Source organism: Stigmatopora nigra, chromosome 1 (assembly GCF_051989575.1).
Source record: "Stigmatopora nigra isolate UIUO_SnigA chromosome 1, RoL_Snig_1.1, whole genome shotgun sequence".
Taxonomy (NCBI): Eukaryota; Metazoa; Chordata; class Actinopteri; order Syngnathiformes; family Syngnathidae; genus Stigmatopora; species Stigmatopora nigra.
The window spans coordinates 19838208-19980981 of record NC_135508.1 but is presented as its reverse complement, the minus strand read 5'-3'; the positions used below and the strand labels follow the sequence as shown (position 1 = coordinate 19980981).

Sequence of the window (142774 nt, the reverse complement as noted above, 5' to 3'; positions counted from 1 at the left end):
GCCAACCCGCTGGCTTGCACCATTGCCGTGTTCTTCCAGAACAGGTAATGTTTCAGCTGTAAAGTTTCTTTCTTAGATGATATTTCCCATTTTTTTGCTTCTAGTTCACTAATTCGGCGGCCCGGGGGGCGAGTGGTTAGTATCCGCCTCACAGCTCTGGAGCCCTTGGTTCAAATCCAGGTCATGTCCATCTGTGTGGAGTTTGCATGTTCTCCCCTGTGGGTTTCTTCCGGGTACCCCAGTTTCCTTGCATCCAAAAACATGCATGGTAGGCTGATTGGACACTCTAAATTGCCCCTATGAGTGTGAGCGTGTATGTTTGTCCTTTGTCTCCTTGTGCCCTGCAATTGACTGGCCACTGATTCAAGGTGTCCCCGCCTCTGGCCCGGAGTCAGCTAGGATAGGCTCCAGCACCCCCCTGTGACCCTAATAAGGTTAAAGCGGTTTAGAAAATTAGATAAGTTCACTAACTAATAGAAGGCGCCGAACATCAGGGTGGTGTTTTCGGGATTTTACAAATACTATGTCTTCCAATGATATGTGATGGGCAGCCTAGTCGGTGGGTGAGTGGTCCAGGTCCGGAGCCTTAATGTTTGGAGTTTTCATGTTCTCCCTGGGCTTGCATGGGTTTCCTCCGGGTACTCTGGTTTCTTCCCAGAACTAAAAAAAAAACCATGAAGAGTAGGCAGATTGAACCCTCTAAATTACCCCTAGGTATGATTGTGAGCATGAATGGTTGTCTGTCTCCTTGTGCCCTGCGATTGGCTGACCACTAATTCAGCGGTTCAGAAAGTGAATGAATGAATGAATAATATGTGACAGTATGTTTAGCTAACAGACGGTGAATGTGTGCTACAAATGTAGATATTTTTTAGACCTAGATTTTTTGTTGATTTTTTAATTTGTACAATATTTGTGTAATTAATGCTTTGCTTGGGCTTCCAGGTCTCTTACAGTTTTGGGGGTGCTAACGCTGTTGGGGACAGGCTTCGGCAGCTATAACATGGCAATGGCTGCTATGAGTCCCTGTCCTATACTTCAAGGCTCCATGGCAGGAGAAGTCATAATTGTGAGTGACACACAAACATGTTGCGTAAAGTGAGCATGAGATAAGACTTAGACATGGATTATGGCAAGGAATGACAAAGTTCAGTGTCTTTACAAAACAGTGTTGAGCAATTTGGTTCACAGTGTTCTGATATGACTGCCCTTTACATTGGTTGATTTTTTTCTATAAGAGAAGTGATGACAAAATGTAAAGTTACTATGTTAATGTGATAAGATCAACTTCTGCATTCCTAAAAACAAAACAAAGCAACTCCTTTAAGTGGAGGTCATTGGCAATCATATAAAAGAAAGTGTAATCTGACTCGTATTAAAACCCCAACATTTTTACAATATTCTAGAAGAACCAGAAACCAAACTTCTCTCTTTAGATTGTGACTAAATAGCATGATATGTTATCATATTTTAATATGATAAGATACAGTATCATGCAGCATGGTTAGCACGTTTGTCTCACAGTTCTTAGATCGAGCTTTCAATCCCTGGTATGTAACGACCACCAAAACCCAGATTTCTCTAGTAGGATTTTTAAATATATGAACGAAGGTCTCGCTCAAATCGTCTGTAAAGTTCAGGTTTCAAACCACTGGGCTTTTTGTGCTACTATGAATGAGTCAATAATGGAAAAATAACTTGATTTTTCTAGTGAATAGAGAAAGTACTGCTTTATTTATTTGGATTCACTATCCAAGTCTAATGTTGCCCTTTTTCCTTCTTGCCCAGGTTCTGTCGTGGCTCTTGTTCACTGGCACCCTGTCCTACGTCAAGGTTATGGTGGGTGTCATCCTGCGTGACCGCAGCCACAGCGCATTGGTTTGGTGCGGCGCCGCAGCACAGGCGGGCTCGCTTCTGGGCTCGGTGATCATGTTTCCTCTAGTCAATGTCCTGACACTTTTCCAGGCCGGGGACTTCTGTAACACCAAATGTCCGCTCTGACAACTCTCGTGCTGCTCAAAAGACTTTTGGGATGACAGCGGGTATATTTATGCCATTCCAAAATGAATCAAGAATGGCCCATACAACTGATTAAAGCACATTGATCAATTTGGCCTGCAGTCAAACCATTCAGATGTGTACTTTGGTCCATCTTGCCATAAAACTACAAGTCCCATAAAGCTTTGTTTGTGTGTCATAACACGCAAGTGTCAGTTTACTTTTCTGTTGCAGTTATTAGCAATCATACAACCGCTTTCTTCAGTCGAGTTCATGCCGGACCTTCTCAAAATTAGCCTTCCCAAAAGTTGTAGAAACAAAAGCTTTCAAGACTTGATTTAGATTTGAAATACTGTGACTTTTACTTTTTGTCCACAGATTAACGAGTCATAGTTGAAGCGATGTTTTTCCCCCTAAACATGGACATTCAAGTTACACTATTTAAAGTACATGGATTGTTTTTTTTGTGTGAAAAAAGATGAGTTTAGTACCATTATACGGAGCAAGTCAACGTTTTTTTTTTGAAATAATATCTCACATAATGAGATCTGAGCAGGATTTGCTGTATTACTTGTCCTTTGACCCCAATATTTATCTGCTTCAAAGTCCAATAGTTAAGGTAAAATTATTTTGTCATAATGTAATAAATCTGTCATGTCTCCCTTTTGCTTGTCCCCTGTTGTTGTATAGAAGGTTTGAATTTTATCCAGTTTATATTTGGCATTTCGGCTACTCCTTAGCTCTTGTTCAAGCCTTTTAAAAGGTTGAGTCACATTGTTTATAGGAGGTGATAGACAAACCTTAATGCTGTTAAAAAATGCAAATCAGTGATAAATTTGAATCAATGTATTCATTCATTCATTTGACATCCTGTGTATGGCTCCAGTTTTTTATTTTTTACTTAGGTTTACAATGTCGTGTGTGTCTGTCTTGCTACTCCAACCAAAACATTTCTGGAATACGGGATGAAATAAAGTTCTAACCTAACCTAATATTCATTCATTTTCTGAACTATTCTAAACTAACCTAACATCCATTCATTTTCTGAACTGCTTTATCCTCACTGGGGTCACAGAAATACCCCCCACCGCTCTTGTGAGGATTAAACGGTTCAGAAAATGAATGAATGAAAAAAAAAAACAGCAGCAATGTTTAGTTTGAACAGTAGATGGCGAAATTTCACCTTTAAAAAGATGACACTGAAGCTCTATCAACAACCTTTTTTTTACCCCATTCTTTTGAGCCCTACAAAAAAAAAACGTGTTTCTAGTTCGAGCGTGACGGGATTTGATGAGCAGAGATTTGGATTCCAAAGACCTTAAGCTGCTGTTCAAGCTTTTTCCACAAATGCCAACATTTCACGCATACAGGTTATGCATTTGTAAGTAGCCGAGAAAAGTCAAGTCAGAGCACTGTTGGGTATTCAAGATAGGAAGAAGCCCACACAAGCTGGGATATGAATACCTCATTACACAGGGAGGCCGGGGCCCAGAAGAAAACCGGGGTACCCCCACACCACCCCCCACCCCGATACCCCTCCATTATGAATTTCAAAACTTGGAAACAATGTTAATGGTGAACAACCCAAAAGCAGGTAGCAGCGATCCGATGCTCTTTTATTAATCTTTGGTTCTTTCTTTATAATAATGGTATTTCCATGTAATGTAGGTCAAAGGGGAACGATGACTTGAGATACGAGTGTTTTGGGTTACAAAGACGGTCACAGAATAGAATCATTTCAAGGCTGAATTTGTAGTCTTGCTTTATCTGATGGGGGTTGACTGTTTCTCAATTGATTGTCAACCTCATCCCTAATCTCAAAATCACACTTGTTGGGCAGTGCAGACCAAATCTGTGAGAAAAGATGCTGAAGACGATGAAAGGACACCAATCATTGACGCTGAGCAGAGAAGGTTTTCCCATCACCAGCTGCTCCGCCTTCTCCTGCCCTTCGTAAAGGGCCGGGGGTGTTTGGGGGGGACTCTAATTACTACTGCTCACCAGGGGCCGTTGTGGCTGTTGCTTCTGCCGCTGGTCACTTGGGAGCTTCCCTGACCCCCGACACTGAGTAAAAACAGAAAGCTAAGGAAGGCAAATTGGGCTAAAATTGGCTCCGCTCAGCCCCTGAGGAAAAGCACAGATGGGACCTTCTCACTCGGATATGTTGAGTCTTCATGCCGGTTTTTTTTCCAAAGGTGCTCATAAATCATGTTACCATGTCCAGAGAATCCTCCACAAGCCATACTTGTTTCTCCTTTATTCTCAAGTTCATAACCTTATGATAGCACAACAACTTTGGCTTGAAAGTGAAAAGAATCCCTAAACTTCTATATCAAATCTCAATGAAAAAAAAACAGATCTTATTTTGCGGAAACACCAACTTTTGCTTCAAGATCTCGACATAGGCTCAAAATGATTGTTACAAACACCAATAACACCCTAAAACCCAATTCATAAAGCCAAACTAAGTTCAAAATCATATTAAAAGAGACCAAATTTGGCCAAAATATTTGCTTGGCGCATTTAAAAAATATTTACAGGAGAAGGAAAAAGGCTCCTTGTCATTAAACGCGGTGATTGCAATAAGTTTCAATTGAGAATTTCATTTTTCAAAACAAATGCAACAAACAGGCGTGTATTTGGGCATTATGAACTAGATGTCTGATAAACTACAGGTGCCAAACCTATGGCTTGGGGATCCATATCCGGCCCGCCACATCTTTCTGTATGGCCGGCAAACGCAAAGCATATATATCATCTCCATGTTTCTTTCTGAAATACATAAACTGCAGACTGTTGTAACTTAAAAAATAGAAACTATTGCCAGCATTCTTTTGTTATCATTTCAAGCCTCCTTAAAATGAATAGTCATAGAGCAAAACTATTTCCCTGACCAAAATAACAAACTAATCCTAACAGTTCGGGTGCACACGGCAACTGTATACATGATGTGTTTCTTGAGAATACTCGTCAACGGAAGTGAATTCATCCGAAATGACACTTGAACCGTTATTCCACAAGGCTTATGATAAATTCCCCTTTTTTGTTCAATGACCTTGAAATGGGCTTTTGTTGTTTTTAGCAGTCAAAAGGTTTTCCTCTTCTTGGGCTCCATTCCTTGATTAACTCAGGGCCTTTGGATGTGGAAAGAACAACAACGCAGCAAAGAAAGTGTATCATTTTGCCGCGGGTGTCAGATGGTCCCATCGCTTGTCCAGCTGGTCAGGAGGGGCCGCGGCCACCTGGATGCCGATCCTACGATCTCCTCTGCCATGCGAGTGTTCCGCGTACTACGCCGCTGAGAGGTCCATCTGGTCGGGATGGTACCTCACGAAAAGTGGAGACCCCCGCCGTGAATGTACACACACACACACACACACACACACACACACACACACACACACACACACACACACATACAACCGCCGTACGCACACTCACACTAATGTCCCCCTTCCCGAGTCTGCCAGCGCGCCTATTTGTTAAATGAGTAGTACGGGAAGAAAGATTTGCCTCTAACTGGATAACACAAGTCCATTAATGCAGACCAAGATTCGCGTGATAGTCGACGCCATTGGAGCTCGCGTGGCTGAATCGACAGATGCTCCACCTGTGAGTGACTTTGGAAAGCCCTCAAAGCTGTTAGGCCTTGCCAGTAACATGATTTGGTGGACTAGCAAATTGGCTGTCTGACAGTTTCTACACTAAATTTTCAAATATTTGATAAAAAGTACCGCCTAAATGAATAACTAGCATTCTAAGTACCAGCATCATGGAAGACAAATGAGAAAAAAAACTTTGATTTGTGGAATTACATCAACTGGTGAGATGGACAACAAGTCGGCGAAGGTGTTTTCTTGTACTTGAAAGTTGTAAAAGCTGAAAAATGTAGCCTCCATTTAATAAAAAAAAGGAGAGAGAACGCACAAGACTTTCCAAAAGTGGAGTGCAAAAAAGATTTGCCTTTGCTTTCTTTCATGATGCATCACAAAGTCCTGCCTTGCGTGCTGAGGTTTCTCGGTCGATGTGGGACCCGAGTAGAAAATCAATTGCGACGATTCACAAGACCAAACTGACTTGCCATGTATCTTCTTGATGGCGAAAGACAGGGCAACCATTTTCTGGTCCTTCACTTCTTTTTTTTTCTCCTCCCATGTCCATTGAGTTTTTAAACAAGGGGATATCATCAATACATACTTCCATGGACAGCCTTTTATTGTTATTTTTACTTCCTATTTGTACTTATTTAAATTGTATTTGATTGTTTTCAGTTTTTTTTATTGGTACTTGTCTGTGGAGCCCTCTGGGAGCTTTTTGATGATTTAAGGCTATAAATAAATCTGACTTGACATAATACTTGTCAACTAGAATCTAAATGTTGACAACATTCTCTTAAACTATAGTAGCTTATTTAAAGGGACCGACGACACCTAGTATAAATGACATGAAAGATGATCAGATTACAGCCTCTGATAATGGAGAAAACAATGTTTAACTGACAAAAAAGACACATTTTTACCAGAGCAGCTATTTTATGATACTGATAGACTTGAGCACAGGTGCAAGAGATGAATGAAATGAATTAACTGCTTTCATTGGGTAATGAGATTTAAAGCTTCACCATAAAATGCACAAATAAATAATCAATAGAAATAATTAAGTTGTCAACATAATAAATATATTGATGATGTCAGATGGAAAATCAGGCCAACTTTTGTCATGTTTTACTGGTTAAACTATATATAAAGTAAGGGTGACTATTTTGTGGGAGAACTGGCTATTTTCTTTAAAGTTTTCTTCACTATTATGCACCAAGATAATAAATTGTGTTTCTATTAAAAACATTTGTTCCACTAGGATGCACACGATAAGTGTTGTCTGCCTCTTCACTGCCATTGGCTTTGAGAGGCGTCCAATCCAGTTGAATTGAGAAGGCTGACAGAGAATGGTTTGGTATGCAAAGTATGCATGGTATCAAATAAGAAGTATACATACTAGTGGCGGAATTTAATCAGAATTGTGAAATGTAAACATCTTGTGGGTCGTACACTCCCCACTTCATAAACACCGTCCATTTATTTCAAATGAAATGTGACAGGCTGCTGTCATTTTACCAGCGAGCCGACATTGACGCGCGCGAGCCTTCTCCTGGTTTTCCATCAGCAGGTATTGATGTTGCTTTAATGAAGTGCCTACCACTTCACCCGAGGAAGAGACAAGTCTGTCAGCATATGTAAATGCTCCCCGCCTGCCATTGTTGTGGGGGGTTTAGCATGGGTCAGCCCGGATCTCCCCTCGGGGAACTCTTTGTTCTAGGGCCCGATTGAGCCACATGAGGGGGCCAATTACAGAGCTTCACAGCAGGACGGGGTGCAAAAATGTTACCCCTCCGCAACCAGCTAATTATGACTGAGCCGACCGGCCGCAAGGTTCATGGTGAGCGCATACGGTGTTACATCAAAATGTTTGCGTTGGCACTTTGTCGGGTTCTTATGGGGAAAGCCGCCATTGCGTTTTGGGGAAAAGGTCAAGCTAATTTTGCTGGCGCAAATTGACACGGAATTCCTTCGATCCCAACGGACCTCTTTTGTGTTGTCAATGCGGAGGCAATTTAAAGGCTGCAGTCGGCCTGATGTGATGTCAAAGAGTGATTTATGAAAATGCATCCTGAGATAGACCCCAGTACACAGTTACATTATCTGTCACTAACAAAAAAGTGGTTCCGGTGGAAGTTTTGTCAATCATTGCCATAATTGCGGCTGGTTTGATGAAGTGGCTGCATCACGAGAGGTCTTTTCAAGGGTACACTTAAGGACAGCACCTCTTGACGCAACCAGACGTCCTTCACCGCTATCATTAGTGGACGCCGCTACCCATTCATCTCCTTTTTTTTCCCCGCCCCCCCCAACGGGCCGTTCGGGCCCAGCTGCTGGGGGCTACTGCTCCCCCTTGTGTGTGGGACCAGTCAACTGGAAAATGGCTGCTACCGAGAGAGCCCATTTTAGAGAGGCATCATCCTTTGAAGGGGCATGATGGCCTTTGACGGCCACTATGTTAACACGGAGAGCGCCCCCTATGAGCATCAGGGCAAGAAGTCCCCCCCCGGGTCAATATATGAGGTACGATAGGGGTTCAGATTCGGTTTTGACACTTCAACAAGTGGGATGTTGATATTTGTGGTTGTGGGTCAACAATGAAAAAGGAGACAAAGAGTAAAATGATGCAAGCTTGAATTGTCACATGACCGCACACACAATTTTGGTCATCATAAAAAAAAATGGAAATGTCATTCATCCATTTAAACTCAGCAAAAAAATGCAGCCTTTTTTTCGGACAGACATAACTAGCAATTTCTAATCTTGCTCTAAATAAACACTAATGCCTAAGTAGAGAATCTCTCGGTAATTTTTGCGTCAGATTAGTGGTAAATGTAAGCCACATCGATTGTAACGTAAAGCCGCCGCCGTAAGTCGTTTGGCACGTGTTGCTGGAGGACAAAGTGTCAACGGGCAACAGTGATTTTAACAGCCACAAATGGTAGAGCGGCGTCATTAGAGAGATTTCTGAAGAGGGGATCATTACCTGCCACAGATGCCGCTGTTGTTTTGTGTCTCTAATTGTCTCGAGGCCATAGTGACCCTGATACTTGAAAAGAGCAGCCAGGGCCTTTGTGGAGACGCACACCTGATTGCGGCGATCACACGGGCGCTCGACCCTCGCGTAATCTTTCGGGCGCTGCCTCGAGGCTGGCCATCTGTTGCTTTCCGTGTATGAATATGGGTCCACGTCTGCTGGTCAAAGCAGAGCAGCAACCATGGAGAGTCAAAGCTCAATTTTTGGATGCCCCAGTTGTTCAACCATTCATTTTTTATACTCTTCCCCCCCATGTTTAGGCTTTTACTACTAAAAATGCACATTGAACAAATCCCCTATTCAATTTGGGTGCGTCAGTGTAACAAATCCTATCAAAGGTCAGTCCTTCAAATAAATAATAGAATCAAAACCCTCCCCATATTTGACCTGCCTCCGTGTTGTCTTATTTAGCAATTGCACTCAATATGTTAGTATACAAAAGAGCTAAATTGTGACTGCAAACTAACCAGCTGAAGGAAAGTGTCCTGAAAAACAATCAATTATTAAAGCGCTTTCAGTCTTTACTTCACATATCGCTTCAAGAGTTGCCGAACTGACCGAGAGGGTTGTTATTACCTTTAGTTGTTAATTAAAACTCGCACAGTGGCAGCAGTCTAGAGCAATATGCTAAAGCAGGGGTTGGGAACCTTTTTGACAGAGAGAGACATAAACAATTCCCATTTTGAGAGCCATTCTCATAATTGAAACGTAAAAATATATGAAAATGTGTAATTTTTTTGTCATTTCACCACTTTTAAAGTACAAAAAGTCTCCGAATTCTTTTGACAACATTGTTAGGCTGTTGTCAGTCAATCAGTATCAATGAGATTCTGCATGCGTAAGAGTAATGAAAGACTAAATTATGATTAAAAAGGTGCTAAAGGTAGGTCAACGCCAGTGGTGCTACTATTGGTCCATTCCGGACTCAGTTCTCTCACCAGTCATTTGCATATTTTACCTTTAAGGTTAGTGGAGAGCCATATGCACCCATGGAAAGAGCCATATATGGCTCCCGAGCTAAAGGTTCCCGACCACTGTGCTAAAGGATGTTAAAAGAAAAAGCATGTCAAGAGATTTAAATAAACAAATGATTCAGTTTGGTCTTTGTTAATATTTCTGGATTGTATGAATGTCACCCATTTACTTAGATTTTGGAAGGGATTCGTTACAAAAACAGATTTGGAACCAGTGAACACCTGCTCTCACCCTACATAGTGAAACAATAGATTTCAGATTGCAAAGAGGTGGCAAATCTATGCAGATTGCATAATGATTACAAACAAATAAAATCTTGCTGGAAGGTGGTACGAAGATCTATACATTCCGTTCCCGTTCCCCATCTATTCCCAGATGTAAAGATATGCAGAAATGGGAGGCAAAAAGGACAAAATCTGCAGCCTTGCAAGCATATTTTGATAAGATAACGCTGAGTCGGCACATGGCTGCCTTCTTTTTCGTGGAGAGCACTTGATGGCGTCGTGGAAAGCAAATGGTCACGCACAACATCATTTATTTTTGTCAAAGCCAATTTGAAAAACATGCTGCAGAAACATGACTAAACCGTGATGAAAATGCTACTCGGCCTCCCCCCGAAGAGTCTTTGGCATCGCTCAGGGTGAAAAACGTGTCCTAGACAGTCATACTTCACTTTTATGCATCCGAGGCAAATTTGTTCTACAGTGGCTGAATTACAAGATCGTACATTACGCAATAACACACATTGTAAACACATTAAATTGGACAAAGTGGTCAAAGACGTTAAAAAAAAAATGAAGACTGCGAGTCAACCGGTGCGTAGATGAAGCATTTATCATCTCCGCAAATAAAAATGTTTTAATACAAGTCAACAGTTTTTACACCAGCTGTTACATCCTCTTAAAACATAGCGACTGAAGGTGATGGCCCGAGACACATCTGGTCTTAACGTTCCTCAGATTTATTTTGGATGCAATTTTTGTCCTTGTAAATATTGACATTACTTATAACCTGAGCCACTTTGGTTCCACAGGTCAAATTTAATGTACATCACATCCAAGCCGTTAATAATTGATAAAGAGAGAAAGCTTCCTTGGCTTTTTAAGACGTTAAACTTGCCATTTGTTTGTGGCCCTCCATTTATAAAGATTTTCAGCTGATACATTAAGTAATAGCAGTCTGGAGTTTTGCATTTATATGATGACTATCATGATCTCATAGTGACTATTGATCCCTCTCATCACTAACTGGCACTCTCAGTGTGCAATAACAGCAGATGAAAGAGTCATCTGCCCTTTCTCCTTGTTGGCTCCCACTTTATCACGATTTACTTCATTACAGGGATCCGCTGCTGCTGAGAATGTCATATGCTGAGTTAACCTCTGCTTGGCGCGCTGGCGGTCGGCCAGCCATGAAAGGACACGGACGCGTTCCCTCTGATGACGACTACTGGCAAAGACTCCAACCTCTAAAACAACTTGATCCGCCGCCGCTGAACTTATCGTACACTCGTAGCGCACTCAATAAATCAGCCAGGGTCTGATTCCGACTCGTTCAATAGCCCCGAGTGTGCGGCAGCCTAATGCAGGAAACCCCAAATCTATTCACTCCGCCGCCAACGACTCATTGGATGCAGGTTTAATTACGCCGCTGGCGGCCTATGTCCGTTTAGTAAATGTGCGCTGTCTAATATTCGCACAGCATTTCCACTGGTGTCTTTCCGCTGGACGGTCGAGCGCGAGGACGGCCAACAATCCCATTGAGAAATTAACAAGGTCCTCTGTGCTTTTCGCTGCTTTAATGAATAATTCAGCTGTCAGGGTGAAAAAGGAGTGCGAGGAGACCTTGTCATCAGCAACTGACTCAGCACTCTTTGGCCAAAGGGTGACACACGAAACAAAAGCTAAACAAAGCACCCTGTGACCTGTCTAGCTTCTTCATTGCTGGATTTAGCAGGAGCAAGAACAACAAAAACAAAACAGTTAAGTCCATATTGGTGAGCGCCAAAACATTTGACACTCAGCTGAATTAGGTGATTATTTAACGTCTTCAGTGACTCAGATGAAAAGATTTATGGAGCAAAACAGCAAATTTTCCTAGAAATAATCGTAGTTTCACTCATTGTCATTGAATTTCTGAGATATTGAATATTTTGAGTAAGAAAAGAACAGCTATTCTAATGTGATATTGCCTAAAGGGAATCAAAGGTCATGTAAATCACTAATTTCATGATGATAATATAGTAAGTCTTTGGATAATACAGCAATATTTTGAGAAATACGGTTCATTTCGACATTATATATTTGATTTATCATGAAGACACTTCAGAAAATCGGTAATAATTTCACCAAAAAGAAAAAAAAAATTAAGCAAATGTGATATTTTTCACTATTTGGTTTCACAAACATTTGAGACTTTAGATTGAAAAGCATTATTTTAAGAAAACTGCATATGTAAAACTGATGTTGATGGATGTTTTGTGGTTTGATACATTTGAGAAGATTGTTGCTTAAGCAATATTAATCCAAATTAATGTATTATTACTGTTCAGGGAGGAGTAAAACCTAAAATCTAATTATTGCACTTAACCTGCGACTAAGGGGATCCATTTCCAAATTGTCTAACAACTAATTTGCAATTAAAAAATATTATAAGATTATAAGATCATGTGGAGTAGAATTCAAAAGGCTTTACCTTGAATTGGCATGCAGGACACACAATCTCCCCATGTGGTGGGTATTTGTCTCCTGTGGTCCACGGACGGGCCTCTAAGCAAACGTGTTTTTCCACTGGAGGCATACCTTGATCCCAAATCTAAGACATGATGGATGGAAGGGATGCAGAAAGGGATCTTTACAAATACAGCAGTGAGAAACTGAGGACTGTTTTCCTGTTATTGATCAGGCATGTAAGTGTGAGGTCAAGAATGATTCATTTCAGAGAGGTTATGACACCGGATCGATTCATCTCCGGTTTTGAAAAAAGTCAAAGCGCCTGAGAGAGAATGTTACAAACATTTTTAAAAAGTCACTATTAATCACAAAGGATCGTAATCAACATTTTTATAGTTTAAAAGTAGTATTTGTTTATGTCGAGATTGCTGCGCACACAAAATTACTTGAAGAAAATATGAAAAAAACTGCCACAATTCTCCTGCAATACTATATTGTTTAAAATTGTTTTTATTTTTAAGTCCGCCATATTCCACATAGTTTTTGGGTCCGGACAGGAAGTGAACAAACTCCCTGGTGACCTATGAGACCAGCTGGCGAATATAGATTCCCCTGGGGTGTTGGGGGTGGAATTAGGGCTCCAATTGAATATCGGGACTCACAATCATCCACACAGCAGAAGCCAGATTTTAAATAAATGCCGGAGTTGATGTATGCTTGTGAGAATGACACGTTATTACATTTTCACCTGCTCCTTCCAATACATTTTGGCCCTCCAATCTGAATCAGAAAATAAAACAGCTAGCTAAAGTATTAAATCATGCACTGCCATTGACAGGGATAGGAATCGAACCATTGAGAGTTTAAATAGGGATTGGATGGCTATTACTGTAGATAGCACTGAAACATCACCCTTCACTGCCAGCTTGAATGCACTAAAATCTTCACAATTTATATAAAGAAAAGATAATAAAGATCTTTTAATTCACAGTGAATTACTGGCAGCTGTCAGAGCTCAATTTTTAACCTTAAAAATTTGAAAACAGGGTTTACGATCAAAATAACATCAATTTGCCGTTGTTTTACAGCAAACGAGTGTAAAAAGTATTTATGCGCAGTTAGACTGTTTGTGGTGATGACATTCTCAGGCTGTATCTTCTCACACCAGTTTCACCACTGGGGCAGTCAAGCTAATAGGACAATCTAGGCATTGCTATTTTGTTTACTTTATACTGCTATTTTAACTTCTCAGAGAGTAATGTACTCCTAACCGTCAACACAGCATTTTTTTCCATGATACAATTCTGGCTTCCATAGTTTGACAGTAATTTAATGCTTTATTTTATTTGTATTTATGTATTAAAATTTACCTGGTGCTACTATTCCCCTAACAAACTCTACTTTCAGACAAAATGAGCTATTTGGATGAAAAAGAGATCATCTTCCCCTATGAATAAAAACACGTTTTATTGGGAGTTCAAACAGGTGTCTGGCAGGCTTGTGAGGAGCAAAACAAATGATGGGCAAGTGAGCCGTAAACAGCGCAACAGATGACGGGAGATTGACCATATGTCCATTGGTTGTGTGAGCACCAGGAACTCGGGCTTCTTTTCAGATCTTGGGATACACCGTGCTTTCCAGTACATTCACAGGTTTAGTTTGTTGAAAGGCTTGTTCAAAGGAGGAAAAAAGTGCCATTTTGAATGTCCCATAAGTAAGGACGGCAAAGATGTTCATGCTAAAGCACCACCTGGGCCAAAATACAGCAATTGCACAGTTGTTATTCATACTCTGCAGCAAACATGGCCTGTAGCAATTCAGACACAGTCGCAGTCACAAAAATCAGACTTGGCACTTTGTTGTATAGATTTCATAGCAAAGAGAACAAAATCCATTCCAGTTTTACTGCAGTGGGCCATAAAAAGCCTTAAGCATGACAAAAAAAGGAACATTTTTTGATCTTAAGTGAATTTGCTATATTTTCAGGGGTGATTGATGACTAAAATTCTGTACATATTTGAACCCCCCCTAAAAAACACATCAAGTCTATGACTATTGCAAAAGAGACAATGTGTGTTATAGGGGGGAACATGACCATGCTGACAAAGTGCCACAAATAGCACCTGCTTCACTTTGAATAAGAAAATCTGCCTTTTTTTCCTGCAGCAGACCCAAATGTATGCAGTGACTCATCAGTTACATGCAGCTGTGCTGAGTAATCATCATCCTGAATAAATAAAGAGACTTCAGCATCAACAAGTAGAGAGTGCAATGTCGACAATCGGCATTATGCAATAAGGATGTTGATTTTTTTTAAACAGTTAAAGCAAGATTGCACCAGTGATGGAATTTAACTGGGCGGGTTGGTAGTGAATGATCATGGACAGCGTCAGATGTCCAATCTATTTCCAACGGGAAGCCTGACAGCAATCGTTCGCTACCAGTTGACGTTTCTCGCCGTCAACGGTATGAGTAACTTTCTCAATTCGAGTAAATTTGAGGCAAAATGTTCTCAACTTGACTACACTGCATTGTTGGATGTTGGACTGTGATGTAAAATAGGCTTTGCTCTTGATAATAGGTTGGAAATAAGCTGTTAAGAATATACTAGTACATAGCGCATATTTGGTACAATCTAGACAAAATCTGCAGGATACCTAGAAATTGCCCAAACGACTGTAAAATAGCTGCTTTAAATCGGAATGCCAGATTTCTGTATTAGTGAGTATTGAAGGCGTCATGAGGAATGGGGGGCAATCTGTGCATTTTATTGGTGGAAATAATACATCTGCCTCCATGTTGGATAGTCACTTCCTGGAAGTGCTCTCTTCCATTCATATTTGCCGCCACTGTTCCACATGAGAAAAATGAAATTCAGTGCTCGTTCAATTTAATAAACAAGATTCTTTCCACTGGGATGCACATGACAAAGTTCTTGTCTCTCCCTTTAAAAAGGCTTCCATCATCCGATCATTCCTCAACAAGATAAACACAGTGGTCACGGAATTTGGAGACGAGCGGCGTCCTTTGGCCCGCGTGCGTTTGGAGTAGCGCATTTATCACGCTTTCAAGTGGCGTCGGAGTCTGAGCAAAGTAGCGATTATTCAGAGTGAAGAGGCGCTGGCAGGCAGGCGGGCGGGCGGGCGGATGCCTCCCGCAAAATGACAATGTAAACAGCCTGGACGGCATCCTTCCTTAAAGCCAACCAGACCGGCCGGTCACTATCTCCCAAGTCTTACAGGTTGCACGGTCCCGTCTTCCTCTCGTTGTGCCGGACTCGTCAGCTCCTCCCCGGTCGGCCCTGATGAGCCATTGTGAGAGTGAAGCAGATGGATGGGGAACAAAGAGGTGAGAGGGGGCCCCCGCTTTGCCTGTCCCCCCTTGTATCACAGCCAGCAGGCTCAGGGTAATCTTCTCAAGCTTTCACAGCAAAGCAATGAATAACCTCAGCCTCCTCTACGGGACCACTCCCTCACTTCTTATCTCACCCTCTGCAGGCTCGCCAGGGCCGGCTGCTCCCCGGATAGCATCTCTCACCCTCGCTTTCCGCCGGCCGCCTAGGCCCCGCGCGACCTATCAGCATTTTTTTGTTGTTTTGTTTCTGGGGGCGTGTTACAAGGCCCGGAGATTAATTGGGGCTGTGGCTGGATGACATCTGGTCCTGGCGTCATAAAAGTCTGGGTCCTCCAGGTCCGCCTGCTTTATAATGAAGTGTATATAAGTTCATTTTCTCATCAACAGTGCATTAACTGAAGCTTCCACAGTCACTATTTCAACACTTAGCTGGCCAGAGATAATGCGAACAGAACTGTGGTCAATGACACTCACAGGAAAATAACATTACGGAATGAGCTAAGTTTTAGAATTAAGACTGACATACAGGAAAATAAAATTATGGAGAGAGCAGTTTTTGTCGGGAAGGTGTTAGATTTAAGATTGTTTGATTTGAAAATGAAAAAGCAAGCTTGCTCAATACGGGATCTTCACTTTAAATCAGAGCGGTTCAAGTTTCGAAAGGTTTTTTAAAGTAAAAGTCGGAACTTTAAAATGTTTTGGCTTTGCGCAGCTGACCTGTCAAAGAAAAGCCAAAAGGTACATTTATTTTGAGTTTTGTCAAGATTTAGGTTAAAAAAAACCCAATTATTGATCAAAGAATAACTTGAAATTAAAAAAACAAAATTTCATTTGTTTATAGTTTACAGCTTTTTCTAAACAAAAATTATATCGCCACTGTGCAATCAATGACTAATCTGTCAAAAAAAATTCAAAAAATAAAACAAATTCTATCCCATCATTCAAAACAGAACATCATTTCAAATATACAGTGTCGAAACAGACACAGGGTACTCAGTGGTAAAGTGGTTCTTCCGCCCGACATTGGTGTGGGCGGACTGGGTTTGATTCCCACTCAGTGGCGGTGTGATTATGAGCGTGAGGGTGTACTTTGCCTTCTGCCCAAAGTCAGCTGGGACGGCTCCAGCAACCCCCATGACCCTGACGAGGATGTGCGGTATGGAAGAGGAATCAATTAATAAAACAGATATAAACTGATTAGACTGACTTACAGGATTGATCCATAACACCAATTAAAATCCATGCATTGTTGGGAAGTTCCCACTATTAAAGCCATCCACGCAAACAAAATGCACTTGATGGATTAATAAAATATATATAAAAAAAGACATTTCTCCAGTCAGCGTTTATAAGAGGGGTAGAGAACCTATGGCTCGTGAGCCATATGTTGCTCTTTTCATAGCTATATATGGCTCTCCGCTAGCCTGTAAGCTAAAATCTACCTCTACCGCCCTTATAATCATATTTTTATTTTACATTAGACTCCCGTGTGCATGCATATTGTCATTGATTACCAACAGTGTAACAATGTTGTTAAAAGAATTTAAAGGAAATTTCCTTTATATTGAAATTTAAATTGTGAGTAAGGCTCTCAAGGAATAACATTGAAAAATATGAATTGTTTCTGGCTCTCTGTGTGAAAAGGGTTCCCAACCTCTGCTCTAGAGCACAGCATGAATTTATGTGCCACCTCGACTGTTTAAAAAAAGCTTCCCTCCCGTGGGCTGTGCAGACAGCAGACTACAGCTTCAGAATTCTAGTACCCAAAGTACAAAAGCACACCTCTGTTCACAGTGGCTTTGTTAGGCTCTGTGAACGAGGATCATACAAAGATCTGATCCTATTTGTTTTAAACCTGAGCAAAGACACTATGGGGCCTCTTGTAAAAGCGTGATGGTTTCATGCACGCACACACACCAAAATCCACCTGTTCTCCTTTACAAGAGCAGCAAAAGCACTCCAAAGCTTCCTTGCATGGACCTGTTAAAATATTGAGCATGTACTTAAGTGCTATTTGGCTAAGTGTCATTTAGGCTGAAGGGCTCTCCATCCACAAAAGATGTCTTCAAGTGACTGGATCAGCGCTCTTCGCTACCCACACAGGCAGGTGGTAAATTATTGAATCTCCATCAAATATTTATACTTTTGTCCCACAAACCACTAAATACAACTCAGAAGTAAGACTGCTGCTGTAGAACGGCCAACATGGGGCGCATGTGAATCCAAATGCTTTTTTTAAGGTTCTTCCTGAATAACAAGAGTAAAACAAGGCTGCTTAAAAAAGGGGACTGGACTGTATTAACTCATTTTCTGCCATTGACGGCAATAGGCGGCAAATCCAATTGAACTGTGTACATATGAATTGGATATCTCATGCTGTTAACGGCAGGAAATGACTTAATCTGAAGGGAATAATGTCAACAATGAAAGCTATTCGCAGAGATGAACTGGCTTTTTTTCAAAATTTTAAATCAGTTTACTGTCTAAAGCAAATTTCAAGATGGCAAAGTCAAGAAAATAAAAAGAAATAGCCTTCGCAGTCACTTTTTTTTTTGCATTTCCATATTTAGTTCCCAAACAGAAGCAGATTTATTGAAATATGGAAGCCTTCGTTTTGTTGTTGAAATATAGTCCACTTTTTTTTCCCTCTGTTCAATTTATAATCTATTTTTACACAGAGCAATTGCAAAAATCCTTGCGTGTAAACTCTCTATTTCAACCATGATGACACTCACTGATTAAATTACAGCTGAGTTTACTTTTGGGAAGCACTTGCCTAAATCTACAAAGATTAGCCCATGATTAATGGTGGACACTTAATCCTTTGTTCAAATTGGCCTGTTCAAAAAAGGAGGGAGGACAAGATGATCGCTCTTGTCTGCTTCCACCTGCCAAATACCGTCTTATTCATCTTATTACAAAGCTGCCATGTTGAGAAGCAGCCCTCACAAATATAGAATCTCGCCGGCTCGGTGGAGCTTTTTACAACTGACTCAAATGTGTAGTTAAATTCTTGTTGTTCAGATACGCGGACATGAATTTTGGCAGTTAAGATATACTCATCTACCCTATTCTCTGATGTCTATCTGAGTATTCTTGGAAGAGGATGACATATATTTTGGTGTTCTCAAGTACAAAGTTAACGGCAGCATAAAAACATTAGAAAATCCTAATTTTAAAGAGGCAAAAAATGCTTCTTTTTTATGAACATTTGAATTTGAGAATTTTACTGTTTATACATAATATTGTGGAAGCAAAAACGGATTCTGAACATTCTTCCAAGTCAAATGAAGGACAATTTTAAAAAAAATAGATTGAGAGAGAGACACACTTTTCTTTTTGGCAGCCTTCCAAATAGAGGCAGATGTCAAGTCCTAAAAATGATGATGTCACTTTGGCACGTTAATCCAAAGAAACGGAGGAGAAATAGTGCATATACATACTATATATGTATATATAAATATATATATGTATGTATATGTATATATATATATATATATATATATATATATATATATATATATATATATATATATATATATATATATATATATATATATATATATATATATATATATATATATATATATATATATATATATATATATATATATATATATATATATATATATATATATATATATATATATATATATATATATATATATATATATATATATATATATATATATATATATATATATATATATATATATATATATATATCTCCACATACATACATACATATATATACAATCAAAGTCCCTATCAAAGTTAAAAAAAAACTACTACTACAGTACACTACAGACTACTCTTGAAAGGTTACATTGATATAGCACAATATTCTGTTTATCTGGAAAAATCCGTCAAAATGTGCCAAAATGCCAAGCAATATTTGAAAATTAAATGTGCATCCGCACTTATGTCTTAAAATATTTGTTTTTTTGCCCCAATTGGCACTATCGTTTGTTTGATGTTAAACCTCTCTGAAGTCATAGCTCCTTGTTTTCATACCGGTGCGTCCACTTACTTCCTCGATCTAAATAAACACAATACTTCCGTTGTATCGTGCTCCTTTGAGAATATGTGGCTAAATATTTCCGCATAGGCTTTTAACAAACGAGCTATTTTTACCTGGACTACCTGTCAGAAGGAGAGTGTTTTCATGTGGCACATAAAGAGCTGCAATCAGAGGTTTATGGAGATGTGCAGGACCAAAAAAACCCCCACAGATGTAGCCTTATTTAGAAAAAAAAGCTTTGCTGGTATATCAGACATCATCGCGTGACACCTCAGTCACACCTAGCACTTGTTTATACATAATTCCTTTGTACTTTCAGCCACTCATTGTGCTGTTGATGATATTCTCTTCAATGTGCGCTGAGAATCTGACCTGTTGTGCGAAGATGTGCATATTTACTCTATTCATAGCCTGCACACACAACACATGCTACAGGCACACATTCATTACTAAGTAGCCTGTGGCGACTGTCATGTGCAGACAATGGCGGAAGACAAAAAACAGTGCGCACCCAGTACGTGGGGAATGTTCCATCCACACTTTGCAGCCCCTCCACATCTTGTTTTTAAAATCATATTCACATAATCCTGCCAAAGTCGTACTCCCGATCTGAGATAAGCCTCCTTATGTTGCTCATATATTTCTCCAAATGAGCATGTCTGAGAAATGTAACACCTTGCGCAGTGGCTTGCATTTTAATTTCCTATAGCATCTGTGACCAGTCCATCGTGTCCCTAACCCCCCTGGGGGTACCCGCAACCTCTATGCAGCAGACCCCAAAGCCCAGGGGGGAGTGGAGGTGGTGTGTGGGGGGGCCCTTTTGATTGATGATGGTGTGAATTAAACAGAAAGAGATGGAGAGAATCCTTTTATCAGGCCAGAAACACGAGTGGATTAAAATGTAGTTGTACAAGCCCTCTGTATAATGCAGCAGCCTGACAGCATATCACCAAGCACCAGAAGCCAAAATGAGAGGTGCGAGTTATTATTGCAAGATACTCACACACACACACATAGATGCACTCAGTTCAGCCCACAAACTGGGCTAGAACAACAGATTCATGCTAAAATTAGACGACTGGTCAAGTTGTTCACATTCAAGTTTGACACCAATGGAAGAAACCCAACTCCGACCACTCGTCACCTTCCACACAAAGGAAACCTGCGGGGTAAAAAGGCATGAGTTGTTCTTAAGTAGCAAGCTAAACCCAATATATTAGAACTTAGTGTTTTATTTTAGATGGGAATGCATCACTTCTTTATCGAATATTTGGTCGACTCTGAGAAGTAATTATTTTGAAAAAAAAGGTAATTTAAGGGGCCCACCAAGTCTGCCTAAATGTCCAGTTAAAGTATTTAAAAAATAACAAAACAAATCAATGGATTAGCAGCCAAGTCCAACCATAGAAACCACAGGTGGAAAACTGGCCATATCCCAACATATCATTTTGTATTACCAGTAAATGCAAATTATATACATTGACTTCAACCTTTCATACTAAAATGCAAAATTGGACATTGTCGTGCTATTTGAAAATATTAATACATTTTCTAGTGTTTTTAATATCCATTTTAAAAATGTTATATAATACATTATCAAACAAAACTGAGACAATGGTGTCACAATTGTATAGATGTACATATAGTATGCATTTGATTCTATTAACACTTCATTGTACTTCTCTGTGGTAGTATACTTGATTTTTTGGGCTTAATTATGCAGCTTTACTAACTGTAAAGGTAATGTATTCATAAGTATGAACCTGACACAAACTAATGACATCATACAGTTAGTAAATTAGCAATCCATTCATTTCTTTTGAGTATATATCTCTGCATCCCCAAAAAATATTTGTTAATACAGTAGTCATCTCTCAGAAAACAAAATCCACCTATCATCATTTGTGCTCAAAACAAACTTTTTAACACTTTGGTGCAAGTATTTCCCCTGAAAAGTGCAAAAGGAAGCACATAAGGTACATAAAAAAACATACTGTACACTTTTTAACAACTAGGGCTTCTGAGGGACCCTTTTTTAAGTTGCCTTTTTTTTCTTCGACAAAAGCTGTCACTGCCTCTTTACACTGATAGCAGAATCAGTAAAAGGCTTTTTGTGCAGCAGCACAAACAACTTGGCTGTTATTAGGGAGTCCATTATTACCCTTGATGCAGTCTCATACTGTCCTTAATGATCCTGACAAGTAATTTGTGCCGAAGGTTTTGTGCCTTGTTTCGTAATACAGCTTGATGTTGCACTTTTAACAAGCCCAACTGATTCCATGCATATAAAACACACTGTGAGAAAAAGGAAGGCATTCACTCCACTCACTGTAGAGGAAGCATTTTTAAAATCCAATTTTCTCATTCAAGACAACGCCACAATTACACTGAATGGACTGTGAAAATAACAGTGCAACAGTTGTGACTGCCCCGTAGATCTGCCAATCCGGGGTTGCCACTCAAAGAACATAGACATACTGTAGCTACCCTAGCGCACACATAGAAAAATGTCTTTTGGAATAAGATTATATTTATACAATCATTAAAAAAAAGTTCAGATGTCCGGATAAAATGGTATTGTGATCCAGTTTAGGACCGCGGTCCGCCTGTTGGCAACCCCTGACCTAGAGGATTCCTCCCATCTCCCAAATAAACTTTTTTTTTTTTAGAAAAAACTATTAACTTCCTTGCCTTACTAAATCCTGTTCCAGTTAGCAGTTATGGTTGGAGTTAATCTCATCTCATCTCATCTAATTTTTTGAACCGCTTTATCCTCTTTAGGGTTGCAGAGGGTGCTGGAGCCTATCACAGCTGATTCCAGGTCAGAGGCAGAGGACACCTGTATCGGTGGCCAGCCAATCACAGGGCACAAGGATACGGACAGGCACGCACACTTACACCATACCTAGGGGCAATTTGGAGTGTCCAATCAGCATACAAGACATGCTTTTGCATGGCACACTGGTTCGAGTTAATCTCATTCGTTAAATGATTATCATATACAATTTCACACCAGCATTAAGCCAAAATTCCAAAATCAGTGGTTTCATTTGTCTTGTTCTGGCACACACACAACACATTATTGAACTATATTTGGGTTTGGTTCCCTTTTGGCACACGTTTTCTCGCTGTGAAGCCCATCTCTGGGCTGCTGCATAATTTATCGTGCTGCCTTTGCAGGCATCTCGGCGCACTCACGAAACAGGTGTGAGAGTTCAGTCGTCGGCCCGGCAAATGTGGCGACCTGCCTCCGTAGCAGTGCAGGTGACAACAGCAATTAGAGGGAAATATGCAATTACTGCAATCCCGACTCTCACATTGCCAGATAGAGCAATTTGTCAACGAGAGCCCTGTGGCATCTCCTACGCCTTAAGGTAACGTTGTCGCTGCCTCTTTCTACTCTTCTGGAGCCGCAGCCCATGGTGCTGCTTGGCCTTTCCGGGCCCATGGGAGGCCTGTAAAGACAGCCTCAAGGAAGATATATGGCTCGCAAAAGTATACACAGTTCAATTATAAAGACAAGCCCTTACTCTTCAAGGTATTTGTTTCAATGGTCTCTGCTCTATAGTCTAACATCGAACTTAAAAACTACAGAAAGCGGTGTCTAATTAAATATTATTAGTGTTTAGGATTCGCATTCTTTTAACTAAAATTTGGTATGTACCGTATTTTCACGACCATAAGGCGCACTGCATTATAAGCCGCATCCTCAATGAATGACATTTTTTCCATATATAAGGCGCATTGTATTATAAGGCGCACTGTCTATTTTGGAGAAAATTTAATAGTTTTAAGTGCGCCTTATAGTCGTGAAAATACGGTAATTGCTATTGACTTCCAGGTATGAAGCACTCACTACACAGTCACCTCTAGAGCCAACCATTGTTGATGTTTTGGATTTTTTTGTATAAAATCTTGCAGTGGGGGAGGAGCTATATGACAGAAGATGTTTTTAACTAAGATGGCTGATCTGCATATTTAACAGTATTGTTTCAGTTCAGTCGTTTGTGTTTTTTTTTTAATATCCGACAGTGGTGGATTTTCGTTTTTGGTTTTCTGTTTGTTTTTTCATATATAAGACGCACTGTCTATTTTGGAGAAAATAAAAGAGTTTTAAGTGCGCCTTATAGTCGTGAAAATACGGTACTTGATAAGGGTGTTATCCTTCTATTTAAAGACTAAAGTTTCTATTTTTGGGACCGGCGCATTTTCAGCACCACACGCCACATAACTGTGCGAGGACACATATTGTTAAAAAGCTGGGACATTTGTAAGAGTGAGATTTTGCTGCAAAGGCCACGAATGCAGCAAAACCATTTGCTGCCTTTTAAGGTGGCTCCCCTCATCACCTTTAAATACAGCACATTTGGGGCAAAGGGACAACCCCTAAATTGGTGAAAGGAGAAATTAGTTTTCACAGGTTACAGCGTACAAATTAGAATCGTAAGGAACTTCAATCAAGTCCTTCTGGATGAGCTCAAATAGGCAAGCACACCATAATCATTTCTATCTGTATGGGGATAAAAATGAATGAACAACTGCAGATCAATGACGCTGTGTTCTAAATTAATACGCTTGTACAATTTTGGAATAAAAATCTAATTTGTGTCCAGCAGTGTGAGCTCCAATGATGAAATCATTTACAGTGTTGCATGTAATTTATTTGAATGCTACTCTTGTTTTCTTTTCTTTTCTGGAAAAGCGGACATACGAAAAAGTCAGATAAGCGAACTTCCTTCGAACTTCAGAGGTGACTGGATGGCTCACAAAAAAAAAATCAAAAAATACACTGCAAAGTTCAGCTGAGTCTACTTCACTCGCTTTGTATTTTAGAAGTTGATGCGTTTGACTATCTGTTTACTTGACCCAAACTCTTTCATGCATTATGGTTATGACTGTGGACAGCTATTCAAAAACAGTTTTCGTCTACAAGAATCCACTTTCATATAATACCTAGTTTCTAGTATCCTTGAGTGTGTATCAGTCAGTCTATGTATTGATTTTTAAGTGATACCAACAGCGGTCTATTTCTACAACTGTTAAGTTAGATGGTTAAATCTCTTTAACCCAAAATCATCTCACAATGTTCCACCCACCAACCTTTTTTTTAATGAGCTTTGTCGCATGATTTTTTTTTCCTTTTTCAATTCACATTTCAGTATGAATATACTGTGTAAATTCCTTCATTCATCCCAGCTAACTCTAGGAAGGAGACATGGTACACCCTGAACTACTTGCCAGCCAATCACAGTGCAAACCATACTTGGCACAAATTTAAAGCGTTCAATCACCGTCCCGTCCCGTGTATGTTTTCATGATGTGGGAGGAAACCAAAGTAACGGGAGAAAACCCACACGGGCCTGTGGAGAACAGGAAAACTCAATTTAGTGGTCCCATCTCAAAATATTTCAGCAAATATAGGCAGAACCATGTAGTGGGCGGTTTCTTATTAGGCAAATAGCAGGGTGACGTCAGAATAAGAGGGGCGACTCAAGCCGAGGGGGAGGTTATCACAATTCATGCATGAAATGATTAATAAAGTATGTCTTGGAGTCATTGGATCATTTCATCTCCCTGCCATTTCATTCATGCCCCCCCCCCCCTTCCCCCAATCATATGCAGTTACTTCAGAATTGCTAACAAAGAGCTGTTTGTTGTCTGACGATGCACAATGAGACACTGGGCTGACGTGAGGAGAGTGACCTGCTCCATGTTTTTGACCCCCCCTTCCCGCCTCCTACCCACTGTAAATGGACATGATAGATAGAAGTGGAGCAAAGAGCACGTCACTCTGCGCACTGACCTGATTTTCACTGAAGTCATCATAAAAACAGAGCCAGCATCCCGGGGACATGTAATGACATGGGACCTTTGGTGTAATTCACTATCTCAGTGTGCGGCAATATAGCAAAAGCCATTACATTTGCCTTGTAATTTACTGGCACCCTGACCAGGGATTCAGGTGACTGCAAACTCCTTTAATGGAGTTCCACTGATAAGAGCAGGTCTGTTTATTAGCCACATGCGACCAAGCGTGGCAGGAACAGCTGAGCGCGGGCGGGCGGGCGGGTGGGCAGGTGTCGAGCCCCACCGCGGTTCCAGGCACCCCTGGCGGGCTCCCGCCGCTCATTTCACGCACGTTATGGCCACTATGTGTAGCTGAGATCTCGAAAAGAAGGTCGCTGGGTGCCTGGCAATATAAATGCTGAGTGATTAGCTTTCCTCTGACTCACACAGAGCGCTCACACCTCCAAGCAATTTGGATTGTTTGTGGAAATCAATGAGTCATCTGTGGTTTTGCTTTTGGTCGCGACCAAAGAGCAAATATGCTAACCCCAATTTCAATCAAATTGTGGAACAAACAGAAACAGAATACTTAAAAGGACTATACTAAAATTGATTAAAAATATTGGGTATTTAATATTCAAAAATATTCAGTAACTGTTTTATTGTTTTGGCACGGCGGGGGCAGTGGTTAGCGCGTGGGACTCACAGCTCTGTGGTCCTGGGTTTGAATACAGGTCAGTCCACCTGTGTGGAATTTGCATGCTCTCCTGCATGGGTTTTTTCCGGGTACTCCGGTTTCCTACCACGTTCCAAAAACATGCATGGTAGGCTGATTGGACACTCTGAATTGCCCCTTAGTATGAGTGTGTACCTGAATGGTTGTTTTTCTCCATGTGCCCTGCGATTGGATGTCCACCGATTCAGGATGTACCCCACCTCTGGCCCACAGTCATCTGGGATGGGCTCCAGCACCCCCAGCAACCCTAGTGAAGACAAAGTGGTTCATAAAATGAAGGAATAAATGAATGTATTATTGTTGGTGCAGGCAAGTCGTCACCCATTTTCAATTAGATGCTTGTAACTTAAAAGGTATTTTAGTAGTATTTTAAACACTTACATTGCCTCTTCTTTTGACAACATTCATAAGGGTTTCGCAACACAAATTTTTGAAGCGAGGTCGGTGGAATGTCGATCAGTTCGAACATTACACCTCTTGCATCGAAAAGGGCCTGCAAATTATTGTATTTATTTTCTATTTTATTACCACAACTATGTTAGAGCACTGGGGCCAGTAGGAAAATTGATTTAATTTGAAATGTGGCTGCAATTGACAATCAACAAATCAGGCTATTCTTTTCTTCTGTTAATGAATTGCTGAAACATGTTTGTTTTTGCCCCTCTGTTCAACAACATTTTGTTTTGCAAATTGACAGTGTTGATCATTATATAAAAAAAGATAGAAGTCTTATTTTGTGAAGTCCATTTGATAATGAATACTGTCCAAAGGCTAAAATAATGGACAACTTTGAGTTAAACTGTACTGCTAGATAACAAATATAGTTGTCAAATCAATGACTAGTTGTTGTAAATCCTATCATTAAAACAACATCTCATGAGATTTGCAATCTTACAAGTCGTTCTACACAGTTTAAATGGAGCGAGAAGAGTTCAACACGCAACGAAAATAGAAAAATCCGACTGGAAAAGAGAAGTTATCTCTTGCGGCACGCGTGCTTGCAGACATTTACGGAGCCTTGAGGAGAAAATGAACTTCAAATTAAAATGTCTGTTTGATGCATTATTCTAATAGGGACGGATGGAGAAAGAGAAGACCATGGCGCTCTCATCCTTCAGCCCGAGGGGACAGAGTTGGGGAGTTGTCATTTCCAGCTTAACCCATCAAAATGGGCCTGCTGCGTAGTGGAATCACAGAAATGATCTGTTGTTTTGACAGGTGTCGCTGCTACTTAATTCATCGGGTAATTAGACAAGAATTCACGTAAGTACATTTTCTCGTTTAGGTGGATTTTTACACAAAGTACACCAAAATAAGTTGAGACGTCGTCTCTCTGGGATGAGGAAGAAACCTTGTGAGCTTTGTCATTTTTTTTAAGTCGAGCTTTTACAGCAAACCTGCTGACGGTGATGTCTCCGGTTCATTTGCTCTAGTTTGAATTTTCCATTTTCCACTTGGTTGAGCTTGTTTACATGCAGAGAGAAATTCAAAGTGAAGCCACGTGAGAAGGAACACTCATTTTATTGGCCGCTTGCTTCTGCTTGGCAAATAAAAAAAAAAAAAAAAACGTGTTAAAAAGGACCACTTTTCATCCGGTGCATTTTTTCTACATTACTTTGAATTTTAGGTCAAAACATTTGTTTGTTTGGATGTTTACACTTTTATACAGCAGCCATTACTTTTTTTGCCACCATTATTGTGATAAAAAAAACACATTTAAATGACCAATTAAAAGAAAGAGGAATACCATTGTAATTTGTTAAAAAAAATAAAAAAGGGTGTTTTTTTAAATGAAAAAAAATCTAGGTAGTTGTATTTTAATTCAATTCTTCATAATGCTTTCAATAAGTTAGCAGGTGCACTTTTCTCCTAATTATTCAACATACCGTATTTTCACGACTATAAGGCGCACTTAAAAGTCTTAAATTTTCTCCAAAATAGACAGTGCGCCTTATAATCCATTGCGCCTTATGTATGGAAAAAAAACAGAAAACCAAAAACAAAAAACCACCACTGTCGGATATTAAAACAACACTAACGGCTGAACTGAAACAATACTGTTAAATATGCAGATGCCATCTTAGTTTACAAAATCTTCCATCATATAGTTCCTCCCCCACTGCAAGATTTTATACCAAAAAAAAAAATCCAAAACATCAACAATGGCTGGCTCTAGAGGTGACTGTGTAGTGAGTGAGTGCTTCATACCTGGAAGTTAATAGCAATTACCGTATTTTCACGACTATAAGGCACACTTAAAAGTCCTAAATTTTCCCCAAAATAGTCAGTGCGCCTTATAATACAGTGCGCCCTATATATGGAAAAATGTCATTCATTGAGGGTGCGCCTAATAATGCGGTGCGTCTTATAGTCATGAAAATACGCTACTACTTAATCTCAGAATTTTGAGTGCCAAACACTGTGTAGTATGACAAGGTGACAAAGCAAATATACAATAAACAGAATGATTTTAAGATCCGGCATCTCAATTAACTTAATAATTTTTACCGTCTGACAATGGTAAAATGCTATTTTCTGCGGCACTAGAAATATAAGGTGTGGCGTTGGGTGTGTTCACACACACACTGGAAATGCGTGAGAGTGGAGAAGCCCACTGTGTAGCTCACAGCGGTAAAAGAGCAGCCCAAAACATTCCTTCAGGTTGGATAAACAATTGGCCTCACAGACATTGAGATGAGACGTTGGCTGCACGTTTCCGTCAAGGCACGGCAGCGTTTACGGGCAGGCGCGACGGGCACGCGGCCTTTCTCTAGCCTAAATAAAGTATGAGCCCACATCCAAGGCTTTCTGTAAGTGTGCCAATGTGGCCACGCTTCCAGCGATAGTCATGCTTCCGCCAGCTGCATCATCTGTGCCTGCACAAAAGCATGCCCTTTGAAAAGCGCCCAGCACAACACAAAAGCAGTCATGCATGGCGCGCATGCATCAGTGTGCAAATGTTCCCACTCACGTTATTTTCACTTTAGACAGCCGGAAATCATTGGCGTAATAGAGCTATCTGCAAGATGCGTAGTATTGATATTGAAGCTAAAGATGGCGCACGTCTGATTGGCCCATTTTTTAAAAGGCACGTGACGAGACGTGAGGAAGTGGCAGCTTGAAGTGGAAGCGAGCGACGGCGCTCATCTGTCCTCAAGCCAGAGACTCACTCACTGTGAGTCATTCCAAGTGCACACATCACTGTAGAGACGCTCAATTATGATTCAAATCTCCATAACGGGGCAATAACGCCATTTGTCATGTGACCATCTGCAGTGCATCTCGGATGATTGTGCCTGAATATAGTTAGCCCTCTTTGCACACTGTGCAAGTGCAAAGAGTGGAACGTGTTGATTTATTAGAGGCTGAGCTCCAAGTGTAATCACCACAGGACTTCTTAGCGCTACCGTCTCTTCCTTTGATTCATTTCCTCTTTGCTGAATTTGGACGAGTCAGGAACAAAGAGAAAGCCCGCAGCCATCCTTGTTTTACTTTCCCTGCTCACGTTTTTTTTTAAAAAGCCGGCCATAATTACGGGCCCTCTTTCTCTCTAGGATGTTCACGGACAAGGGCCTCATAACAGGTGACAGCGTGCCTGCCGGCCTCCCCGCCCCCCACCCTAGAATGGTGACTATTATAAAGCAAAAACGTATGCTCTCAATATATATGCAAATGACGCGTGGTCCCAAGGTGAAGTTGGTGGAACGGCAACATCGCTTGCCTCTGTTTTGCTCATTTGCAAAAATGTTGAGCATAACAAAGACCACAGGAAATTGAAAATTTCTTACTAAGTATGAGAAAAAGCAATCATTTTCCACGGGCCGCCTAATCCCGTGGAAATTGATCTCACCCCTCAGCCTGACATGTACGAGAAGAAAAACACACGTTCACGCGTACAATGCGTTTGCTTTCGGATTCCTCCTTCTTATTCATTAAAGCGCCCCGTCTTGTGGGGTCAGACGCTGTTTAAAAAGGACAAAAATAAATAAATTGTTTCAGTCACTGCTATGCTATGTTTTACCTGATTTTTCTCAACATATATACGCAGCCAAAGGCTTTCTGCCTGGATGCGCGGTTCTTGCAAATCAACCCATTTATTGTGGAATCTTAAACATTCAGATAGCGTCATTTATGCATATGCTCTTCTTTTGCGAGGAAGTACAAATTAGAGATGACAGCCTATTAAGCACCGCTTTGACCTTGCTGAGGGTACGTAATGTGACTTTATTTGAGGGACGAGAGAGGTCGAAGATGGGTTGGTGATTAATTAACCCAATTAATTTAGACAAAGATTATCGGAACAATTATACCTCAATAAATCAGACTGAGCTATAATTATGACTAGAATAGCACTGAGTAGTGGATACACTCTACTAAGAACACTGTATGACTTTGGAATGTATTTAAACAACAACAACAACATGTTTTAGGCCAGGGGTAGGGAACCTATGGCTTGGAAGCCACATGTGGCTCTTTTGATGGGTGTTTATGGCTTAAACTGTGAGCTAAAATCTAGACACTATGTCTAGAGTCGCTTTAATCTTCTACTTTTTAATTAAACCTTTCTGCATGCATGCATTCCATAGATTAGCATAAGGGTAACAATTTTGTCAATACAGTTCTGGGACTTTTTCTACTTTAAAGGCAGCGAAACGACTAAAAATGCACGCGTTTTCATGTATTTTTACTTCTAGTAAATTCTGAGTATGGCTCTGAATGAATAACAATTGAAAATATGAATTGTTTATGGCTCTCTCTGTCAAAAAGGTTCCCGACCTCTGTTTTAGGCTGTAGCATAGAACAGACATGAATGGCTGTTCTGGCTCTTCGCAGAGGATAAAGAATACACAGCAGGGATTTTTACTCTAGCAAGCCTACTTACTATATGCATGAAAGTATTTATATTTAATTATTGCCACAACTTTTCATTTTAGGGAGAGACATGATAACAGCTTTTTAGGTTGAGCTTCTTTTTGTAATGAATAACCTGCAATTTTCCAAGATTAACTTCCAGTTTGACAGTAAATTTCAATTGGCAGGAGCAACAAATAGCTTGAAACTTCTTTGTGAAAACATGGACAGTATTAATAAAATAATAAGGAATGAACAATATAGTGCAGAAATCAGACAGGTCCTGGAGTTCTTAAAAAAGAAAGGTCCAACATGGAGGGCAGATGTTATTTTCCTTGAGATGAGTTTTAGCAGTGTCAGGTATACAAAAGTTGATTCATAAAGCCTAAATAAAAACAACAGCCTCTTTCCTTCTAGCCATTTTTTTATTTCTAATTTTGCCATGGCAGAAAAGAAACGCCACATTTTATTCTGAGCGCTCTCCACTGGGTCATGTGGGGGTAGCGCAGATTTCACATGGTTTATTGCCGCTACTCTACGTGGGATTATTCATTGAACTGCTAGAACGTCCCACTGCACCCCACAGCCGCCCCCAGCCTCGCTTACTACTCGTTATACTGCAAATGATGAAGGAATGTACGCAGCCTGAACAGCGTTGTGAGTAGGAGTTTAAGTGTTATTAAAAAGCATCACTCATGCATAGGATGCTATTTACAGCAACACACCGGCAAATGTCCAGTGAAGTCTAAAAATGATGACGGATGCGCGGGCCGGCAAATCCGAGCATGGACAAGAGTAGAAATGTTTTCCGAGTGTTTCACGGGCTAAATGAAGAACAAACAAATGTCACCAAACACAATGAAGCAGGAAATCATGATCATCTGCAGATGAAAGGCCGAGAAGGAGCTTCATTCACTGGCACGCAGCTGTCTTATTCGCAAGGTGTTGAGAGACCTGTTTTTTTTCTTTTCTTTCTTTCTCTCTCTCCCTCTCTTCCTTCCACCAAGAGGATGAAAAGATTCTTGTGAAGCCAAAAGGGCTCGCTATCATTTTTGGGCAGCTTGAGTGGTAGAGATGTTATTAGCATAAATTATCTCTGCCACCAAAGAGATAGGAAGGAGCGGGCGCCTTTCTGCTTTTCACACTTAATTGCCCTATTTACCGAACAGTTGCCCATGGACAACAAATGCGCACACGCGCTGGGATGCATGCAGGACAACAGGCAAAAACAAGCCAAATAGGGCATGAGTGATACACTGAACTATCTGCCAAACAGCATTAAACAGTATAACCAGGGACGGGAGTTTGGGTCCATTCAAAACGACACGTTGCACATGAAATCCATAGCAAAATGCGACATACGTATTGCTTTCAGACAGCCAAATATTAACGTTGAAAAGATTTGCCGTGAAATGCACGCCAGGTCGCTGCCAGATTTCTCCAAACCAATGCCAAATATCGATGGGGGAGTGTACTTGTTGCATCAAGAATGAACTAATACGTCATTTCGGGGCTTTAGAAAAGCTCGTCCGCCTTTTCAAAGATGGCAGCTGCGGAAAAAAAAAAGTTTTGCTGATGTAACGCACTGACTGTGCAAAGGGGATGTGAATTATAGATGGCCATGCTTAATGCACTCTTAGCTTCTCTTCACCTCACTCAACCGCTTCTGAGTGATTTTATATAAACAGAGCCAAGCATGTTACAATTCTATTGAAGGTTCCAGCTTCTGTCCGGCCACCGTGTTGCTGTCAGGTGCAGAATTAGCTGGGATTGACGTGATTAAAGAGGCAACGTGCTGTAAAAAGATAATAAACATTCGCGTAGAGAGGTAATTCTCGGCGGTGTGTCTTGTGGAACAGCGCGAAAGAACAAATCAAGTAGATTGAGTTCATTAATTCGGCCGGCCAGGTCGCCCCCCGACCCCAGAGGGCCATAAAGGATGTTAATGAGGCTGATTGTATCACAGCTTCACCCACCCATCCGAACACAGAGGCCGAATGAGAGGAGACCATCCATCCGGGCCGAGGGGGGTCAGGTTGCTATGGTAACGTCCCGAGGCAGCAACCGCATGTCAGAGGGAGTCCTGGACCAGAAGCGGATCGGACCCCACCGGTTTGGATGAGGAAACGTTGGGGAAATGATTGGTAGCCACTTTCCTGGCTGGATTCCCTTACTTTTCCTTGGAATGTGTTGATCCAATTAGATTATGGAAGCGTTTGTGTGTTATTAGTTTATGCAAACTGTTTGTTCACTCTTGTGATTTTGATGGAGACAAATAAGCCGTATTTACTCGCATATAAGCCGCCCACTCCTATAAGCTTCACACTTAAAATTGCTTAATTGTTAAATTCGACAATGTATCGCTTATAAGCCGCTCTCTGATTCACAATTCTTTTACCTCCACATTCATGGTTTTAATAGTACAAATGTATTTGAAAGGAATATCTTTAAAAAAAATCATGGCGCCTGGTATTTTAAAGATACTGTATGAATAAATCAAAAGTATATCAAAAGGAAGTTAATATGCCTGTATTTGTAAATGCAAAATATCAAATTATTCAACTTAAAAAGTATATCTTGATGAGAACCTGATGCTTTTTAATGACATAAATTACAATTTCTTACCAGAAGTTTAAGATGTTGTGGCAGCCATATTGCTTTTAATGTAGAAATATCTCGATTCTTTCGATGGTTCATATTGCTGCAATAGTTCTCACTTTCAAATGAGAAATAAACTGCAAAAAAAAAAAAAAAAACGTTTTATGCATGATACGTTTTTTGGTGGAATTTCATTCAAAGATGTCAAAATTAATTTTGTTTAGTGTTTTATCTGTTTATTTTTTCTCTATTTTGAAATAAATGACTGTATCAGCCACATTGTCTTGACTCATGGCGTCATGGCGTTTCGTCTTTGTCACCTTGCAGTTTCGTGCATGTCGTTTTTTTATGCGCATATAAGCCGTACCCTAGATTCACTCGTCATATTTTTGTCCGAAAAATGAGGCTTATATGTGAGTAAATACGGTACGCAGAAAAGAAATACATTCGGTACATAGGGTTTACTCGATGTAGATTTTGAGCAGAACCATCACAATGCATATATAGTTGTACCTAAACTTATGCATGAGTCTACATATGAAAAAAATCAGGTAACAAAAGAGCCTCAATTGGAAATACCCCAAAACACTACCAAGTCAATGGTAGGGTCATCTCGTCCTCACCTGCATAGACAAAATCTCTTAGCACAATATTACCTCCACACAATATCCTTCTTGCCCTCACCTTTTCCGTCCTTGTCTTGGCGTTCAGACCGGACAAGGAGTCAGTACCATGAACATGTAACAAAAAATCCTAATCGGGTGATAAATCCACACCATGGGGAGCCGTCACCTTCTAAGACGGAGGCAGGTGGTGGTGAGGGTGATATAGAGCGGTGGAGAGGACACCCCTACATGGCCAGGGAAATGATGTGGCACCTTTACTAGAGCGCAGCACATCAACATGGAAATAGACGAAGCCATGAAACTGAGCTGGAAGGATCAAACTGTTTCTGAAAAGGACTTACATGTCCTTTTTCAAGCTCTATTTCCACATGAAAATGCATATATTACTTGGGTTTTGAAAAATCACTGCTCCACACTCCACAAACTACTAGAAATGCACAACGGAGCTGCTTTGCAAACCCTAATTAAGTCAAAATAAGGTCATCGAAGTCAATATGTTAGAGTGGCAGGGCGAATGATCACTGAGATTGTGCAAAAAGTCTACAGGTATTGCACATAAATCTACAGGTGAAAAAGAATCATGTCAAAGAGAAATAAATTGTATATAATTAATTATTATTAATTCTAATTTAATACAATATAAATTGTATAATAAATATATATATATATATATATATATATATATATATATATATATATATATATATATATATATATATTGACATGTATAAAGATGTTTTTAATTAAACATACATATCCTTTAATTAATATTAGCATCATTGCTATCTATATATATATATATATATATATATATATATATATATATATATATATATATATATATATATATATATATATATATATATATATATATATATATATATATATATATATATATATATATATATATATATATATATATATATATATATATATATATATATATATATATATATATATATATATATATATATATATATATATATATATATATATATATATATATATATATATATATATATATATATATATATATATATATACAGCAATGATGCTAATATTAATTAAAGGATATGCATGTTTAATTAAAAACATCTTTATACATGTCAAATTTTAGGTTGGCTGTAATTGAATTAAATATAAATAGAATTGAATGATTTTCTTGTCATTATACAAATATAATAAGATTTGTGTTCACCATATAGTGCACAAATAACAACAAGAAATGTTTTAAAATAACTGACCTTTCCATTTCTAAATTATTCCATAATTAATTATGACTGATGAGAATTGACATATATAAAGTAATGACAAAGAACATCAAATATTTGCATTATTTAAAGATGTTTCAAATCACACATGTTGCATGCCGCTGATCAAACAGATGTCCAATTTGTTCACCTCCTTTACCAGACACATTCAATCTGAACAAATGTCTCACTTCTAAAGGTATGATCAATGTGTAGCTCTGGAGGGGGGAAAACACCACAACTAATCCAATCCATCATTCACACAACCAGCTAACAAGTCCACAAGCATAGTACAAAGTCATTCTCCGATCTGTGGCCAATTTTGCCAGCAAGGATCTAATTCCAGATTTCACTCTAATCAAAAAAGATGTAATTAATTAATCAGATAATTCCCAGCCACGCATGGCAGGACACACATCTGCTGAGCTGTGCGGCGGCTCCGTCAACAGCCCTGGAATCCAAGAAGGTCTTTAAAGGGGGAGGGAGAAGAGAGAAAGAGAGAGAGAGGGTGAGGGGGAGAGAGAGAGAGAGAGGAAAAAAAGGTCCTCATTGCCCCAGAGATCACCTCCCTGGGCGTGTGTCGGAGGACCGTGAAGGTGCGAGGCTGTTTGAGGTAATGCGGACGGTGGGCAAACATAAACTGTGCCACTTCATCTGAAAACAATGGGGAACAGGACAGAGAGTGTGTTCTCATCCACGTCCCCATTGTCTGCCCACCTCTTTGGCTCCTCCTGCGAGCGTGGAGCATAAGCGGGGTGAAAGAGGCAGGGGAGGGGGGGCGAGCGAAAGGGGTTGTGGGGGGCAGCAGAGGGGGCAACGGGGGTCTGCCTGTGTTCTTTCTCCTCTGTCTGTGTGCGAATGCACAGACGGTTCACTAGTAATTTGATGTGTGTCCCCGGGGACATTTGATGGATTAAAGCTAAGCAGCTCCATTTCGCAGCACCACCTGATCTTCCAGTGCCTGTGCCCCATATAAAGGCTGGCGTGATTGCTGATCTCAGCTAGTCTGACAGTGTCTCTCTCTCCCTCCTCTGCGCCTGTCTCCTTCTCTCCTCCTCCTCCTCACTGGTCCTTTAAGCCGGCCGCATCACAGGAGCTATCCAGTGCTGAACGGGCTCACTTTTATTTATTTATTTATTTGTCACTTTTTTTTTCTCCAAAGGGGTAACCTAGGGGGAGCCGGCCAGCGGCGCACAGCGTTACCGTCAACGTCCTTTGCTTTCCATTTTTTTTTCTTCTTCCTCTCGGAATCTCATGTTCATCGCGAGGATTACCATCGAGCTAGCCGTGCCCGCACGCTCCCTCCGAAGCTTTTTCTTTTGGCTCATGCCTTTTCCGCCACGCTGTGTAATCATCCACTGAAACATGCCCCGTTCATTTTTGGTGAAGAAGATCAAACTTGATGATTTCTCTTCATCCAACGCGGCCGCCAACAATCACCATCAGCATCTGGACGACTCGTTGACTTTCGCACGCTCCATCACAGACTCGGTGACCAGCCTCGGCGTTCGTCTGAGCGAGAATGGTGAGTTGACGTTTCCCTCGGTCCGAGCTCGCATCCTCCTTTGTTTTTACGCGCGGTGTAAGACCCCTCAGCCAATAACATGTTGCTCGTGTGGAAATTAACGCTTGCTGAGCATTTGCTTTTAATATCCTGAATAATCCTGCCCGACACCCCGCCCCCACCCCACTCCCAGACTTTTGTTGTTTTTTTTTTTCCTTTTTTTTGACTCTGGGTGAAGGACAGACACAATTCAGGTCACAGCCACGGATCAGCTTATGTAAATAGGGAACAAAACGTGTGTCTAATCACTTGTGTGTTAGTATGACCGCAACGGCCCGGTGGAGGTGGAACGCCGAAGGAAAACTGAACGCCAGATTATTCCATTCAGCCATCGTGCGGGCTAATAAATTGACAAACGTGAGAGACGAGTACGTTTGTCCTTAGCTGTTATTGTCCTTGAGTTCTCATCGCGGTCCAATCCTCCCGTGCCCCCCTCTTCCCCTCCAAATGGAGCACGCACAGTCTCCCCACCCCCATCGCTCCGCTCCATCTTTCTCTTCCTTCCGGGCATTTGAAAACTAGCAGGGGTTAGAGTTTCAGCCATGTAGGCCCGTAGCCGCCGCCGGAGACATCCACACGCTGTAAAGTGTGGCCGGGAGGGAAGGGGAGGGCGATGAGAAGGAGGAAAAAAGCAGAGCAAAATGCTTTGGGCAACAGACACGTCCATCACGTGAGCGGGTTTACACGGTAAATACCAAGAAAGGCTGAGTTCGGACAGCCAGAGATGCACTTGGCGGCGCCCGAAGCGACCTTCGCTCTCAGCGGTCGGCTTTAAGACCACCGCTTCCATTTTGCGGGCCTGTTCGTGAGACCATATGTGCGTCTTTGTTATCATTTGTTAGGATAGCTTTTGAGCGAGGGAGGCATCACAGCCCACAGCTTAAGGCTGTCGTAATGCCCACCTGTTATTCAAGACGGCCACTGACACAAACAGGGAATTTTTGATGGATTGCTAGTAAAAGCTTGTTGAGCAACCCTATTTCTTTTTCTTTTTTTAATTTGACACTTTACTGGATGGATACCGAAACAGGAAAACCATAAAATACATGTCAAAACAGTGTAGAATGTTGTTTAACTGAAAATCATGGTAGAGAGTATTTTTGTCATTCCATCGCTTTTCTAAACGGGATTTGAAACCACAACGGTGGTTGAGTTTGGTGACTACTTAGCACAGTTTGAAGGAAGTGCTGTGCATGGAAAAAAGTTAGAGAAACCTTACTCCCTGAGAACTACAAAAAGTGTTATGGCAGCTAAAACTAGACTGAAATGTTGCCTCAGCAGCTAGCATGCTCAACTGGTGACAACCTCAGTTATGAGCACAGTGATGTTACACCGACCTACACAATTGAAAGTTTTTTCCTATTAAATAACATTTAAAATGTAATTCTTGTAAGTTGATTTTTCGACAATTTGTGTTTTTTTAGCATGTTTTAATGATACAATTCTGTCAACCACAGCTGTCAGTATGTAACCATACTTTTTTTTTTTAACTATGCAATGTTGATCCTACAAAGAGGAACAGATTAATGACCAGCAAGCATCAGCATTTCTGCTGTGCCAGGAGATTTTCTCCTCCCATTGTAGAGACATTTGACTTGAGTGTCTGTCGACAACAAAGAGGGTTGGCTGAGAGGGTCCATTAATTACATGCTTGCTTTGCATCTGAGGAATGAGACTAGCAAGGCTGTAAAGGCTGATAGAGGCGGTGTGGGTCCTAAAGGAGGAGCTCCACGCCTGACCTTCACTCATTGAAAGGGAGTAAACAACTCTGATAACGAAAACTAATACCTCCCATCAAACGAGGGCCGTTACGTCATTTGCATTGTAATGTGGAACGTGGCCTCCACTTGGCGTCTCACACTAAAAACGCAATGACAAATACTTTTTTTTGTCATTATCTCATATCGCTTTGCAGATCTTTACCATTTTGTGGGTCAACCTTGGCTACTTAGCAATAAGAGCATCCGCAGGGCTCGCGTTTTGGGTGTCATGCTCACGGCTATTTGGACAGAAAATCCGTAGTGGTGCAGATATTGTCCACCAAGAGCACTTGATGCTATTATTGAGTGGTGTCTTGAAGACACTTGAGAATGCAGCTCGTCTTAGACAGGTGACCCTCTTCACACAGCAACGTGCTTCTCATATTGTCGCTGCGGAAACAAACTATCATTGTGTTGCATTGATCCTTCTCCCTCACTTCTCGGGCTTCTCACAAAAGACTGCACTACATTGCGCAGGGTGGCCTATTGATCAGTTCAAAACTTTGAATTCCATTAAAAAGCCATCAATAGCCAATTACCACTGCTTGCTGCACACAGCTTGTCAGGAAACAGACCAAAAAAAGTTTATTTTAGCAGAAGGTACAATGAATTTTGGATGCTCCCCAGAGTCCCAGCATGAGAATGCATTGAACTTGTTTTTTTGGATGCATTTTAGTTTGCCAGTAAGCCTTTTGAGCTTGTTGGCATGAGGCTGCTTTGGGGAGGAAATGAGCGAGTTGAACGCTGCCAATGAAAATCTCTCTCTATATTCAGGCACTAGAATATCTCCTGCTGCTTTGCTGAGTCATTCTTAACCCCTTTTAACCCCGAGGAAGACTTGACCGTCCTTTCGTAGAAGGGCAATCCAGTCTGATACAATTGAAAAATATTGTTAGGCAAATATGGGTTCAAATACTTTGAGCAACTGTTTTTCACATTTATACTAAGTGGTGGTAAAAAGCCTCCGGTCCTATCTAGTCTGTTTTCCATGTCTCTCTCTCTCCAAAAATGTGCAAAACTACAGTATTTCCAGGAAGTGGCTGCACTCAATGTGAGCCGACATTTATTCAATGCCGGAAGTATTTTAGATAATGAAATCCAAGCATCCCAGATTGTTCGCCCTATCCCGTGATGTCCTTATTACCCGTTATCTCACCCGCCTGGGCTCAAGTCTGTGTACGCAGGTAACCTGAAGTCAACGTGCGTCTAAACAAGATATGTTGCATTATTAGAGGTCTGAGAAACTTGCCATTTCCATACTCGACCCATTCATGCACAAATTCTGATCACCTGAATCAGAATTCCTTCAGTATTTTCATCACTCTTTAGTCCCGATCAAAAATAATAACCTAGCTGCCCACTTTATTGAGCACTGTCAGCCTAATTGGCTCCAGTTGACGATGATAGACAACGGAAAGCGTAAAAAATCCCACCCGAGCCCGTGCCAAGGATGATAACCGGGTCAAATCACCTCCATGTAAAAAGACCGCACCTTCAACTAAAGGGGGATTTTTAATGAGGGATCATCAGTGGGAGGTTGCCAGCAACCTTAATGCCGCTGAGCTCATCAGGTTTTCCTGCATGACTGCACTATTACGTGTACAACCTGTGGGACGCGGAAGAAATGCAATTATCTCCGCCCGGCTCGTTCACTATTTCATCCAACATGATAATCACATAATCAGCGGCATGTCACGGTGTCCTCATCCATCACGAATGGCCACCAACTGTGTTTGCGTGCGTCTCTCTGCGCAGGCTACATCCAGGATTACATCACGCCATCTGCATACCGGGGAGAGAAGAAGATGGAGCACAAGCTGGTTTCGGACCCGCTGTACACCCACGTGAGCAGCGGCGGAGAGTACTGCGACCCCGACCTGAAGCACCCCGACAGCCCCCAATCCGGCATGACGGCCAGCGGCTTCTACAGCGGCGAGTCGGAGGCCTTGGACGAGGGTTACACCATGGATGCCTTCTTCATCTCCGACGGGCGCTCGAGAAGGAAGGGCGACGGCGAGGGTCGCGAGGGGGGATCGAGGAGCAGCAGCGTCAACGCCGGGCCGCAGGAGAGCGCGGTGGCCGGCACCACCGCTCGCCACACCTGCAACGAGTGCGGCAAGACCTACGCCACCTCGTCCAACCTGAGCCGACACAAGCAGACGCACCGTAGCCTGGACAGCAAGATGGCCCGCAAGTGTCCCACTTGCAACAAGGTCTACGTGTCCATGCCGGCCCTGGCCATGCACATCCTCACCCACGACCTCAAGCACAAGTGCGACGTGTGCAGCAAGGCCTTCAGCCGCCCGTGGCTCCTGCAGGGTCACATGCGCTCGCACACGGGGGAAAAGCCCTTTGCTTGCGCCCACTGTGGCAAAGCCTTCGCCGACCGCTCAAACCTCCGCGCCCACATGCAAACACACTCTGCCTTCAAGCACTACCGGTGCAAGCGCTGCAATAAGACCTTCGCTCTCAAGTCCTACCTGAACAAGCACTACGAGTCGGCTTGCTTCAAGGGCTCCGCCGACGAAGACGACTCGGCATCGGACAACTGACCAAGACGCAGTCTTTTTCAGCCCGCCGCTACCCAACCCCCCTACCGTCCACTCTGCCCTCCATGCCTTTTTTCTTCCCTTTTTTTAGAAAGCAATATTTTCACTGAGATTACGAAGAAGCTCTAACGACAACGGCAAAGACAATTTCAGAAGATGCTGGATTCCAAACCCCCAACCCCACTCCCCCACCACCTTTCTTCACCCCTGCACAGTAGCTAATCGTCCACAGACAAATACAATCAACAACCTTCCCCAAATAGAAACTGTAGATGGTATAGTTGTACACCTAAAGCAACGTGCTCACACCAAACCACACGTAAACACAACACATGAACGAACTCACGCATACACACGCTCAATTATATGAGGCCTGGCATGTGAATTTTTATCAATGACAATACTAATATCAATAGTAATAATATTTAGATTACTGATATTTTATAGCAAATAGTAATGAAAAAAAAGAACAACAAAAAAAACATAAAAAGGACAGTGTTCTTTGGGGTTTTTTTTAGAGACAAAATGACCTCTTGTATTTTTATGCTGCTTTTTATTTGCTAAGAATTGAATTCTTTTGCAACTGCCAACTTTTTATGAAAATGTGAACTATAACAGTATTTGCAAAAAACAAACAAAAAGAAGGGGAGATCATTTTCAAAAAGGTAAAAAGACCACCCCCTTTTTTTCCACACCAATGTTATTTTTCTATTTGATTTTTCTAAAATTATTTTTTGTGCTCGATATCCCTCGATCGGAAAGTATCTTTGTAACTGTGGGTTTATCCCAGACACTTTAAGAAGCCCTCGGCCATCACATGCCACAAGTGTTTGGATTGTGTCAGAGCGGCAGGCCTGTGTAACAGGTCTCCGTCACTTTAGGGTATCCTGTGTCTATAGCAAAGAAAAACACTCGTTCTTCCTCCAAGTCGGTGGCGGGCGGGCGGGCGAGCGTCAGCCGCCGTTTTCGGTGCACCGTCTTTCCCAGAACGAGTGCCCCTCGCGCAACCTTTGAGGGTCTCCTCGTCGGCCAGTGTGACCGCGGGCTGACGTTTCAAACTCTCGCCCACCCTCAGTTACAAAGCGATTCTTTTATACGTCGCTCAAAGCTCCGTCCATTGTTTCGCTGCATCTAATTATCATGTAAATACTTTATTTATCTATTTATTATTTATTTTTGGGGGGTATTTATTGAAGACTGGATTGCGATGTATTAATTTATTATTTATTATTTTCAAATAATGAACACTCATTGAACTTGTAAGATGCTGCTGCTCTTCAAAGATGAAATGTTTATATGCATGACAACTGTAGAGAGTCCAAGGGACTTAGTTTTTTAAAGAGGAACAATGTATAACGGCATCACCGCAATGCAGAGCTACTTTGCTCTTTTCTTTTGTGGCAATAACCTTTGGCGACATGTATCCCAATCGCAGCTGTCTTGTTTTTCCACTCAATTTAGGGCAATAAAAAGAAACAATTACAATTTAAAGGCCAAATATTCTACACCTTGTCTCCGCTAAAAAGTTCAGACGCTCCTCCTCAGGCCCACCAGGTTTTCGGAAAACAAAACAAAACAACTCAGGCAATAACTAAATCCTCGACTCAGATGTGATACTTCATATTGGATCAAATTAGAGTCAGGTAATGTAGGTGTGATTGTGCTACATCAAGGTTTCAAAGGTGCAAAAGCAATAATGATCCTGCTGCTGCAACGAGAGGTTGCTATTTTACACGCTTCATCGCCGGTTATCGTTTCTATCGGTTTACAGAGCAGCTGTGTAAAAAAAAAAGTGTCCCGGTGAGATTAATTTTTTTTTAAAAAAGCAGTGGAAAAGGGAATGATGCATCTCGCAAGTTGTGAACTGGTTTGAAAGACCCGGCACGCTTGAACGCACATCCCAACGCCCAGTCATTTGTCCCCTTACTAGCACCCCCGCAGCCCATCAGCCATCTTCATCCCGACTGCCTCTAAACAGTCCCACGGAGGATGAGACGTGTTGAAGTGGGATTGACAGAGGGCGGCCGAGTGTGGGAGGATAACAGGTGTTTGCAGACAGACTGCAGATAGGGAGCGTAATTGAGTTGGTGAGCAACCTCCAAAGGGAAGGTCAAGCACCAGCAGGCAAATGCACTGTCAGCCATTTACATATTTCAAATGGATGAAACCAATGCAAGGCTAAAAACAGAGGAGGAAAAAAAGGGAAGAAAAGAAGAGTTTCCGCTCTGTTTATCTGTCGACGGCTGTCTCGGCACTGCAGCTGAATCACTGCGTGAGAGCATTCAACCACCTGTCTCCTATCTTCACTCGAAAAAATAAAACGCCATTTGGCACGTGGCTGGATTATTGAACTTTGAACCCACGCACAAATCACTACTTGCACTGCTTTTATATTCTACAGTGCGGGAAAGATAAAAAAAATGTTTTTGCAAAGCTGGTGGACTCCGCTTTACAATGCTAAACCTAACCCTTGTGCAACAGGCTGAATGAATTAGCATGTTTAAAGTGGCAGCAGATCGGATCACAAACATTTGAACATTTTTACTGAGGAGGCGTCTCGCCACGTCCAAATTGAGACCCAGTGCAGCATTGTTCCTCTTTGACCAATTTGTACATAGAATTGTAAATACATCACAGCAATAATATGCATGTAGACATTGAATTGCCCTTTTTCTATCCATGCTGTCTCATTCTTTTTCTATTTATTTATGAAAAAAAACAAAAACAGGTACCAATTACAATCTGGGTGGCCACGTGAATCAGGGAGTGTCTTGCTTTCCAAACTAGTATTTGTAAGACAAGGCAACAACACCAGTGTATTCTCAAAGAATTGATCATGCTTTTTTTCTTTCTTTCTTTCCTTTTTTTATGTGCCCAGCTCGGCTGTGCAAAGAGAAGTGCCAAATAAATATGATTTCCATGACAAAAGCCTTCAACATATGGTTGGCTGCTTGAAACCTTCCATATGGCTCTCAAAGGAAAAAAAAACAGATTAAGATTTTCCACTTTCTTGCTCTCTGTCTGTCTGTCTGTCTCTCTCTCTTTCTCTCTCTTTCTGTCTCTCTCTCTCTCTTTCTCTCTCTCTCTCTCTCTCTCTCTCTCTCTCTCTCTCTCTCTCTCTCTCTTTCTCTTTCTCTTTCTCTCTCTCTCTCTTCCTCTCTCACTCTGAGTACGAAGAAACTTAAGCCATGATTGCTGAGCGGGTGTTTTGGTTTCTCTTGTTCTACTACAATTTATGACAAAGACAATAGCAATGAAAACGTTAATAAAAACAATAGCACAAGCAACCTGAAAGTCTGATCTTATTTCTTTGGAATATGAGGAACAATTTGCCTAAAGGGTAAATGGATGTACACATACACAGGAAGGCCAACTTAATTGAAAAATGTGCAAGTTAACCAGTTAAAAAGATTAGAGGTTTGTCATTTTCCCCATCATGGGTACACATTAGAAATAGAATGTAAAAAAAATATCCGGGAAATCACATAGTATGTTTTTAAACTATTTGTTTGGGGAGCCAGCACACGTTACTTTTTTAAAAAAACTTTTATACATGCTATAATAAAACATTCCATGTTTTAAAGTCCACAGTCCACAGTGAAACATTGAAAACTCTAGAATACATAAAGAAAATGGCCTCGTGTTAGAGTTGAGTTCCATTTGGGGAGTTTGTTTTGGTTTTCAATTTATGTCTTGCATTTTCTTCAGCGAGGCTTGAACTTTATAAATTAGCTACAGATTTCATCTGTTGTTGGGGTTTCCATTGCGCTTTCCACTTTCGCTGCCTTTCGGGTTTGCGCGGTTCTACCCTGTTGCACACGGTGGCCGCTACCCTGCTCAGGCCAGTGGAGTTTTGGGTGAGCCACTCTATTGCGCCAATTTCAAAATAAAATACAAGATCCTGCATTAGGATGTTCGAATCTTAGAAATGTCCTGTTTCGTTGAGTGTAATTTCTTTCGCAAGCACAGACCATGTATTCCCATTGGAGCCTTTCTAACCTGAATATGTCATATGAAGACATGTTCATAAGTAGAGGTACCACAGTTTGGTTCTTTAAGAGACACAGCTCATTTTGATTTCGTCTAATATCAGTCAGTTTTGAGGCAAATAGTTGTGCTTTTTTCATCACTAAAATCAACACGTTCCCACGTCTGTCGTGTGTCGCCCAGAGCCGAACTGGAAAGCTAATCTGCTGACCAGTTGGTAAATTAGAACAAAGTGGACTTAGAAGCAGCTATAATTACTCATAATTTCTAAATGATTCCTTTTGAATTGTGACTGAATGACTGAACTTGTGAAACACATGGCAGAAGAGGAGTCTTTTAAGAAATTCTTAGTCAACATTAAGTCACAAAGTAATTATGACAGTCATGTGCCTTCAGCTGGTGCTCCCTCTGTCATTGTTTGAACAGTTTGAAGAGCTGTATTGTAAGTTTTCTTGAAATGTCCGCACTAGGTGCCATAAAAATGTCAAAAAGCTATTGTTGATTGGTTAGAAATCCGCTTTAAATAAGAGCTCCTGAGTCATCTGCATTATGAAAAAGCCTAGCATCTGTTTAAAGCTTTTCCCTGCTCATTAAATTTTTAATGGAACATTGATTTTATGCGGCAACGACTCTTTCTGAGTGACTCCAAAGACAGTGAAAAATAAGGCAACAAAATAAAAATGAATGATGATGCCAAGTGGTAATTATTATTCTAGGGCTTTCCTTATTTAGGTCTAAGGGAATGTGCAACAATTTGCTTGTGTCCTGAAGTGTCCTCCACGACCTCAATTTCAGTGTACCAAATAAATATCCATATCAAATATCACTGATTAAATACACTATCTTCTGCTGTGTATGTCTAAAGACGGTGTTTAAATGTTGATTGGGGTGGAGAAACAACATGAAGTTGTCCATTTTAACGCCTCCAACTCCATCCTGCCACATGTTGCTCGATATCAGGTTTTATGATGCGAGTAAATAACTGCCTTCATTACATAGCGACAGACTGTAAAATAGGGACTGGTGGAACGCAATTACATCACATTTGTGCCAGCAAAGTGCTCCTGCGCAGCAGCTGCGATGAGCTCATCAGCGCCGTGACACAGGTGAGGAGGCCGCGGCCCAGCAAACACATCAACAAAGACCGCTGCCGCCCACGAACATGGCATATCAAGCCAATTATTGAAACCAACCTGAAAAATGGAGCACGCTATGCTCTCACTTCAAAAGATATTGACCTGAGGACAACATCATCGTTTGAGAGAAAATATGATGACTTTCTGAGGGAATGAAAAGGGGTCGATGCAAGGTTATCTGCAGCGAGGGAGTGCTCACATAACCTTGATGCTGTCGTTTCTTCACTTAAAACACAACCGATACTAATGATACACACCATTGTTCTCAAACTGGAAGAGAATGTTTCCATGTACTAATTATACATACACTGTGGAATTGGTACAAACTGAGAAATGTTTAATGACCTTTAATGGGGACAGCGGCCTGGGTCAAGTCATTGTCAGTGATAACCCAATGTATTCAGAACTTGCTTAGTACTGCAAAAATATGTTGGCAGAATAACATGTCTAACACGCTTTACATAGTTTACAATGAAATAAAATTTTCCCCATTTTCCTAAATAATCTATATAAGCAGTATTAAACCAATGTACACTGATTTTTGTAGCTATAGCTATTTGGGTGATTAATAACAATCTGACCTGAGCAGTTAAAGCAGACAAAAGTGAGATTGAGGGCTCATAAATGTTGAATTAAGTGTACTAATTGCAACTGGTGGATGAATAAAGTTATCCAATCCAATCCAATCCAATTCAATCCAATCCAATCATCTTATTCCTAGAGGAGACAATGAACAACTAGCATGACTTAGGTTTAACACTCTTGAAGTCGTCACTTTCCCCCACCCCCACAATGACGCTTTGTGTAAACGTGACGCCATCTGTTAACAGAACACTTGACGACTGGCAGCTTCAACAACAATACACTAAAACATTTAACATTTGTTCTGCTTGGATAAATGTATGGGAAGCATGAGTGATTTTTGTTCAAAGATTAACTGCATCAATTTATCAGTGGCCAGCCAATTGCAGGGCACGGGAAGACGGACAACCATTCACGCGCAACTCTAACCTAAGAGCAATTTCGGGTGTTCAACCATCCTACCCAGAATGTTTTCAGGATGTCGGAGGTAACCGCAGTACCCGGAGACAACCCACGCAAGCTCGGAGACAACATGCAAACTCCACACAGTCAAGACCGACCTGGAATCAAACCCTCGACCCCAGAACTGTGAGTCCAAGGGGCCAACAAACTGCAACAAACCAAACTGAATTGATCCCATGCTGAGAAGTGGCTGCGTATGGTAGGGTTTGTCCTGGGCCTATGCAGCTGTAAGTGACCATTTATGGAGTGGACGGCTACTCCGTACACATTGTGCATCACAGGAGAGCTGCTCATTAAAAACTCCATTCCTCTGTGTTTCATCAAGTGAGACTGCCAAGCTCTTTAACTCGCTCTTCTTGATGTTTGCGGGGTTTGCGGAAACTCCATCTGTTTCCTCGGCTCTCTGTTGGCACAGGGTCCACCTCATCCGTATGCTTCACTATTTGAAGTGGTGTCAGAATTGCATTTTTATGCATCTATTATATTAAAACTTGTCATCAGTGCTCAGGCAAAAGTCAAGGGGGGGGGGGGGCGTGGGTCGCCTTAAATAGCATCTCTGCACCTTCATCACGTTCAAAGAAAGAAAATGGAGCGGTTTGAACAGCACACATTGTTGTTCAGGTAATATGAACGTTTTGAGGCAGTGGCATTACTTATTAATAATTTTGAAATACACTAGACTAGAGGTTTTCAAAGTGGCCGTTACTGTCTCCGGGGGGCAATATGAACTTTCGAGGGAGCGCTGGCGAGTAAACAGTCATATGGGGGCGTTGGAGCAATTACAGACAAATATGACGTTGCTGTTGGTAGAAAGGCCGGATGAATGGGGCGATTTAATTAAGCGTTCCCAAGTCGCTGCAACTAGACCGACGTGCCTGTATACATCCAGTTTGTTGCCTGTTTTTAAAATCATATATGTTTGCTTCATACATTTTTTGCCTGATCTCAATCTTAGTTTCGAATCATTATTCCATTTTGTGCCTCTAAAAGAGTTTATTGTCATTTTGGTGCTCAGTGGAGGGCAGTTGGTGGCATTTATTGTCCAGCGGTGAAGGGGGTGGTGATAAAAAAAACTTTGAAAACCACTGCACTATACCATCCAACACATACATTTGTTTGAATAACCATCACATTCTAAGAATTCATCATAACATTGAAAGCCCACACACGTACGGGGGGAATGATGTGTGATGAATGTTTCTGCTACCAAACATTGAGAATCACTGATGTACAAATTGTCAGTGGTTGTGTAAGGCATCAAGAACCTTCAACTCTAAAGAGTGAACCTTTGGCCTCTAGGGGTTGCCCAGTGATCCCACAACATCCAATGAATGCTTCAACTCTGAACTGGAACGTCAACCAGGTGGGAGGTTAGGAGTGACTGACAAGTTCTTTGAACCTCTAGTCCAAACGTTCCGCTTGTGTCATCTCTCTGTTGTCAGAGACAAGATGCAGCAAGCACTTATTACAACCAATAAACAACTGTTTCCCTCAAGTGGCACCTCAGTCAAACCTTTGTCACTAGATTCTACAAAGACTGAGTTGGGAATCCCCAACACTCAATTTGGATCATCATCAACCAACTTGCAGGGTTACTTTTGATGGCTAAATCATTGGATAACTTTATTGGATCAGGCGATCCCATTGGCCGTTGTGAATCGGGCGATCCCATTGGCCGATTTGAATCGGGCGATCCCACTTTCCGGCTTGAATCGGGCGATCCCATTGGCCGCTTTGAATGAAGCGATCCCATTGGCCGGCTTGAATTGGGCGATCACATCGGTCGCTTTGAATGGGGCGATCCTATTGGCCGCTTTGAATCGGGCGATCCCATGAGCCGGCTTGAATCGGGCGATCCGATTGGCCGATTTGAATCGGGCGATCGAAGGTTGATCATGTAAATAAGTCAATTGTAATTGAAACAAAAATAAAAAAAAATTGTGCATTACATGGCTAACTTTAATGGAGATATTTTAAAATAGTAAATTGTATTATAACTTGTAGGTAACATTACTAGTCCTGCATCTTCATGTCCCAATAAATAGTAACACGAGATAACATCACTCTGCATCTACTCTGTTGCTGCTGGCCAGGATTACATAGCATCTGTGCACAGATTAGATGTGTCTGTTGTCCGTTTCGCCCACAGGATGCAAACTGAGTGGCTGCATCAACATTTCACACCAGATCACAGCGAGACAAAATACAGTTTGTCGGCATTGCATTTCAGTCGCCTTATTGAGCGTGGAACAATCAAACAAAGCAGTTATTAAAAGTTCCTGTCAGTGTCTCCTCGCCTGCTCTGCTCCATCCGGTCACTCTCCCTCCCTCCCTCCCTCATCCTTTCCCTCCCCCCAACCTCAAATGCGTGCATATAATATTTACAGGCTTGCATTCAAACGGCGTCATTCATGTAAGCGGATTTAATTTCACAATAAACAATCAAACTAATCCACAATCCATTCAATCCCAGTGCTTCAGCTATGGTGGCTCGCTTTTCTTGCTTTATTCTTATTATTCATAAAAAAGGATATATTTATTCATAAATAACTAGATGTTGTTGGACACTTAAAATCACTTTTTCATTATCCTTGTGAATGTACCCTCAGATTAACTTGTGTGAGAGTCAACTTGTTTTTTTTACATCCCCAAAAAAAGTATGGTAGACTGGTTCAACACTCTAAATAGCCTCTAGGTATGAGTGTGAGCACGAATAGTTGATCGTCTCCTCGTGCCCTGCGATTGGCTGGCAACCAATTCAGGGTATCGCCCGCCTACTGCCCAAAATTGGCTGGTATAGACTCCAGCAGAGATTATATACTTTAGGTAATATCATTCCTGGAATATTTCTGATTCATCTCATTACACAACATTCACATATGCATACAGTTTCGAATTTAAATGACGAAATTCACTACAACAAATCTAATAAAGTGTGGGAAAAAATAACACTGCATCCATCTTTCCCTAAGAATTTTTTTTTGCAACAAAGCTACAATAGATTTACCATACAGGAAAGTAATATCATTATAACAGTAGAGGCAGCAGAGATTTTATTCCAGAGGGAGACACTATAAAAGAGGAAATAATTTCATGGGCAGGTTTAGAGTGATGCAACAATCCACATCATTAAAATAAAAAAGCCAGCCTTGCCTTGGACTGCAATATCATCTACTCTTGCTAAAAAGTCCCATGACTTCATACACTGCCATCAATTTTAAAGCTTTGGAATGACAACCGAAAGTCACCTTCAGAGTCATGATCACTTTAAAAGCATGTCAGGGTGTAAAAGAAGAGAGGTGTCTATGTGTGTGTGTGTGTGTGTGTTAGGGGAGGTATGGCTATCTAAATAAATATAGCTCATTTCTGGCAGGTAATTTTCTCCAACTGCTCTCAGTGTGACAATCCCGCGAGGACCAAAAATCTAATATTAACAGCAAATCATTATGTGGGAACAGTTCTTGTGTGACCTACGGCTGCACCTGTATGACTAACTCAATTGTAGTCATTGAGAGATGTTAGCAAGAAGAACTCGTCTCCGCTTTGACAGCAGAGGGTCGCACAGAGTGTAGCAAGACTGGAATGATTTACATGTCTATATGCGTTGACTGACAAGGTCTCATCTTTTGCATGTAATGCTGTTTATTTCGCCAGGGAAGGTGCATGACACTTTCTGACAGATATTGAAGCAATGGCTCAAATTTGATGCTGAATAAAGAAGTGAACGCTAAGGGGTAAAATGTCACCATACATATTGACTAAATGTTCACATGTAGCCAGCTGCAAACACCCTTACAGCAAGGTAAGGTTGTTTTTTTTCCCCAGCTAGACTGGTGTCAATTCAGAGTTCTTTTAAAAGAAAGAAAGCTCAAAGATTAGATAAATGATCACGAGATAGTTGGTATAGCCGCACTGATACTTTATGTATTTTGCTCTGTTTCGCACTGCAAAGATAAATTAGGTACAGATTGCACGGTTAATGATTAGCGACTATATATAGAGGTCCATGTTGAATCTGATTCCCATGTGACCAATTAATTGTCAAAAAAAAGGGGGCCTATCGTTGTAGGTGAAAGCATTTGTAATAATTCAATATAATGACCTGCCTCTTCTGGCCAAGAAATCATTTTTAATTGTCTCATTAATAGATGTTATAGCTATGCGTTGGACACAACAATGCTTCGTTTTCTGCACAGCTTTTGAAGATTTACCTGTACAAAGATGCAAGCCCAGATGTCCTCTGTTTGTAACCACAGCAACCTGCACATCTCTTTGAAATTCCTGCAAAAATAGAACAGTACTGTACTAAGTTAAGCACTTTGAAGCAGAATGCCTGCATCACGCAACAGTCTACACGACCTCATTAAAAGAGACGTTACAGGATGGAGGGCTTGTGGCGTCTTATTTTTCAGATTAATTGCTGGCATGAATTTTAAAGAGGCACCCTGGTCTAAATATCAAAATAAAATGCTTGTTAATAAAAGAGTAATTCAATAAATTCATTTACAACACCTCCTCTTATCACTTACCCCTATCCATATTCAAGATAGTATATTTTCCGCAGCAGACCAGAGGCTATGTTTGTTAAACCCCTATTTGGAGTCACCGGGTCAATGTATGGGCAGGAACCCGAAATGACGACTGGATAAAGATCTGAGGGATCCTGGAAATGCAAGTGGCCCAATCCATATTTCTTATTAGAGAAAGATAATGATTTAAAGCAGGGGTCAGGAACCTTTTTGACGAAGAGAGCCATAAACAATTCATATTTTCAAACATCATTCCTTGAGAGCCATACTCAGAATTTAAAAATAAAAATACATGACAAATGTGAGCATTTATTATTATTTTCACCACTTTGAGAGTAAAAAAAAGTCTGAATTCTTTTGAGAACATGATTTCAATGTTGCTCATCAATGAGTATCAATGAGAGAATGCATTCAGAAGAGTCTAATGAAGAAGAAATATGATTTAAAAAGGCGGAAAGCCATATACACCCATCAAAAGAGCCACATATTGCTCCCGAGCCATAGGTTCCCTACCCCTGATTTAAAGAATGAAAGGTCTAAAGGAGAACAAGTACTCTAAGGAACGTTTGGAGGCACTACTGTGTATTATTTTAAGATAAACGCTAATGTTGAGTATACTGTACTGTAAAAAAAAAAAAAGGACGACAACAAAGCTTTTAGTTTGAGAAGCTGATTTAAATCAAAAATGTTGAAGGTTTGTTAACACTGGTCTATTGAAATTAATTGTCAACTGATCACTTGTAGTTGTTGGCAATTAATGCTGACAACTACCATCACAGGGCGGCGCGGCAAACGAGTGGTTAGTGCGTCGGCTTCATAGATCTGGGATCGGGTCCAAATCCAGGTCGGTCCACCTGTGTGGAAATTATGAGTTTCTTCCAGGTACTCTGGTTTCCTCCCACATTCCAAAAATATGCATGGTAGGCTGATTGGACAATAGCATTTAACTTCAGATGTCCTAGTGTTGGCCATTATAAAAGCCAGTCTCACATGAAAATTAAAGAAAAAATACTTTGTACATGTTGAGCGATGTTTGGTTTTTTTCTACTACCACAAAATCCAGTTTACAACTCACCTGTGTTTGACCGGCTAGGTAGAAACACGATTGTGATTGACAGCAAGAATATCCAACGAGAAACCCCGTCAGTGATCCCACCCGCTTCTAAACGCGGAAGTGAGGTAGGCACAAGTTTGTAATTCGGATGATGTTGCGCTTGTTTCGCGGTACCACAACGATCGTGGCCCAGTTTAGTTTCTGTCGCATAAACCAGACGAAAATGAGCACAGAAGTTGACGATACAACAGAGGAGTTCGGATCGATTCACTCAAAAGGGCTACAGGAAGTGACCGACGTTCCGATTCACGTAATCATCAGACCGTTTCCTCCCGTTTTGGACGAACAGAAAGTCCAGAGCCTCGTCAATACACTAAAGGTATTTTCCTGCAAGATAAATTCTGGATGGGAAAATGTAGGCTACCTTAGTACATACAGTTACCCACTAATATTACGTCATACTTTGTTGTTATTTTGCCTTATCTGTTTAAACAATTCTTAAAATTATATTATTATTTTATCATTATTATAATTTTCATTACTATCATCATCATCATTACTATTATAATTTTCATTACTATCATCATCATCATTATTATTATCATTGATTATGATGAAGATTATTATTGTTGTTACTGTTATTGTAAGAATCATTAAGATGTTTTTTTACATTGAAAATAATAATAATAAGTATAATGAAATCACTCTTCTTTTTATGTTTTCTGTTCTTTTTAAATGCCTGTTAAAACCCAAATTAAATCTGTTGGAACAAATGGAAGTAAAACAAGGTGGTTGATTCCATGGCTCTCCTACATACAAATGAGCACAGCAAAGTTTTATTTCAAGTCTGTGAAAAATAATAATAAATCAGGATTTTGCTTCTTTTTCTATTGCTTTTTTTCTAATGAAATGAAACCTTGTTTTATAATATATTGTGACATTTTGTTGCAAATCTCCCTGCTGACAAATGTTTGCTTTCCTTGCAGGTCCGAGCTGACATTAGTGTTGTTCCTCCCATCGATGTGCTTTGGATTGAAGGCAGAGAGGGGGGAAATTATTTCTACTCTTTTGGGGGCTGTCATCGGTTCGCAGCCTACCAACGGTTGAAAATGCAGACCATCCCTGCCAAAATCATTAAATCCAACATGACAGACCTTAGGACTTATCTTGGTGCTTCCACTCCTGATCTGAGATGATGATGCAGAGCAGATGGTTATCCATCAGGGGGCAATGTTTACTTGCAGTCAATTTTCGTTTTTGTTTTTGTCACATTAAGTTCGGCATTGAAGAGGGTGACGTTATATTCAGTTTAAATTAATGGGCTGGTAGAATGTCAGGGATCATTAGTTGCCTGTGAATTTTTGCTCCTGGTTTTAAAGATAAGATGGTTCTCATGCCTGATATTATCTTTATTGTCTTATCTGCCATTCAATTTGTGAAGTAATGCACCAATTTTTGATTGTGGTTTTCATATAAACTGGGGGATTTGTTTTATTGCTCTACTTGGATGAAAAGCCTAAAATAGTATGTTGATTTTAAAAGCTGCTAGTATTTTCATCAAACTAAGTTAGAAATGCTGGAAAATCTCAACGACCACTCGCCAGAGCCAACCAAGTTTTTGCAAGGACAAATGACACCACATTCCCTTTAAAAGCAACAGGGATTTGAAAACAAGAGTCACAGACATACGATGTAACACTGACAGTCATATATTCTTTATCCTCTCCGAAGAACAAAGATTACTGCACATTATCTCATCTAATGTCTGCACTATACTGCCCCCAAGTGGACAAGGTCACCAGGAACCAAATAAAGTTGCAATGGTTTACCATACACAATCTTTATTATAGAATGCTTTGCTCTTTCTGTTTTTGAAAAAAATGAACTGAAAATTAAACACTGGACAAAGTTTTTTTTTTTATCTATGTGAGCGGTGGAGGGTATTTCTAATACAGTTTGGCAAGACATTATTTTTGGAAGGTGCATGCATTGGGATTTGCTATTTGTACTATTAACTAGTTGCAGATTGATTGTGTCAATCACAGACATTTTAGTTCTTATGGAAATAATTATGAATAGTCATTCCAATCCTATGAGTGTCCATCTTAATGTAAAAGTCCAAGACGTACTCACACTGACCAAATTTTGTGCACAGCTTATTAATTGATTAATAAATGTTTCATAAAATAAAAAATAAAATCAGATATAGGCTTTGTCATCATCATTGACTCGACAAAAAGCCTAATTGTCATCATACCCTGCTGCGTATGACGAAATTGCGTTTTCCCAGGCAAAGGTCAAAATAAGTGATCATTTCATAAAATAGATGATAAAAAGTATGTGACTTGGTTGAAGTTTGTGATTTGATGGGATGTTGAGTACCAGGCAACAAAATTCAGACTGGTACTAACAGCCAATTTCTCCCTTTGTTATGGAGGAGGGAACTGTTACAAAAAATCATTGGCGTTCTTTACAAGCTGGCAACGTATTATGCGCAGACGAGTACCTTCCTATACGTCAGTAGCCTTGATGATGTCCCTTTGTGGCTATTGTGCAAATGAAGGTAGACCAAACCCAGAAGGACTCCAAATTTTTCCCGGTGTGTGTGTGTGAGAAGATTTCCTTCCTGTGGCTCTCACTGTCTGGAAGTAACCAAATCCTCAAAGCCCTTTTGACACGCAACACCACCATTAAAAAAGAAAAAAAGGGAAAGAAAAACCAAAACATTGCACCTGTTCCTTGTATGCAACAGTTTGCATGGGCGGCTATGTCTCTTTTATCTTTAAAACATTCAGCACACCCAAGGAATTTCAGAAAAGGAAATATTTTAAAACATTAACAAAGAAGGCTTTTTTTTTTTAACCAATCTGCTTTGAATGAACTTCGTTAGCATCGTCAGTGTCCATAGAAGTGAAGTTGTACCAAAGTCTAAAGGAATTTAGCCACTCTGCTAAGAAAATGTGCTCACCAGCAGTTGCGACTCTTGTTTTGTTTTCATGCTGGTCTTGCTGGTGTCAGCAGCTACCAGCAGGCAAACAAAAACACTAATAAAAACAGTTTTTCAGCAGTTAACGGCAGACCCATTGGGAGCAATTTAGGGTTTCGCATTTGTTGCAATTTCAAGGATTTGGTACTTCAACTGAATCAGTGGTTCACAGGAGGATCACTGGCGAGGACTATGTTTCTCAGGTGCCCCAACGACTGCTCCGTCCATATATTGTAAGACCCAAAGTCTCTTTCTTTTGGCCCCTGACTGTTTTTGGGCTTCTTTGTCCAGAATTCCTCTTCTACTTATGCCCATTTTGAAGCAGATTTTTTTTTTGAGTGCAAAGAATGTTTTACACTTGAGAAATCAAAATATTTCATGTAAATATTTAATCATTTAACAGCACCACTATGTCAACCCCCTAAGATTTCCCCCACAATTGGTAAAAAATTCTGTCTCACTGGTTAGTTCCACCATGGGAGGTTTTTTCTCAGTGTTGGAGTCTACAATGATTTCTCACTGCTTCCTGTCCGGAACTGAAAGCGACTGTCGGTGTGTGCAGGCGTGTAATTTGTGCCAGATTTGCTTTGCTGATGGGTGCCTCTACCGCTTTGACATACATTGTGCATGAGTGTTTACCTCTAAATGTGTCAGTCACTAATACATTCAAAGGTATTTCATGCTTCAACCTTGTAAAGTGTCTCTATTTATAGTTTCCCCACTGTAGTAAATCAACATGGAATGAATACATGAGGAAGCACTCATGGGAACAGAAATGCTCATCTTTATAGTTTGTCTCTGTGAGTCTTTTTCTCAGACATTTACCATACATTGTGTGAACGCCGAAGACATACAGTCAGCAAATTGTGATGAAATATAACCTGATTTGTGTCATTCAATTTAATTCTGTTACTTTTGGTAGTCTCATAAAAACTCAGTATTCATTATTGTTTTCTAACTTTTTCTCTTCTATTTTTAGTTGATTTTTTTAAAATCTACTTTATGTTGGCTTTTTGAACAGTTCCCTTAAGTAGTGTAAAGACTTAGACGTAAACTTAACTAAAATACCGTGTTTCAGGTTGTGTTTAAATGGCAATAATCTCAAACAAAATTGCAAAACTGACCACTTGTTGTTACTGTTTTTAATTGGCTAAATCTAATTGTGGGGGGGGGGGGGGGCAGCAGCCAAGTGGTTAGCGCATTGGCCTCGCAGATCTGGGGTTGAGAGTTCAATACCATGTTCTTCCTGAACTTGTGTGGGTTTTCTCCGGCTACTCTGGTTCCTTCCTACATCCCAAAAACTTGCAGGATAGGCTGGTTGAACACTCTAAATTGCGCCTCGGCATGAGTGTGAGCTTGAATGGTTGTCTGTCTCCTGTGCCCTGTGATTGGCTAGGTAATGATTCAGGGTGTGTCCCCTACCTGGTGCCTGTGGATAAGCTCCAGCAGCCCCTGCGACCCTTGTGAGGATAAGTGGTCCAGAAAATCAATGAATAAATGAAATCTTAGTGCACACAGAGATGAAATAGTGCATGAAAAATGTAGTACTATGCATGTCCATAACTTCTATTCTGTATGGGAGACAGTGTCACTAGATTAAGCAAATTGCTGCTTAATCGGGCTATTTTCTAAAACTCAGGCGGGAGAAAACTGCATTGGGCGGTTTGATAAAATTTGGGCTACTTTTGAGAAATTCTTCTATTGGACACAAGGGCATAATTTGGATTTTATTTATTGAACTAGACAGATTTTACGATGCGATTGGTCTTGGGACAGACTTTACATTCTGGAAGCCCTGGACACAGCTGCCAATAAAACCCCAAAAAGCCATCTTTGTCTAAACAATAAGGACAGCTGGGAATTTTTTTTCCCGTTAACGTTGTTGTGAAATGTGTGGAGCGACAAACATGCCATCTGATGTTGAAACATGAGTAAGTTAAACAAACACATTTTAATCACCATTACAATGTATACTTATTTATACAATTGTCAATAATATGTATCAGTGAATAGTTAAATGTTACTGTTAACTTTGTTTTTGGGTTGTTGTTGTTGTGTAAGATTGGGTTTCAATAGTAAACAGCTTGGTGGTGACATGATGCAAATGTGTCATCAGCAGTAGGCAACTGGATGAAAGCAAGTGGGCTGGGATAACACCCACATATTGGGTCCTCTGCAATGTGAAACAAATTCAAAATCTGTTGCTAAACAGCAGAGAACTGGTAAAGCGCCTCAATCCGACTCTGAACCTTTTTCAAGTAGAAGAACCAAGGCCAGTAGGAAGGCAGTTAAATTGCAGGAGAACATGTTCCTCTTTGTTCTGCGACTCAGACAGATCATCAATAAAGACTCAGTGGGTGGTGAACCCGAACGGCTGCATCCTCATCACTGAGATAAATTGATCTTCTTTCTGGAAATGAGCTCAATAACAATTCACAGCTTCTAAGGAAAGATAGACTCACAACTTTCCTCCCTTCAACTTGAAGTTAGCACACACAAAAAAACTATAAGAAATTGAAACACAATCCACACTGCGGCCTGAAACCATGTTAGCAACTTTGCCTATGAGACCAGATAATGGAGTGTTCCAACAATATAAACTCTTTTTTCTAGGAACACAGCACTTAATCTGAAACCTTTGGGGCACAAGTAGAATTTATGAGTGCACAATGTGAGTCAAAGTCACAATACACTTTCTACTTCTGTGTTCTATATTGAACCGTCTCTTCCAATGTGAGGTACATAAACTTGTCCACTGTCAAACATGATGGAATTTATATCCACTTTATTGACTTGACAAGCCCTCTAATTTTTGTTTTCCACTCAAAAGCTATACTACTGATCTTAAATCCAAAGTATTACGAGGCTGCCATCTACAGGGATTTGTTAGTCTGTACATTCACCTAAAAGACGAGAATAATATAGAGATCATTTGTTTGTTACAGAGAATGATTAGATTGAAGATAACCAATATGAGCTTCCAGCAGTGATTTTTTTTGGTGTAAATAAATGAATAAACATTTTTTTTAAATCATCTGGAAATATTTTATAAGTAGGACAAAATCAGAGATTATTCAGGTATCCACGCTACCCCTGTTCCACAAATACGGACCCTAGCGTCATTTTCTTTCAAATTAACTTTTTGGAATGTAATCAAATTGTCAATTTTCCACCACACAGTTGCAGTTTGAATCTTCTTAGAGGCCTCCGAAGAAACACGGTGCCACTAAATCATCCCTTTGCCACTTTGTTGTTTTCTTTTTGCACCTGGTGCAAGCAAGTAAATACACACCGGACATTCCAGGATCATCTGTTCACTGTTTGTTTACTCACATTTCACTTTCTCCTTCTGTGAACCCAACTGCTTGTAAATGGTCAGAAAACTTTCTGTTGACATTTTATTGGAACTACAAATTTTAGGACTGACCTTTGAAAAATTTTACAATAAAATTGAAGTTGAGTTTAACTCCACCCTAACTTTAGAAGACCTAAGTCCTTTAACTCATTGGCTGCCAGTAATTCTTGTCGGTCGAAACCAGAGTATCCAGAGAAAACCCACACAAGGGGAAAACGTGCAAACTTCGTACAGTCTGGACCAGGGGTGGCCAACTTTGGTCCTCGAGGGCCCTTATCCATCCTATTTTCCACCTGAATCAAATCATCAACTCATCAGCAGGCTTTCCAGAGGCTTCATACTGATCCTGATTATGTGATTCAGGTGTGTTGGTGGAGGGAGACAAGGGAAACAAACTGAATAGGGGCTCTCGAGGATCGGAGTTGGTCACTCCTGGTCAAAACCCACCTGGGGGGAACCCTCAACCCCAGTGAGTTAGATGCACTACCATCATGAAACTGGTGATTTACATGACCTACTTTGCTTCTCTATAGGTAACATCACACTTGAAGGGTTGTTGTTTTCTGACTCGAAATACTCAATATCTCCATACAGTGAGAACGAACCTGAGATCAAACCTTCGACTTAATTAACGACAAATATATAGTATATATTTAGATAGATATGACACTACATTATCTCATATAAAATAATAAGTGAGTGGTTAGCGCGTCGGCCTCACAGTCCTGGGTTCCAATCCAGGTCGGTCCACCCGTGTGGAGTTTGCATGTGATCCATGGGCCTGCATGGGTTTTCTCCAGATACTCTGGTTTCCTCCCGCATTTCAAAAACATGCAAAGTAGGCTAATTGGACACTAAATAGTCCCTAGGTATGAGTGTGAGAGTGAATAGTTATTTGTCTCCTTGTGCCCTGCGATTGACTGACCACCAATTCAGTGTGTCCCCCGCCTGTGGCCATATGTCAGCTGGGATGGGCTCGAGCACCCCCCACGACCCATGTGAGGGTAAAGCGGTTCAGAAAATCAATAATAATTATACTAATTATTATTATTATAATGATAGAAATAATATGAATCATAATAATAAGTATTATTATAATCATCATAATAATAATATTGTTGATGATGGTGGTGATGATGATGATGATAATAGTGTATACAATGGTGACAGTACAATACCAGTCCAAACCACCACACCCCCCTCTCATAGTGACAGGGAAGTCCAGCCCACACCATTAATTCCATTAGTCGAGCCCTCACTTTGGCCACAGTCGAGTGAACTCATCCCCAGTAAGCTCCCTTCCACGTGTAGTCATGTAGAGCCGTGTGTTGACATGTAGAGTTGCCCCCCATACCTCGAGGATCCGAAACATGACGTTTGCCATGCTGCGCCCAGTGGCCTCGCGCTTCTATTCCGACGTGCACATCGCGTCCGAGGACGACGACAACCGCAGTGAGAGCGACGACAGCTCGGGCCAACTGTACTGCGGCATCGGCGGTGGCGTGAAACGAGCCAGGATCCCCGCGGACGGCGACTCCGGCAGCCCGGGGGTGATGAAGCAGCGCAGCGCGGCCAACGCCAGGGAACGCGGCCGGACCCAGAGCGTCAACAGCGCCTTTACGGCCCTCAGGACCCTCATCCCCACCGAGCCGGAGGACAGGAAGCTGTCCAAGATCGAGACTCTGCGCCTGGCCTCCAGCTACATTTCCCACCTGGCCAACGTGCTTCTCCTTGAGGACGGCTGCGCGGATGGTCAGCCGTGTCTCGACGCGGTCCACGCGCAGGCAACTGGGGACAAGAGCGCCAAGCAGCCCAGGACCATCTGCACTTTCTGCTTGAGCAACCAGAGAAAAGGGGTAAATCAAACAAACAAAAAACTAACAAACAAACAAACACATCACTTTGAAATCCAGTCAAGACTGAAGAGAAATATGTCTTATCAAAGTATTATTTCATTGCTTAATATGTATTTCATGTATCTATCATTTAATTTTCAGTCAACAAATCTGGTATTTACGATATTTTATTGTCTATTTTAGCATAAAAATGTTTTTTTCATAAATCACAGGATTAGAAATAGTTCTCTTCAAGACACACGTGGAAATCTTCAATCTGGTGTGTGTAAAAAGCACGTTCAAGCCATTTGCCTACTCTCAATGACATTACCTCACTTTCTCAAAATGCATAAAATTCAGGGAATTTGACATTTCTTTTATTTCGGTCCAAACCATGTGTCCCCTGGTAATCTGTGGTAAGCAAAGTATGGTCTGCGGGACAATTTGCGGCCGCCACACTGTTCTTTTGCGAGTACTTGATTGACCATGATTGAGAGTTCTATTATTTTAAATCTCAATTTGACTTTATTTGTACTGATGGGTAGATTTTTTCTGCAGTAAAAAAATAAATAACAAAAAGCAAAAAAAGCAAAAAACACAATCAGGGATTTGTAGTATGGGCACTGGGAAAAAAGACGGAAATGTGTGTAAAAATTATTTTGCACCCAAGAACTGTTGGTGGTAGTTCCATCTATTGGAGTATGTTGTCATCAATATTGAACTACTAATAAGGGACTCTAGAATTATATTATTTTAAAGTTTATTTGGCAATTTTCTCCACCTAGAAATGTAGCATTTGGATTGTATTACGTATTATGATTAGTTATTTATCTGATTAAATAATTTGTCAAAGGTCTGTGTTTAAAAAATAGCTTCAAGAAGCTTTACAAATTTATGTGATTATTTCTTCTCCTTTGGAATCATCTTCATTAAATAAATGAAGTCCCTTCTAGTTAAACCGGATTTGATGGCTATACCATCAATTACAGCCGATATATTAATAAGATCATATACACAGTAAGAGGTATTGTGCTCTATGCATTCATTATTATTGACAAGGCATTCAAGTCTGAAATGTAGCTTTAAAAAAGGCGGTGATGTAAAAAAATGATAAACTACAGCAGGACAAGAAAGAAAGGACATGTCATGATATGCTTAATGACTGAACCCCATCTGTTTGTTCTCCAATCAAGGACAGCAACGAGTGTTTGAAGATGCGCAGACTTGGCCAGCTGCGACTGAGACGCTGACTGAAGTGAGCAGCAAAGGACAAGAAACCCCAAAACCCTCAAAGACTTTCTCAGGGAAGAGTCACAGACACGCACACACACACAAATGTACAAACACATGCTGGAGCTGACATCCGAGCCCACATACTTTAGTATTTATACTTGACCGAGAAATGTAAGCATAAGCCCCTCAAAGATGCTGTGCATTTATTGGAGACTTAGCGTTTGTCATTCTTTTATGGGAAAACAAATGAATAAAGTTTATTTTATCACATTGTGTATATTTGTCTTTTATTTCTTTCTTTGTTTTTCTTTTCTTTTTTTAAAATTTATTTTAGAAACAATTTATTTTTTTACTGTAGTAAAACTACCATAGAGATCACATCTGTTCCAAAGCAATTCCTGTACAAGAAAATGTTCCTTACAAAATAGTTTTAGCTTTATCTTAAATTTGTCCAAATAATCTGTCGTCCTTTTTTCCTGTCAATCTCATTTAAAGGAGCCTGATGAACTTTTATTTGACTTTATTAACGTTGATTGAAAGTGAAGAAAATGTCAGCTTTCACTATACATTGTAATCATCGGCATTCCATTTTCAAAATGCTATTTCAACTGAATTAGAATTAATTTATTTTTTCAAATTTTCTGCATCACCAATTCAAAATATATTATTGAAACAGATAATTTAGTCTCAAAGTAAAATAACTTTACTCTATTTTTTGGAAGTGTGGTTGTCACTGTGTGTGATTTGGTGAGTGTTTATTTTCCAACAGATTCACTCACAACTGATTTTGGTTTCCGAGCAAGTTAAAGCACAGTAAAAAGTGTGAGGTTTCCGCTGTCATTAAGACAGTGTGTTTTTTTTTCTCTCCTCAGACTCGCGATTGGTGTTTTTTTTAAGTCTGCTATCGATTAGTCATGGCAAATAGTAGCCCTCACTCTGGTCGGAACCCCCAAACACAGCTGTTGGTATGCCAGAGGGATAAATCACTGCCGTGGGCCCGACGGACAGAGAAAGATGGGGTGAGAGGTCACAAGTGAAAGCCTGTTTTCTCGCACTACAAGCAAGTGATGCCAAATTTGGCTATTCTCTATTTCATTTTTGTAATTGTTTAACTTAAAAGCAACAAATCCTGCAAAACATTGGACAAAATATTTCATGCTATTGTTTAAAATTGCTTAATCCTCTTCTCCAATCTCCAATTTTCTCAATGTAATGTTTGAAGTCATCAAACAAATGTAAATGGAAACATTCATTGTTTTGTACCACTCATCTTCACAAGGATCACAGGACAAATTTAAGTAACACAAAAAAAGAATTCCAAGTAAAGATAAAATGCAATGTTTAAATTGGGATTTTCAAATAATGCAAGCAAATTATTCAGTGTGTGTGTCCTTTTGTTTATTCGTTTATTTTCCGACGTGTGGCAAGTCATATTTTCACATTTTTAATCTTATGGAAAGTTAAATTCTTCTTTACTAGCCACAAGAAAGGCCGTTTAGAACGATATCACTGAAATGAAATCCATCTGATAAAATGAAGTCAGCCAGAAGAAGACACCATCCAAACAAATTTAAATACAGCTGAAAAATGGAATCTATCAGCCTAGAAAAGTTTCAAAGCCATTTTGGATGGAATTTAAATACAATTTATGACATCCTGTACCCACAAATGGAGAAATCAATGAACAATGAAAAGTCAGCCACCAAAATTGACTCCAAGCACAAAACAATGTAAGTAAGAACATCTAAATAACTTTGAGTCACCCTTGCCTCATTTACCGTCAGTGATCATACAGTTGTCCTTTTTTGCAAAACAAACAGACTAAAGCTGCGATCCGAGAAAGCCAAATTCAAAGCAGTTAAAGTGGGTACTCCCTTTAAGTGTGAAACAAGTTAACGTGCAATTCCCTTTCTGACCTCTGTCAACTTTGACCTCATTACCCCAAAACCTAATCACCTCTTTCATTGCATATTACAGGCAACTCTTCCAAGTTTGATTATTCCTTAATTTATTTTGATTTATCCTAAAATATCTTTTCGGATCTGTTAGCGTTGACCTATGTCTTTGGTACCCCAATTTTTAATCACCCCTTTCTGTTTTTAATTTCAAACAACGTAAGAATTGCTGAAAGAAAAAAAAATCAATTAAATATATTCAAATAGATAAATTAAAATACATACATACATTTTCTGAACTGCTTCATCCTCACTAGGGTCGCGGGGGTGCTGCAGCCAATTCCAGCTGACTTCGAGCCAAATGCTGGGGACACCGTAAATCGGCGTCCAGCCAATCGCAGGGCATTTGGAGACAAACAGCCATTCAGTTTAGCATGTCAAATCAGCTTACCATGCATGCGTTTAGAATGTGGGAGGAAACCGGAGTACCCAGAGAAAACCCACGTAGGCCTGGGAGAGAATATGCAAACTCCACACAGGTGGATCCACTTAGATTTGAACCCAGAACCCCAGAGCTGTGACACGCCGGGCTGGCTAAATAAATTAAAATCATAATAAAAATTTGAATAAATTAATTAAAACAATTCTGCAAGAACATTTGGGCCAAAATATTCCCTCAATTCATGTGAAAGAGTCATTGTCAGTTAGAGTTAATGCTTGTTTTTCAATTGTTGCAGTTAAACGGTGGTCTGACCAAAATATAAAACTTGAGGTATAATGCAATGAGGATGGAGGCCCTATTTCAGTAAAACCTCAGTTTTTGTCCACTAAAGTTACCAAATGTTTTAATTTTCAGTGTTTTTTGAGGGGTCTAACAAGCTTTCATGTATCTGCTTGCTTTTGCTTGTCATCCTCTCTGAACCAGGATGTAGTCTGCTAACTAACACAAGCCTAAAAACAGTGCTCCATTTCCCTGACACACCCAAAGATTTTTGGTTGAGGACCGCATTTAACCGATTAACAATGTACTTAATGTGCTATGTTCCTTTATTTTAGAGTTTCCAGTTAAAAAAAAACTCCGAGCAGCTGAGCGTTCAGATCGTTCCATGAAATTCTGCTGACCCTTGGCATATATTCCATTTGGAAAAAGCCAATCTAGACAATCGCAGACTGTAGCTGAAGCGCACGTCACAATTCCATATTTAACTCTATAGCACACCACAAATTTGCCACTAAGAAGGATGGAGGAAAACTTGAGGGTGTCTGTGAGGAAAAGGAATTCCAGTCGCATGCTGGGGGTCCAAACATTAAACTAAACCCTCCCCCCCTCCTCCGTGTCAGGCAAAGTGGAATTTTGCTGCGCTAAGTCCTCCGTGATCCGAGCTCCCTTCGAATGGCTCCCCGAGGCTCCCCCCGACAGGAAGATGTCACCGAGGCACAGGAAGGGAAAACAACGTGCGGCCGACCTCTCTGAGTAACCCTCTGTGCGGCGGGCTTTGGGTCAGCGCCAGTCTTGACATCATCCTGCGCTGGGACCCAGATGTACAGCTCTCCGGTGGGTCCGTTCAGGGCCGGCACCAAATTTCAGACTGCGCCAAAGTAGGAAGGACAATCACAGTTGCTAATCTGACAAGTGAAGATGTGAATCAGACTGGCGAGGTTCGGACTTGACTGACTCGTGTCCCTAGGCACGGACTTTGACCCAGTGCATCCCTCTATAAAATATCTAAAAGACTGGATTACTCTAAAACTAAATCACAACAAAGACAATTAGAAATACACTTGAAACAATGAAACCATAATGAAAAACGCAGTTGACTTGCTAACTGAAAGCTTTTGTAGATTTGATCTTCTAACTCTTTACTTTATTGCCTTTTTTTTAACTTAAATTGATGTCAAATCATTTGAACTCGGAGGGATGTCGGTAAATGATCCCTTTCAAATGATTGGCATCTATCACTGTCAATGGGAGGTAATGAGTTTAGGATGTTCAAACACAAATGCTTTATTCATGTAAAACTATAATCACCTATTTGACATGTTATTCTTACTTTTTGTTGTCTTTTGTGGGAGGCTGGAACAGGTGAATGGATTTTTCATTCTGTTCAATTGAGGAAGATGATTTCAAATTTGGAGGTATAAGCGGCCCCACCAAACAAAATGATGGAATAAGGAATATCACTAATTTCTTACTCTCGTAGTAAGTTAAGGCACTGGGTAGACACATTTAAGATAATCACACTAACGTTAATAAAATTCCAGCCTTTGTAAATGAGACACTAGACCACAAAATTTAAGAACCTTTTGGTCACTTTGATGTTTTAACCCTAATATTTTGCACTTTTATATTAAATGTTTCGTTTTCCATTTCAATAATACCTTCATATAGTTTCAAGTTTTAACATATGTAATGTTTGACGTTAGTCTGTGATCATTTTTTTGTTGTAGATTTGAAGATCAGGTAAAAATGGACGTGTTAAAATAATATGTTTGATGTTATAATGTGATTAAAGAATCATGTTTGATTCGTTTGACACTGTAATGCAATGAGCTTTGGATTATAACGCGTTAAACTTCAAGTTTGTACGCGATAATTTCACGCCAAACACATGAAGCGTTCATTTTTTTTCACTCTGGTACACGGTATTGAATTTTGTCTAGTTTCACCAATATGCTTTCATTTAAAGATAATTGAATGATGTTGCAACACTGACTTCCTAAACAGCTGGAAAGAAGTAAAAGAAAGTAAACATCTCATAGAAGACGTTCGTTCATGGAGTGTGGAGAGGAAAGCTCCAAGACGGCACAAATCACGGCCCTGTCAGTGCAGACTCGAAAATAAAATAGATTATCCAGAAACAGGAAGGCTGTACTTTTCCTCCCTGTCATCCTTACAATTCCCACACGGGTGCTCACCTTGAACATGCTGTCGTCTTGCCAGAAGGCCTCCTGAACAAAAACCTGTACATGGTCACCATCTGACGTTTCTTGGCCTTGAATGGCGTCGTAGCCCGAGGCTTGGCGTGCTTTTCTTCAACCTTTGAGAACCAGCCAGTCAAAGTGACTTTCGGCAGGGGGTCGCTTGGGGTGGGTGGGCTGTCTGCGGAGCCCGTAATGTCTCCTCAAACATTCAGCCACAATTGTTTTCATGCGGCAAAGAATTTGGCAGGGCCTACTGACAGCGGCGGGATGATGGACGGCCTGCAAATCGGATGGGTGGGGGCGTGTTTGTGGCGAGACTCTACTGGTAAGAGGAAATCCCTGAGATGAAATTACAGAACAATACAGATCGTAACTGTTTTGTTCTACTGCACTCTCCGACAAACCAGCCCCCCGGTCTTTTGGTGGCGTGTGTACGCTCACGGGCAACCAAATTGTTCTTAAAAGAACCTCATTTTTAATGGCATGTCTTTTTCCAAAAGGTGTAGTTCATTACGGCCCTGTATTCACAGTGGTATTGCACGGTGGTACTTGTCTGGTCCATCAAAGAGCCATAAATATGTCAAAGGCAGTAAACATTTAAAGCCTTCATGGGAAAGCCCGAGAGCACAGGACCTGTGGGAGAGGCGGCGGAACCATTGGGATGTTTCATGTCAGCGGACAGAGCAAACAGTCAGCGGATTTCCTCAATCAGAGGCAGGAGAACGTGCGCTCAACAAGCTCACTGACAGAAAAATGGAGACCCACACACACACTATAGCAGCTGGGCTTGCTAACAACCTCTGGGATGCACTTCTGCTCACAACAACCCACAAGTGCGACTCCATTCCAATTGGTGCGCGCGCACTCATTCATACCGCATTTCCGCCATCAATTAAACAGTCAGATGATTGCCACTTTGACGTTGTCCTTCTTGGAATTTGTACATTTTATAAGAAGAGTAGGTGTACAGCATTTGTCGTTTTATTTGACTTGAACTGGATGTTTTTTGTTATCCAAAAACCAACCTGCTCAATAGCTACTGTTTGACTGCTGCCTAATTTGAACCAGACATACCAATGATTTTTTTTTAAAGTGTTGAATGTCTTGCACAAGTGGTACTTTAACTCTCTCTAGTGGTACTTGACAGAATCACTTAATTAAAAGAAATGCCGCTTCTAATAGAATGAATTCATGAAGGCATGAAGCCTCTTTAAACCTTTTCTGCAGTGTTCATGTTTTCCCTTTTAGGTACATTGCATTTTTAAGTTGGACACTAAATTATAAGCATTTTCATTTGTTTAAACATTTAAGTGATTTTCATTAACAACTGTTGAGTAATTTGTTTTAGTTGAATCATTTTAATTTTACATATTAACTATATTTAGGAACACAGTTCATGCTGCCTAACATTGCTAACAATAATACATTTGCATATTTGGCATAATGCAAACTTTTTAAAAATATAGCCTCTGCCTCTTTTTTTCCTGGAATCTTTAGCTTGTATGTTGTTTCAATGTTGGTCATTTTGGCAGGATTTTGAGTTTTTATTAGTATTATTTGATGGTATTGTGGTTGGATTAGATAACTTTAAAAAAGGATGTCTATTTTGCCATCTCTTGTGTTTCTTTTGCTTATTGCTTAAACAAAGTATCATTACATTGTTTCTTGACGACGTTTGTAGACATGTCTATGCATAGTATGGCGTATTTTGTGGGTGAAAACTAGATGTTGTCATATATATATATATATATATATATATATATATATATATATATATATATATATATATATATATATATATATATATATATATATATATATATATATATATATATATATATATATATATATATATATATATATATATATATATATATATATATATATATATATATATATATATATATATATATATATATATATATATATATATATATATATATATATATATATATATATATATATATATATATATATATATATATATATATATATATATATATATATATATATATATATATATATATATATATATATATATATATATATATATATATATATATATACACACACACACACACGTATAAAAAGCTTTCGATACTGGTTTCCTTCTCAACTGCTCAACCGTCATGGACTCTGCCTAGATTTACTCCAGAGCCCTTTTCCGACATCTGCCTCATTTCCACAACAGCTTGGAGCGCCGTAGTTGCAAAATAACAAGTGTGTGTGTGTGAGTGTGACACTTTGAACTAGCATTTGAACTTTAGTGCTGCACTTGAGATCTGGCCTCCCTCGTCTTCTTCCAAGAGCAGCACTCGCAGCTGGGCGTGTGCTCGGAAAAGGCCAATAACTCCTCATTTCCACTCGAACTTTGTGTAAAAATGTCAGTACATTTTGCATCCTCGTGCCAGCTGCTGCTGAATGAGGTATTGTTTTATGCAGATGGGGTGCTTCATTCTTCTCTATTCCATTAAGCCTGTCAGCTATTAATAACCATATATTGACCTCTTTTGTCAACAAGAGTGACACCTACAAATAATATGCTTGACGAGGGACAATGGGGAGTTCCCTGGGATTGAAAACAACAGGATGAGGCTGCCTCATATTCGTGTGGGTGGGTGTGCAGCTACAGTACGCATGTTTTGAAATGGCTGAGGGTTCACCCGAGAGTAAAATTTGAAAGACTGATGTATCATTCACATTAACAAATTGGTCATGAATAGAATGAGGTCATGAATCGTCACCCCGTGTAACCCCCAGCATTTAACTTCCTGTTTACGTTTTCGCACTGAGCAAAGCACTCTTTACATTGTCAAGCCACTTAAGGTAAGCAGGGATATGTTTTCTATTCATAAAAAAACAATGAACATCAGCTAAAACAGCGAATCAATTATTGATCAATTTGAATTACTATGTCTGCAAAGTACATTTAAGTACAAGTAAAAATTGTTCCACACATAGTACGTACAGTGTCTTAATATGTATATATATTTATACAATACTTTCCGTATGAAACAAGGGAATTTACTCTTGTATATAGTACTAGTACTGTATATTCTGTACAGTAAAGTAGAAGATGATGCACGTATCCATCAGCACCACCCGGTGGCGCACCTCATCTTCTGATATAATGTCCATTTTTCACAAATAGAGTTAAATGTAAAATCTGTGTTTTTTTAATTGATCCTAAATTATGTAAGCACACATCTGAATAGATACTACTACTACTTCTACTACTACTCCTACTACTACTCCTACTACTACTCCTACTACTACTCCTACTACTACTCCTACTACTACTCCTACTACTACTCCTACTACTACTCCTACTACTGCTCCTACTACTACTTCTACTACTACTCCTACTACTACTCCTACTACTACTCCTACTACTGCTCCTACTACTACTTCTACTACTACTCATACTACTACTTCTACTACTACTCCTACTACTACTTCTACTACTACTTCAACTACTACTACCACTGCTACTACTACTACTACTACTACTACTACTACTACTACTACTACTACTACTACTACCACTGCTACTACTGCTACTACTACTACTGCTACTATCATCACCACCACTGGTAATAGTACTACTACTACTAACCATTACTAATGCTGCTACTAATAATAAAAACATAAAAATAATAATAATAATTATCATAATCATGGTGATAATGATGACAATAGTTGTCAGTCTACTTGTACCCTGCGATTGGCTGGCCACCGATTCAGGGTGTCCCCCGCTTCTGGCCCGCAGTTAGCTGGGATAGGCTCGAGCAAACCCTATGAATAAGACCAATATATTTTACATTTGATGGTCTTGAAATGGATGAGCAGGATGCCTACTTTCCTCCAAAATAATAAACAAACTTATCATCTGATAATATTATCAATATCATGAAATTGAGTGACAACTGTTACTTTCCATAGGCGAAAAAAAGTAGAATTGCAACCAATTAAACATTGAATAATGTTGAAAACAACATTGTAAGCTCAACTTCCTTTTTTTTCATCCTTCCTCTTCAGTCAAATTTACAATATCAGCTAAACATTTAGAATGCCATTGCAAATACCTTATCATTCTTATTGTCTATAACACCATTTAGAATGTGTGACCACCACCACAACAACAGTGACACTTCTTCACACACTTGCAAACCAAGTGTACCTCACTCAGCGAGAAGAGGAGCTGCCACTCATATGGATCATTGTGGGCATCTTAGTAGTCGTCTTGGCTAAAGTATTGGTCACATGTACAAGCGTTCGGGTAAAGGAACTAGTTCTACTTGAGAGTGTGTATTGGAGTTGCATGGTTGATTGTGGCGTGGTGGTCTTTTATATATATCCATTTAAGTACACAAATATCATTGAGTAAAGTTACTTGTGATGATTGTTTAAAGCAAAGTTTTACATATAAAACTTTATAGATTCCGTATTAACATAAATTTTAACATCTGTGTTTTGGTGGAAGAAGTCTCCTGAAGTCAAAGGGTTCTTTCTATTCAAAGTGAAGTAATTAGTGAATTTTGATCACGTAATTTACATTTTTTTCAAGTTGACTGGAGTCCAAATAATTATATACGAGTTCACACCTGTTATTCTCTGCTTGAATTTACAGTAACCCCCGCCCCACCACTCTCTAAAGTCTAAACTATGAGGACCTGGCTTCAACAGGAAATTCATTTGAATAAATCCCATCCCCTTATTATTAAACCAAGTGTTTCTTGTCATGTAAGTATTTCATCCACAGCATGTTACACAAAGCCCGACTCTCTGTCTTGCTTCTTCCTTTTTAGAAACTAAATGGGATTCTGAGCAGTTTCAGCCTTCTTGTAATGCTGATGACCCCCCCCCCCCCCCCCCCATCTCATTGTGCAGGTCATTCAAGCTTTCTGTTTCTGACCTTCTCGACGACTGCATCAAAACATAGTACAGAAAATGGAGTGTGTTGAGTAACTCTATTATGTGGAAGCAAGGAGAAGAGGGAACTAACTAAAAAAGGGAAGAGTATCAGTCAGTTTCTTGTCTTGCCAAGCAGGGCAGGGGACAGCGCCATCACATGTTGAGGGTGCATCACGCCTCTTTGCACTCCTGCTGGACTTGAAAGGTGAAGTGTTGCTTCAAGCTGTGGGGTGTCATCACGCCTTTGTGTTTGTTTGTTTTTATCTCCATGTGTCTGGAGATTTCTGACTTTTTGAGATGTTGCTTACAGAGTTCTTAAAACAGACAAGCTTATCGCTCTGTAATAAATATACTATTTTTGTCTTTTCCACCCCATCCTTAATGCATCACACAACAGCAAATACATAAATACACCGATCACACTCTACTGGCATGTTTTGCACAAACCACATGTTCGAAATTAAAATAATAGCACATTAAAAGAGACAAATTGGACAAATAATAGCTAGAAATGAAGGTTTGATTCAACTTCTGAAGTTTTTCATTGTAGTTTGGGGAGGCATTGTACAATGTACACAGTACTAACTTGGCTGTGCGATTTACAGCTTTCAATATTAGATTCTGGACTTCCTCCCAAATTTCTAAGATGCCATTTTTGTATTTCTGTAATTTATTTAACGCATTTCAGGCAGGTATGCCAGAAAAAAAAACAATCAAATTAATTTAAATAACCCTGACATAAGTTATTCACTCTTGATTCTGTATTATATAATATTTACATGTAGACAGACAAAATTTGCAAATCAATATTTTCTTCATTCCTTGCTATCAAAACAGAGAGATTTATTTTATATAATGACTGCTATTGACAGAGAGCCATGTCCAATCTATCAAAAACGGCACACTCGTTATTGCCTGCCTGTCCTCCCAGTTTAAAATGGTTTGAACACCATTCATTTTCATTGGCACAAACACATGATTCACATCCAAAACAGTTTGTCATTATTTCCTGTCAAGACATAATCGAGAGTTAGATTGAATAGTTTTGAAATTACCACACAGGGGGGAGCTTGTAAAGAGGAAGAATGTGAGGCCGCAGCTGCTCTCTCAGCATGTGTGTGAATCTTTTTGCACGCCAGGGGCTGAAAAGATGGAAGTGGGAGAGGCCTTGTATGGAAAACCAGTGTGTCACGCTTAACTATTTGACACCTCCGTACGAGGAGTTAACCTGTAGCCAAGCATGAGGTTAATCTTCTGCGTGCAGTTGCCGAGACTATAAAAAGTCGCGTGCCCGCTTTCTCGCTGCTATCTGAGGTCAAACTTCAAAGGTGTGGAAATGAAATTGTCTGTGCTGTCCAAGAAGTTGTTGTGCGTTTACAAACCTTTGGTGCTCTTGATAACTCCTCTGGTTTTTTCACCTTTACTGGTGACCTTGCCCGAAAAGGTGAGTGATAGACTAGTCCAATAGATTGAATTGCTTAGAAAGTAATCATATCAACTGTTTTTAAATGTCCTTTACCATTTTTACTATAGAATGTCTCATTAATGTTCAACATGTAAATGATGTGATCCGGTTGCTGTTCTCTTTAAGTTTGAAATCAGCTCTGACTGATTGCGACTTGCTGTTAGAATTCTGTGGCCAATTTTGTTGCACTCCATTGAACAGCAATGATATAGTTGCTCTTGATAACATTTTTCTTTAGTTTAATTCTGCATTGTTATGCATGAAACTGTAAAAAAAATGACTGTCAAAGAAAATCCCAGTCAACCAGAGTGATTATGTGGTCTATCTTTTTATGATTTAATGTGACTTGTGAATGCATTGTTATACTTTCTCTTTCTTGATTGTGTCCTGTTGATTTTCATGTAATGTAATGCACTTGAAATGACACTGTTGAGGTATGTTATACAAATTAATGTTACCTGCTTTGTGTTCAGGAGGGAAGATGTCTTTATGTGGTGGTGCTCATGGCTACCTTTTGGTGCTCCGAGGCGCTCCCCCTCGCCGTCACCGCGATGTTACCCATTTGCCTCTTTCCGACACTGGGGATCATTTCGTCCAAAAAACTTTGTCCTCAATACTTCCTGGAGACCAACTTTCTCTTCTTAAGTGGCCTGGTAATGGCATCATCCATTGAGGAATGGGGCCTCCATCGGAGAATAGCCTTGAAGGTCCTCAGCCTAGCAGGAGTGAAACCAGCCTGGTGAGGAAACACGACAAAAAGTCAGTCCTGGAATGGAGGACGTTTGGCTTGAAAATCTTGGAAAATAAACCTTCCCATTATAGATTTTCAGATACGTATTCATGGATAATAGATCATAAACCACCAACGGCTTGATTACCTCAATGGTTCAATTTTTATTACATGATTTATTGGGCCGGCCCCCAATTCCCTTGTGTGGTCCTTGAAAGGGGGTGAAACTAGACAAAACCTAGATTAAAGAAGGACTTTTCTTTTTACTTTTAAAATATTTGTTTCAAGCGTTCCTTTTGATTGAATTTCCCTTTAAGATTTGGCCCAAGCACTAGTCTGAAACAGCATGTTTGAGCCTGTTGAACATGGTACTTAAACTTAATTGGTGGAACATATATACTGCCCGACACGCTATCGCAGAGAAATAAATCCCTTAGTGTTGTAATAAATCAAAGCGCCACTATGGCTTGACAGGAGTACATGAAAAAAATAATCATTCAGTACTCCTCTTATTTCAAATTAGATTAGATGTTTGTCACTGACAAAGGCGGTAAATGACAAAATATTATAATGCAATGTGTTAAAAAGTTTCAATTGTTTCGTCTTTTGCACATTTCCAGGCTCATATTGGGCATGATGACGACTTCGTCCTTCCTGTCCATGTGGCTCAGCAACACAGCCACGACAGCCATGATGCTCCCCATCGCTAATGCCATTCTAGAGAGTCTCTTCGGGGATCTGGAGAGCCTCAAGCGGAAATGCAAGTCGATCAAGGATCATGATGATGGCATTGCTATTGGTACGTTTATTTCTTTTTTTTACTTGTTAATTGTGAGATGTCCCAGTGAAATATGACGCCTTTGAAATGCAATGTGTGCATTTCATTTTTTCCTTTTAAATTCTGAATGATTAAACTCTCACCTCAGAAAGTTTCACAAACATATTAATACATTTGCTGCTTATGTTGATAGGGTTTTTTTTCTTGATATGTCCTTTTAATGGTTCCAGTTTCTTGTGTGACACAATATTCTTGCACTCCTACATTTTCTGCATTCTAATTCATTAGCGCAATTACTCTATAGAATATGTACCGCTCAGCTGGTAATTGGAGAACATTACATTACCATTATATATATATATATATATATATATATATATATATATATATATATATATATATATATATATATATATATATATATATATATATATATATATATATATATATATATATATATATATATATATATATATATATGCGTTCAATATGTATTATATTTAGGTAATAATTGATGCATCTCAATGGTTACGTTCCAATTGAATTGTGACTTATTTCGTGTTTATCTAAAGTAAACAACATCAACCAGATCTGTTTTCCTTTTTTGTGAACATGCCACTTCTGCTTGATTTCAGGTCAAGCCAATAGGATGGATTCGCTTCCCTCAGTTTCCTCAGAGAAACAAATACTATCCCTTGATGGGTGAGTAAAACAGGGGTTCGCTTTGTTGAGTTTAATGTTAGAAAAAATTTAGATCTAATCATCTTTAAAAGGATGGACGCAGCAGAGCAGAATGACACAAGGACCGCCGAAGAGATCCAATCAGAGTCGCAATATCAGATGAGAGTGTGGAAAGGTTTCCTAATCTGCATTCCTTATGCGGCCAGTATCGGTGGGACCGCCACACTAACTGGAACTGCACCTAACCTCATCCTGATTGGACAACTCAGAAAGTAACATTCCGTCTGGCTTTATATACATAATGGTTCTTTTATTTTGATGATATTCTTTTTTTCTCCAGCTATTTTCCAGAGTGTGATGTTATCAATTTTGGCTCTTGGTTTGCATTTGCATTCCCACTGATGCTTTTGTTCCTTCTTTTGGGTTGGCTATGGATCGCTTTCCTCCACGGAGGCTTGAACACACGGTAAAAATATTTGCTTTATCTAGAATTTTACCAATTACGTGATAGGAAGCAAACACCACAGCTTTATCAGTCACTCATGCACACACACCTATACCTAGGGGCAATTTAGTGTCCAATCAGCCTACCATGCATGTTTTTGGAATGTGGGAGGAAACTGGAGTACCCGGAGGAAACCCATTCAGGCCCGGGGAAAACATGCAAACTCCACACAGGTGGACGTGACCTGGATATGAACCCAGGACCCCTGAACTGTGAGGTCGACACGCTAACAAATTGCCCAATCGGGCCGCCCATATAATGGGTTTGGGCCTCTAGCGGCGTGGTTGTGCAAGGAGAGGCAATCAGATCCACGAAACTAGAATATAGTGTTTAAATAATATCTCTGGCAGCACCCCAAAACTGTACTGGGCGGCTCAAGTATCCAGACGATATTCAGCGCACCTTGGCACTACGTAGACATGTTCCGCCACTGCACACATTACGTACTCTCATACTCTCAATCACAGTCTCCAGTGTACTGCCTTCTTTTACATTTTGAGCATATAACCCTCCAAAGGTCTCTGCACACCTTCAACTTTGAGTATGCAATGTATAACAGATCCTGTCAGTCTTTTACATGATGTCAAACTGATGTCACTGTTTTGCTCCTCAGTCAATCCGCAGTCAGCTTTTAGGTTTCATAATATTTGCGACTCATTTTGTACAGTCTTTTATTAACTTTTTGGCCACACTTGTCTCCCTCAGCCTGTGCTTCAAGAAACATGACCAAAGAGCAAACCAAGAGGCCCAAGCACGTGCTCTCATTGAAGAGGACTACAGAAAACTCGGGCCCTTAAAGTGAGGACCCATGTATGTCTTCAAGCCAAATTAATAAAGAAGCAAATTGTATTGTGAAAGTGACACAATTAACAGCTCATTTCATTTTAGTTTTGCAGAGGCAGCTATCTCTTTCTTCTTTGTGCTGTATGCAGTTCTGTTGTTCACTAGGGATCCCAAATTCTTCACTGGCTGGTCTGTGTTTTTTAAGAAAAGGTAAGGAGGCTATCGTTGAAATTTGTCCTACCGCTGTTTCAGTACTTAAGCCGGGGTGACTTTGACTTTGACCTTGCTTGCAGCTACGTGTCAGATGCAGTCACTGGTGTGATCATCGTTTCCATATTATTTTTCTTCCCCTCGCAGAAGCCTTCCCTTGGCTGGTGGCTGGACCCTAAAGGTCAGTGTGATTTTTACCGATAATCATTCATTCATTTTCTGAATCAGTCAGAGCCAAATCGAATGATGGCAGACTGTAAAATCAGCAAATTCTGCAGAATTGCTCAAAAAATACATATTTGATTCTATTCGCATTAAAGTGGTTATTCAGACTTGGCATAATTTTTTTCAAAACCCACTCATGTATTAGTGTTTTCTTAGCTTTTGAACTAAACAGTCTTTAGTTAGTTAGTCTTTAGAGGTTCCTTCGGTCTGATTGTTGCAAAATATCACAAGTAAGCTAAGGAATGTTAATAATAGAGATTAGAGAGCAACTGCATTGGCTGTCTGGAGGAAACTATACTTTCTCTGTTTCTCCGATCAGGATAAGCTCACAAAGCTACTTTCTATGTGTGTACAGTGTGTGAAGTCCCACTTGAAAACCCTTATGTTTTGTGGCTGTTTGGCACACGTGCACGAGTGAGATTGTTTATTATGCTCAGCTGGATAAATAAACTGCTTGATACAAGTTAAAGAAAGCAAACATTTCAAATGTGGTTGTTGAATTTTCCCTCAGGTTCCAACGTGCCATACGTTCCTCTACTATCATGGAAGAAAGCCCAGGACTCGGTTCCTTGGAATATCATCTTGTTGCTAGGAGGAGGATTTGCCATGGCGCAAGCGTGTGAGGTGAAACTGCACTCCAAAATTACGTTTTCTCATATTTGAGATAGGAGTAAACCTCACTTTGACTTGTCGGATTCTCTGGTAGGAATCCGGATTGGCCACCTGGATCGGGGACCACCTCCAGCCCCTGGCCAGGGTCCCTCCTGCCGCGGCCATGATGTTGATCACAGCCTTTGTGGCCTGTTTCACTGAGTTTGCCAGCAACACGGCCACCATTATCATCTTCTTACCAGTCATAGCTGAACTCGTAAGTTGGCAATAGGCATCTACAATATGATCGACTACAGGCAATATGGTATTACTTTCCCTTGATTGAACTACAGATTAGTTAGTATATGTCTTCCTCTTATTACATACACACACATACAAACTGGACATGAATCCGGGCTGTATCATATGATGAAATGCTGTGTTGGTCAAGGTTTGAGTTTTATTGTGTGAGATGATTATCATTAGTGAGATTATTTGGTAGGCGGCCCAGTGGCATGAATGGTCAGCTTGTCGGTCTCACAGCTCTGGGGACCTGAGATCAAACCCAGTTTAGTTTTTGACATGCAAAGATTACTAGATTTGTAAGCAGTGTTGGTTGTAGTGTAGGATTTTTTTGCCTTGTGAGAGTTTTTTCACATCGAATGTGTGAGTGACTTCATGGTATTATTATAATTGCGTTTTGTTCAGGGTTTCCATAGTGGAGGAGAGAAAACATGGTTCAGTGCGATTAAAAAAAATGACACTTTGTAGGTGGTGTTGCAACAGATATGATTATCTTTGTCCTCTGTTAGATATTAACCCCTATTGTCTCTAATCATTATGTGTCTCCTTTGTACTTTGCAAAGGGGACATCCAATGGCTAAAACCCAGTCAAGGTTTGTTTACAACAGGTCTACATCCCAGTTCATTACCACAACCACAACGTGCTCAACTACTGTTGCTTTACATGTGGTTGACTGACCAAGTTAGTGGATTTTTTCAAATATCTCTGTCATTCGATTGAAAATAACTCTTTGTAGACGACATCGACCTGTGTTAAACTATTCGTTTTGTAACATTTTCTTGAGTGGGTGAGTGGATAGCACCTTGGCCTACCAGTTCTGGGATCCTGGGTTGGTCCTCCTGTGTGGAGTTTGCATGTTGTTGCATGTTTGGTTTCCTCCCACATTCCAAAAAAATGTCAGGCAGGCTGGTTTTTGTGTGTAGAGTTGTCCGTCTTCTTCTGCTCGAAGTCAGCCGGGATAGTCTCCAGCACCCCCGCGAACCTTGTGAGGATAAGCAGTTCACAAAATGAATGAATGAATATTCTTTCTAGTTCATTCTTTATTTTTCATCATATATCTGGTACTTCACTACTCTCTGTTTCTTGATTGATTTTGTTGAAACAGATTTAAACCTTAATAGCATGTGTCAAACTTTTTTTGCTCAAGGCCACATAAGATGACATGGCCATTTTTTTGTCAATTCTGAATCCGTCAAGCCCATATTGAGACTCATACACATAATGGCTTGCACATTTGATACAAATGCCACTGTTTTGTGGGCTCAAGTATATAAAACATAAAACGCTGCCATCTTCTGGCAGTTGTGCGACAGTAGAAGAGCTTCAAGCTTGATAATCACAGTGGCCATGCTTAATCATCCCAGTTGGGCAGCATTCCAACTTGGAGCGATTGAGGTAGACTGTCGTATACATGTATGGATTTATGTATGGATTTTCTTGGCTTTTGGCAGGCGTTTCACGTGTCCGTCAACCCTCTGTACTTCATGATCCCTGCAACTGTCGGGAGTTCATACGCTTTCATGCTTCCTGTGTCAACGCCACCCAACTCCATCGCCTTTGCATCTGGTCATCTCATGGTTAAAGACATGGTATGGCCAGGAATCAACACACAAACACACATTCTTTGACCTGATGTTCGTTCACTGCCTGACATTTCAATGTGTTCCCTCTTAGGTGAAAACTGGCATTGTCATGAATATATTGGGTCTCCTATCAGTCACACTTGCCATAAACACCTGGGGGCAAGCCATGTTCAACCTTGACGCCTACCCTGACTGGGCTCGACCTCTAAATCAGACTGTCGTTCACATGCCAAATGTTACTCTCTGATCACACAACTTGATTTAACTCAAAACTGAGATATGTTTGCTTGGTAGGAAGGAAACCCTCTTAATGTTCAGCTGTTACTTTTTTTTTTTTTTACCGTTAAGCCTTTTGTGCAGCAATCATGATCAATTTAGTTCCTCCTTCAACATGAAAAACACATCAAGGGACGGACAATCTACGGACATTGGAACTTTGCAAGAATTTACTTCAAAACAGCTAAGCGTTTTGTTAAGACATTTTTAACACATTTAAATTGTTAACAACGTACGATGCAAAGATGCTTGTTACATACGCCTTATGCGTGGGTGATTCATTTTGAGAATTTATATTATATGAGGCCAAGTATTAAGGGTTGTTACCTTGCTCTGAGTTTGCACCTGAAAATGAACAAACATGCTCATGAGCACTTAACGATTTGGACTCTGCGAGTTTCTGAGATAGAAATGCTTGTAAACGTCAGGACCCCCCATGTCGGGTGTGTTATAAACAATCGGAAGTCACACGCCTGACAGCAATGGTTAACTTCCACAAGGCTGCCGTGGTTACTTAGTGTTAGCGGGGTCGCTGCAAAAGCGTTCAATGCGGAACTTTCATTCCAAATACAACTACAGGAGAGGAATAAAATGTGATGATTCGTTACATCAGTTGATGTTTATGCTTCAAACTGTGATTGTCTACACTGTGATTGACCATGTGCATTGAATAACTGGAATTATTGAATCATTTTACCTCGAATAACTGTATGACTTGGAAGAGACCAAATGATTCCTTTTTATGGTTTATTTTGTACAGTTTAATAAAATACCCTTGATCTCTCAATTTCTTGTTATCTTCAACAAGACAATGTCCCTGTCACATGTTCTCGTGCCAATTCAAGTTGCAGATCCTGTTTTGGAACAGCAACATAATCGCGGCTGTCCACCACGCTTCCTCTTTTAGTCTTCATAATTTGCCAATATGTTTTTCTCCAGACACAACAATGAAGTTTGAAGCCGATTGTGTTGTTGAGCCTCTCAGGTAAGAACTACCATTATTTCTTTATGTTTACAACTTTATGTAAGGACTGTGAATACAAATTGGATTGCTTATTTTCGAACCCAGATTTATGAGTGCTCTCACATAATTGTTTGAATTTGTTCAAAGTGCCACTCTAATGCACACATAGTATTTCTTTAATACATCAAAATAAGGAACTTGTAAACCGAGGACTACAGTAAATACCAAAGTAGTATTGAGCTTTTTTACAGTATTTCTGAAGTGTATATTGACTTCAATCCAGGTGATGATTTGCATGACGGGACAATTGATGGAAACTTTCGTTCTAAAGTTCACACTTGGAAGGGAGATAGGGTGGAGGAGTGAGTTTTGATACCTGAAAGTTACCATTACATTGTATTTGAGTGCTTTTTTTACCCAAAAAATCCACACAAGCTGGCTTCATCATAAAATTTGAAGCAATTCCTATGTAAAACCTTTTCTTCAAAAAGTGGGTAATCACAAAAGACACTAAAATGCTTGCTGCACCTGCCTAAATAAACAAGAAAACTATTGTACTACTGTTTATAGTATGTACAGGATAAAGTCCATTGGATTATATCGTAGATTTCAAAGTGGTGGAAGAAAATTGGGGCTTATAGTTTAAAAATTAAGGAACGTCACTAAAAACACGTGAGGCAGAAATCTGAGAAATTCGAACGGGTGCACATAGTTTTTCCTCCTACACATAGACATGTGCCTTGTTGACTAATGATTGCAATGTGGGAATGATCCCAGACAGCAGACCGAATACACATTAAGTGAACGTTAATCACTGTGAATGGCATTGTAAGAAAATAGCATGTCATCACATTTTGCTTAAATAAACAATAGTAATTGCATAATTGAATGGCTTAGTCTAAAGAATTTTGTCATTTAATGCTTCAAATAAACTGGCGTAACCTCTTTAGCCATCGGGGGCAGTGTATAGAGCAGGGGTCGGGAACCTTTTTGACGAAGAGAGCCATAAACAATTCATATTTTCAAACATGATTCCTTGAGAGCCATACTCATAATTTAAAAGTAAAAATACATGAAAATGTGAGCATTTATTATTCATTTCACCACTTTGAAAGTAAAAAAAAGGCAGAATTCTTTTGAGAACATTATTTCACTGTTACCAATCAATGAGTATCAATGAGAGGATGCATGCAGAAGAGTCTAATGAATAAAAATTATGATTTAAAAAGGCGCCAGAGATAGTTTCGGCGCCAGAGTGCGGGCAGAACGCTCCCATTGGTGCGTTTGGGACTTAGGTCTCTCACCAGCGGTTCCTATATTTTACCACAGAGCTTCGCGGAGAGCCATATACACCCATCAAAAGAGCCACATATGGCTCCCGAGCCATAGGTTCCCTACCCGTGGCTTAGTCTAAAGAATTTTGCCATTTAATGCTTCAAATAAACTGGCGTAACCTCCTTGGCCATCGGGGGCAGTGTATATAGTATTGTCAATAGTACTATTCCAACTCCTCTTTTGTCAGGGCGGGTGTAATACGTGTGTCGTCTGTACAGGACAGCATACTGCAGGGAGACAGTCAAATCCTCCGCATCCTATCTATGGGGTGTTTACTCGTCATCGAAGCCCACGGGCCGGCACCTGTGGATCCTGCTTTCTCTCTGTCTTGTTCTGTCTGCCATCACTGGTGCTCTCCTCCACCACTGGCTATCCAAAACGCTACAGTATGACGTCTACGCATCTCTTCACACGGCACTGGGGTACGGTTTGGCCGTGTGGCTGACCATGTTCCTGTTTCACCCGCTGCGCTGTGTTCTGACCATGACCCTTCCCACCGTCTGCACCGAGCAGGGCCGCAAACTCCTCATCTCCGCGTCGGTTATGGTTCTGATGCTGAATGTCATCCCCAACATCAGCCTGAATGTGAGCGCAGTTGTTCGAAGCCTCAAGTGCACCGCTGAGGGCTTCTCGAAAACCTTGTTGAACTCTTCAGGGCTTTTGAATACAGCCCGGCAAGAAATTGTGGAGGAAGCCATTAAAGTGAGGAAGGAGGACCTGAATATTGTCACCAATTTAAGGAAGTTGGATCATTACACAAATGTGGATGTTTCTGAGGTGAAAAGCAGGTTCGCTCAGATGATTGGACAAGTAGAAATCAACTTTTCCCATATGAGGAAAATGTTAACACAGTACAAACTTCTGTCCAACAGAATTCTTGCTGCTTTTCTTGTTGTTTGGCTGGTTTTTGAATCTGCCCGCTATTTGAAATCTTATTTGACATCCGTTAAATTTGATAACGTCGCCATTTCCAAACTAAAGGAGACACGCGTCAATCGACAAAATTCAACAATTTTGTTCAAAAAATTGAAGCTCTACTGTGGGGAATGCGCACCTAGTGTCATATCACTACTAGTGGTGACATTATATTTCACCGCAATAGCTTTAATAGCAGCTTTGGACTACTTTGTGTATCATGTAGTTGAAGTCATCCTGCCATGGTTGCTAGATTTTCCACCCATGTCTGCGAGCATCAGTGTCAGTTATAAGGTGAGGAAAAAAAGGGTTGTACTTTTTGTTAAATGTTAAAAAAAAAACAAAGTGGAAGGTGAAAAAATTCTTACATGGCATAAATTGATCATAAAATGTATTGTAATATTTTGACTTGTAATTTCACCATCAACAGGTGCAGTGGTTTTCACCAGTCTTTTGCATCATCCCCCAATCCTGCATCACACGACAGTTGACAGACTTCAATAAAGAATACAAGTGGAACTTCAGCCCCGAATCGTCACTGTGTGATGCCACGACTTCAGCTCCCAATGCGGGTGTGAGCATGTTGCTCGGATGTTTGTGGCTGATGAGCTATCTCCTCGTGTTCCTTGAAGGGTACGCCAAGCGGCTGCGTCGGAAAATCTGTGCGTCCTTTTATAAAAAGCAGGAAGAGAGGCGAGTGGCTTACCGTATGGCTAAAAGCCGTACCAGAAAGGATCCAGAAGAAAGTATTTTGGTTATCTGCAGGTGACATTCATAATGCTCAATTGCTAATACTTGAGAATAACATCAAACAAGACAAATCAACCAGTCACTTGGAGGAAACATAACACTTTAACAAAATATAACTCAGGCAGAGCCACTTTGTTTGGTGCAGGATGAGCCATGGAAATGGCTCAAACATGGTCTAAAGTCCAAAGATTTGTAGTTTGATATTACAAATCAAAACATTCCTCTGCCCTAAGTCTGTATTTACAGTAAGAGTCAGTTCATGTTTCTTTTCAGCAGTCACCTCCACTAGATGTCATGATGGTCCTTTGTTCTGATTCAATACATTACAACATCTCAAGCATAACCTGTGGAATTGATTTTGTACTTGACCAAATATTCTTTGAAGGCCTAAATATTATGTTCTATTTCCATTACTTAAAAAAAAAAAAAACAATACGCTCTTCTTGCAGAGGCTTCTTAAGATTATTTTAAGACTTCCTACCAGAATAGAAATAAATCATTCCCCACCCCCTATCTATTTTAAACCTGACTTTTGTTCACATCTTAACAGTCACAGCACACTAAATCTGTCAGAAAGAGGAAATGACAAATGAACTAGTATATGCGATTACTTTTTCATACGTAAATCTATGCGCCTTACAGTTGTGTAATGTTATAAGGGGTAAACTGAATTAGTAACCATAACCGACGAGTTAATAGTATATTAAAAATATTTGAGATAAGTGCACATACACGTAGTGAAGAATTACTTTCTATATTGGTATGCATTTGTCTGTGAAATTCAGCTTTATGGGCCCATGTATGACACACTTTTGACAATTTTTGAATAAAAAAGGTAAGATGGAAAACCAGTTTGGGCACTTCAGAAATCCAAAACAAATATGTATGGTATATTGAAAATATATGTCATGATGGTTAATAGAAAGTGAGTTGGATACCCAAAAATTGGAGACACTTTGCCATAATTTATCTTCAGTAATTATCTGACAGGGTTTCTGCTCACAGCTTTAAGTGTAGCTTTTCCATGACGCCCAGCTTGGATGAGGGGGGAATTGATTTTCAAGTTGGTGACGGCACAAAGCGGTACATTACAAGTGGATGAATGTGAGTGAGGGAGGGATTTGTTGGGAAAATAGAGGGAGTGACAGAAAAAGAAATGAGCCCACATCGCTTCTGGTTGGATTGGACATGAGCGTGGTCACCACATTACACCGCGGGCTGTTGTCCAAGTGATGGTGAGTAAAACATCTTGACTCCCAGACTTCTATGATAATGCATGCTTTTTATTTTTTTTTATTTTTAAAAAGTCTATCTGTGATGTGGTTAAATGTCATAGCAATTTCTATATAAAAGACTTAGTGTCTTAAAAAGAGGATTATTGATCCTTTCTGGCTCTCAGTAAAGCAAATGAGTTTTGTTTCAAGTCCCAATGTGTCTTCAGGATTCGTATTGGCACCGTTGAGCAAAAGCAGAAGATTTCTATATCGCAAGATGGAGAACTTTACAACCGGTGCCAATAATGTCACACGGGTGGCAAAGCTGAGCAGAATGCCTCAGAACCCTTTAGAAGAGCAAGTGGTAACCATATTCCTGACGCTGCTCATCTGTGGACCGGGGATTGCCGGGAACATCATGGTGGTTCTGGTGGTGTTGCGGACCAAGCACATGGTGACACCAACCAACTGCTACTTGGTGAGCCTGGCAATGGCTGACCTCTTGGTGCTCTTGACCGCGGGCCTGCCCAACATCTCTGATGTGGTGGCATACTGGATTTACGGCTACGCGGGATGTGTGTGTATAACCTATCTGCAATATCTGGGCATCAACGTGTCCTCTTGCTCCATCACCGCGTTCACCATCGAACGATACATCGCCATTTGTCACTCCATCAAAGCTCAGCTCATATGCACCGTGTCGCGAGCCAAGAAAATCATTGCCGCTGTATGGATCTTCACCGCCCTTTATTGTATTATGTGGTTCTTTTTGGTGGACACCGATGAAACCGTTTACACCGACGGCGTGGTGGTCACCTGCGGATACCGGGTGTCCAGAAGTTTCTACATGCCAATCTACTTCCTGGACTTTACGTTGTTCTACGTGATCCCACTTGTCTTGGCCATGGTGCTTTATGGCCTCATCGCAAGGATACTCTTCATGAGCCCTCTGCCCTCGCATCTCCATGACAGGGGCTCGGTTCATCGAGGACGATCCGGTAACACCAAGAAGGTCCATAGGGGGGCTGTCTCTACCAGGAAGCAGGTACGTATAGTACAGGGGTAGGGAACCTATGGCTCGGGAGCCATATGTGGCTCTTTTGATGGGTGTATATGGCTCTCCGCGAACTTGTGTGGTAAAATAAGAGAACCGCTGGTGAAAGACCAAAGTCCCGGACGCACCAATGGGAGCGTCACGCCGACAATGTGGTGCCGGAACCATCTCTAGCGCCTTTTTAAAATCAAAAATGTTCTTCATTAGAGTCTTCTGCATACATTCTCTCATTGTTACTCATTGATTAGCGACAGTGAAATAATGTTCTCAAAAGAATTTAGACTTTTTTTTTTACTTTCAAAGTGGTGAAATGAATAATAAACGCTCACATTTTCATTTCTTTTTTCTTTTAAATCCTGAGAATGGCTCTCAAGGAATCATGTTTGAAAATATGAATTGTGTATGGTTTTCTTTGCCAAAAAGGTTCCCGACCTCTGGTATAGTTGATTAGCGGGACTGCTTTTCATTTTTAAACTTGATAAATTAAAAGTCAAATTTATAGTCATACAGACGCGCAATCACAACTTGTTTCTTCTTCTTTGCCTGTACCGCTCCAGATAACAAAGATGCTAGCTGCAGTGGTCATCCTCTTCGCCATCCTCTGGCTGCCTTACCGAACGCTGGTCGTGCTCAATTCCTTCTACGACCCTCCTTATCACAACACATGGTTCCTGCTCTTCTGCAGGATGTGCATCTACACCAACAGCGCCATCAATCCCATCGTTTATAACCTCATGTCCCAGAAGTTTCGGGCCGCCTTCAAGAAGCTCTGCAGGTGCAGCCGTCGGCAAACTGAGGAGGTTGTGGAATACAACGTTCCCGTGTATTACAGCGTGATCAAAGATTTGTCCCGGGAGAGCAATGAGCCCATCACAGAGCAAGAGGAGATCAACCAATGGACCATTAAGAGGTTCATTTTGGGGGATAAAAATGCATAATTTAAAGTGATTATTTGAGTGCATAAAAGTATTGTTCTGTCGGCCAAACAGTAGTAGGTATGTACTAATACTTCCAGTGAATGATGTCAATTGAATGTATTTTGTTCTTTATGATAAAATATCTGTCTGTCCTGGATCGGTTATAACAAAAACCAGGACCCACAGAGGCCCTTGATGACACCTGCTCTAGACAGAGACAGTTTTTTGGTAGGCTGAAACTACAAAAATGTGAAAACTCTCCACTGACATTGCCGTCAAAACGATTGAGAACCCAAAAATGAATCTAGGTGACAGCTGTCTTCGTAAAGACAGTCAACCTGTAAAACCTTTGGATTGCAGCAAAAATGCATTAAAACACAACTTTTTAAGATTGAATTTTCTCTCTCTGAGTCTTTTAAAATAGCCCAATCGGGTGAGAATCTGCTCAGTATATGTGTGCACAGATTTCACCACACACAAAAAACAAAACACCACTTTTCTTTTGTTGCCTTTAGGCCATTGTTGTGTAAATGTGGCCTAAGACAAACAGCTTGTTTTTTTTTTACATAATATATTCTCTAATATCTGGGGTTTAGGAGAGAAAACTTTTATTTTCAATTTGCTTTCATCCATATTCTATTTAACTTGGCATGTGTGTTTTGGAGCCGTGGGCAATATAATAATATACTTTTTATCGTAGTTGTGTCAACTCAATGTAATGTCTGTTGACTGTATTTGTATATTAGCTTAATGGGACACACTTGCCGTATTACCATGGAGATGCAAATCATTTGAAATGCAGAGAAGTACTTCACTTGATTATAATTCAACAATGATAAGCAACACCTGATGCAATGAGAGAGCACGGTCTGGATTGTCAATGGGATAGTTAGTATGATGTTTTGCAAAAAATGTAACCTCGATCAGGAGGCGGAAGTATCTGTCTTCATCTACTACAAGTGCCCTTCAGGAAGCATAAGTGCTGCAGCACAAAGAGCCTATTGAGAGCCTCATACGCCATCATGTTTGTTTTCTTCATCTAGGATGTTTGTAGGTCATTTTATGATATAAGAGCTGTCTTCAAAAGCATAGTGGGACAATTAAGCAGCGGCATTGGTTTGTTGTGTGTTTTTAGAACATTTGAATTGTTTTTTGATGCTTTTCTGTTATTGCTGTCCTCTACATGCTATTAAGTCACACAAATTGTTTCGTTTGAAAAAAGTGGGCTTCAAATTTGTGCTCTATACTGAGGTTGATGTTGTATTTTTAAAAGTCATAAGGTTTCGCTCAGTTATTGTCTTTGATATGTAAACTTAAGTATTGTATTGTAAGCTTTATTGTCATGGTATATAAATACATATACATACTTTTTGTATTGTAATTTGTACAACGAGATGCTTTCCAGGCACAACCCAACCGGACAATAGCAAGCTTGTGTCAGGCATTGCTGTCAAAGATAATGACCCAGATGTATTTTTTTTTCCAAATGTCAAAAATATTGTATGGAACAAGCTAAATATTTATTATCTTTATAATTTATTGCAATATTAATCCCCAATTCAAATGAAGTGGACATTGTGTTAAACATAAAAAAATGAATTGCAATATATATATATATATATATATATATATATATATATATATATATATATATATATATATATATATATATATATATATATATATATATATATATATATATATATATATATATATATATATATATATATATATATATATATATATATATATATATATATATATATATATATATATATATATATATATATATATATATATATATATATATATATATATATATATATATATATATATATATATATATATCATGTATACATTTGCAAATCATGCGAACACTAGTTTTATCACCAACATAAAACAAACAAACAAAAAAACAGATCAGTATCCTCTTATTTTTTGCTCCATACAGTCTGATGCATTGCATGGAGAGATTGTTCATAAGCAATATAGATTGCTTTTACAATTGACTGATCTGGGTTCCAAACCTTGATTGAGACATTCATATGAAACAACTTGCATTTATATATTTAGCATTTTACATTCTTTGGCCGGATCAATTTGAGCACTGTGTAAATATATGTTTTCCCTTTATAGGGCCTTCAAAGCACTCAGGTGGAAAACACATTCATTTAGCAAGCTAAATGCTTACTATAGATCAATACTTAGTGCTCTGCAGGCCCGAATGACACAAACAATTGTAGACACAGGTATCTTGGCAATCGATTGTCTGGGTGAATTCATGTTTCGAGGTGCAACAGGTACTAACTACATTGAAAGTAAATTGGAAAGAGAGATCGCACACGCCTAGTGGTTCTTTCGGAGAGAAAAGGAAAATGCCGAATAGTTGGATTGGACTGACCGTAGTTTTTCGTGCAGGATAATTGGTGCCGAAATGAAACAATTTTTCAGCAAAATAGAAGAGAAAATAAATGCTTATTGAGGGGATTGGAAGAGGTGTAGCTCTTTAAAGACAATACTTTGGACTTTCTCAATTCATTGCATATTTTCACACACTTCACACAAGATATTTTCAACTATAAAGCATTTGTTCAATCATTTTTTTCTACCACTAAAACTCATTTTGCAGCTCACGTCAATCCAACAGTTTGACTATTTCATATCAGTATTCAGGCAATAAAGTCTGATGGACTCAAGATAGGGGTGCAAATGTGTCATCTGCCAGTAGATGGCAGGATGCAAAATCCATCTGTCCCTCATGGTTTTGCATCCCATCAATTCCATGTGAGGAACATAATTTGACCTCTTTGCGATTGTATTGTTGAAGAAAAATGAACGATATTCAATTTGAATGAAGGGGTCGACAGTCCCAAAAAAAAAAAACTTTAATAAATAAAGGCTCACAGGCAAGTAATTTCTTCACTTCTCAACCGAGAGCAGAGCTTTTTTTTTTTTACAAACAGAAGGTCTCTTGCTAAAGCTTCCTTAATTCCATTTACTGAACGTCAGCTGTGCCTGGACAGCTTACCTGGCTCTCCTCTCACAACAATATGAGTTCCGCGTCAGCATCGTTGTTCGGATACGAAGTGAATCCATTAAATAGTTTAGCTGTTTAACACTGTAGGATATGGCGGGCCGTCTTCATCTATAATCTATATCCTGCAGGTAAGTAAATTATTGAGTGAAAGTCCAGGTTTTTCAGCCTCTTCTTCTTTTAAAACAAACTCATCTATTCTAGAGGAAACTGAATAGCTGTTATTTTCTTTCTGCAGGAGTAGCAGGTGATAAAATGCAAGGCAGTTGAACGCGTCTATCGCTTCTCCTTCCAGCGTGACCAGGGCGCAATCACACGCATGGCATTCGTGGTCGTCGAGGCTACTGACGAGCCCCTCGCTCGGCTGGACGAATGTGTGTTGGAGATAAACTGCAGCCATGAATTGGTCCCCACTGTTGTCTGCTTGGTCTGGCTATTGGTGGGCTTCATCTACTGCTTCTTGGGTACGTATGTAAAGAGCATCATCTCGAGACAACCACGGCTACTATGATTGATCAATGGTGGAAGGGCTGTCCGTGAATTATCATATTTCAGTCCCAGTGAGACCAATTGAAGTCAAAGGAATGAGTTAAGAAAGCGCAAGCCGTCAAAAAGTGCGTGTGTGGTGGATGGCAGATGTATTTTGCCTTTCAAGGGGATAAGTGATAAAAGGAAGTGACACCTGTTTGCTGCCTGGCGTCACAATGCAGCACAAAGTGCAAAGAGGATTTAAGACTTCCTCTTGGCACTCACATGAGTACCATTGCTCATGTTGAAGGAGCAGCATGTGAAACTAAATCTCTTTAACATGGATGGCCATATTTTATTGATCACATAATGGGGAAATTCATTTTTTTCATTTATGAAATGGAAAAAGTGTAAGACATGCAGGGGTAGACAATCAGCTTGCTATTACAAGGTGCATGTACAATTACACTCCCACTGAATAGGAATCAATCCCATGCTTGCCGCAATCGAATCAGGCAAGTGAACCAATACATCATCAGTGACCAATCACATTCAATTTATGAATCCAAATAGAATTTCCAGAGCACAATATAGAACTTGGATCATTCTTTTTATTCTTCTTTTCGATTTGATATATTAGATTGTTTTATGTATATTTTCAGTATTTTTTTTAATTTAAAAAGATTATGTATATTTTATGACTAATTAATTTTACTAATTCTATACATTGTTTTTTGATATATATATATATATTTTTTTATATATATATATATATATATATATATATATATATATATATATATATATATATATATATATATATATATATATATATATATATATATATATATATATATATATATATATATATATATATATATATATATATATATATATATATATATATATATATATATATATATATATATATATATATATATATATATATATATATATATATATATATATATATATATATATATATATATATATATATATATATATATATATATATATATATATATATATATATATATATATATATATATATATATATATATATATATATATATATATATATATATATATATATATATATATATATATATATATATTTTCCCCTGCATGAATGTAATGAAAACATTAAAGGAAAACAAAATCACACTTTGTGCATGAAAGGATTAAATGTACTTTCTTATGACTTACCTCTATTTTTGGCAGGGTACCGCTGTTTTAAGATGATCGTCTTCTTTTCCGGTTTCCTATCTGGATCGGCAACTGTCCTCTGGCTCTATCACACCCAGCCGTTACCAGAAGCCCACGCACGGGCCGAAACCAAAGCCGGGATAATCCTGGGTGTCGGGGTGTTCTGCGGCATGGCGAGCCTGTTGCTGACCACCCTGGGTCTGCTCCTGTGCAGTCTCCAATTGGGCTGTTTGCTCTGCTGCGCAGTCCAGGTGCTGGTTAGCCAGTTCTTCACCATTGTGCCCACGTGGGTGCCCTTCATAGCCATCGCTGCTGCCGGCGTTCCCGCGGTTGTTCTTGCACTGCGGTGGCAAAGACTCTTTGTCATTACATACACATCTGCATTCGGAGCTACTGCTGTGATGCTGTGCGTGGACTACTTTGTGGGTGCCCTCATGCTCCTTGATCAAGTTAATAATATATTTAGTCAAACATCCCCACTCCCATTCTCCCATTCTGTTGGTTCAACTGGGCCACCACTGCCGTCGGCCCATTTCTCGGTGCGACTGGCATATTGGCACAGTGGAAGTCTACTGCTCATATAGAATGTAAGGGATTTCGCCCTCCCGGTCGGAACATGTGATACTGGTTCATTTTTAATGACACTTATATTTGTGTATTTTGCAGCTGCGCACCCGAAAAAGAAGGAACATGCCAAAAACCATAAATACTCAGAGTGCAGAAGAAGGCCTCAATATAACCGTCAACGAAGGCCCCCACTCTTAAAACGCTATGCTGGGGATGTTCTCGCGCCGGTCAGTTTACAAGTAAAATAACATTGATGTGAAGTGTTTCGACTTTGTGTGCAATTACAAAACTTGTTTGGCACCATTTGTGGCAATAACAGTTGATGACAATACTTTTACAGTAGGTGCACCTTACCATTTATTTGCAGAGTCATCTCAAAAGCCTGCAGGAGCGCCAGGAAGGAAAGAGCTCCTTCAGCAGCAGCTATACTGTCACAAACACGCCCAATGACTTTGAAACGGGCTTCACTGTGCCTTTAAATGCGGCCTCATCAATTTGTATGGTGTGAAGGGGCAGGTAATAAGTGGAGAGTCTCCTTCTTTGACTTTATACAATATGCTGTAAGAAAACAAACATTCTGTTGAGTGATAGGTATGGTAGTTCACCATACAAAAATAATACTAATCGTTTTATTTCTCTTTTGCAGCTATTTCATAGGACTCCACTGTAGACTTGCAAAATGTTTTCGTGTAATACACAACAAACAATACAGAATTTGTATTTAATTTCAATTTTTTACACTGTGATTTATGTTAACACCAAACACAAACATAAATGTTAATAACTAGAATTTGTTCCGTATATTTTGTTTTTAAAAATCAAAAGCGTGAGAATTTTTTTTAAGGCAACAATTCTGTTGCGTTTGTGTTGAACAACTAGTGTCCTCTGCTGGTCATGCTACCAAACATGATTCCCTGATATTCTATAAAGACCTTTTAACATCGCATGAAAATACAAACCTGAGATGCACCGTATAAAATGGATTTTTTCCCCCCATTCCGAAACTCATGAAGTGTTCTGAGCAGTTCCCAAAGTATTTAATTGGACCATAGTTTGTACTATCTCTAACTGAAAAAAAATGTAATCATATTTAAAGCACACGTCAACAAAATACATTACGGTTGGTGTTTTTATTTTTTTTAAAAGGTACAAAATGGAATCATGGAGCGGAGGATGGCTTGTGTTTTCTTGAAAATTAAGTTTAAAATAAACACCAGGGTGAAGATGAGTTTGAAATATGACAAAGTGGGCAGATGTGGCGCAAATCGCTACTTATTGTTCACGGTGTAGACGTCAAAAGGGTGAAGTTGACCAAGTTTCTATGTTCTCACGAAAGGCGCTCCAGCTGCTGCAGCTCGTCTCGTAGAGTTTTTGCTCGGGCCAACTTTTCCAACTGCTCTTGCGTCAGCTGCTTAATCTCCCCTGAGTCCACTTTTTGTTGCAATTCCTCCACCTGACGCAGCTTCTTCTTTATATTCTTAATTTTCTTGGCTTTCTCCAATGAGCTGGAATCGTCGGCAACTTCCCCACTCGCCGAAATGCTCACATTCTCAACAGCATCGGCAAGAGTGTCCACATCCGCCGGACTCTCCTCTTGCTCCTGTTGCTGCTGTTTTCGCTTTTCTTTACGTTTCATGTTGCGTTTGGCTGATTTTGAGAGAGCGGCGGCATCGCCGTCTGAGCACCCCTTTTGCTGCTGTTGCTTTGGGGGCTCGGCATCCGATGCACTCAAGCCTGGCGGAAGACCTGGTTTGTTCTTGAAGAACTTCACATATTTGTTTTCATATCTAAAGACCAAAGAGGGAACATGAAAGAGGGATCTCTTGTGCAGTAAGCTGCTGGGGAAACAGTTCTACTTACACAGGGACCTCCTCTTGGGGGACGTAGCCTTCCTTCACCCGCCGCGGTTTCCTCCACGTGCCGTCCGGTCGCTGTGTGGATGCGATATATTTTCCTGGAAGAACAAACAGTAATGAGAACGAAACATTTCAACTCTGACGTCCAATCCATTTGGACTGGGAGGGCTAACATAGATCATAAACTAAGTAAAGGGCAACCAAGTCCAGCCTGTCAGATCCAATTTCACATACTAACTGGTCTAAAAACCATTTGATTACATAATGACCTGTCAACTCAATTGACACAAATGTATCAGAAAATAATTTAAATACCGACATGTTTGTGAATAAATAAAGTCTGCCTCAATTCTAGACGAAAATGTAATGAAAAAAATGCCTATTTAAAAGAGGACGCGGGATAGCACCATGCTAACTAGCTGCTCGTCTCCGAGCAACAGAATACTTTGCATGAAAACAACAGTAGCGTTACGGTGTTCTAGGCACAGCAGCCAGAAATAAAACAATCGGACCCGACGGCACTTGCTTCGTGATTAAATATTCGATCGTGACATTTTTACGGGTGACAGGGCCGCAAAATAAACAGCACCGTTAGCACATTTAGCAGGCGTACCAGATTCATCTGTAACATAGGGGGTCGCCATTTTGGAAAAACACTGTTCCTCCTTGCGACAATCAGTCCAAACGTCCCCGAGAGCCACGATCCTCAACCCAAAACACGCGGAGACAGCAAGACGATTAGCATAATAAGAAACTCAGCGCATTCTCCTGCTGGTGGTTCCTCTCATGATAACTTAAGAAGGCTATGAAGGACGATTTTTGGCAAAGGGCAAGTGTGAGACAACGACATGATCTTGTCATCGGGAGAAGCAAGTTGGCAAAACAAACCAACGCATTCGCCACCGTCGCGGAAATGACGACAAAGATCGAAGGTTGCCAAATCCGAAGTTCTCAGTGGGTAGAACAAGCTAAGGAAATAAACTCATTCACCTCTGTTAAACTCTAGTATAAAAGCACTTTTGAAGACTGTATTTTTCTGACAATTTAGTGACCTTTATAAATAAATTGTATCTTACAATTTAATTTGTTATTTAAATTCTAAGTGACAAATTATAAATAGAGCTAACCTGATGAAAAACAAATTCAATATAAAAAGACCAAGGTATTATTTATTTGAACCCAGGACTCCAGAGCTGTGAGGCTGACGCGCTAACCACTCGTGTCACCGTATACACAGTATACATCAGGGGTGGCCAACCCGCGGCTCGCGAGCCGCATGCGGCTCTTTGCCCGGTTTCATGCGGCTCTTACGTCCATATCAAAGTTTGTATTTGTGTTTTATTTTTTTTTGCGTGTGCGCTTCGCTTGAGTTCAATACGGTATTTTCGTCCAATGCGCATGTGCTTGGGATGAAAATACCTCAAAGTTTCCCAGTAGGAGCAAGGTCATTTGAGTAAACGTTTTTAACAGAGTGGGAGAGCTCCCGTGAACCAGAAGCGACAATGAACGGCGTCGCGCACACAAAAAGTAGTATCCCAAAGATCGAGCGTCGGCTGAAAAAGCCACACCCCCTGCGAGGCAGACCAAGGCGAGAGTGCTCAGCCGGGAGCAGCCAATAGGAGAGCGAGGTGTACACCCACGTGGTGGGCGCGCTAGTTCGCCCACCACGTGGGTGTACACCTCGCTCTCCTATTGGCTGCTCCCGGCTGAGCACTCTCGCCTTGGTCTGCCTCGCATGAACATTGTGTGTGCACTGTCTCACACAGACAAACTCTCAGTTCAACCAAGTCCACAAACAAAAATATAATAATTTTTTTCTATGCATGTTACTTAGTGGGACTTCTGTCATAAAATCAGCGCCTATTTTTGCGCAACATTCGCTCCTTGTGAGCTGTCATTTATTATGAATGGCTTTTCGCTAGTTAAAAGCCATTCATAATAAATGACAGCTCACAAGGAGCGAATGTTGCGCAAAAATAGGCGCATAAAATCAGCGCCTATTTTTGCGCAACATTCGCTCCTTGTGAGCTGTCATTTATTATGAATGGCTTTTCGCTAGTTAAAAGCCATTCATAATAAATGACAGCTCACAAGGAGCGAATGTTGCGCAAAAATAGGCGCTGATTTTATGACAGAAGTCCCACTAAGTAACATGCATAGAAAAAGAAAAACGCTATTGTAAATTATTATATTTTTGTTTGTGGACTTGGTTGAACTGAGAGTTTGTTTGTGTGAGACAGTGCACACACAATGTTCATTGTTGATAATGACTGGCCTGTGCTGTTAGTACTGTAGGAGTCAATTTATGTCATTACTATGCTGGTGTGTGACATTTACAATAAATCTGTGTGATGTGGCTCTTTGCGGTAACACAGTAAAAAATGTGGCTCTTTGTGGTAACACGGTAAAAAATGTGGCTCTTGGTCTCTGACTGGTTGGCCACCCCTGGTATACATCTTTATATTTAACAGGTAAAATGGAAGAATTTCAAGTTGGTCCTTTCATCCTTCAAACAAACCCCCAGGAAAAAAGTTTGGACACCCCTGAATGCTAATCTTTATTTTTATTTATTCATTTATTTTTTCACGCAAAAGCCTCCCGACACAATATGAATTTTGTCACGATGTTGCGTTTTTTTTTCTGGCAAAGAAAACCCAACCTCTAAGTAAATAACCCACGTGATCCCCTTTCTCGCGTTCAGCTTCTACCTCCAATAGTGATAAAGGCGTGCTTGTGTCGTTCCAATCTGGCAACCTGCAACCAGCCTGGAGCAAACTGGAGCCGAGCGAGCATCAAGCAGCTCGGCTCGGCAAAAGCAAGCAAACTGTCTGACTGGCTTGCTTGCTCGATTCCCGTCTCGTTCCTCGCAAGCCGCCTGTCTGCTTCTGAGATCTGCGTTCACTTGAATCCCAAATTTACCCATCTTTTGCATCACAAGGTACGTAAGGTTCCCACTCGCATCTGATTTTATTAATAAAGAAAAAAAGCAACGCATTCATGGTTAAATGGAAGGCGGGATACAAACGTGGGGGTTGAAGACCTAATAACATGCAAGCTTGCTGGAGCAGCATTCCAATGTTGATCGCTGATCAATTCGATGATGTTAACGGTTTGGAAAGGAATGTTCGAGGTGGTGCACGGTCGCGTAGTTATTGCGAAGCTAGCAGGCTAAAGCTGAGCTCCGGTCCCAGTTGAAAATTGAACTCATGATGACAAAAAAACGAGCGGCCGGGCCGAGCTCATTGTGCCGATTTCGTTTTGCAAGCCAGTCGTCGTCATCGCAGCCACCACCGTCGTCTCGTCACGGCACGTCAGACGTCCGATTCCCATTTGCAGCTCCAAAATTCCTCCTAAAGCGTATAAATCATCAAATAGAACCAGATCACGGTCAATGAAGTATCCGCTTAGTTTCAGGTGATGAATTCCATTTAAAGATGTATTTTGAAGCCCTCTTTCTGGATATTCTTTTGATGCCGACAATGGGGGATGGATAGAGACCATTGTTCCATCCGAGTTTCCACCGTCAACATTTCTAAACATCTGCTTTCAGTTTGCGCAAAAAATAGTGATTTCCCTACATGTTTTGACACAACACAGAACACGCAAAACATCGTTTGTCCCAGCCTGAAATTGAATCATAATCTATTTATTATGAAATGATGATAATGATAATGATGCTGATGAGGATGATGATAACAACAGCAACAACAGATTTAAAATAGCAGTTTTTTATAGTCATAGTCATTTAATAATTCGTATTCTGTTCTACCCATTCGCCTGGATGGGTTTTGTTTGGGTATTGCCCAGAGATAGCTGGGATGGACTCCAGAACCCCTGCAAACCTTTTCAGAATGGATGAAATTATATATATTTTTTGTTTTATGACTCCAAAGCTCTATTCATTGGGATCTTTGCTTGATGGGAGAGGAGAGTTTATCAAATATTTAAAAACTAATTAACATTATAGTAACTGCTTGAATAATAATGATTAAAAAAAATACAAAACTTTAAGTTAACATATAGTAAGAAGACATCTCCAAAATTTTCAGGTTGAGATGTCAACACTGGGAGAGCGACTTATGGTCAATTCTTAAAATTATTAATCATTTTTTAACCAAACAGTAGTAGATTTTTAGTTTTTCTACTTGTTTTACCTTTAAGTTATTCACCCCTGTCTGTCTCCTCACATGTCTGAGAAGTACCATTGACTATCACGGGTCATGGTGTGTTGAAATACGTGCAGTGTAAAGTTGAGGACCTCCTCCTCCTCCTCCGCCCTCATCCTGCAGCAGGGAGCCAAAATCCTGCCGGCAATCTTGATGACACAAGCAGGCGCAGAGGCAACCCACTTGATCAACAACTCAAAAGGATGCAGCATGCACAATAGTCACAAAAAGTTCAGGATGGTCACATTTCCCTGAAACTTTTGGCCGGACATGATATATTAGGTGCTTCTTTTTAATCTGAAATAACTTTCTTCCTTATTCCAGTTTCATCTTGTCACATCCAAATTGGAGGAAAAGAAATAGTGGAAACAAGCTTTGTGATTCGTGGCTTTGACGACAAAATACCAGAATTCAGTGCGACATGTTTATTTATCACACAGCAAACTAGTGGTGAAATGTTTTAGAAGCTTTCACCATTGTTGGAACATCAATAATGGTTTGACTAAATGGCCTTTGTTGTTATCTGCTACGTTTGAACTTAAAACCTGTGAATCTAAATGTCGATCATCAGTTCTCTTAATAGTGACACTCCTGACTAACACCATGTCACCATTTTTTCTAATGCTGTTCATCTCTTTTGCTTTTCATTCAATCTTATTTTGTCCAAAAGAGACTGATTTCAAGACTCATTCCCATCCGTCCCTGCGGATAGCACTAGTTGGTCACACAAATCACCTATTGCTGGAAAATGGCAAGTTGCATTCAACAGATGAAGTTAAAGCAGTTCCCTTGTAAAGGTTATATTGCCTGCATGGTGACTGCACCTGGTGAATTTTGAAATGTGGTGGAACCGGGCTTTGAAATACTTAAAGGGTCAAGGACACCTTTTAGCTTTCCATTTCCTGAGAAGTAACAATCAGTTTCACTTCTTCTTTCAAAGCAAACATTTGTGTACTATATAAATATTGAATGTTTGTTGAAAAGTGTTTTGTTGCAGGTCAAGCCAATGATTAATCACCTATTAATGTGTTGGAATGTACTCTCAGATATGTTTAAAGAGGATTAGTTACTTGGAAGAAAACAAAGTTGGGAAAAGTAGTAGTTGCCCTGGTTCGATTGCTGTACAAACCTAAACAATCTGATATATACCTAAATAGAAAAAATAGACCAAATAGATGATGGTAGATATTATACATATACTAATTGAAGTGATAAAATATTAGTTCCGCATACTGTTCCTTAGTGCATAACCACAAAAGGGCCTCTTCCCTTTTTAAATGTTCTTCGATGGACTCTTGTTCCCACCTTGACCAACAAACATTCATTTCTAGGCTCAATTGTAACAAACGTTACGAGATTAGACCAATCTCTAAATGCAGATTTGTGTCACAATAAGAAACATCAGTTTAATTAAAAATGCTCTTGTGTTGTTTGGAATTTGAATGCATTTATTTCAAAAACTGCTCTAAATTCTGTTCTGTATACCAAGAGGAAAAAAATGCACTTTTATATATTTTGTTTTAAATATAGCTCAACTCTAAAAAGGTCTATGGTGGTCTATAGTCTTGCAAAGTATTGATCAGATACTAGTAATTAATCAACTAATAAAAGTCCCTAATTTATTCATACTGCAAAATGAAATGCATTTGAATGCTTAAAATGTAGTGATCTGTTGATGCAGATTAATATGAAATTTCAAGTAATAATGGCCTTTGCATTTAGGGGTACTTTTTTTCAGTTAAATTGGCGATCTAATAATGAGGCAATCATAAATGATGGGTCACAGGACACAGTAAACATAAGAATATGGTCTCCCACCACCAGTCCTATTTATTATAAAACAAAGGCTCAAAATGAATGATTGACTAAATATTTTTTTTCTTTTTCACAACCCTAAGAAGAGCACTCAAGATTTAGGCTGAGCTGATGGTGGAGGCCTCCTCCTTCCAACCTTCGTGACAAAAACCCTTGCGAGGAGCGTGGAAAAAAAATCACGGTGCTGACCTTTTTGAATTCTGCATCGAACAACAAGGAAGAGCACTTTTTAAGTCCGGAACAATTTGCAGACTCACCGTAGAGTGGCTCCGCCCGTGCGTGAACTTGCGACTGACAACATGGCAAAGAAGAACCAAAAGGGTAAGTGTGTGTGCCTGCTTGACGTTCACGCGTGTGTGAGGCTTTGAAAGTGGCGTAACTGACAGCAGCGTGACCTGGCCGTACATTGTTTGTTGTCATGTTAACCTCTTTTCCTATCGCTTATGATCTGTTTAACTTTGGACTTCCCTCTCACGGTCCTTTTTAAACTGCCGGTAAAAAACCCTTTTTTGCATTCTTCTGTTTGACACGCCAGTTTGAAAGGAAAAGAAGTCTCCTGTAGTGACTGTCATCGCCCGATTAAAAATAGAAGTAGAATTAGTAGTGCATAGCGATTTTTTTTTTTTAGAAGCTCAGTGCTTATATAGTTTGGCTCTTTCCAGACACTTCAGGGGTCGTGTTTGACACACGCTCAAGGATGGCTATGTCCCAGGGAGGTCCACCAGAAAGGATGAAGGAGAAGGTAAGATGTGCGTACGTGAGAATACTGTCGACACGTTGGTTTTAAGCACTTATTTCTTTTTGTTAGTACTTTTTAGTGCCTTTTGTTGATTTGAAGTGCACGTCTCACTTGACCTGTGAAGAAAGAGCACTGCTTTTGATAAGCAGTATAATGGAAATCCATCAAGTGTTATCGTTTCTTTAAACATAATAGGTAAAAAAAAGGCTTTTTTTAGTGTTGCTTTTATGTTTACTTGGCTGGTCCCTTGCTTGTTTTTACGTTGGATGTGCACATATCTTAACTTGCTAATAGTGGATGGGTAGTTAACAAATACGTATTCACATTTTAAAGAAAAAAAAGGATTTAAAAACGAGTATAGTATTACAGGATAAACAAATGGCAAAGAAAATGAATGAAACTTCTTATTGTGGTTTTATGAATCTTTTTTGTGTATATATTTTTTTGTATTGCATTTACTTTACTCTTGCTTCTCTAATCAATTCTCAATGTCTTTATCTGTATAAGCAAAGGTTGAGCAATTATATGGGTGCAGCAATTCATTCTACAGTAGTTTGGTTATGGTGTTTGACTGCACTCAATGTAATGAATTGCTTTATTATAGTTAAGTCTTAAACCCGTTACTTTCTGTTTCTTGGCCTACAGATCAGTGCTGTCAGGGCAGTGGTCCCCAACAAAAGCAACAATGAGATTGTGCTTGTGTTGCAACATTTCGAAAACTGCGTCGACAAGGCTGTTCAAGCATTCTTAGAAGGTATTTCAATGTCCATTGTTGACCTAGAAAGTGTTCCTACAAGCATTATAATGGCTCAGGTTTGGCTGGTATTCCCTGTAAAAAGCCAAAGTTTAGAAATGGCTTGCATTGTTGGTTTTATATGTTGTTATATGCCAGAAGCAAAGGCAGCTGTGACGTGTCATCTGTTAAAAAACAGTGCAGCACTCTTTATTTGTTTGTGTAAACTAGGTATGCCTGCACATTCTTAAGCACAAGAAATTTCCCTTCGTGTGTCAGTCTCAAAAGGCATCTGGACAATGTACTGTATGAACAAGCTTGTTCTGTCTGTAAAGTCTTTGTTTCTGTGTCATCTTTACACAGGGAGTGCAGTGGAGATTTTGAAGGAGTGGAATGTCACTGGCAAAAAGAAAGTAAGTTTCTAATGGAGCTAAACATTGATTTAGAATGTCAAACTCATTTTTGATGAGGTCCACGTCATAGTTGCAGTTTCATTCCGAGGGCTGTTATGTTTGCCAACTGGGCTGCCACAATTAATGAATTGACAGCTTTTCTGAGAGTCGGAAAAAAAATCTTAATAAAAAGGGGGGAAAGCATTAAATGATTATTTTTTTAATCTTTTAATATTGTACTAGGTAACAAATGTTCTCAACATTTGGAATGTGTCAGCACTGAAACGGTTAGAAGAAGCAGAATATTTGACAAAACAAATATCTGTTGAATATTTTTTTTTGGCGTCATAGAACCAAAATAAAGTTGCCTTCATTTCTGTGCTGTAAATAAATAATAATATTGGGCTCATTTTCTTAAATCATTGATTAAGTCTACTTAGAGATGTGTTAATTGATTTATCTCATACATTTCTGGGACCATTCAGTGTAGCAAAAGGCAGCACATTTTGACTTGGAGACAATTGTGACACTATTTAGTCTCTGTCAATGTTGGACTAAAGCTGATGCAGATTAATCTGATTTTATGTCATGGACAATCAGAAATCCAATACTTTCTTGTACTGTACAGTTTCAACAAGTTCTTAGCAGGTGTCAGTCACTCTTTGTGCGCTGTTGATACTTGACAAAAGAAATGCTCAACACAGCACACTGACATTGATATCTCCACTTACAGCCCCATAAGAAAAAGAAGCCCAAGCCTAAGCCCGAGGCCCCGGCAGAACCCGGACCGTCCGAGGCCACGTCACCCGTGGAGTCCAAAGATAAGACCAACGGCTTCCATCCCAATGGATCGATTGTGCAAGATGAGTCACTTGATTCGCTGAGCGAACACCTGGACACGGCCTCTCTGGACACATCGGAGCTGGACTCTGAATTAACCACGTCGGAAATTGCTGGTAAACACTGGGAAAGGGAGAGAATAAGGCTTGCATGTTGTTTCTATTGTGTGGGTGGCTATTATGTTTTTGGGCGTACTCACACTTTGGCCATTTGTCCCGGGCTAAAGTCATTGGGATTTTCCTCAACTTTTACAGTCACTAGCAGTGCTCACCTCGCTTGTATTAGTTTTTTGTCCTATTTAAGAATGGTGATCACCATGTGGGGTGGGCAAATTGGTGGACCGCTTTGCCCACGCCTGTTATAGAACATTGGTTTATTGCAACATTGCTGGTTTGTTAGATTTATTTCTGGTCCGTCCATAATCAGATGCCACCCAGGACACTGAATTGATCAATAAACAAAATGTTGATGTCAATTAAATTTTCCAGGTGCGGAAGCAAAGAGTTTGCCCACTCAACGAGCGCCAGGTTCCCACCAAGGTTCCAGAGGTAACAAAGCAAGAGATTCACGTCAGAACGCCTCTCTGGCACACCAAGATGGGCTGAGTCAGCAATGGATGTCCCCGGGCAAAAAGATTGGTAAGACGCGCCACTCACTGGGAAAATTGAACACTAAGGTTACAATAGTTTTGTGTTTAATTATACTAGTTTAGTTCGGTTATTTATATTTAGTTTTTGAAGTGGATTTGCTAGTTTCTATTACTAGTCATTTACTTTTTCCACTACTATGAAATACAATGACACTCAAACACATGCGTCCACAGTCATGGCAGGTTTTGAACCATTTCACCATTCAGTTGAATAGGTCCCAAAAAGTGTGTTTAGTCCTATTGAATTTTGTCGTTTTTACTTGTAAAAATAGTAATTCTACAGGTACAAACGTAATGTGACGTGATTTCATTTGTAGTGTAAATGTATTTTAATTTGTAGTTTAGATCTTTTTAACAATAACCTTGTTAGACATGGTAACGGCCAATCCTGTGCTGTTGACTACGCTACACTTTCATTTTCGTAGCTCATGGATCTTCTTTTCCATTTCATGAGTAGTTAAACGTGTCCCCTCAGCCCCCAACATTGACCGTTCCATGAAGGACCTCCAGCGGTGCAACGCTTCGTTGACGCGCTACCGGATATTGGTGAAGGAGGAGATGGAGTCGTCCGTCAAGAGCTTGAAGCAGGCATTTGCCGAGCTCCAAACCACGTGGGTACATTTTCGGAAGACTCTTTCTTCTTCATTGTCGAATTATAAGATGGTATTGTCGAATTCATTGACTGCCATTAATGAAGATCTATGTCCAATCCTTTTGAACTGCACTAAAGAAATAAAATAAATAAACAAAAAAGTCAGCAGAGCTTGAAATTTAAACTTGTTACTGTACAAAAATGTTTCCAATTAAATATAGATGCAGAAAATAACTTACTGATTAAAAAAAAAATGATTTTTTTTAAAAATATATTGTGGGGGGGGGAATGGTGAATTTCACTGCTCACCCTCTCAGTTCATATGGATTGGACGTCAGTCATCGTCATAGGGACAAAAACATGATCAATCAGTGTCAGTTCGCACTGACTTTGACCAGACTTGAATCCAGAATCTTTTATCCTCAATGTCTGGTCTGCACACAGCTGCATCTTGATTCATGCTTTTGGAATTCCGCTCGTTAATCTGACGGGAGAAAATTCAGTGTTCTGGTCCTCTGGTTCTTTTGCAGCTTAATGGACAGAGAAGTGACACTGCTGGCAGAAATGGACAAAGTGAAAGCTGAAGCCAGTAAGTACCATCGCAGAGATAAACGCTCTGACAAGTGTGTGTGCCTTTTGGGAACTATACATCTGGCTCAAAGTATTTCCACAGAGTTTGTAAATAGTGACTGTTGCGGATGAGCAACTCTAACGTGTTTTGTGAGTGAGGAGCCCTCAAGGGCACAACTAGAGCAACATGACTCCAGTATGCAAAGTAGGAAAATATGTGCATAACTAAGACATTTGCACAAGTAGGCCATTCTGCTTAACTCTTGCCTTTGCATGAAGAGGGTTCCAGGAAAGTTTGAATGGTGTCTGGTGTCTAAGCGGCGTTTTTATCAAGTCAGGCACGAGGAAATGTGTGTGGATGTGAAAATAGTAATAAAAAAAAAGTGGCTTTTCTGCCAAAGTTCCTTTTTTTTTGCTCCCCCCGGGCATAAACGGATTCCCCGGGGCTTGTTTGGAAAAACCCACATGGATCTTTTGGAGGCTCTTGACATTTCTTGATTTAAAAAAAATTAACGCCTCATAATACTGGATTTTGATTTTTGCCAAGCAGCTTGCTTATTAGGTGAAAGAAATGTCAAGCAGCTGGCTGTTGTTCAGTTGTTGTGACACTTGTAGATTTACGGCAAAGATATCCGTTTCATAGCTAAACTCCATCCAAATCCAAAATGCATTCTGGGGTCATCAGTGGTTGTGGGAAAGTTACTCCTTTTTTTGTTTGTTTCTGTTTCATCCCACATTTTACATCCGGTTCACACCATTACAAATTTCTTCTTGAAAAATCACCCGATTATAGGACCTTTATTTTTCTCAATGATTGAGCTTTTGTTCCTTCGCCTTAACTTCACATTAATGATCATTTTCCAAAATCATATACGACATCACACTTTCACATTATTTCCATTCATGTTGCATTTGATTCACACATTTCTGTTTGAATATATATATTCACTAAATATTTCACATTTTTTGACCAAAGTAAAATTATTTTGGTCTCAAAGCTTGATCCAATTTAAGGCAATATTTCCACATATTTGCCAATGTACATAAGGTATATTTCAACAACTTCCTAAAACATTTGACACTTTTCAAAGGTTCACTGTTTCCAAAAGGACCCATTGATACATTTAAATACAAGGGTCACCTTATGTATGCATGTTTATTTTCACAACTCCAAAAAATTCAATAGAGCGATTTACATTTCTATGTATAGTTTCACCCAGAAATGGCAAAGTCATGTTTACTGAAAGTACACCAAACATCCTTGCTTGTCGTCTGCTTAATTGACACCTCTTATACTTTTCAGTGATGAGTTTGAACGCCCGACAAAAGCGCGCCGAGGAGCTTCGCAGGCTTACCGAGCAATCCGCGTCGATGTCCGAAGAGCAACTGACCGAACTCCGGGCCGACATCAAGGTACTTCTGGCTGGTTCGGCGCCACGTGCGGTTTCCGTCAGGACGTAACCACCAACGTCTGTTACTGTTTGTTCTTGGCAGCACTTTGTGAGCGAGCGCAAATATGACGAGGACACGGGCAAAGCGGTCCGATTTACATCCGAGCTGGAGCCGTTGAAGACGAGCATCGAACAATTTGGATCTGGTAAAAGCCATTTCCTCGAACGTCTTCTCATTAATAATAGATCTTACTTCACACAAGGACCAAATTGAGTAGAAAATACATGAATAGCAGCACCAAGTCAGTGTTTTGGAATATATATGTGGTGGTTTCTCCTGCAGTTTACCATCCCCGAACGGGCTATTCGGACCGATCCCGTTGCAGTTCCACGTCCTCCTCTGTGGCCAGCCCGGCAATCGTGGAAAGCCCTCCTCCCAGCCGTCCCCCACCAGTCAAACAGGTAAGCTGCTGAAAATTACATAACTGTCATACCAAGGTGTAGCCTAGTTTCTTTTCTTAAAGCAGAAAAGGAGTAGTTTATCCAACATTTTTATTTTTTTGTAAATGGCCATGTGTGGTAAATCTACGCTTTCATTGTGTGAGGCTGAAAATAGTCTGCTTGCCAATGGTGATGTCTTGATTATTTGATTTATTTCATATTGCACAGCAACTCTTGGTTTGAAGGCAAATACATAGAAAAACAGAGGCCTGTGGCGCATGTTAGAATTTCTGCAGGTTTTATTCTTTTCATAGTGTAAAAAGGGTGTTGCCTTATCTTTATTGCACAACAGAACAAAACTGTATTTTTTTAAATTTACTTTTTAAAGTATTGTAACAGTTACTTTCATATTTGAATAGGGAGGAAAGTAATTTATTTACTTATTCGCAGAAGTTTCAAATTTGAAACAAAAGATTTAAAAGTTATTAGTTATAAGAACATTTTTTTTATCGCAATAACAATTTTTATTTAATATAGTGAGGAAAGACGAATTTCAAGATCCAACTCCAGTGTATTCCCCAAAACAATACAGCCTTCTATATAAGGCTAATACCTGCAATCATAATACATGATTCTGGGTTTTTTTTTTCCACTACAAAATAATTCTCAATGACATACCATATTATGATTTATAATGATCTATAGTTATTTTTTATTTATTCTATTTATTTATTATTAGTATTACTATTATTTTTTACATTGCATGGAAAAAAAGACTTATTACAAGCAAGTAAAACAAACGTGTTAAGTGGCTACTTGTTATCCAACAAAAATGGCTGGATCGAACTCATCAACTTTTTGCTTACGCACTGGTGGGTCCAGGTGTAAAAACAATATGGAGTATTGAAGCATTTAGTCATTGAATGTTTCACTTGTATGAATCAAGATACTCCATAGCCCTCCCCATCGCTCGGGGCCGACGTCACCTCATCAAAACTTGCTGTCTAACTTTTGACATGCTCCTCAGATCTTCCATGGCAACCGCCGCGTGTTCCAGATGGGTGGCCAACGCTACAACAGCAGCACTAACCACGATCGACGCCCCGATAACCGTCCCCGCGGCGGCGAGGGCGGCCCAGCGAACGGATCCCGAGGCGCCTCCCACTCGGGTGCTTCCAATCAAAGCCGCGCTTCTCACAACGGTCTCCCCCAGAGGCTCCCGCGGACACCCTGCCCTTGACAGTGGAATCCGGCCGGCCTCTCAGTCTGAGCCCCTTTACTTTTACCTACCTTGCACTCGCCTGACCCGCCTCCGCCCTCCGTCCCCGAGAGGAGTTTAAGTGGTTTCCCTTTACAGCGATTCGTTCAACCGTCAAACTTGAACAGCTCTCGTGTATCGTGGCTAGTGTAGTTGACGTAGGCTTCTCCTCGCCATCTCCCGTCCAAGTACTCTTCACCTCCCTCGAAACTCTCACACAATACCAACATATAAAAGAAGCCTATGGCGCTAATGCCGAGCAGCTAAAACCCAGAGACAAGTGACTCCTAGGTAAATAAAAATGTTACAAAAAGAATATTCACATTTGAAATCATCTCGTCTTAATTTCCTCACTAGTTTACGCGCATGGCCTGATTAGGTGAGCACTTTTGCTATTTTTTTTTCTTCTGTATCATTGGATACACAGGTTATTTGCACCTTCTGCCATCTCTAGTGGAAGAGCAGTTTTGATATCACTTTCTTAGATTTAAAAACAAAATAATAATCGTCACAGTATAATCCCCCGTTTTTGGCGGTCTGGACTATTTTTCCGGACTTTTGATCCTCAGTTATGTCTATGTGAGGCCTAGTTTTTATTTTTGTGCGTCTTAATTTTTCTTCGCCTCCCTTGATGACTGACTTTTTTTCTTGTGCGACTTGCGGTTGACTTTTTGCTTTTGTAGAAAACATGATTATTTAGGGGGGATATTTGTCATAACGAAAACAGACTGTCGTTTTTGTGACGCGAGAATTTCGTTGACTTTCTCAATTTGTTTTCAGTAGAAAGTGAAGGAAAAACAAGTCAATACCTCATTGTGCAGCTTTGGAAATGGAAAAACTTTTCTTTTTCTCAATTATCCCAAAGAGAATGTTATGTATTTCTTTAACGACATGTTCCAAATGGGTTCCAGTTGAATCTTTTGACTGAAAAAAAAAATGACGATACTACATTGTCCAATGTTAGTTTATCGCCAAAGACTTTTTTTTGTCCCACTTCGACTTGCTGCCACTTTTTTTCCCCTCCAACAAAAATGCCCTTCAGGGGATTGTGATTCCAATCTTTATTTTTTCTTGATTCTCCTTGTTGTAAATACAGTACTTGTATGTGAATATTCATGTTAGGCATCATAGACATCTCATTGCTGAGACGGCTGCAAACTTAAGTGCCTTTTCTTCTTGTCCTGGTTAACCCCCCCCCCCCCCCCCCCCAAATCTCACATCCACTACCAAATGGACCAAAGACCTCGGCCTCAACCACACATGCTCTTTCCTCTTTCATCCAATGGCACACTTCATTTATTACCAATAAACCCTTTGCAATATTGCAGTCAGGTCATTACTGTTATTTGTAGCATTTCACTCTATTGTTCTAAATGCATTTAAGCCAATTTTGTTAATTTTTTTTAAAATTTACATTCATATAAAACAGCTTTCGAACTCACAGTCCAGGTGTCAATTCTAATTCATGAACAATGTTTTGTATCCTTCATTTGAAATCCAATTGTAGTAGTGTTGCTCACATGCATTTTTGCAATGAGCAATACAAAAATATATAATTTTCAATAAATATAATTGTAAGTGGGGGATGCCTGAAAGTGGTTGAATTATATCCCGGTTTAAAATGTTTCCAATTCCTAAAATGTGACTTGGATCAAACAAGGTAGAAAAGTAATACTGAGAGTATTTCAGTGAAACAAATCACCCAGCAGAGGGCACTAAGTTTAACCTTTTTATTTTAATCACGACCTGATTTTGATGTATAGTATTGGTTGTAAAACTTGTGGTTGGTTATATGCTGTATTGAAGTGAGACAACCTATAAGACCAATCATATACATCTACATAAACCTTAATATTACGGTAATGAAAATGTAGCTTTAGTTTCCCCAAAAAACAAAGTTATTTTAAGTCATTTGCATTTTATTTCACTAAACTTGACAGTTCATAATTGTAGAAAAACAAAATTCTATTTTGCTGTGGATGCGTAAGGTCGTAATTTAACCAAACGAAAAAATATTTAAATACTTATACAGCCACTTTCTGGTAAAACTTGAATTAAAAAAAAGTTCAAAAACATCCTTGGGATTCATTGTAGAAAAAGAAAACTATTTTTATCTGGGTATAAAGCCAAAAATAACATACTAACACGACAATTCTTGCGGTATTCCCACACGTGCCAAAAAACCTCTATGATCAAGGAAAACTGAACATGTCAGAAATAACTTCCTGTTCTAAGAATCATTTCGTAAATGAAATGACAAGCGAGCGATTTTGTAATAACTGATGTGGATCTGCAGAGGCCATGGAAATAGGAAGATAGCATGGTTGAGTCACAGGTCACTGAGGGGGAAAAAGCAGCACCTACCATGGGAAGTAGGCTCGTGTCAGCCCGCTCAGGGTGGCGCTTTTTCCCCATTTACCTGGTTTCGTAATTTTTGGGCTACCCTCGACCGTCTTCTGTATCTGCATCTGGTACTTTCCAGTCCATCTGGCGTCCTTTTTCATAAAGTCCCTTCAGGACCTTCCTGACTTCGTCGGAGCCGCCTCCACGATTCATCTCTGAGTATTTCCTGTAGAGCTGCAGCGCCGTGCGAGCGTCCTCAATGCTGTCATGGGTTTCCCCCTGGATGCTGAGGTCTGATAACGGCAGGAAAGCACAAATCGATATCAACCGTTGCTCATCCAAAGCTTCAATGTTATAGCATTGGCCTTGGGTAGTCCCACAGTAGAAATGTTGTCATGCAAAGTGGTAGACAAGTGAAGGCACCTTTATTTTTGTGCTTCAGTTCCAAGCTTATATACAATGTATATCAAGCTTGTACAATTATTTTTATGTCAAAAATCTTAACTTTCATTCAATAACATTAACTTCTATTGAAATAAAATCAGTTTAAAAAAAAAGAAATATATATAAGATGTGTGAGTGTGTATATGTATGTATATATACATTATATACACACACACACACACACACACACACACACACACACACACACACACACACACACACACACACACACACACACACACACACACACACACACACACACACACACACACACACACACACACACACACACACACACACACACACACACACACACACACACACACACACACACACACACACACACACACACACACACACACACACACACACACACACACACACACACACACACACACACACACACACACACACACACACACACACACACACACACACACACACACACACACACACACACACACACACACACACACACACACACACACACACACACACACACACACACACACACACACACACACACACACACACACACACACACACACACACACACACACACACACACACACACACACACACACACACACACACACACACACACACACACACACACACACACACACACACACACACACACACACACACACACACACACACACACACACACACACACACACACACACACACACACACACACACACACACACACACACACACACACACACACACACACACACACACACACACACACACACACACACACACACACACACACACACACACACACACACACACACACACACACACACACACACACACACACACACACACACACACACACACACACACACACACACACACACACACACACACACACACACACACACACACACACACACACACACACACACACACACACACACACACACACACACACACACACACACACACACACACACACACACACACACACACACACACACACACACACACACACACACACACACACACACACACACACACACACACACACACACACACACACACACACACACACATATATACATATATACATATATACATATATACATATATACATATATACACATATACACATATACACATATACACATATACACATATACACATATACACATATATACATATATACATATATACATACATACATATATATATATATATATATATATATATATATATATATATATATATATATATATATATATATATATATATATATATATATATATATATATATATATATATATATATATATATATATATATATATATATATATATATATATATATATATATATATATATACACACACACACACACACACACATATATACACACACACCTACCTTTTACAGAGCAAGATATTGTTTTTGTGATTTAAAAACAAATATATTACTCATAATATACTAGTATTATTATCATTATTTTTTGTTCGTTACTATTGAGTGTTAATGTTTTTTTTTAAGTTACATTATTCATTTAATCATTATCAGTCACAAGTTATCAATACCAGTGCAGGTAAATGTACAGCATAGTACGTGTTGTGGTACTCAGTAAAGGGAGAAAAAAAAGTATATCAACAACACCCATTGACGGCAATAGGCATCCAATCCAGTTTGACCATCAACGACACTCAAAGACAATCCTTAAAAGGTAGAATCTAGACCACTGGGTTTGTAAAAAATAAAAAATAAAAAACTTTACCTCTGGTATGAAGCAATTTCATTATGGCAAATTTACTTATTGCCAGTGATTTAAGGGTGGTGACCACAGTGAGGAAAACCAAATCCAATAATAATAATAGTAGTAAAAATACATTTCTATAGATGTTTCCATCAAAACTGACTTACCAAGAAAGTACCAGGCGAGAAAGCGCAGCGATATCATCCTTTTGCGAGGCAAATGGAACAGGTAGACAGTGTCGATGACTTGATCTTTAGGCACCTTGTAAGAAGCAATGGGTCATCTTCACGCTCTCAGTTAGCCACAGCGATCGAGTGCAGCTCACCATTAAATTGATGACCCGGAAGTCCTTCTGTAAACCATGCCCGACAAAGCGCACTCCAGTGTCGATTAAAAAGCGCAGCTTAAGATAAGTGGATTTCAGGGTGGTCAAATGCTTGGAGGAGATCTTTGCATCTAGGTCTCCTGGTTTGATGCCAGAATACTGAGTCAAGTAGTCCACCACCTGCACGACAAGATCAAGCTTGACAGAGTTCCAGATTGGGCTCCCACCCGGTAGTTGGACACCAGTGATGTGGTATGTCACCTGCTCCTGCGTGGAGATGTAGTCGTCGATGAACGGCACGTCCTCATTGGTCCCTTGGCCCCTCACGCACGTGATCCTGGCCACAGACATCTGACTGGGCTTGATGGTCGACTTTGTGCCGTCACTGCGCAGCTCCGCCTCTTCCTGGAAATGCATGTTCCATTTGTGCCGGTTGCACCCGAAGGCATCACCCGATTTCTTTTTTCTTTTCAAACGCGAACTAGCTTACCTGGTTGAGCGTGACGAACTCGGCGTCCAGTCCCACTAAGTCTCCTCGCTGCGGCATCTCGCTAACCATAAGGGGATGGAAAGTGGCGTGGCTCTTCCTTTGCTTGCGAGCCAGCGAGGCCTCCGTCAGCAGCATGCTGGCGTCGATTGGGTTTTTAACTAAAGGTGCACGGCGAAGTGTAATCAAAGTTTTCGGAGACGTGTTTCAGCATTACGATTCAAGTTCAACTCACTGCGAAGGTCATATTTTGTGTGGTAGTTCCTCTTGGCATAATACAGGATTGCAGGAATTTTCCAGCTCATGTCAAACTGCGCAGCTTCAGTCTGTGGTGAAGAATAGTCTCCTTAGCGTGTTGTAGGAAAACAGGAATGTATACATACACAGCACCCCTATCAGTTCGCGCAAAATGGCGAAGCTTTATGCCGAAATATTCCTCAAATCAATGAATGGCAGAGATGGCAGAGTTAATGGTTTGTTGGGCATAAGGGAAAGGTCAAAGAACAGCAAAATCAAATAAAAGTAGGAGTGTTGAATTCACCTTGTCGATGGGTTCAATGAGGAAATCGTTGAAAAGATACCACTGCTGATGTGTGACTCCCTGCAAAAACAAAACATCCCTGGTGCACTTGGTCCAACTCGAAAGGCAAAAGCAAAGATATGCCCGATTACGACTTGACCGACCTCTTTTCTCTGATGGTACGTTTCGCCAACTTTGATGTGCGCCACCAAGTTACCACCCGTGCGAGCGTCAACGACGTGCGGCACGGTGACCACCAAGTCGTAAAGGGCTGCTCCATCGGTTTCTTCCTCGGCGCTCAACTAGTCGCGACAAGAACGCTGTAAACAGCCCAAAGGAGCGAAAACTGGATTGCTGTGTTCTTCCTTACCTCCTCTCCTTCTGGCCAGCTGTCGATCTGCAGTCCTTGTGTTTTGCTGATGGACATTTTTAACGTGAGGGGGATCCACATGTGTCTTAAGTCCTCTAACCGAGTGAAGGCCGCCGTGCTGGATACTTCCTCACCACTGTAAAAGGTCGAGCAACAGTCAGATTAAAAGATCGAGTGTACTGAATTACGTTGGCTATTATTAAAAAAACAAAAAATAATAAAAAGTGTCTTAGGGTCTTACTCCAAGCACCACTCAGAAGGCATGGCTGGGGGTTCTTTAGGCACTGCAGGCACGGATTCTTCTTTTTTTCTGGCTTTGGTGAAGGCATACTACATAGAGAAGCATGACCAAATTGCCTGATCGGGTGACGTAATAGCAAAGTGATTTGGGAAACTGTGTGATAAAATTACCTCTGCCTGAACCTTCCAGAATTCTGCTTCTTTAGTGCTGTTCACCTCGCAGTTGATCACCAAAACATCAGGGAGACATCGAATATGCCGCGTCTGCACCTGTGGAAGCGGATCAAGACAACAAAAGCGTCACCACCGAAGTGGGATATTATAGTCAATGTGTGGAAAAACTCACTGTGGGCTGATACTTTTCACAGTTTTCACACCACGCCTGCGTGCTCTGTTCCAAACAGATGCTCTTTTTCAGGATGTCGGCAAAGTCGTACTCTTTGATTGTTTTCTCTTGTGGGTCAGAAGAAATATCGAATGTAAACTTCACTCTTGGAATACGCTAAGGGAAGACTGCTGGACTCACCTTGAGAGTTGTGTTCTGGGTAGTGCATGGTGAAGAGCAAAGTGAGGGAGGAGCGTACGGTTTCTTTACCACAACGACACAAGCTGCTGTTCTCTACCTCGCATCCAAAGAGCCTCCCGATGACAGACTCGCTAGATGAGCCCAGGGAGCTGTAAAGAGAACAAACAAAGCTTAGTTTCTAGCAAAACCACAGTTATTGAGTTTCTATATTTGAAAGGTTTTAAACTCAAGGTCAAGCCCGCCACATGATTTTGTGTAGTTCGCAGAAGAAAATCCTTTGCCTCATCAAAAATGCAACATTACAAATTGTTGTTGGTAATAAAAACATTGAGATGTTGTACATATTTGGTATACCAATATCTTTTGCAAAATACCGGGAATAGTTGTTGAAGACAACAATTGTACTGGTTTCAAAAGTTGGTATATAATGACTTAAAAAGAAAAGAAACATTCAAAAAAGAAATAATAATTGGACATACTGCTCTTAAGTGGGGGCATTTCACTCATATATAAAAACTAAACTAATTTGACACACTATCAGCTACTCCTTTAATAAACAAAAGTCAACCATTTCTCCAGGTTCGGTGTATGGCAAATTCTCAACTTTCACAACTTTTGAAGAGACAGCTCTGACGGTCTGACCTGTTGCTGGCTCCCCTGTAAGCTTGTGGCCCTTCCTGCTCTTGAGTCTCCTGATGCAGTTGTGTGAGAATGAAGCGATTCCAGCTTTGGATGAGGCGTCCGAGTCTGGCCTTTCCCGTTTGCTCGTCAGAGTCGGCTAAGATCAGGCCCAGCGCCGATGCCTCTGGAATGGTTCGAAATGCCCGCAGGAAGTTACTTGCCTTGACGAGGAGAGACAGTAGAGCGTGATGTCAGGGTACTTCATGCCAGATACAAATCTCATCCATTTCACACAAAAAAAGACAGAAAAAAAGGGGCACAAAAGGTTTGTAAAATGTGTAAAGGAGGTTGTTTGATTTGAAAAAAAAATCTATTGATTTCATCTCAAATATTAGTAGAGGAGCATTGACCACGTTTTATGATTTTCTCCCATATTGCTGTTTAACTGACCTGACATGGATCTCCTCGAGACAAATCCAACATGTGGAAGAGGAAGCCAAGCTCACAGGCCAAACAAAACTCTTTTTGACACAAATGATTCTGTACAAGACAACGAATTGGCTCCACAAAATATAACACCTAAAATCCAAAACAGAAACAATTAAATATTTTATTATGAGGGCGAAAAAAAAGAAAAAAAAAACCACAGCTGCTTTAAAAATGTGCAAGTATCTCACCTGGATCATGCAGTTACAATAGGCATTGGGAATGTGAGGCTCCAAGCCAGCAAACAAGGTTTTATTGTAATGCTTAAAGTCAAAATCCTCCAATCCCAGTTTGGAGTATTTAATTGTCACCTATGTAGACACACAGACGTCATTCAATAGACCAACTAACACCTTCCCACTATAGTTTAACTAACCTTTCTATACTTTTTAGGCACCATGTAGAGGTGAGGCTCTTCATCACGTCCAATGGGTGACTCTGGAACTTGGTTGTAACTGTCATAATCCTGCTCTACGTCTTTAATTTTGTAAGGAACCTGAACAAAGAGGAAAAATTATGAAAACGATGATTGGAAATTGCAGGAACACTGATGCTATTTATATCAGCAACGTGCCTGGTTCCGGGGTCGAGTGCGAGGGTTTGCTGCATATCCGATGAATCCGACTGTCTTGATTGTACGTAAGATTTCGGGGTCCACGGGGGGAGCTCGTCTGTAATGAAACATTAAAAAGACTATATGATGTCTAAGTTGACTATTTTTGGCTTTTATCTCAGAATCCATCTGTCCCACAAATTATAGAATGCTATTTTCCTCATTTACTATCAGTGACAGTGCTAGACATCCAATGCTTTTTTAAAAAGAGAGGATTCAGTTTCAGTGAAGGATCAGTACCATACCCCCAATTCAAAATGGACTGGATGCCTATCATGTCTAACATGTTCAACAAACTTGGAATCTACACTAGAAACTGCAGGTGAAAATATGAAGAGTTTAAAAAAAAACTAGCTTAAAACAATAAAGACTTTTTGGCAGGTTTCAATGAACAAACAGCATTTCCATTCAATAAAAGAGAAATCTAAAGAGATTTTGCAACAAGTGTTGCAAGATGCCTGCAAACATTCACACAAGAAATCACATAATTAATTTGTTAGGGCACTGCTGTACTTTTTGAATCATTGAGGAAAGGAAAGAAAACTGGCCACATTGTAAAAACCACACTACTTTGAAACAACTCACCTTGGTTGCTCATTCAAATCTCAACTTTCATCTAAACGTTGGCTCAAAATCAAAGATTAAATCAATGGTATTCTACTGTTGATGATTAATTGGGTGGGTGGGTGTGTGACGTAGCTAAAAACAACCCTCACAGCTGTCTGCACGAGAGTGAAGATAAGAGAACTGACTGAACTTCCGCCCCGTAACATTTCTAGTATTTACTATCAAGTGATGCGTGAATTGACAGGGTAACTCTCCATTCGGATGGAGTGAAATGCCCACCAGTGTGAGTGGGAGTGGCGACCCACTCGGACTTCCTCCAGCCTGCCCGTGACTCATTCCAAAGCCTTCCGGCAGTTTCATCTTTTACAGTGGCCTATTCAAACAAATTGCTGTCCCGTAAACAGAAGTTGTTGCATGGTGTGGATTTCATGCAGATTTGGTGTTTTGGTAAATATTCCTTAGAGCATGATGCATACATGTGGACAAAATTGTTGTTATCCATCCACTTGAAACTCAAAAAGAAATGACCACATCTTTAAAAATCAAAGTCAACTAATTACTTATGAATTGTCGTTCAATAATAATATAAATAAAAATACCATATTTTTTCCGACTATAAGGCGTTGATGCGAATTACCAAAAAACTCAGTTTTGTCTCATCTGTCAAAAATAATAATCCAGCAGAAGCTTTGCGACTTAACTATATGCATTTTTTTGCAGATTCAAGTCTTGCATTTTTATGAATTTGATCAATTTGATGTTTCTATGGGGACGGACAAGAAATTGGCAGGTGTATGGGAAGATGATGCAGAGGTTAAGGTGAAGTGGAAAAACATTTATTTGCCATGGAGACCCCTCATTGGACAAGCCAAATGTGTAGGAGGAGTAGTAGACCAATCCTATGTTTATAGATGCATAAATGAAGCATACCAAGAAAATGTCCATTTTCTTGAATCTGCACAAATCACAATAAAATATCAGGCTTTCTGAAGAGGAACGTGCTGCCTAACGCTAAAAAATATTGGCCTTAGTCGCAGGTTGAGTCTCCCAATAGGATGAGAATGAGCAGAAGAGAAGTAACATTCTATGAACCCAGATGTAAACCCCATCAAACATCTGTGGTGTGTTGTCTAATCTTCCATTAACAAAACAGTGCTAGCAATTTTGTGAGTAATCCAAATGACTCACAACAAACTATAGAAGAAGCTCTTACCTCGGACTGGGCGTGGCCAGCGCGGCAGGCCAGTCCGACAGCAGTGGTTCATTTCCAGTAAGCGTCATGGGAATGAGAGAAAGTGGCAACAGATCGTGGTTCCAATCCAGTTGAGGCAGTGAGTCCACCAGGCACGGAAGAGCAAACTCTGTCTCTCGAGAGTAGTCGTTATACGAAACGTCGGGGCTGTCCGACCATAGGTGCACACAACCCCCAGAGTCCCCGAAAGCTAAAGCTTGTTTGCTGGACGATACATCGAAGCTCATCAACACTTGGCCCACCGTGTTGACGTGGAAAATGTCGGCCATGTTGGCCAGCCCGGTGGGCTCACAGAATTGGCACTGACCTGTGAAGTAAAATACGATTTAACAAAAAAAAAGAGGAGGTCAGCATTCTAATATTCAGTGGTAAACAACTGTTCCCATCATGTCCACTGTCTTCATATACAAATGAAAAACAAGTCTTATGATTTCCTGTCTGTATAATACGTAGCAGTGCACCAAAAATGATCAGTGTTGACAAACTTGCAGCCTTACCTGTCTGCGAAATGATGGCCAAGCGTGACGTATACGTCGGTATGAAACGCAAGAAGAGCGGGTCCACGTGTACTTGAAGGGGAGTGACGGCTCGCATCATACGGAGGTCGTACACCATAAGGAAGCGGTCGCAAGCCAAGCCGTTCAATCCTCGGCTGGAGAAGCCGCACGCGGCCAGGAGATTGCCGTGCACGTCAAAGTCCGACAGGCTGCCCGAGAAAGCGTCAAACTCATGCTCCGTTTTAAACGTTCGCAGATCACGAAGCGTCACCTGGTTTTAATAGCAAAAAAAAAACATGACACTAAGATTTTTGGAAAAAAATAGTTTACACATTCTATTGGACATCCTTACTTTGCCAGAAGTGTGTCCGCAGAAGAAGAAGCGACTAGTCTGGCGCATTATTGCAACTCCGGGGACTTCCACTGTGAACTTTGGAGCACATTATCGATATCCTGAGGTCAACATGAAATTATGGCAAAAAATACCGTACTGTATTACCTCACCTTTTGAGTTTCTTGAACTGTATTCAAGTCAACTTCAGCTACATAGTTCTGTAGTCCACCCAGTAGTAAAGTATTGTTGTCAGTCATAAGGAGACTATGCATATTGGCACCTTCTTCCATCCTAGGAAGACATAAATGTAAACAAAAAATTAGGTGCTTGTACAATGTTATCATTATGACGATAACAAGGAGGTTCTCCATACGGATAATCAAACATGACAAGGCCTCCACGGGTGCAGCACTTGAGGTTACACTTTGAAAGGAACAGAACACCAGTTTCCAGAGTCTGAATTTGTCGGATGTCATCCGTGGCATGCACTTGAAATGACGAGTAGCGACCCATTGTAGATCCAAAGAACGATGTTGCGTGACCCTTTATACAAAGAGAGTAATAACATGAGATGTGTGTTTGAAGCAAGGCAATAATTGACAAAAAATTCCAGTGATTGATTTTTCTTTTTTTACCCTGTGGTTGCCCATCCAAAGCATTTCTTCTTGCATGTCAAAATGCGTGGCCGTTACTGGGACGCCAACTTCGGAGACAACACTGTGCAGCTCTGAAAACATGCCCTCCATTAAATGCACACCGTCGGGGACTGGCACGGGCAGACCATCAGCATCAATCTCTACACCCTGGAGAAGGTTGGGGTTGATGTGCGGGTCCATGGAGGGCTCCATCCCTGCATCCTGCAGGGTCCCATGTAGGCTAGGAGAGTAATCCCCCATGCCCGTCTCCAAACCCTCATAGTTCATCATGAATCCGGCTAAATCAACCTGCAATGAAACGACAAGCTCTACTAAAGATTCAGCCACAAGGCGTTTAATTCATTCGCTGCCACTGACGGCGATGGATGTCCAATTTGGAGTGATCATTTACTGTCAAGACATCACAGGTCAAATAGATTGGACGCCCATTACTGCCAATGGCAGTGAAAGCAAGTATAAAATTGTTCGACGGGGGCGTCTGAACACTCGTTTTCATGTTTGCTTTGTATTGGCGAATTGTTAGCCACAAAAGCTATCACGAGTGCATGTAAACAAACTTTAAACTCCTAAATGTATGGAGCCACGCTTTCGAAAGAGGCGTTTACGGCATCGTGGTTTTCCAATGGACAATTATAATAAGGGCAGGCTTTATACAGAAAGTGTTAACCAGCCAGCGTGTATTCCTTTAACATGTTAGCTACGGGCTAACAACAGAGCGGAAAGCGGACAGAATAAGTTCAGCAATAGTACTAATAATTCATTCATGTTATCTTAAATACAGGAAGAATTTGTGGAAGTAAAAGACATACGATCTTGTCAAGACGATCTTGAAGTTCGATTTGCCACCCATATTCTTTGGAGAAGTCACAAGCAAAAACAATAACACGCCGAGGGACAGTAAACGCACCGACCAGTGGTGGTGCGTTCAAGGGCATAACCAAAGATTATTTTCCTTTGGTAACCGACGCACAAATAGTTCGCAAATCAAACATTTTACCAATCACTCTGTATTGTTATTGTCATAATATAATTGATTTACTCAATTTATGTTAAATCAAATATAGGAAGTAATATATCATGACGATTTCCTTAATGTAATTCTTATATTCTAAAATACTGCCCCTCTTCTAGTGAGTATTTAATTGAAGTAGTACACAAGATTTTGAACGCATTTTTGTGTTTTTAATTGTATCATGACCTCTTGTCTGCAGGTATTCCTGATATTTTTGCACCGCCGTTCATAGATGAATATTCTTTGTGGATTAGCAAGAATTACAAAATAAACTCCCGTTGTTTAAAATTTGATTGCTTGTTTAGTTAATTAAATATGGATAATGCCTTTTTTTCTTTGCATTTTGTACTAATTGACTTAATTTCAACAACTTCGACTTCTCTTTTACCTGAGGGTTGCCCTCTAGTAATAGGGAAAACCCTTGACTGACTCATCCTCGTCTATATAAATGAACCCAGCGGCGCTCATCACTTATACTTTCGAAAAAGCGAAGCTCAATTGATAATAACCTCTGATAAATAATATTTACAACCATGACTTTTCTTTGCAAAACTGTAGCGTCTCTCTGCATGCTGTTAGTCGCTCTTACCTGCAGTTCGTGCGCTCCAGTCGGCCTGAAGGATGACGACATTTGTGCGGATGCGAAGGACAGCTCTCTGGAATTAAATCACCTCGCTAAACATGCTTCAGTACAGGTACGTGGTTTGGAAATTGCCTTTTAATATTGAACTAGAAAGTGACTTTTTCTTTTTTCCAGTCATGTATTGTATGCAAAGTTCAATTGGGATTTTTTTAAATCTAGTTCAGACAGCCCACAAAATATTATTGACTTTTTACACTGTAAAATACACAGGCTCGGAATGGATCAATGGATGTTTCGAAATTCCTCTTCGCACCTGATTGGATTGAGGTCGAAGATAACTGCGATCCCGGGGCCTTGGGCAGGGACTCCACTGTAAGAACCTCAACCCACGGCACCAACAAAAACAATGCAGTTGCATATAAAGTAAATAATAAACATTCTTTTTTTTTTTGTTCCATTACCTCAACAGCCATGTGTTGCAAAGCTTGACAAAATCTTGAACAGCTACAAATCAGTACTGGACCAAGTGGCGAAATTCAAAAAATGTTCAAAATTTGCATCTCCTCTGAAGCCAGTTTTGGACCGTCTGAGCATAAGCATGAGTGAATGTAATCAGATTAAAAAGGTGAGTTACCTAAGACATGAAGACCCCAATTTACGCTTCAGATTGGGTGTTTATCTGATTAGACATCACTGCCAGACACCCAATAATTTTTGCAAACGAGTTAAAGAGATGTTTGTTTCTTTGTGCAGAAGAGCAGAGAGCTGACCCAGCCTATCCTCACTCCCAAAGATCAGCCAGAAGAACTATTGTGCCACTACATCCTGGACCGACTCTTCTCTTTCTCTATTCTCACGGCACGAGTGTTTGCAGGCGGCCATTCATCTCAGTACTCGACAAGTGTATGTAGAGACCAATCATCGTGATGATCCTTGGCCACATCTTTTACAGTCAATTGTAACTGAGCATTATAATCTTTATGTCAGAAAAAAAGTCTACATTTACAAAGGAAAGTCCAGAAAATGTTCGTAATATATTTTTTCTTACTGTATTTATTTTATTTATGAATATTTATTGTTTTTGTACTCTCCTTATGGATCCACGTTTCACAATAAATGAATGTAAATGTCTCTCTGTGTTTTGATGGCTTTCTGACATGGACTTGTTTCTTCAGCATTGTCCACAAGTTCTCAATGGGGTTTAAGTCAGAAATTTAGGGAGGCCATTCGAAAATCTTAATTCTAGCCCGATTTAGCCATTCGATTACCACTTTTGTTGTGTGTTTGGGGTCATTGTCCTGTTGGAACACCCAACTGCGCCCCAAGACCCAATCTTCGGGCTGATGACTTTAGATTATCTTAAAGACTTAATTATCCCATTTACTCTCTGTAAAGCACCAGTTCCATTGGTAGCAAAACAGCCCCACAGCATAATACTACCACCACCGTGCTTGACGGTAGACATGGTGTACATGGGGTTAAAGGCCACACCACAACTGTATGTTACTCAGGACACTCGTTAGTTGCTAAGGCTAAGGTTCTCAAAAATTAATTGTTATTCATTAAAATGGAAAAGGCAGAGTGCCCCATTAAAAATGCTGATATAAGAAATATGTAATTTCCCCAAATATTTTTGCTCTTCTGAGGCCAGTAACTTCCCACCTGCGTTCATTCGCATTTGTCCACTGAAGCAGATTTGCTTCCTTGACTGACGTCAAATTACCTGAAAATGCAAATTCAGTAGTATTTCGAAGCAAACAGTGAGGGTACGTTTTTTTTATGTGTGTGTTTTAAATAAGGAATGTTTAAATGGGAAGTAGCCAAAGGTTTAATGTGAATGAGCCACATTGCTGCTCAACAAGGAAGTTTGGCTCCATTCACACTCTGTAAACAATCATGAAAGCGGATATCCTCAAATATTGTTGGATATTTATGTGTATTGCACATCACACAGCATCTCTGTGCAGGCATCCGAGGAGAGACATCAGAGTAAAACAATGTTGCAATGAACTAAACAAATATTTTACACGGATCCCTGATTTTAGCTAATCATAGAAGTACGTATTGAAGAAAATGTTAATGAACTATTCTCAATTTACATTGTGAAATCATGCAAGCACTAATACAATATTTACCTATAAGAATTTCAGTTCCACTTCTAGTTAAAAACTTATATCCAATGCAATAAAAAATGTGAGTAATTTTTGAGTAGTTTTTGTGGTGTATTCAAAATGAAGATGAAAATGACTTCCACATTTTGTAGTTTTTCCAGACATAGTGCTGGAATGTCATCTGCTCAAACAAATAATGGATTTGTAGCTATTCACACTCACAATCATAATGGAATCGAGCCCGTGCCAGCTCTCACCAAAATCAGACGAGTGAACCACTACACAATCAGGTGGCTTCAGAATTTAGTAATGCAGCAATTAGTTGATCAACCAACTAACTACTACACGATGGTAAAAAAAAAATAACCACATACTCCTTTTGACAATTGATTCATCAATAAGGGACTTATTAAAAAGTTTACTAATCTTCAGGATTTTCAGACTCTCAGAGTAAGGATTTTCTGATTTTTGTGCATAAATAATCAGGATTTTTGTGATCTCTGGTCCCTAGTGATTCTTCTTGATTCTCAGTAGCAGCAGCAGTGACATCTAGCGGCACTTGTTAGGTACCAATGTTAAAGGTTGGAATAAAAAAATGGAACAAATGTGCACACCTTGGTCAACCATTCAGTAACTATATTGATATATATATAGAAAAAAGTATGTCTCTCTTTTGGTTGTTCATAAAATCTTGTGTAAGCTTCATTAGAATCACGAGAATTAACCAGTTTGTTTGGTTTAATGTCACATCAACAGTATGTTGATATAAAAGATATACTTTATATTATGTTTCCTATTTTTCCCCCTAAGGACAGTAAACAAAATTATTCTCAAGAAAAGGAAGGCAGAAATACATAAGTGGGCCTTTGCATATAATTTTCTAACACACAATTGGTGCATTTGGTCTGCTGTGTAGTCTTATCATATTAAACAACTGACTTAAGCAGAAATCTAAGACATTTCAAAGGGTTCACTTACCTTACCTTAAGATATTCTAGCCTAAGTGTTTATTCAGATGAATTCCTTGTTGGTCTCAGTGCACCGTTTCTTGGCCCTCCCCCTTCATTTCCCATCCTTAGTGTCAACATTGTGACACTATGTAAACACTACGATGCACTTTAATCTTCTTAGGCGTTAATGAAAGTGGATGCACATTGTGCGGGAGACAGATGGCTGAGATCTTGATTAAGTTCTCATTTTCTCGCTTGCGGATGCTGGCAGGCTTTGCTGGGCCGGCTTCATCACCGAAGAGAGGAGCTCGGGTGTGAAAGTGCAGAACGCGCTTTGCTTTAGACTCTCATTTCTTCTTTTATAACTATTTTTTTCTTGATGCAGCTGGAGTTTCACTTGCTACGTTGCGGCGTATATTAGACAAAACAGGATTTCCAAGAAGTTCTTTTGAATGGATACTATTGGAAGCTTGAGAAATAATTGTATTGTTAGTGAAGACTAAAAGAAAAAGTAAGTAAACCTCAACTCTCTTAAATGTAAATTTAACAGAGTGAATTGATTCACTGTTGGCTAATGGGAGATGATTGTATGCCATGGTTACCTCATTCACTCCAAGTCCATGTACACATAGTATGTGTTGTGCTAGTTGAAAGAAGTTTAAAATGTATATTCAAAAACACTCATTGATGGCAATACACCTCCAATCTTTTTTGACTAGGAGGTGTCAATTGATTGGATGTCTACTTTTGTCGATTGCAATTGAAGAGTTGTTAATGACAAAAGAGCCAACTTCCCTTTCTTGGCATAAATGCAGTTCGACGACTTTTTTTGGGGTGACTGAAGTGGAGTCTATCTTTTCTCCAGACTTACATTCAACTTGGTTACTGACTACGTTCACTTTTAAAGCCCCAAAAGCCACTGAATCACAATTACAGTCAGGCTTATCTTGGCATTTTATTGACTTGGCTTAGTTAGTTGATGGGAGAGCCATCATTAAGCCCGTCTTGACAAACTTGCGTGATTACCTAGTTTATTTTGATTTAACGCTCTTTCGTGTATGCAGGCAAGATGACCCACAAGGGCCCCATTTCGGCTAGTCCGTTCCACTGGGGTCTAATCCTGTTTTGTGTGCTGAGCTTGTGCAGCCGGCGAGGGTCCGCTGGCAACCAAAGCTCAAGAGGCGAGACGGGTATGTAACAGAGCCGGCCAGACCTACTTGTGGGCCTAGGGGACTCATTAGGGCAGCAGGTCACCTGTCTGTGTACCTCTTTGCTTCGAGCCTACAATTCCCTCCACATGATGAAACCCTCCCCCAACCCCCAAAAACAAAATAAAAAAATAATTTGATGAATGTGTTTTTAGCACTGATCTGTTTGATCGGTTTAAAAAGCATAAAGAATCTCATTAAACCATACATCACTTTAAAATGTTATGATCATTTTAATCCTCTTCATATATTTTTTCGGGTGGCTCACTGGAATGGATTGAAGCACCCCGCGACTCTTATGAGGATCATCGGGTTGGAAAAATGAATAAATTAATAATTATTCCTTATACAGTGTTTGGACAGCCACCAGTTGTTTAAATTCTCCCACATGAAATGATAACCAGCGCCTGTTATTTTCATCAACGTTGTACATCAACTATGACAGATAAAATTAAGGGGAAAAAAAATCAGGAAATAACACTGTATAATTCTCAATGAATTCATTTGCAAATGATGGTGGAATACAAATATGTTTTCAATATCAAACAGGCCAGTTATCAGAACCTAACAGACCTCTGTTTTCCGCTCATTACCTGTTTTAATGACAGGCCTTTGAAATTGTTATCAGACACCTTTCCACAACCTGAAACATTCACACTAGAAAACTCCACCATGGCCAAAAGCAGAGAGCTGTCAAAGGTGACCAGAAACAGAATAAAATCCCTCCACAAAGTTAGAAAACGGAGTCCGCGGTACGTAAGCAGCTTGGTGTGAACAAATCAACTGTGTGAGTAATCCTTACAAAATGGAAGACATACAACACCACTGATAATCTCCTTCGACCTGGGGCTCCACACAAGATTTCTCCCTCTGGGGTCTGAATGATCACAAGAATAGTGAGGAAGAAAAAAGACTGGAATCAGAGGGGGCTTAGTAAACAGCCTCAAGAGAACTGGGAACAAAGTCACAAAGACTACCATCACTAACAGACCCTACAAGGACTCAAATCATGCAGTGCCAGACATGATGATCCTCTACTTAGGCCAGTACACGTGAAGTTTGCCAGAATATTATGAAGATCGAATAGTAGACTAAAAACATGGAGGCAATGTTCCTTCTAAGCTGCGTGCGTGCGCAATTGGGCACTACTCTCGTCTACTCTGCGCAGCAGCAATCATATGGCGCGCAGTAAATTAAATCCAAACTTTTTTACTTATTCATTTTTTACCCCCTTCCCCATGATGGTGCCGTTTAAGCGGCAACCAGTGGCAGTAGCTCTGTCCACTCTTATGTTTTTTGTGTGTTTTACAGCATGTTTACATGAAAAATTAGAGGGAACATTGACATGCACCTGCTTATGGCGGGTGCGATACTGGTGTGCCCAAAGCGAGCAATGATGATGCTGCTCACCGTGGTACTCAGTGCGCTCAGGGAGGTTGTCTTTCTGCCCAGACTAACGAAAAATTAGAGGGAACATTGCATGGAGGTGAAAACCTCATGTAAGGGCAATGCAAATGAAATGTGGATGGGTCTTTCAACGTGTCAATGATCCCAAACACAGTGCCCGGGTAATGAAGGAGTGGCTTCCCAAGAAGCATTTCAAGGTCACTGAGTGGCCTAGCCATTATCAAGATCTCAAACCCCATAGAAAATCTTTGGAGCCAGTTGAAAGTCTGTGTCGCTACTCTGGAAGAAATTGGCTACATCCATTTGATAAGAACAAAGGGAAATACACTAATTAACGATGCATCATTTTGCAGGGGAGAAGCGACCATATTGGTGCACATTTTGTGTGTCAAACATTCGCCCAGTCAATTTATCAAATTTGCAGGTGTCTGGCCTCTAAAGATTATTTCCATGGCCGTAATGCTGTGGCTGAGGGAACGGGGCAAAGAGCACAAACGGGGTAAGGTGTGTTAGTCACTCTAAAATCCTTCTATATCCCAACTCCCAATTATTTTTCCAACTGTTTGCTAGGGATTCAAATTTCATTTCCAATTTGCTGTTGGTGTTGCCTCACATGCTTCCGACCAACAGATTTCTCGTACTTGAATATGAAATATGCATGCAATGGTTCAATATGGAGCTCTCTGCCCGGCTGCACAACAATTTCAAATCACTTCGACATGCATTCACACGAATCATTTGTCGAGTCACAATCCAAATCTGCATCCATTTGAATATTCTCTTGTGAAATGACGCGTTCCTGCGTTAAAGATTTTTTCTATTCATGCGCAATATTGCATTATTTCTATTTATATGCACGCTCCACACTAAATCAAAACAAACAAACACTATCTTGTAAGAAGAATCTTTCAGTTTGGGGCACTCCCGGTGGCTGCCGACGTCTTTAATCCACGTGGTGGCGCTGTAGCTTTAAAAAAAATAATACTAAATAACGGTTTTGCTCATTTGCATGAGCCCATTAACTCGCATTTCCCTGCCATTGAAGCATCTCATGACACGCCTCTAAACAAAAATGCATGAAAGGTAAAGATGATCTCTCCCAAATTGCCCTACTTTTATGTGTAATATGGACATGAGCATCCATTCTCTTGCTTCCATTGAAGAAGTTGCATCAAATACCTTTGGTTTGTTGTACTCGCACACAATGGCATTTTAAATGGTACTTCCCAAAATTCTGCTCTCTGAAGGGTCATCGAAGGAGAGGACAGGGACCTGCGAAGTGGTCGCAGCTCATCGTTGCTGCAACAAAAACAAGATTGAAGAACGCTCTCAGACGGTCAAGTGTTCCTGTTTTCAAGGACATGTTGCTGGGACTACGAGGGCGCGGCCTTCTTGTGTTGAAGGTCTTTTTGCTGCACTCATCTTCTTAGGCTGGTTATGAAATACAAAATATATATACATTTTTTAGTTGTCCATCTATATCATTTTGTGCCTCAAAATATGAGAGACCGAGCATATGAGATATCCTAATTTCTTATTGTTTTTGTTTTTATAATTATAATTAGTATAAGTAATCCTCGGCATTATTCATTTTCCGTAAAGGGCATCCTCATAAGGGTTGCGGGTGCCTATCCCATCAGACAAAAGGCAGACAACACCCTAGACTGGTCACCAATAAGCTGTAGGGCACACAGAAAGACAAACAACTATTCACACCCACAATGTCTTGCGAAAAATGATTTTGTGTCCTTAGTGAATGGTTTAATATCAAAGCTGCCGGTGTTATCTTTTTCAATGGCGGATTCGCAGAAAAGTGGTCAAATTTTGTGTGGAAAACTTAAAGATTTCTCTGGGCGTTTTTTTTTATAATTGAAAAAAGACTACTTTTAGTGGAAAAAAAAAGGTGCAATCAATGCACCATTCGGGTTAAAGTGAACAAAATTCGTGCTGAAAATGCAAGTGAAGAAAATGGTTTAATTCTTTTCAACATGCAACTTGCTTTTATTACTCTATTTCTACTTTACAGCAATAGTTATACAATACAATATCATACACCTATAATTTCCTAATTGAAACACATTAGTAAGTTCCAGCGGGAAACTTGTCTCACTTTAGTTTCACTGTGGCGACCAATGAAAAAATAAGATGAAAGTCAATCAATAAATTGGTGGTTTGTTTCCTTTAACAGAGAGTTAAACTGAATAAATGCATTTTCTTCATTTTAATGGAAAAATATATTTTTGGTGTCCCATTAATATTTACATTTATTTTTTCCCATATACTTCATTTAGTCAGTATATTGTTTCCATGGCAACCCCACTGTCACGGAACATTAAGTAGTCATTTAGACAAGCTAGACAATTAGAGCCCAAGTCCATTACCCTAAAATAGCACAATAGGAATATGATAACTGTACAGTAAAAACATTATTACATTATGAAAAGCTTTTTTTTTGTTTTTTTTTCTTCAGTGCAGCACCAAGTTGCCTATATTGCTTCATGGTCACTGCTCAGCTGTGTTGTGTCATACTTCCTGCAGCCTCCATCGTGCGTCACAAGTGGTGGTGTCAGATGAAGCCGTGCGTGGAAGGAGAGGATTGCCGAGTCCTGCCTGACCTGACGGGCTGGTCGTGCATCTCGGGGAACAAAGTAAAGACCACCAAGGTAAGGAAAAGAAAAAAGCTATCCCGCTCCATGTGAAATAGCAGCACTAAATCTGTTTGTTGTAAATCCTCTTTCCTCCTTGCATTACTTTCAAGCTAAAGTCTTACTTATGACACCATAAGCTCTCCTTTTGAAAGAGAAGGATCAGAGAGTAAAGCTTGGTCACCGCTCCTGGTGGCCATGTCGGTTCTTTGGAGCAAGCACACAAAATACATACTATAATCTGCTGAACGATGGGGCCAAAAGGACAGTCACGAGGATACGCTGTAAACTAATATTGCGCACTAAAAACCATGTAATTAAATCTGATGAGCAGTGGAAATGGCAGTGCATTTTGAATGCGCTCTTTTATAAATGGCCTTTTCGTCGAGTTTTTCCAAGATTGTCTGCGACACGAGACCATACGAGTGTTGGGGGCATGTGAGTCGGGTTCAAAAGACACTCTCTTGTCTTGCCTCTTTACTATCCAACAATAGAATGAGAAGAAAAGGTCAATTCAATTGATTGTATGGACCGGTCAACCTACTGTGAGGTACTTTTCCTCATCCTGCATAGATATTTTTGAGTTAGTATGTTTTTCAGTCTTCACTTGTAGCCTAAAGAATGAGAAAGAATTTGGGTTCTACTAAAAAAAAACTCATGAATAGTAATAGTTTGCAGAATTAATAACCTTTATGGGCCTTTTGAGAAAATTATTGCATTGTGTGCTTACTAGTGCTTGACTCGGAAAGCAAACCGGTTCATTCCCTCTTTCTTTTTCTATTAAGGAATATCAATAAATGTTACTAACTGGATTCAAGCTTTACATTTTATAATCGATAATATTGTTGCTTCTACTCAACTATCACTCCTCTGTGACAAAAAATCAACATGAATACGGAAACGCAAAACACATTTAAGCTTTTTAAATCCATTTGAAAAGTATGAAAATCTTGCAGAGCAAAAAGAGGACACAAAGCGGAAAGGTACATGTGCAATATAAAAAAATGACAAAAGCCATTCAAGTTGAGGCAATGTTTTTGTCCCAACAGTCTGCCATTAGTATGTCAGATTGGTTAGTTTCTCTGTCTTTTGAGAACACCTTTGCGTTGGTGTTTTCAGACATCCTTCAACTATTATTATTGTAAGTGCTTTTATTTTTGTCCCATTATGGTTGTTGTTGAATGTTTTTTTTTTCTAAAATCAATAAAGGACAAGCATTCACGCTCACACTTAGCGGCAATTTAGTGTTCAACCAGTCTACCCAGCATGTTTTCAGAGGATGTGGGAGGAAACTGGAGTACCTGAAGAAAAAAAAGAAGTTCACAATTCCCAAAACCTTGTGGTTCTACTCTTTGTTTTAGGTGGCACGGTAGCTTGGAAGTTGTTTCGTCCAATAAGAGCAAAGCCCAAGGAACCTTGGAACCCGATGACTGTTGGAGCCACATAGGCTCCACTAAGAATGGGAGGAACTTCACATTTATGGTGTTAAGAAAAGCGTAAATCATGGTAATCCCATTGTCTGGACAATCTATTATAGTCAAGATACAAAAGAACTGATTCTTGTGAAAAAGTTTTCTTCCCAAATGCCCCAGTGATGCACATATGTACAGCACATGTGCATTAATTCAAATATAGGTAGGTTTTGCAGTCAAGTGAGTGTGGATTTTCAAAAGTGTCCAGCTTTTTCTCCATTTCTTCATACCGTTCAAGTTAAAATCCTATAACATGTATGGCAATGGACAATTTTGTGGAAAAACTTTTGAGTTTTACAGAGGTTAGATCCCTTTGGACTAGGAAAATGCACACCCACACACACACACATACAATCACACATATGCACAAGACCACAGGATAAACGTGCAGACGTAGCAGCAATGCACCGAAATAAAAGAAGCGTTTGAAATGCTAATCATGGAGAGCAAAGCGACGAGGAGCTTCTTCACTGTTGTGAGTATTTACATCACACATTTGTTTATCTTACCAAACACTGCACTCCTGCGGAGGAGACACAGTTTATTGTAATAACTGTGAACAATGATCGTTTTCTGCCTCAGAGCAAAGTGTAGCCACTAACAAAATGTTTTGTGTTTTCACCACTTTATCTTTTTGATGAATAATATAATAAGTGCTTTTGTTATATTGCTTCACGACAAACCCCATATTTGATTTTTTTTTCAATGAGGAAATAATAATACATAAAAGCCCAAATACACTGCCCACTAATTTTTCGCTAAGATATAAGACGATATTAAACATGAACTCCTTTGACAACAATAGACTTGCAATCCATTTGATTTATGAATGATGACTGCCAGCCTGCCTAGTTAAAATGGAGTGAACGTCAGTCACATTCAAAGGCAGCCTATAAGTTATTGCTCTGAATTGTTTAAAGATGAATCATATTAAGAGTTAAGCAGAAATGAGCCAGAGACATTGCTTGAATAATAAGGAAGGCTATAACTTAACTTTTTGACTACCATTGATGGGGTATAAACACGTAGTAAATTTGATCTAGGAGGAGCTGGCAGCGGCCATTAGATTGTTGCCAGCCCCTCATAGTTCAAATGGATCGGACGTCAATCCCTGCCACTGTCTTTCAAATGTAAATTTCCAGCTTCTTTTATTAAATAGCACAACACATACTGTGTAAATAGATACATACATCAGGGATGGCAGTGAATGAGTCCATAAAAACCTGGATGCATGGACAATGCTCGAATAAAACGAGGATGACTACTGCTAAGAGTTTATCTGGTTTTCTTTAACTGTGGTTATTTATACGCACATGAACAGGCAATTCTTTGCCATATGCAAATGTCACCGCAAGATGAAAACGTATTACTTTGTCTTGCAATAAAGTCTACTTCCAAGACAATGAAATACTCTTCTAAATGGACCGGCATTATCTTACTGGATAGACTGAACCAGCTGTGTAAATCTACATCCACTCTTCAAACTCAAGATGATGCTGCTACCCAAAAAGTGTAGCAAAGGGGTACACGCTACAGTCCTGAGAGTCCTGGCAAGAAAAGCTTCTGTTCTGGTTGATGTGACAGAAGGCTTTTGGACAGACCAGGGGTGGGCAAACTTTTCGGCCCGGCGGCCATATTGACTTTAACATTTTTACAGAAGGGCCGGGTCAGCACAAGATCCGATACATATAAAAAACTGCATCCGTTAACAGTACATATGAAACATAAACAGAAAAAAGGACTAAAGTATTAACATACTCATCACTCATCATTAAAGTAAAAAGTATAAAGTACAAAGTAAAGCAAAAAGGAATGTATAAAGAAATATTAAAATGTAATTTAAAAAAAGATAGAGGGGCTGTAAAATATGAAAAACAAATAAGAGTAGACAGAGCTACTGCCACTGGCTTCTGCGTGATGGCGCCAACTTGGGAAAAAAACAACAACATTATTTGGACAACGTAGGTGGGCCGAATTAAGTAGCCTCGTGGGCTAGATGTGGCCCACCGGCCGTGGTTTGCCCATTTCTGGCATAGACTGATTAGGCAAAGTTTTCAAAATCAAGTTGAATATAGTAAACTGCTGGAACTACTAACAACTTGCTCCAAAAAAATACTAATATGAATAAAAAGAATCCCCATCCCGCGACCCTTGTGAGGATAAGTAGTTCAGAAAATGAAAATGAACTCAATCCACAGTATTTTGCAGTATATACGTATCACACACCAAGAAAAAGCTTAACAATTCCAACATTGTTCCTCTTCCTAATCCGCACCTCTAGTCTTTCAAAAATTCAGAAAAGAAACACATTTGGCAAACTCGCTGACGATACTGCCTTTGTGTCGCTGAACAGGAACAACGACGAGTCAGTTGCCAGGAAAGAATGTTGTGATGTGTTGAAAATTAAAAACCTCCCCCTGAGGGGATAAGCCCAAAAGTCAGTCACCTGAACACAGCCAAGACAAAATAACATGGACTTAAAAAAAAAAAATCAAAGATTAAAGAGCCAGTTGGGAACACAGAATCAATTTCTGCTGACTCCTGGTGGGAGACATGGTACGACTTGAAAAGTACCATATTTTCCAGACTAAAAGTCATGTTTTTTTTCCCATAGTTTAGCTGAATCTGTGTCTAATATTAAAGTGCGATTTAGTATATGTTTTATTCACCCTATCTGATCACCTAAGGACCGTAGTTTTTTTTAGGTGATTATTATCTGAAAAACTGTTATGTTAACAGATGCTTATTCAGCCTATTGTTCACCATTTTACTATTTTTATTTCAATGTATGGTTGTTATTTGCTTCTGATAAGATTAAACAAAAAATCCCACCCAAAATGCAACTAATACTCCAGTGCAACTGGAGTAAATTCAGGATGAAATTAACAGTATCCCAGCTGAGATAATGCAGTGGTCAATGAGAAAATTTGTGACATTTATCATCTCAGAGAAAAGGGAACGTATACAACACCCCCCCCCCCCCCCTCAACCCCCCACTTTTTAATTATTTATTTGATCATTTCATCATTTGATTTATTCTGCTTAGGTGTAACTCACTGATTAACTCATACAACATGTTCCAACATAGCAGTAAAATAAATATAGAAAATAAAATCTGCGTAAACAATGATGAAATTCCTGCATACCCGAAGGCACCTGCTGAATATGCATGAAAACTACCTCATGAATTCAAAACAGGGAAACAAAACCGGGAAATGTAATTAAGAGTCATCTAAGACTCTTGTAAGACAACTTGTGTTGTGCAGGAGGTCTTCTGCATTGCTCAATTAGAATCAAGTCAACCAGTCTTAGGCTGCTTTTGAAGATGATAGATATCTGATCTATATCTACTGGCAAGGTTGAGAGGATTTTTATAGGCTAAAAGTGTCTAATGCAAATGAAATGAAAGGAGCCAAAGGCATATATTACCGACTCGAGCCAGATATGAATGTCTCAAAGAGCGCCCTTCAAGCGAGTCCATCCTGTGTGGGTCAAACGAGGCAACTTGAAAACTAGTCCACATGAAATTATGACAATTAAAAATGGTCGATGGAGAATTCTGAATCACTCTGTGGAAGCATAAAAATCTCTTATACTCAATGATGGGATTGTATATTTTGACGGGTAAAAAACATGGACTGTAGTGACTGTACTTTTGATAGCATCTATTTGAACCTGTTCTATTTGAGTCTGTTTTGATCACACTCTGCTTTTAACTTTGTTAAAATGACTTCCCCATGAAGCTGTTTTGAACCGAAAGAAATAAAGAATTATTGCCATTCCAACCTTAGTATGAATTTCCTGTTTATTTACATTTATTTACATTCACTGACAATAAAAAAGTTATAAAATTAAATTCCACAGATGTTTGTCATCAGTTTGGGTTCAAATCCAGGTTGGTACACCTGAGTGGAGTTAGAATGTTCTCCATGGGCTTGTGTGGGTTTTCTCCAGGTACTCCCTTTCCCCTCACAATACAAAGACATGCATGGTAGGCTGATTGGACACCCTAAATTACCTCTAGGTGTGAATGTGAGCTTGAATGGTTGTTGGACTCCAGCGATTATCCGGCCACTAATTCAAGGAGCTTCCCGCCTCTCGCCCAAAGTCAGCTGGGATAGGCTGCAGCATCCCCTGTGACCCTAGTGAGGATAAAGCATTTCAGAAGATGAGATGAGATGTTTACCAGTTCCCAAGTGATGTGGGACTATCTGCTAAGGATAGTATGTGGTGTCTAGGGGCTGATGGAGAACATAATGGACTTGACTTCTTTAGCCCCGAATGAGCTTTCCCATCCATACTTTGACTTAAAAAAAAAGTTAACGCAAGCCATTGTGCGTGTACTTAAGAGTATGTGAAAATAAATTAGGGTTCTTTTACTGCAGTCGAGTGCAGCAGTAATATAAGCAAGTCGGAGCAATAAAATGAATGTAGTTTGGTCACGGCTCAAAGGCTTTGTCATTATGCACACAAGCTTGGATTGAGTTTCCCGCTTAATTAAAAGAGAGTGGAACAATTTGACTTTAACAATAAACATTAATTGGGTGATATTATCCTCCTTGTTTGATGTACTCACGTGTATTTGTCCCCTTTTGACACTGTCTTAATGAAACAGAAAAGGGCTCACATGAACAAGGAAAATCTATATGATCAATAAGTCTCTGACTCATTGATGCAGTTATTAACAGATCACCCCCTTCCTCACCCAGGTATAGATTTTGTAGCTAATGTATCTCTGTCTCTGAACCTTGAAACTGCAGTGGTCCAGCCTTCTGGAAGCTTCTACACAATCCCAACGACATTTATCCTTACTCAGCTTTCAGCATTTGGTTTCTCGAATCTTGTCTTCTTAATCTTCTTTGCCGCCACCTAAAAAGAAGTAAAATGCAATATGCAGTAGCATGTGCGATTTTCCATATTCACAGACAGAAAACAGCTGATATCCATGCATCAAGAAAGGATTCCCATGATCCACTAGAAGTAGGAAAGAAAAACAGGATCCAACACCCTAAAATTAATCCATGGCCAGTTGAGTAAGTATAATTTTCAATATTGATATGAATGGAGAAAAACATTTATTCATTGATTTTCTCTACCGCTCATCCTCACAAGTGTCACGGCGGACAATTCGTCCTCCATATTCAGGTCTTGAGGCCCGAGTCCTCACAAAACAAATTAAAAAACTTCGGGTTTGCAAAGCAAGTTCATGTGGCGGGTTCGGGTCAGGTTCTTAAATCGTTGGACTGGGTCGGGTTAGGCTGGTTTCTTAGCTCTAGTTCACACTCATGCATGGGCAATTTAGAGGGTTCAATCAGCCTACAATGCATGTCTTTGTAATGTGGGAGGAAAACAGAGTACCCGGAGAAAACCCATGCAAGCCTATGGAGACTCCACTCAAGTGGACCAACCTGGATTTGAACCCAGATCCCCCACTGTGAGGCCAGTGCACTGGCCGCCATGTTTTTGCGATGTGGGAGCAAACCACCATACCCAGAGAAAACTTACCCAGATAGGGAGAATAGACTTAGGATCAAACCCTCAATCTCAGAACTGTGAGTCGCAACGCACTAACCACTCGTCCATTGGCTGCCTGCCTGGAGAACAACAGTCAAACAAACAAAAAAACACTATAAAACAATGATACGTATTTTCTCTCTACTTAGCATTTGAAACGACATTCATTACTTTTATCTACACTAAATGTTTTAAAGTTATTACTAAACAAAACATAGAAGTGCATATCATACAATTTATTTAGCGCACAAATCACAGCAGAAAATGTTTACTGAAGCATTGCAGAGCACTTTACAGATATTTTACAGCGTTAATAAGAAGAAACCCAACCAAACCAAAGTAGAATGCTCTTCTAACTAACTGCAGGCCATGTTGTCATGCATTGAATAATCAGATTAGGTTAGCGGAATTTCTTAAAATTTATTTAAGTGTTTTGTGTGTATAATTGTGACTTAGTGTCTGTGTCGCTTAAAGTCAAACATGCGGCTTAAAGAGCCAACAGTAAGAGACGAAAACAACCTAGAGCAAGACTCTGCAGTCGGCCCAAGTTGGTTGCTGCTCATTTCATGTCAGATGACAGATGACGCTCACATTATGTCATCCTGCGCTCGATTAGCTCAGCCAGCTGAGTTTCTAAAGGACGTGCGCCAGACGTCGCTGGGATTCAATGACGCCTTCAGAAGGTTATCACCCTAACGAGGAAACAGAGCTCACGTTGTTATTTATTTCTTTTTTGTAAGGCTATTGACCTTTAAACATTGTTTCAGTTATCCAGAAAAAAGCATACATTAAATCCAAAACTCTGCAATGAAACAATTGTATCTAGTCTGGGAGTACGTTAATAAAAAATGAATTTGTTAACGTGTTATTGAATTTCACCAGAGTGATGGAAAAAAAAACAAGAAAAATAAAAGATAATTTCAAAATGTTAAAAAAAACACAATAAAAAAATAAACACTAACTATAGTACGTATTTAAAACAGTTCTCCCCAGCCCGGGGCCTAAATAAATCTATTACGTTTGCTGAAGAGATACTAACCGTGCTCCTGTATCTTTTATGCTTTTTGGTGAATGTACAAATAAATCAAAACATACACTTGTCCAAGTTTTTTTTCAAGCACCCCATACATACACAAACATTTTCATTACTAGCATTGTTTTCAATATCATTGACCATTTGCCGCTCAGTATATGCGATATTCGGTTTTTGAGCTAATTGACACTCAAATCTATCTTATTTTCCCATTAAATGCTTATTCAATCCAAAACGATGTATACAGAAACAACCATTTTTTTCCCAACAACCTGAATTGGTGATCCTAGTGTTGTGGAAGCTAATATTAACTGACTTGTAGACAGAATGACAGAACGGCCTAACGGCAACCACGGAATATAAAGCCTATGAATGATAAACTATCAGACTGCAAAATTCTGCAGGTCTTACTGCTTGTGACAGATTCTCAGTTGGGAGAGGAAGACTAATTGGCATCTACTGGCCTTTCTGTCACTTTTTTTTACGGATTTGTGTAAAACATATGGTCTGCTATCATTGAATTTCTCTTATTATAGTATATACCTGTTGCAAATAGCTTTTGGCAGGTAGGGGTTCTTTTTCATGGGTACGATAAGCAAATCTTGTAAACATCCACTTTTTCGCCATCTCTCCTGGCGTGTGAAGCGAGAGCAAATGGCAGATATGCTTCTAAGCAATTTTCTAGCATTTCTCGTGCCATTACGGCAAAGTTATTTTTGCAACGTGTCAGCATTTTTCAGACCGTAGACATTGTTCACCTTACCGTTGTGTGTTATTCTCAATAACTTGACAAAAGACACTGAGAGCTCATCTTTAATTCAAAGCAGCCTTTGTCGCATAAAGATGAAGCCCTCTATCCATTTATGTAAGATACAAAAGCTACAATTTTCCCTGCCTCTATTCAACGACTGTATGGCCTTTACCTGTGCGTGGCTCTGTTGAGGAGAATAATTCAATGCCGACATTGGTGTTCCTGCGTGGCCGCCATGGACTCTAAATGTGGTAGTTCCTATTCACATAATAGGTCCAAGCCATTGAAAAAGGTTCACACCTAGAAGCGTAGCTTTTTGCCACATTCCGTCTTCATTATGCTTTCTGATTCTATTACATTTCCATTTTTATCCCCCCATATTCCATTTACACTGCTACATATCCCAGCAATGACTCAAAATATGAGCTGAGTGCCCCTGCATTGGTCTGACTTGACTTGATGCGAGGTGGTGGTGTCATTGTAAATCTGTGTCCGCTTGCTTTGTGCCATCTCGTTGTTATTCCTTTGTGAGGTCCTAACTGCATGAAAGGCCCACTGTTCTCTGCATGAATCATTTAGATGAAAGCCTGTGGTGGAGAAGGGAAGGCACATGAGGCACCTGATGTCAACTTTAATTACAGTCGATTTTGGACCGCGTTACCTTGACTTTGAAAATGTCACAATCCTGCCGCTGCACCGGAAACGGTCGTCGCGATTGCAATGGGGAAAAAAAAAGGAATAGTTGGTCACCAACGAATCCGTTTTTATCAGGGATGGTCAACTTTTAATTGGCTGTATGTTTTGATTTCTTGACTGTGTCCTTTTCCTTTTTGTCTTTGGCCCACCCAAGCGCTTGATTATAAAGAGTTGAAAAATAAAAATGCTCTCCCAGACATTGATCGTCACTGAAGCAGATAATTACTGGCATGTGGGGAGTTTGCGTTGGCTTATTTCACACTGGGTGCACTTTATCATCTTAACATATCCTGTTGATTTAAATTGCACCTTGATATTCATAGAAAGTCAGCCTTGACTTGCGAGGCCCGGATGGGATTTCACTGTTTAATTATTTTGAAATGAGCGCTCTTCTTTTCAAGGAACCCGTGGGGACGATGCAGTCCCAGGACGTCTCTGGTGTGTCATTTGAAAAAGTCGGGCCACATTACCATCACTTAAATCTTATTTCTCACTGTTCTGCAGCTCAAACATAAGATATCAGAGCCTTCAGCTGTGGCTGGGAGAGCAATGCTCCACACTAAAAAAAAAAACGGGACATTGCCTATTGACATATTGCACAGATTAGTCACATTTAGTAAATAATATCTCAGACGGAATCTCATACCAAGGGAGCCTGCAGGATACAAGGCAAGATCTCTAAACACTGTTTCCATCTCCCTATAATAATAGGAACAGTGGTAAGTCTTAGAAATAAGAGCAAAATGTTGTCGTAATATTTCAATACATGATGAAACGTACAGTAATTTGAAAGTGATGAATCAAAGAATGACGTAGAAAAATGAGGAAAGCAGTTAGATATTACTGTGTTTTGGATATTGAGCAAGAGTAGGAATGTCAGTGAGCTTACATGAACTCATTCACTTTTACTGAAAATGACAGATGTCTGATTCATTTGAATTGGAAGGGTTATTCAAAGTGATCGGCCATGTATACGATCAACAGCACTTAATGATGACGGGACTCTGCCAGCCCTGTTAAAATGGAATACACCGTCAATTGTAATTAATTTAAAAGGATTTGGCTTTAGTGTTGTTTACAGATTTTGTGTTTCTGTCTTGTGTGCGGTCTGGTTTTTATCTACCTGTTCTTTTCAGCACTATTTCCTGCATTAAATAAACAGTTCCCAGTTACCACTCATGTCTTATTAATTTATGTATTTATTTTGTTCAAAATGGATTCTTGTGGATATGTGTTTTGGGAAAATAGCTCAAATTATGACAACCTTTAATCTTTCTGAGACAATTTAAAAAAAAACATTCCCCTTACCAAACCTTAAAGGAAAATTTAGTTTCAGCAAAGAAGACAAGTGGGGTCTAGAATTTTGCTCCACTTGGAATAGTTGTTTTACTTAAGAAATTCCGCTAAAAAAGCTAGAAATTTCAAGTTTCAATCTTTACTCACATAATTCAATGGACATATGTGAGGTTTGATGAATGAAATCATTTTTTGAAGTCTATTAATCATATCAATACTCCCACCAGTTCTATTCATTATCAACACTGCTTAACCTAAGCAGGGTTGTGGGGTGCTGGAGCCTATTCTAGCTGATTTCGGGTGAAAGACGGACTACACCCTAAACTGGCTGGCAATCATCTGTAGGGCAAAAACATAGACATACAGCAACATGCACTAATAATCACAATAATCCCGCATTGCCTGTGGTGAAGTCAGGTAAATGTACCGCTACACCATCAGCCTCTTTGAATGTTCATAAAATGCCTAATTTTTTGTCAGTGAGTCAGAGGTAGTTTGTCTGGGTAACATTTTTAAATTATGTCAGTATTGCCAGAATTTATAAACTATACTCAAGGTAATATGTTTGAATATAACACTGAATTATTGTTCTGACTCAAATTCGCATGATCTAATTTAAAAGTTTTCGACCTGTCTGTGTTAGTTGAGAGATGCCTTATCAGTCATAATGACACTATTTCAAAGGGTTTTCCCTCTTTGTACTCAAATCAATTACTCACCATAGAAGATTTTTCAATAGCCTGTTTTACATGTTTAATTTGATTAATGTGACTATGTTCTGACATTTATTTCTTCATTCATATAATTATAGGTAAAATGTCTTGCTATATGTCTTCCAAAAAGCGCCTCAATTCATCTCACATAAAACCTGAACTGGTATTTTATTTTATTTTTTATGAAGCATTTGTCATTATAACAATTTAGGGGCGAAAAGCACATATTTTTAACGTGCTCTATCAGATTTAAATGAAAAAGCATTGAGACAAGAGGCTACCACTTCTCCTGCTTCACAAATCTCTGACTATATAAATATTTTATGAATACAATATTGGCTTCTGTAGCGCATAAATGATTACAACCTTTATAACATTTGTTTTCAAACACAGATCCGGTAGTTATTTTTCTTCCCCAAATGTTTTTTTCTGAGGTGTGTTTTCGCCTTAGAAACATTTATTCATTTTCTTAACCGCATATCCTCACAAGGGTCGCGGGGATGCTGCAATTTCGTTTTCAACCAGCCTGAGACCGATTCACCCAATCCCTGAGGTACGATTGTCTATCATTAATCCTATATACCAAAGTAGTATACTCAGCTTTACATCATCTTTGGGAACAGGTAACCAGAAAGAAGTGGATGGCTGCAAACCTTTTTAATAAATAGAAGTTAATCGAATTATATGCTTACAAAATAAAATAAGGCCAATTCTCCTTGCCCAGGTCTCTTGGGAGGCTTTATGTATGTATGGTTTCCTCTTAAATCTTCAATGTTTTAAACACTTTACCCATTTTTTTTCTTCTTATTGTACAGTTTAAAGAAAGAATTACAGATTGTAGCTAGTAACTTTGAATCTTACATAAAATACAAAAAGGCCCTAGCCACTGAATTGAGTTGGAGTCAAACTTATCACATTATCATGTAAGAATAATTAAAATAATGAGAGTAAGACTTACCACAATACAACATAAAAATTATCGCAATAACCTTTGGAAAAAGAGATCAAATGTCAGTTTTCACAATGTGTCCCAAAACACATTATGTCCTATGCAAAAAAAGTATTGAGTTGAAATAACTCAAAACGTATCATGTTATTATGCAAAATGTTTCAA

The 142774-nt window shown here is 39.9% G+C and overlaps 11 protein-coding genes, 1 long non-coding RNA gene and 1 pseudogene across 19 annotated transcripts in view; 10 read left to right on the top strand and 3 right to left on the bottom strand.

Annotated features, from left to right (window-relative positions):
- slc52a3-1 (solute carrier family 52 member 3-1) overlaps positions 1-2958 on the top strand; it is a 5104-nt gene extending 2146 nt beyond the window's left edge. For both annotated transcript variants that reach the window (XM_077713221.1, XM_077713229.1), the window contains exons 2-4: positions 1-44; positions 946-1069; positions 1789-2958. The exon at positions 1-44 is cut by the window's left edge and continues 999 nt beyond it. In XM_077713221.1, coding sequence (XP_077569347.1) covers positions 1-44; positions 946-1069; positions 1789-2001 — 381 coding nt within the window. In that variant the 3' untranslated portion in view covers positions 2002-2958. The remainder of the gene's footprint in view (positions 45-945; positions 1070-1788) is intronic.
- Positions 2959-12213: 9255 nt separating this feature from the next.
- On the bottom strand, positions 12214-61263 carry LOC144206023 (uncharacterized). Of its 4 annotated transcripts, none has more exons than XR_013328276.1 (3): positions 60820-61263; positions 51753-51822; positions 12214-12420 (listed from the first exon to the last, which is right to left on the bottom strand). It is a non-coding gene; the product is annotated as an uncharacterized LOC144206023 (long non-coding RNA). The 4 variants fall into 4 exon arrangements; XR_013328270.1 differs by lacking the exon at positions 12214-12420 and adding an exon at positions 26319-26423; XR_013328281.1 differs by lacking the exons at positions 12214-12420; positions 60820-61263 and adding exons at positions 26319-26423; positions 53146-53488.
- Positions 36331-43766, top strand: scrt2 (scratch family zinc finger 2). The gene is made up of 2 exons (XM_077726160.1): positions 36331-37026; positions 40581-43766. Exons 1-2 carry the CDS (start codon positions 36867-36869, stop codon positions 41375-41377), a joined length of 957 nt encoding a protein of 318 aa, XP_077582286.1. The 5' UTR covers positions 36331-36866; the 3' UTR covers positions 41378-43766.
- srxn1 (sulfiredoxin 1 homolog (S. cerevisiae)) lies at positions 53226-55328 on the top strand. Its single transcript, XM_077730691.1, has 2 exons — positions 53226-53503; positions 54111-55328. The coding sequence occupies exons 1-2, from the start codon at positions 53273-53275 to the stop codon at positions 54318-54320; spliced, it is 441 nt and encodes a 146-aa protein (XP_077586817.1). The 5' UTR covers positions 53226-53272; the 3' UTR covers positions 54321-55328.
- tcf15 (transcription factor 15) lies at positions 60692-62739 on the top strand. Its single transcript, XM_077730679.1, has 2 exons — positions 60692-61321; positions 62494-62739. The coding sequence occupies exons 1-2, from the start codon at positions 60836-60838 to the stop codon at positions 62548-62550; spliced, it is 543 nt and encodes a 180-aa protein (XP_077586805.1). The 5' UTR covers positions 60692-60835; the 3' UTR covers positions 62551-62739.
- Positions 62740-73379: 10640 nt separating this feature from the next.
- slc13a3 (solute carrier family 13 member 3) lies at positions 73380-81182 on the top strand. The gene is made up of 13 exons (XM_077729982.1): positions 73380-73708; positions 74203-74468; positions 75080-75258; positions 75873-75939; positions 76011-76190; positions 76259-76384; positions 77129-77221; positions 77312-77416; positions 77500-77597; positions 78153-78265; positions 78348-78509; positions 79988-80125; positions 80211-81182. Exons 1-13 carry the CDS (start codon positions 73601-73603, stop codon positions 80364-80366), a joined length of 1791 nt encoding a protein of 596 aa, XP_077586108.1. The 5' UTR covers positions 73380-73600; the 3' UTR covers positions 80367-81182.
- Positions 81183-81319: 137 nt separating this feature from the next.
- ocstamp (osteoclast stimulatory transmembrane protein) lies at positions 81320-84835 on the top strand. Its single transcript, XM_077724738.1, has 3 exons — positions 81320-81380; positions 82913-83903; positions 84040-84835. The coding sequence occupies exons 1-3, from the start codon at positions 81343-81345 to the stop codon at positions 84376-84378; spliced, it is 1368 nt and encodes a 455-aa protein (XP_077580864.1). The 5' UTR covers positions 81320-81342; the 3' UTR covers positions 84379-84835.
- A 639-nt stretch (positions 84836-85474) lies between these two features.
- LOC144199306 (thyrotropin-releasing hormone receptor) lies at positions 85475-88752 on the top strand. Its single transcript, XM_077720843.1, has 3 exons — positions 85475-85594; positions 85801-86618; positions 87185-88752. The coding sequence occupies exons 2-3, from the start codon at positions 85851-85853 to the stop codon at positions 87563-87565; spliced, it is 1149 nt and encodes a 382-aa protein (XP_077576969.1). The 5' UTR covers positions 85475-85594; positions 85801-85850; the 3' UTR covers positions 87566-88752.
- A 1942-nt stretch (positions 88753-90694) lies between these two features.
- Positions 90695-93910, top strand: LOC144205560 (transmembrane protein 198-like; annotated as a pseudogene). The gene is made up of 6 exons (XR_013328124.1): positions 90695-90709; positions 90817-91042; positions 92268-92839; positions 92919-93046; positions 93187-93335; positions 93466-93910. The product of XR_013328124.1 is annotated as a transmembrane protein 198-like (transcript).
- Positions 93911-93930: 20 nt separating this feature from the next.
- On the bottom strand, positions 93931-95621 carry pym1 (PYM homolog 1, exon junction complex associated factor). The gene is made up of 3 exons (XM_077730003.1): positions 95289-95621; positions 94680-94773; positions 93931-94606 (listed from the first exon to the last, which is right to left on the bottom strand). The coding sequence occupies exons 1-3, from the start codon at positions 95317-95319 to the stop codon at positions 94147-94149; spliced, it is 585 nt and encodes a 194-aa protein (XP_077586129.1). The 5' UTR covers positions 95320-95621; the 3' UTR covers positions 93931-94146.
- A 1788-nt stretch (positions 95622-97409) lies between these two features.
- spats2 (spermatogenesis associated serine rich 2) lies at positions 97410-109583 on the top strand. Of its 2 annotated transcripts, XM_077717178.1 has the most exons (14): positions 97410-97613; positions 100740-100837; positions 100908-100977; positions 101319-101398; positions 102041-102149; positions 102492-102541; positions 103254-103476; positions 103849-103998; positions 104485-104620; positions 105132-105190; positions 106475-106584; positions 106666-106768; positions 106906-107024; positions 108031-109583. In XM_077717178.1, exons 3-14 carry the CDS (start codon positions 100956-100958, stop codon positions 108241-108243), a joined length of 1374 nt encoding a protein of 457 aa, XP_077573304.1. In that variant the 5' UTR covers positions 97410-97613; positions 100740-100837; positions 100908-100955; the 3' UTR covers positions 108244-109583. The 2 variants fall into 2 exon arrangements, with proteins under 2 accessions (XP_077573304.1, XP_077573296.1); XM_077717170.1 differs by having other exon boundaries at positions 100743-100977.
- A 998-nt stretch (positions 109584-110581) lies between these two features.
- pan2 (poly(A) specific ribonuclease subunit PAN2) lies at positions 110582-121905 on the bottom strand. Its single transcript, XM_077711633.1, has 25 exons — positions 121871-121905; positions 120249-120557; positions 119987-120156; positions 119784-119904; positions 119632-119709; positions 119280-119550; positions 118744-119089; positions 116925-117021; positions 116727-116846; positions 116542-116661; positions 116315-116443; positions 115886-116085; positions 115244-115392; positions 115064-115170; positions 114889-114987; positions 114719-114807; positions 114478-114613; positions 114272-114409; positions 114129-114188; positions 113823-113913; positions 113591-113748; positions 113362-113505; positions 113101-113280; positions 112943-113036; positions 110582-110897 (listed from the first exon to the last, which is right to left on the bottom strand). The coding sequence occupies exons 2-25, from the start codon at positions 120537-120539 to the stop codon at positions 110701-110703; spliced, it is 3585 nt and encodes a 1194-aa protein (XP_077567759.1). The 5' UTR covers positions 120540-120557; positions 121871-121905; the 3' UTR covers positions 110582-110700.
- Positions 121906-125091: 3186 nt separating this feature from the next.
- On the top strand, positions 125092-132928 carry LOC144205711 (chemokine-like protein TAFA-4). Of its 2 annotated transcripts, XM_077730274.1 has the most exons (6): positions 125092-125237; positions 125311-125436; positions 125990-126115; positions 128788-128943; positions 130079-130203; positions 131547-132928. In XM_077730274.1, the coding sequence occupies exons 3-6, from the start codon at positions 125995-125997 to the stop codon at positions 131556-131558; spliced, it is 414 nt and encodes a 137-aa protein (XP_077586400.1). In that variant the 5' UTR covers positions 125092-125237; positions 125311-125436; positions 125990-125994; the 3' UTR covers positions 131559-132928. The 2 variants fall into 2 exon arrangements, with proteins under 2 accessions (XP_077586400.1, XP_077586396.1); XM_077730270.1 differs by having other exon boundaries at positions 125120-125436.
- The last annotated feature ends 9846 nt before the right edge of the window (positions 132929-142774 follow it).

What these genes read in the sequence shown, in the direction of transcription:
- scrt2 (XM_077726160.1), top strand. Translation starts at nt 36,867, where the DNA reads ATGCCCCGTTCATTTTTGGTGAAGAAGATCAAACTTGATGATTTCTCT. An exon ending in CGTTCGTCTGAGCGAGAATG is followed by an intron (nt 37,027 to 40,580) that starts GTGAGTTGACGT and finishes CTCTCTGCGCAG; the next exon opens with GCTACATCCAGGATTACATC.
- srxn1 (XM_077730691.1), top strand. Translation starts at nt 53,273, where the DNA reads ATGATGTTGCGCTTGTTTCGCGGTACCACAACGATCGTGGCCCAGTTT. An exon ending in GCCTCGTCAATACACTAAAG is followed by an intron (nt 53,504 to 54,110) that starts GTATTTTCCTGC and finishes CTTTCCTTGCAG; the next exon opens with GTCCGAGCTGACATTAGTGT.
- tcf15 (XM_077730679.1), top strand. Translation starts at nt 60,836, where the DNA reads ATGACGTTTGCCATGCTGCGCCCAGTGGCCTCGCGCTTCTATTCCGAC. An exon ending in TGAGCAACCAGAGAAAAGGG is followed by an intron (nt 61,322 to 62,493) that starts GTAAATCAAACA and finishes TCTCCAATCAAG; the next exon opens with GACAGCAACGAGTGTTTGAA.
- slc13a3 (XM_077729982.1), top strand. Translation starts at nt 73,601, where the DNA reads ATGAAATTGTCTGTGCTGTCCAAGAAGTTGTTGTGCGTTTACAAACCT. An exon ending in GCAGGAGTGAAACCAGCCTG is followed by an intron (nt 74,469 to 75,079) that starts GTGAGGAAACAC and finishes GCACATTTCCAG; the next exon opens with GCTCATATTGGGCATGATGA. An exon ending in TCTGTGTTTTTTAAGAAAAG is followed by an intron (nt 77,417 to 77,499) that starts GTAAGGAGGCTA and finishes CCTTGCTTGCAG; the next exon opens with CTACGTGTCAGATGCAGTCA.
- ocstamp (XM_077724738.1), top strand. Translation starts at nt 81,343, where the DNA reads ATGAAGTTTGAAGCCGATTGTGTTGTTGAGCCTCTCAG. An exon ending in TGTGTTGTTGAGCCTCTCAG is followed by an intron (nt 81,381 to 82,912) that starts GTAAGAACTACC and finishes TCGTCTGTACAG; the next exon opens with GACAGCATACTGCAGGGAGA. An exon ending in GCATCAGTGTCAGTTATAAG is followed by an intron (nt 83,904 to 84,039) that starts GTGAGGAAAAAA and finishes CACCATCAACAG; the next exon opens with GTGCAGTGGTTTTCACCAGT.
- LOC144199306 (XM_077720843.1), top strand. Translation starts at nt 85,851, where the DNA reads ATGGAGAACTTTACAACCGGTGCCAATAATGTCACACGGGTGGCAAAG. An exon ending in CTGTCTCTACCAGGAAGCAG is followed by an intron (nt 86,619 to 87,184) that starts GTACGTATAGTA and finishes GTACCGCTCCAG; the next exon opens with ATAACAAAGATGCTAGCTGC.
- pym1 (XM_077730003.1), bottom strand. Translation starts at nt 95,319, where the DNA reads ATGGCGACCCCCTATGTTACAGATGAATCTG. An exon ending in CTATGTTACAGATGAATCTG is followed by an intron (nt 94,774 to 95,288) that starts GTACGCCTGCTA and finishes TTGTTCTTCCAG; the next exon opens with GAAAATATATCGCATCCACA. An exon ending in CCCCAAGAGGAGGTCCCTGT is followed by an intron (nt 94,607 to 94,679) that starts GTAAGTAGAACT and finishes TTTGGTCTTTAG; the next exon opens with ATATGAAAACAAATATGTGA.
- spats2 (XM_077717170.1), top strand. Translation starts at nt 100,956, where the DNA reads ATGGCAAAGAAGAACCAAAAGG. An exon ending in CAGAAAGGATGAAGGAGAAG is followed by an intron (nt 101,399 to 102,040) that starts GTAAGATGTGCG and finishes CTTGGCCTACAG; the next exon opens with ATCAGTGCTGTCAGGGCAGT. An exon ending in TGTTCAAGCATTCTTAGAAG is followed by an intron (nt 102,150 to 102,491) that starts GTATTTCAATGT and finishes ATCTTTACACAG; the next exon opens with GGAGTGCAGTGGAGATTTTG.
- pan2 (XM_077711633.1), bottom strand. Translation starts at nt 120,539, where the DNA reads ATGATGAACTATGAGGGTTTGGAGACGGGCATGGGGGATTACTCTCCT. An exon ending in TGCCTAAAAAGTATAGAAAG is followed by an intron (nt 116,662 to 116,726) that starts GTTAGTTAAACT and finishes GTGTCTACATAG; the next exon opens with GTGACAATTAAATACTCCAA. An exon ending in AGTTCGTCACGCTCAACCAG is followed by an intron (nt 113,506 to 113,590) that starts GTAAGCTAGTTC and finishes ATGCATTTCCAG; the next exon opens with GAAGAGGCGGAGCTGCGCAG.
- LOC144205711 (XM_077730274.1), top strand. Translation starts at nt 125,995, where the DNA reads ATGACCCACAAGGGCCCCATTTCGGCTAGTCCGTTCCACTGGGGTCTA. An exon ending in AAGCTCAAGAGGCGAGACGG is followed by an intron (nt 126,116 to 128,787) that starts GTATGTAACAGA and finishes TGCTCTCTGAAG; the next exon opens with GGTCATCGAAGGAGAGGACA. An exon ending in GCGGCCTTCTTGTGTTGAAG is followed by an intron (nt 128,944 to 130,078) that starts GTCTTTTTGCTG and finishes TACTTCCTGCAG; the next exon opens with CCTCCATCGTGCGTCACAAG.